Below are 144,179 nucleotides of genomic sequence, written 5' to 3'. Positions count from 1 at the left end.
AGTCAGGGCCTGCTGGCAGGTACCCGTCAATGCTGGGTGGGTGGGGGTGATGGGGGACATGAGTCGGGGCCTGAGCCTCACTGCTGGGGGTTGGGGGTGCTGGGGGACATGAGTCGGGGCCTGCTGGCAGGTGCCCATCAATGCTGGGTGGGTGGGGGTGCTGGGAGACATGGGTCAGGGCCTGAGCCTCACTGCTGGGGGGTGTGGTGCTAGGGGACATGAGTCGGGGCCTGCTGGCAGGTGCCCATCAATGCTGGGTGGGTGGGGGTGCTGGGGGACATGAGTCGGGGCCTGCTGGCAGGTGCCTGTCAATGCTGGGTGGGTGGGGGTGCTGAGGGACATGAGTCAGGGCCTGAGCCTCACTGCAGGGGTGGTGGGAGTGCTGGGGGACATGAGTCGGGGCCTGCTGGCAGGTGCCCGTCAATGCTGGGTGGGTGGGGGTGCTGGGGGACATGAGTCGGGTCCTGCTGGCAGGTGCCTGTCAATGCTGGGTGGGTGCGGGTGCTGGGGGACATGAGTCAGGGCCTGAGCCTCACTGCTGGGGGGTGGGGGTGCTGGGGGACATGAGTCCGGGCCTGAGCCTCACTGCTGGGGGGTGGGGGTGCTGGGGGACATGAGTCAGGGCCTGAGCCTCACTGCTGGGGGGTGGGGGTGATGGGGGACATGAGTCGGGGCCTGCTTGCAGGTGCCCCTCACTGCTGGGTGGGTGGGGGTGCTGGGGGACATGAGTCAGGGCCTGGGCCTCACTGCTGGGGCATGAGGGTGCTGGGGGACATGAGTCGGGCCTGCTTGCAGGTGCCCCTCAATGCTGGGTGGGTGCTGGGGGACATGAGTCAGGGCCTGTGTCACGGATGGCACTCTGTTAAGAGTGGCACAGGACACCCAGGAAGGGTTTGGGTGGTTGTGCCGAAGTAAGGTGGACAGATAAGTAAACACACAGCTGAAAGTAAAGAGAACGAAGAGTAGGCAAGTGTAGCAAGGAAATAAGGTACAACAGAATGGATTCCCTCTTGGGGTGTATGCAGATATAGGAAAAGAGTATTCCACGGACCTTAGGAAAAACTCTAGCTTTCTGCACAGTTTGCTATAACAGAGGCCCACGCTGTTTGCTCTTGGCTTGGAACAACGGCTACGGGTGTCTGTAACGCAGAAACGAGACAGGGGAAGCGGTAGAGGTTGCCTGACAGAAACCAACAGACAAGCTCTGTACAAAGGGGTCTATAAACAGTACAAGAGAAGACACTAACAGACAAATCCAGGTAAAAGAAAGTTGATAAGCAAACTAGCAGAAGGAAATGAAGGGAAAGTCGTATAACAGGATTGGATAGAGATAAAGAACAGAGGGTTGAAAACAAGTAAGAAAGCAAGGGAGCAGCAGTCAGGAAACAGGGGAACTGCAATAACTGAAAGTAAATAATGTAGGTAACTGTTGTGGATAGCAGAGGACGGTAGGGTACAAGGTTGAGAGCTCAGAGGAGCAGGAAAGCAATGAGCAAGCCCAAAGGAGCAGGGCTGTAGGGAAGGGAGCACAGAGGGAAAGGGTTTAGGGCAGCGGAGTGAAGTAGGGTGCATGGCAAGGAGCCCAGATGGACCGGGCAGCAGGGAGTGAGCCCAGAGGAGCAGGGCTGCTGACTGTAGAAGGCTGCAGAGGACTGTAGAGGGCTTCTAGGCTGAGAACCCAGCGGACAAAGACTGTAGGTAGCAAGCACCGGAGCGTGATCGGCTGCAAGGTAGGAAGCCCCGAGGACAAGGGCTGTTGGCAGCAGAGAGAAGCAGGCTGCGCGGCAAGGAGCCAGAAGGACCAGGCAGCAAGGAGTAAGCCCAGAGGAGCAGTGTCACGCTCACCTGATTCCCACGGAGGCGCTGGCCTGGTTTCGAGTGCTGATGCCTCTTCAATGGTGAAGCGCAGGGCTCTGAAGATGGATAGGACGGGCCCCTCAACTCTGGCTAATCTGGCTCGCAGGAATATCCTCCTTAGGGTCTGAAAGGACGAGCTCTCCATCCTGCTTCTGATGCAGGGGCACGTTGAACCCAGTTACTTCACTGGATTGAGGTTGGATGGGAGTTCAGGTAAGCTTGATTATACTGGTAAGGCGCTGTAAAAGTTCTGTTGCAAGTTCAAAAGTTCAAGCTTTAAATAATAATGTTCATTGTCTTTTTCAGGTGATGAATGAAGATTCCTTTGGAGACTTCTTGCAACAAAGCGCTAATGTTGATGTCTTTTGCCCATAGGGGCAGGGGTTCGGAATGCCGGAGATATGGCGCCGACCCGAAGTGAAACGTGCAGTTCCAGTAAAGATCAGTTAAGTCCTAGATGAGCGCTCAGGTAATGTTTTTGCATTCGCTCGTTTAATGTCTTTGTCTTTTTTCCCCATAGGGGCCGGGGTCCGGAAAATGCCTGGAAACAGCAAGACCCGAAATGAAATGGGAATGACCCAACAGGTAAGTCTTAGAAGGAAACTGAGCTTTTCCTATTCCCTTCTTTCTCTCACCTTGTGTTCTTGTCTTTTTCTCTCTAGGCTCTGGGAAGTGGCTGCGGATCCGGATGATCGCTGCTGAAGATGGAGGCGCCCAAGAAAGAAGAGTGAAATGCAGCGCTGCAGCGATCGGAGCGAAATGCTTTTAAAAATGATGTCTTCCTTTTCAGGATCGTTGGTGAGATGTCTCTGTGATGCAGGTTTAGCAGGTAAGGCCTTCTTCCTCTCCAATTCTCTTCTTATCACCCTTTGCAGGTGTCCCAGGATGCTGACAGGCGTGGCTGAAGTCCAGAAGTAGGAGCAGACACAGTGAGCGTCCAGCTGCTAGGTGCAGAACAACGCGAAGCACGTATGGCTGTTCAGGAGGGGTTTAAATAGCTTTGGAAGAAGTTCCAGGTATGTATCCTTCCACCGATCAGGTATGTATCCTTCCCCGACCACACCCGGGTGGAAAGTAGTCCCCACAGGTAAAGTAGTCCCATTCAGGCCTCAAGAGGGTCTGGATGTAGCAGCATGGTCTGCATCAGGTAAGTGCACACTAAAACACTTGAACACATGTCCAGTTTTATGAGCCTGGCGCCTAAGGCGCCAGGACTGGGGTCCAACATGAGCCTGGCGCCTAAGGCGCCAGGACTGCGTCCAAAGGGCCCCAGCTTGGGCCCGCTGGAACTTCCCTGGGGGGAATGATGCCTGCCTCTGGGGTTGCTGGGTCGGACCTGGCTCCTTGGAGGTAGGCATCATGACAGTACCCCCCCTCAAGGCCCCTCCCAAGGTTGTTCCCTCCGGGGGTTTTGGCTTGTTCGGAAATCTCCAGTGGAACCTTTGTATTAATCGAGGTGCGTGAACATGGTTACTAGGCTCCCACGATCTCTCCTGAGGTCCATATCCCTTCCAGTCAACAAGATAGAAGAGTTTCGACTTTAACACCTTGGAGTCTAAAATGTCTTTAACTTCGAATTCTAATTCCCCTTCAATTTGAACTGGGTCTGGAGGCTTGGACAGTCGGGTTCCTGGTTGTACTGGCTTCAAAAGTGACGCATGAAAAACTGGATGAATACGCATGTTGGACGGTAAATCCAGTTTAAAGGCCACTGGGTTGATTATAGCTTTGATGGGATAAGGTCCTATGAATCTGGGATTGAAGGTTCGCGGGCCCTTGAGGGGTAAATGTTTAGTTGGTAGCCATACCTGGTCTCCCACTTGGTAAGGAGGAGTTTTATTTCGGTGCAAATCAGCGTTTTCTTTATACTTTTTCTTGGCTTGCTGTAAATGAGTTGCAGCTTCTTTGAAGACTCGGGTTATTGTGGAATGCAGATGATTTACTGCGGGCATTTCCAGGGTCAGAGGTGGATCTAGGTCAGAGGTCCGAGGATGGTGACCATACAAAGTATAAAAAGGAGTTTGTCCGGTTCCAGAATGCACTGAATTGTTGTATGCATATTCTGCGATCCAATGGATGTCTTTCCAATTCAACTCGGATTGGTGTAACATGCACCGAAGATATTGCTCGAGAGTCTGATTGGTTCCCTCGGTTTGTCCGTCGGTCTGGGGGTGGTGGCTGGTGGATAACCGCACATCTATTTGTGCTAGTTGACAACACTTCTTCCAAAAATGGGAGATAAATTGACTTCCACGATCCGAGACTAATATGGAAGGGAAACCATGTATGCGAACTATATTCCTCAGAAATTCCTTGGCCAAGGTGGAAGCTGAAGGCAACCCTTTTAAAGGGATAAAGTGGGCCATTTTGGAGAATAGATCCACAATTACAAGGATAGTGTTGTAACCACCACAAGGAGGCAGGTCAGTTATAAAGTCCATTGACAAGGTGTGCCATGGTGCCAGTGGAATATCCAAGGGTTGAAGTAGGCCGGCTGGCCTTTTCTTTTGACCCTTGTTTTGGGCGCAAATTCCACAAGACAACACAAAAGACTTTATGTCTTTTCTCCAAGAAGGCCACCAGAAGTGGCGTTTGATTTTTTCCTCCGTTTTAGCGATACCAGGGTGTCCTTCCATTAATGATTCATGATGATGGGCAATAACAAGTTCCTGCAATTCTTTACTTGGCAGAAACAACCGCTCCTGGAAGTAGGGTAAATCATCCTTAACGGTGTAATGAGGACCCTTTTGACTCCATTCCAGTAAGGCTGAAGAGTAGAAGTTGTTTTACTTGCGTTTGGATATCCTCAATAGTTTGCAATGAAGTTAAGCCTAAGATTCTTTGTTCAGGTATGATTGGCACAGGTTCTAAACTCGAATTGGGTTCTTCTATGCCAATCCGGGATAAGGCGTCTGCTTTACCATTCTTGCAGCCAGGGCGATAGGTAATTACAAAATCAAATTCCGCAAAGAATAGAGCCCATCGGAGTTGTCGTGAAGATTGAGCTCTGGCCTTCTTTAAATACTGCAAATTTCTGTAGTCAGTAATTACGGTGATGGTGTGTCTGGCCCCGAGAAGGTAGTGACGCCAAGCCTTGAAAGCAGATTTAATAGCCAGTAACTCTTTGTCGGTAATTGCATAGTTGATTTCAGGAGGAGAGAATTTTCTGGACCAAAAGGCCACAGGGTGTAGTTGGTTAGTTTCTGGGTCTCTTTGCGACAGGACAGCTCCCATGGCCGAACTGGATGCGTCGGTTTCCACAATGTAAGGGAGATCTGGGTGCGGGTGCCTCAATACAGGTGCAGAGGTGAATTTGGTTTTCAGGTCCTGAAAGGCTTGTTCGGCCTCAAGAGTCCATTCGAAGCGTTTATTTTTCTTTAGGAGAGCTGTGATGGGTTGGACTGTTCGGGAAAATTCCGGGATGAATCTTCGATAGAAATTGGCAAAGCCAAGCATGCTCTGAACTCCCTTCACCGAGCTAGGAGATGGCCATTTGAGGATGGCGTCCACCTTTCGCGAGTCCATTCGGACTCCTTGAGGTGTCAGGATGAATCCGAGAAACTCAACTTCTGTGGTATGAAAAACGCATTTTTCGAGCTTGGCAAATAGTTTGTGCTGGCGCAATTTCTCAAGAACTGCCCTAACATGTTTTCTGTGATCGGATTCTGAAGAAGAGTACACCAGGATGTCGTCAATATAAACAATGACACAGAGTTCCCGAAAAACATCATTCATAAAGTACTGAAAGGCAGCAGGTGCATTGCACAAACCGAAGGGCATCACCTGATATTCGAAGAGCCCAAATTTGGTGCGGAATGCAGTCTTCCATTCGTCGCCTTCTTTTATACGCACCAGGTGATAAGCTCCTCGGAGATCTAACTTGGTGTACACACTAGCGTCTTTCACCTGGTCGATAAGCTCAGGGATCAGGGGCAGAGGATAACGATTCTTAATCGTTATTTGGTTTAGGGCGCGATAGTCTATACATGTTCTAAGGTCGCCCTCTTTTTTCGGCACGAAGAACAAAGCTGAAGAGACAGGAGACTTGGACGGGCGAATAAAACCATTGGCTAGTTACTGATCTAAATACTGACGCAAATGCAGGTTCTCAGGTTCCGTAAGAGCATAAATCCTACTACAAGGTAGTTGAGCATTGGGTACCAGATCGATTTGGCAATCATAAGATCGATGGGGAGGTAAAGTGTTAGCCTGTTCTTTCTGAAAAACGTCTTGGAATTCTTGGTATTCTGACGGTAGCTGTACAGAGGTGGAAGTTGCTGAGGCTAAACCCATAGCTGAATTTCTTGGATAACAAGTTGGTTCACAATCAGGAAAACTTATCTTCTTTGCTCGCCAGTCTATTCTTGGATTATGTGTTTCTAACCAAGGAATTCCAAGAATTACTTGAAATTGTGGGGCCTTGATCACATCAAACACGATTGCTTCCCGATGTCCATCCTGACCCACCAGTGTCAATTCAATAGTGGAATTGGAATGCATTACAGGCCCTGAGGCTATTTCGGTTCCATCTACTGTAGTAATGACATCTTGGGTTACTTTCGGGCGGAGAGGGAGCTTAATCCTGGAAGCCAATTCACGGTCTACGTAATTTCCAATAGCTCCACTGTCGATGTATACTTTTATAGCATGCAACTGCTGAGGCTGTTTTGGGTCCACGAGCACCATTGGCATGACAAAATGCAAGGTCAAAGAGTTTGTTTTCAAGCTCGGCAAGCGGACCCCTGCGCTTGTCGGGCTAGGTCGTTTCCCGAATCAGGTGTCAATAAATCGTTATCAGTGGCTCCAACCACCTTCTTAGGTGGTTTAACTGGACAATTTCGAAGAAAGTGACCGTAACCCCCGCAATACAGACAAAGTTGCATTTGCCGCCTTCTCTCCCGTTCCTTCTGCGTTAATGGTCCTTTAACACCGCCGATTTGCATAGGTTTGGATACATCGGCACTCTTGGAGTTAGCGTGGGTTTTGATCGGTACTCGGGTTTCGTACTTGAACCGATCTGCTTTTCTATTTTGAAGTCTGTGATCAAGTTGAACCACAAAGTCTATGTAGTCTGCGCAGACCTGGGGTGGATTTACTATCTGAGCTAGAACATCTTTAAGCTCTCCGCGCTGGCCTCGATGAAACAATGTGATCCTTTTATTTTCTGGCCATCCAGTTTCCACAACCAGTCTATTAAAAGTGGCAATGTAGGACAGGAGATCCTGATTACCTTGTCGTAAGGATACCAGTTCGTTATCAAGGACCTGTCCTTGAGAGTGTCGAGCAAAAAATCTTTCCATGCTGGCCTGAAAGCTCTGAAAATCTTGGAGAATGGGATCATCCTGATTTACCAATGGAATAGACCAATCGGCAGCACTGCTACTGAGGTAAAATAGTATAAAGGCTACCTTGGTCTGGTCGTTAGGGAAAGCTCCGGGTCTGCATAGAAAGTGTAAACGACATTGGTTCATAAAGACGGCATATTTCTTGGGGTCCCCCGCAAAACGTTCAGGCGGGGCCAAAGGCATGTGTCCAGGTAGATTGATTTGTACCGGGTTATTCAAACCCATTGATGTGGGAGTACCACCGGAATTCGGTAAAGGAGTGTGCCCTGCCTGGGCCTGCAATAACCTTTTGGCCAGGTCATCTGTTCTTTCCTTGGATAGGATCAGTTCTCTTTTGAGAGCGTTAGACTCCTGGCGGGCTGAGTGCTCCTCTGCCCGTAATTCCCCCAAAAGCTGGGCCAGCTGGTCAGTCTCGGAAGTCTCCATAGCGCCCGGGTGGGAAATTGTGGGTAGGCTTCGCGTTCTGTCACGCTCACCTGATTCCCACGGAGGCGCTGGCCTGGTTTCGAGTGCTGATGCCTCTTCAATGGTGAAGCGCAGGGCTCTGAAGATGGATAGGACGGGCCCCTCAACTCTGGCTAATCTGGCTCGCAGGAATATCCTCCTTAGGGTCTGAAAGGACGAGCTCTCCATCCTGCTTCTGACGCAGGGGCGCGTTGAAACCAGTTACTTCACTGGATTGAGGTTGGATGGGAGTTCAGGTAAGCTTGATTATACTGGTAAGGCGCTGTAAAAGTTCTGTTGCAAGTTCAAAAGTTCAAGCTTTAAATAATAATGTTCATTGTCTTTTTCAGGTGATGAATGAAGATTCCTTTGGAGACTTCTTGCAACAAAGCGCTAATGTTGATGTCTTTTGCCCATAGGGGCCGGGGTTCGGAATGCCGGAGATATGGCGCCGACCCGAAGTGAAACGTGCAGTTCCAGTAAAGATCAGGTAAGTCCTGGATGAGCGCTCAGGTAATGTTTTTGCATTCGCTCATTTAATGTCTTTGTCTTTTTCCCCATAGGGGCCGGGGTCCGGAAAATGCCTGGAAACAGCAAGACCCGAAATGAAATGGGAATGACCCAACAGGTAAGTCTTAGAAGGAAACGGAGCTTTTCCTATTCCCTTCTTTCTCTCACCTTGTGTTCTTGTCTTTTTCTCTCTAGGCTCTGGGAAGTGGCTGCGGATCCGGATGATCGCTGCTGAAGATGGAGGCGCCCAAGAAAGAAGAGTGAAATGCAGCGCTGCAGCGATCGGAGAGAAATGCTTTTAAAAATGAAGTCTTCCTTTTCAGGATCGTTGGTGAGATGTCTCTGTGATACAGGTTTAGCAGGTAAGGCCTTCTTCCTCTCCAATTCTCTTCTTATCACCCTTTGCAGGTGTCCCAGGATGCTGACAGGCGTGGCTGAAGTCCAGAAGCAGGAGCAGACACGGTGAGCGTCCAGCTGCTAGGTGTAGAACAACGCGAAGCACGTATGGCTGTTCAGGTGGGGTTTAAATAGCTTTGGAAGAAGTTCCAGGTATGTATCCTTCCACCGATCATGTATGTATCCTTCCCCAACCACACCCGGGTGGAAAGTAGTCCCCACAGGTAAAGTAGTCCCATTCAGGCCTCAAGAGGGTCTGGATGTAGCAGCATGGTCTGCATCAGGTAAGTGCACACTAAAACACTTGAACACATGTCCAGCTTTATGAGCCTGGCGCCTAAGGCGCCAGGACTGGGGTCCAACATGAGCCTGGCGCCTAAGGCGCCAGGACTGCGTCCAAAGGGCCCCAGCTTGGGCCCTCTGGAACTTCCCTGGGGGGAATGATGCCTGCCTCTGGGGTTGCTGGGTCGGACCTGGCTCCTTGGAGGTAGGCATCATGACAAGCAGGGCCGCTGGCTGTAGACGGCTGCAAAGGACTGTAGAGGACTGCTAGCTTGAAGCCCAGCGGACGAAGGCTGTAGGTTGAAGGCAGCGGAGCGTGATCGGCTGCAAGGTAGGAGCCTGGAAGACAAGGGCGGAAGGTAGCAGCTGAGCGTGATCGGCTGCAAGGCAGAAGCCCGGAAGGGCAAAGGCGGAGGCTGGAAAGCAACAGAGCGTGATCGGCTGCAAGCAGGGAGCCCGGCAGGGCACTGGATCCAAAGCAGGAGTAAGGAAGAACTGCAAACAAAGATCCGTAGCTCGAAACAAAAAGGTGCTGGAAGGATGCTTAATGCAAGAGACTGAGCCCCTACAGGCAGCAGCTTTTATACCGCCCTGCCCAGCACAGAGGCAGGCTAATTGGTCGCACCTGGATCAGCACACCTGCATACAATCTGCCTCCTCCTTCTCTGTTCCTGAGCTGGTGGAAGCAGAGCTGATCCCTAGGGCTTCTGGGGATTGTAGTTCCGATGATGACAAATAGGAATAGCCAGGAATAGATAGTTATAGCCAAGTGCATTGTGGTAAGTGTAGTTTGTTGGGAAAAATAGAAAAGCATCAAAGTCTCACAAATGGGAAATAAGGTCCAAGAAGTGAATAGCGGTTGATCCAAGAGTTTTCTGCAGATAAAAGAATAACAATTAGTCCATATTTATCGCCAATGTATGCACCCATGGCACAGGCATGACAGTATGCCCCTCTCCAGGCTCCCTGAAGACCGACCTACAAGAAGAATGTCTGTCATACCAAAAAGGCACATCATGAAGCACCAAAAACTGTTTAAGGTTGCTAGGTGGGAGTCTTGAAGGACGGAGACAGTATCAATGTTCTGAACCTTTGAGGTAGAATTCAGAAAAGACAAAGTCTTTGGAGCACAAAACCCAACAGTGTGTTCATGGACAGAGGAACTGTGAAAGACTGCTGCAGGCTCCATGGCAAATCTTGCTTTGAAATGCAACAGTAAGGTGTTGAAAGGTGTAACCAGAGGTACAGCAGAGTTGGTTGCTCTAGAAAGGTTTTCCAAGGCATCAGAAGCAGCAATGGCAAAGTCAAGATTAGCCGCAGAGAATTCAGGAGTCACAGCGGCGGGTTCTCCATGATTTGTAGGAAGTTCAGAAGCCACAGCAGCAGGGAGATCATGAATGGCTGTAGATAGTTCCGATGCTGTAGCAACTGGGTGTGAGGGTGCCATAGAAGAACCAGCATGCAGTGACGCACCTGAGAGTGATAGAGTAGAATCTGGTAGTTCTAGTGCTGCAGAAGCACCAGCAGGAACAACCAGAGCTGAAGTCCTAAAATAAAAGTTGTTATCTGACTTAACAACAGGTTCTGTCCTTGCAGGCAGAGAGGAAGGGGGTGATTCTACTGCAGGAAGAGTGCTGTCAGATGCTGCAACAGTAGCATATTTAGAAGTATTAGCAGGAGGAGCAGCAGAAATTGGGCTGGCAGATACAGTAACAGGTAGTATGACAGATGTGGGGTCAGGATAGGGTAGGCGTTCTGAAGGCTGATCTTCAAAGTCTGGTGTGCTCAGATTACTAGGTGGGTCTGAGGTATTGACTGATGGAAAGGCTGGATTCCAGACAGGTACTGGGTATTGTTCAGAATTTGAATCGTGGTCTGGTGTACAAAAACCCTTTGAAGCAGAGTACATTTCTGATTTGATCACTTGAGAAGAGGCAGTAAGTGTGAGTAAAGGACAGTAGTCAGGGGTAAGAGCAGAACAATCCTTTGACTCAGAAGGATCCCTAATCAGAAGATTACACTTGTCTTGTGGTGTAATGGCAGTGTGAGTGATTTGGCCCACCGAAGGAGTTAATTCTTTACTGTCAGTACAACAGCCTGAGTTACTGTGGCTGGAAAGTGAAAGAGCTGTGTCAGACTTTAGAAGGGATGCATATGCTAAATTTAGGTCTTCCATCTGCTTGGTATAAGTCTGCATCCTTTTCTGCGTGGCAATTCCAGGCCTTATCATGTCGATCTTTAAAGACAGAATATCGGGTGTAGGACATAGTGTCAGGAGGTCTGGAATATTGTGTCCCTTCATTAAATTTTTACTATGTAAATAAACAAAGTCATCATAGAGATCTTCGGTCTGTCTTCTAAGGCGTAGGAGTTGTTCTTGAAGCAGGTATGCACCATTAGCCTGATCTAAAGCTTCAGAATCTGGTGTAGCAGAAAATTTGGTTGTAGCAATAGGAAGACTGACCTTAAGGTTATTATGGTTGGTAGATACTGGGGAAGTATTGAGACAACCGATGGTCAGTATTGGTCTTTTGTACCCAGGACTAGGTGGACTAACCTCAGGATACTTAATGCCGTGTCCTGTCAAATGAGGGTTTCCAGCAGTCTGGGGAGCATGCCAAGCTGATCTTGAACATATCACTCTAGCAACAGCGTACTCTGGTTTAGAGTCTCCCACAATGAGTGCTATATCCTTGGCTGTAGCAGTGTTAGAAGAATTGTCAGAAGACGCAGGAGTGTTTTTCACTGTTTGGGCTAACAAGATCTGTAAGAATTCATTATCTTGCTGTAGCTTTTCAACAGATAAGGACTGCGGATCATAGTCGCAAATGTCATAATAATTATGCATGGAAGAAGGGTCAGCTAGCCAGTGAGTGTAGTACCGTGCTTGTAAATCTTTGTTAACTAAGGCGAGACTGTCTTTTAGACTAATGTTCTTGTTTGCTAACTTTAGAGTACCTATAGATTTTTGCAAAGGTTTCTTAACCCGAAAGGATAGCATCCTTACTCTGTGTGTGCCTTTCCTGCCTATGGAACAAGACATTTTTGGCTCTTGCATTCTGTCACGGATGGCACTCTGTTAAGAGTGGCACAGGACACCCAGGAAGGGTTTGGGTGGTTGTGGCGAAGTAAGTTGGACAGATAAGTACACACACAGCTGAAAGTAAAGAGAACAAAGAGTAGGCAAGTGTAGCAAGGAAATAAGGTACAACAGAATGGATTCCCTCTTGGGGTGTATGCAGATATAGAAAAAGAGTATTCCACGGACCTTAGGAAAAACTCTAGCCCTCTGCACAGTTTGCTATAACAGAGGCCCACGCTGTTTGCTCATGGCTTGGAACAACAGCTATGGGTGTCTGTAACGCAGAAACGAGACAAGGGAAGGGGCAGAGGTTGCCTGATGGAAACCAACAGAAAAGCTCTGTACAAACAGTACAAGAGAAGACACTAACAGACAAATCCAGGAAAAAGGAAGTTGATGAGCAAACTAGCAGAAGGAAATGAAGGGAAAGCCGTATAACAGGATTGGATAGGGATAAAGAACAGAGTGTTGAAAACAAGTAAGAAAGCAAGGGAGCAGCAGTCAGGAAACAGGGGAACTGCAATAACTGAAAGTAAATAATGTAGGTAACTTGTGGATAGCAGAGGATGGTAGGGTACAAGGTTGAGAGCTCAGAGGAGCAGGAAAGCAATGAGCAAGCCCAAAGGAGCAGGGCTGTAAGGAAGGGAGCCCAGAGGGAAAGGGCTTAGGGCAGAGGAGTGAAGTAGGCTGCACGGCAAGGATCTGCAGAGGACTGTAGAGGGCTGCTAGGCTGAGAACCCAGCGGACAAAGACTGTAGGTAGCAAGCAGCGGAGCGTGATCATCTGCAAGGTAGGAAGCCCCGAGGACAAGGGCTGTTGGCAGCAGAGAGAAACAGGCTGCGCGGCAAGGACCCAGAAGGACCGGGCAGCAAGGAGTAAGCCCAGAGGAGCAGGGCCGCTGGCTGTAGAAGGCTGCAAAGGACTGTAGAGGACTGCTAGCTGGAAGCTCAGCGGACCAAGGCTGTAGGTTGAATGCATCGGAGCGTGATCGGCTGCAAGGCAGGAGCCTGGAAGACAAGGGCGGAAGGTAGCAGCTGAGCGTGATCGGCTGCAAGGCAGAAGCCCGGAAGGGCAAAGGCGGAGGCTGGAAAGCAGCAGAGCGTGATCGGCTGCAAGCAGAGAGCCCAGCAGGGCACTGGATCCAAAGCAGGAGTAAGGAGGAACCGCAAACAAAGATCCGTAGCTCGAAGCAAAAAGGTGCTTGAAGGACTCTTAATGAAAAAGACTGAGCCCCTGCAGGCAGCAGCTTTTATACCGCCCTGCCCAGCACAGAGGCAGGCTAATTGGTCGCACCTGGATCAGCACGCCTGCATACAATCTGCCTCCTCCCTCACTGTTCCTGAGCTGGTGGAAGCAGAGCTGATCCGTGGGGCTTCTGGGGATTGTAGTTCCGATGATGACAAATAGGAATAGCCAGGAATAGATAGTTATAGCCAAGTGCATTGTGGTAAGTGTAGTTTGTTGGGAAAAATAGAAAAGCACCAAAGTCTCGCAAATGGGAAATAAGGTCCAAGAAGCGAATAGCGGTTGATCCAAGAGTTTTCCGCAGATAGAAGAATAACAATTAGTCCATATTGATCGCCAATGTATGCGCCCATGGCGCAGGCATGACAGCCTGAGCCTCACTGCAGGGGGTTAGGGGTTCTGGGGACATGAGTCGGGGCCTTCTGGCAGGTGCCCGTCAATGCTGGGTGGATGGGGTTGCTGGGGGACATAAGTCGGGGCCTGCTGGCAGCTGCCCTTCACTGCTGGGGGGTGGGAGTGCTGGGGGACATGAGTTGGTGATCACTAGTGCAAGGTGACATGTGGGCTGGCTGGGGGCATGCCCATGGTGGATGGGCTGTGTGCGGGACATGACCAGGGGTGCTGTGTAGTCCCCTGTGGTGTGGGCTGCCTGCAGGGGCCGTGGAGGGGGTAGAGAGCATTCCTGGGAGGACCCACACTGCCAATTCACGTGTGGGACTCCCCGCACACCCACTGGATACACGTATCCCGCTCTGACAGCGAAATCGCGTGTGAAACTCCCCTCGAACCCCAGTAAAACACGTACCCCGCTCGCACAGGGCCAATCGCGTGTGAAACTTCCTGCGAACCCCCAAAATACACGTACCCGGCTCGCAGAGGGCCAATTGCGTGTGAAACTTCCTGTGCACCCCGAAATACACGTACCCCGCTAGCACAGGGCCATTTGCGTGTGAAACTTCCTGCAAACCCCCGTAATACAAGTACCCCGCTCGCACAGGGCCAATCGCGTGTGAAACTCCCCACGAACCCCAGTAATACACGTACCCCGCTCACACAGGGCCAATCGCGTGTGAAACTCCCCGCGAACCCCAGGAATACACGTTCCCCGCTCGCACATGGCCAATCGCGTGCGAAACTTCCCGTGAACCCCAGTAATACACGTACCCCGCTAGCACAGGGCCATTCGCGTGTGAAACTTCCCGCGAACTACCGAAATACACGTACCCCGCTCGCACAGGGCCAATCGCGTGTGAAACTTCCCGCGAACCCCCGAAATACATGTACCCCGCTCGCACAGGGCCAATCACGTGTGAAACTTCCCGTGCACCCCTGAAATACACGTACCCCGCTCGCACAGGGCCAATCGCGTGTGATTCTCCCCGCGGAGCGGGGTACGTGTATTCAGAGGGGTGCGCAGGGAGTTTTACAGGCGTTTTCGTGGTTGGGGGCCTGTATGCTGGTCCACTGGCCTGTGCGCCATGTACGGGATTTGGGCGCTGTACAATGCACACGGGGAGGGGTTGGGGGCGTAACTGGCGCTGCTGCAGGGTCGCTGCGCCACTCTGCGCCACGGCTGGTAATGGATGTTAAAATCCATGAATACGCTGTGCGCGGAAATGGATTTTGGTGCACGCGGCTGGCGCAGATTGTCGCACGCGCACACTGTGTGCCAGCCACGTGCGCCACTTGTGCGCTGAATTTTATGAATTACCCCCTCTGTGTCTGTGACCCAAATCCATTAGAATCCACGAAGCAAAAGCTTCCACAATCTTCTAGTGTTTAACAAGCTACCTTCATTGAACTGGGTGCATATATCGTGTCTGTGACCTAAATCCATTAGAATCCATGAAGCAAAAAGCTTCCAAGATGGCCACCACACAGATTTGAACTTTTGCCTGATCTTGTATCACTGTGTGCCTGGCCCCCCTTGCATTGGATTGGCTGCTGCATTTGTTATTACATTTACCCAAAAGCCGCCTAGGAAAGAAGGCCTATGCTGACCGAGCTGACAGAGCGCCACTGGAGACAGGTGCCATTATGCTGCTGTAATTCTTAGACGTGGAATTACTGTCAGGTGAGCACGCTCAACCCCCCTACTAGACTCTTATACAAACTATAACATTACTGTCCTGAAGCTTCAGATCACATCCTCCTAAGGCAGCCATTACCAAAGACTGTACTATCTCAGCTCGGAATTTTTTTCACCAACTTCGCTGACGATACACAGCTCATTCTAGAGCTGAGCGGAGACCATCACGCAGATAACGAGAAGCTATCGGCTATTTACGACATCATCGAAAACTGGATGATTGCACACTGGATGTGTCTTAATAGCTCCAAAACGGAACTCATGACCTTCGGAAGCGCGAAAGCCTTAAACAATCTTGGTTCGGATTACTCCACATTTACCATAAAAGATTCTACCATTAAGGTATCTAATAAGGTTAAAACACTAGGTATTTACTTACAATCCTCCTTAGGTGCAGAAGCCCAAACCGCTTATTTAAAGCGAAACTGTCAATACTACCAAAGGCTTCTATGTCAGATAAGACCTTTCTTAATACCAAGAACAGCACCACGATAGGGAGAGCCACCATACTATCCCGCTTAGATTATGGGAACGCGCTAATGCTCGGCGCCAGCAACAACTGCCTGAAACAATGTCAGATTATCCAGAATAATGCTGTTAGGTCCATCACTAATAAATCCAAACGTGAACACATCACCAAGGACAGAAAAGATCTTCATTGGTTGGCTGTAAAGGAACGGATCAAGTTTAAATCATTGATCCTAACCCACCGATGCCTATATGGCACGGCACCTGCATACCTTAAGAATAAACTCAGCTGGTACGAGCCGAGCCGTAGCTTGAGATCTGCAAAACAAGGATTGATCAATCCCAGCCCTCCAGGTAAAGCCACTGGTCTCGGCCGAGCCTTTCCGAACCTGGCGACTTTCCACTGGAACAAACTGCCTTGCAGCCTCAGATTGGAAAACAACCTCCAACGCTTTAGGAAACAATTGAAGACCTTTCTCTTCATATAATTAGACAACCTCCACACCGCTTCTAGTTGCCATCGTTCTGCTTCCTCCCTCTCTATGCTCTCTATGTGTTGTCCCGTTCTTCTTCGTCCTTGTGTCCTTGTCGCGCCCTGATGCTTGCGAGCTTCGGCGCGTTACAAATAAATAAATAAATAAATAAATAAATACAAGCTGCCTTCCTTTGCCAAATGAGTACACCTGTTAGGTCCTGGCTATTGTTTATACTCCATACTTGGTATGGGAGAGTACCTGTATCCCATTAGCAACTAGTATTGTCTGCCTTGCCCATTGTCTGCCTTGCCCATTAACAGTACCAATATTTTTTCACTATTGTAATACAAATGTATGATTACACATGATTCACTTACAAATGCTATTGCTGACCATGATCCACATTGACTGCATGTGTATGCGAGTGCCCAATATTACAAGCCTGTCACTTTTTATTTAATCACATTTCTTGGTAGTACGAATATTAAGGATATTTTAAGTGTACTATGCCTATACTTTAGAGATTCTCCAACAGAACCATACCTAACCCATGTTATTCTTATCAATGCTATGCTATGCAAATGCCATGCCTACGCCCTGTTTAGCTTGACCTTCCATTGCCTTATCCTACCTAGCATCGCCAATCGCTTCTGAGAGACTTAAGCAGTTCCAGTTTATAATGCTCACCATCCTCTTTTACCTGACTGCTCTTAGGCCTATGATGTCATCTATGAGCCTACCCCTTCAAGAGATGACTACTACTAAAAGCACCAACTGCATTTCCAGACTGGATATGCTCACTCCGGGAAAAACACCCTGTCCTAACCCCATTATAAGCAACTTTCCTTGCAACCTCAGACAAAGGAATTCCAAACTACGCGCGAGACTACCTAAAATCCACGAACCGCTAGCCAGGCACCTCAATGCCTTTAGGAGAAGTCTTCAGAAGGACAATACAAAACTAAATCGCTCCTCGCTGAATAACTCTACTAATCACAACTACAAAAGAGATAATGATCATAAATCACAAACTAAGCCAGCCAAACAAAACAGACCTGCCACCGCAATGTTACCCACACCCAGTCCTACCCTTACAGGAGTACTTATTAATGCCAGGTCATTAATAGCCCATGCTACAGATATTGCCGACATTATTCAGTCAAGCAATTTTGACTACCTAGCCAATACTGAAACATGGCTACACCAATCAGCTGGCCCAGCCTTGATGATTGCAGTACCGACCAATTACACCATTCTCAGGGAAGACAGAACTAGCTCCCGCGGAGGAGGCCTAGCCATCATCGCCAAAACTAATCTATCAATTCGAATAGAAACACCTATGCACACAAAATCCTGTGAGTCACTAACGGTCAAGCTCCTAACCGCTAACTCACAAACAATCAACTTACACCTCATCTATAGACCGCCAGGACCCATTGGGACTTTCGAGGAGGACATCTCCACTATCCTTTCAGATAACCTGAAAAACTCCTCACAAGCCCTCTAACTAGGAGACCTGAACCTAGGCTTTAACGATCAAAAAGATGTACAAGCATCAAATATCGCCAATGTCCTGTCAGAGCTGAGCTTCACCCAAAGAGTGACACAGCCGACCCATGAGAAAGGCAGGACACTTGACTGGGTGGCTGACCACAATTGTAACACTACCATCACCTCCGTCTGCCCACAAGCCTGGACAGATCATGCCCTTATATCCTTTACTCTAGATGTAAAAATCTTCCAACCTCAAAATAATACTCTAGCACCCCCTTAGCTAACAGGCAACAAAAAAATATAACAACAGACAGGCTATTACAACTAATTCTCCCAGCCCTAAACTCGCTTCCGGACTCACTAGATCCCTTATCTCTAGTCAACAAATTTAACACTGTCATGACCAATGCCCTGGACACTATCCCCCAATTAAAACTAAGAAACAGCAAACCTAGAGCACACTTAAATGCCTGGTTTACCCCTTATCTAAAAACACTAAGGAAAGAAAAACGCAAGTGTGAATCCGCATGGAGACTACTTCCATCAGAAATTAATAAAGCCTCCCTCATTAACTACCTCCAGAAAATACAAAACAAAAATAAAGCGAGCCAAAAAAGAAAGTTTCGACAACAGAATAATGCAAGCCAAATCAGGAACTAAGGAGCTTTTCACAATCCTGAAGGAACTAGAGAACCCTATCCCAGTCCCAGATAACTGTGACAAACATAAAACATGGTGCTCTAACATCCAGAAGGCCCTAAGTGACAAAATTGCCAAACTCCAAATCAAAATGGACAAGAAAAAACTAAACATACCCGCGACAACCATCCAAACTAACAACTCACCCACCAGTGCCAAACCAGAACATAACTTTAACTTCACTAAAGTATCCATACTGGAAGTTGAAAAAATAATCGTATCTCTGAAACCATCAAATTGTCGAGGCGATAACTGCCCGGCTCAAATAATAAAAGACGTTGCCTGAGACCTATCCCCATTCATTACTAATCTTATCAACTCTTCATTCTCTTCAGGCACTATACCAAGTAACCTTAAGGAATCCTGGGTCCTGCCGCTCCTTAAGAAGCAAACACTAGACCCAGTGTCTAGTGTCAGGGGGGAGGGGGGATTGGGTGTGTCATAACTTTTCAGAAGCACAATACACTTTTTCATTTATCACAAACCAAATGTGTGGACATTGCTCATTGTGTATGTGTGCTTTATTGTTGTACAGTCTACAGTGTGCATATACCAGACACACACAGTGCCCCAAACAAATTACAGGCCCATCACTACAGTGCTCTTTCTACTGAAGATTTTAGATAGAGTGGCCTATTTACAGATCCAAACATTCTTGGACAGGCACTAGGCAATCTGTATTCAGACCACAACACGGTACTGAAACAGGACTTATCGATCTCAAAGCCCAGGTCGACGAGCTGAGAGACCAAGGAAAAACTGCCTTACTCCTCCTCTTGGATCTCTCAGCAGCATTCGACCTGGTGGATCACAAAGTGCTCTGCAACCATCTAAAATCAGCAGTTCACGTCTCGCCACAAGCCATAGCTTGGATTAAATAATTCTTAAGTGAGAGAACAATGAGGGTCTTCTCCACCTCAGCAGCTTCCGACCCAGTGCCCATCACATGCGGTGTGCCCCAGGGATCTTGTGTCTCCCCACCATGTATAACATTTTTACTAAGCCCCTGTTTGATTACTTAGACCATCTGGGCGTCACCTACACTAACTATGCAGATGACACCCAGATTCTCATCCCACTTTCTGGGGATTACAAACAGGATTTGGCCTTGGTGAACAAGATATACCTCATCATCCAGGCATGGACGGCCCATCATGGTCTATGCCTGAATGATGACAAAAAGGAACTCATCATACTGGGGTCTACACACAACATCGAGAAACTCAGTCAAGACTACACAACCTTCGTCATAAACGGCCACATAATCAAAGTTGCCAAGGAGGTAAAAACACTAGGTTTTTACCTCGACACCAGTTTAACTTTAGCAAAACAAGTGAACGCTATTGCCTCATCCACAGCCTACACTTGTAAATTAATCCGGTCAGCTAAGCCATACCTCTCTACAATTAGTTGCACCGTACTGACACGAGCACCTGTGCTGTCCAAACTGGAGCACTGCAACGCTCTCTATCTAGGTGTGAATAAATACATCATGCAGAAAATCCAAATACTGCAAAACAACGCCCTTAGAGCGGCACTCGGAATCTCCAAAAGAGAACATATCTCAATAATCAGCAGAGAATCTAATTGACTATCCACGACAAACAAAATTAAACATAAAACGACATCCCTAACATTCAAATGTTTCAATAATTTAGCCCCCAGCTACCTCTCAGAGAGGTTCAAAAGAAGAATCACATCTAGACCCTTGAGAACTGCCTATACGACCTGCCTTGCAGTCCCCCTTTCAAAATGGCTACAATTGGAAGGAACAGCTTCCCGGTCAAAGCTGCTCAAACTCCCTCCTGCCGGCCTTAAGACTTGACCAAACATACCCACACTTCAGATCAAACTGCATCAAGTGGCTCAAAGAAAACGAGCCATAGGTGAGCCTACCAACCAACTGACCAATAGCCAAACCGACCTTTCCACTGTATCTATCTGCTATGTAAATGTATTACCTGCTATATTGTCATTGATCTGCATGTTTTTGTCATTGATCTGCATGTTTTGTCATTGATCTGTACGTTTTTGTGATTGTGTAAACTTGTAACTTGTAAGCCTAAAGTATTCTTATCTTCGTGCCCTGACACCTTCGGGTCCAGCGCACATTACAAACAAAGAAACAAACAAACAAACAAACATAGATAAGGTTCCCAGGGAGAAGCAGTATCTTGCCCTGATCATTGGTTGTCACATCGTTTTCTCCTCTTGTCTGTTGGTGAGAAGATACAACCTGTGAAATATCATCTTGACACTTTTTGTTAAAACCCTACGGTACTCCCTAAACTCCTCTCCTACGACCACTGCAGTCTTGTGTGCATCTGATGGCATGCGAGCAGGTGAGAGAGATGTGTGTGTAGCCTATGCCCAGTCACGATTTCATTAAGGCACAAGTGGTGGTGCCTCCCAGGCTGGTTTCCTATGTAAAATAATGGCAGTGGCAGGCACACATATCAGGATTTAGTTAATTCTGCACCCAGTTTGGCTAACTGGGTGTTAAGGACCCCAATTAGCCTCTCCATCATTCTGTTGGCCTGCGGGTAGTACACTGAGTACGACCTATGCTTTATTCCTAACAGCAAAGGGATTTCTGTGAAAAAGACATTAAAGAAGTGGGTTCCATTATCAGAATTTAAGACCTCTTAGAAATACCTCGCTCACAACAACTCTAGCTGCCGATTTAGCATCAGGATGTATGCAGGGACCAACCGTAAGCCATCGGGAGGATAACAAAGCGATAACAATTAAATATCTGAAATGACTGCACCTTGTGATCATGTCCATTAAATAGATGTGGAACTCCCTGAATGGACCAGAGGGCCTGGGCAAGTCTCCCATCTTCGACCTCACAGTATTCCCGGGATTTAACTCACTCTTTTCACAATACACAATTCCCTATGAATCTACTTAGCTGTTCTTGTAAATTGGGGATACACCAGTCCTCCTGGAGCTCTGCTGGGATTTGCCACCGAGAAGTATGAAATGGGTAATGTAGTTGCTCTAAAGACAAATGAAGCAGCTCTACATGTATTAATACCTTCCCTGTCACCTCCTGTCTCCAGAGCAAATTTGTGTGTGAGAGACCACATCCTTTCTTTTTCCAGAGCTCCTGTTCTTCTGTCAGGGCTTTTCCTTGCATTCCTATTATCTGGAGCACCGGGACTGCAGTTTATGGGGCTGGTAACTGTGCCTGTTGGGACATGGTTTGTATTTTGTGGGAATCTGTAAAAGGTAAATATGCTGCTTACTTTGCTGCTTTATCTGCAGCCTCATTCCCGAGAGCTATTGAATCAGTGCAGTAGTAAGGGATGTGCATTTGATTAAACCTATCTCTGCTGGCAAAATCAATGCTTCAATTAGCAGAAAAGCATGCTGGACAGGTGACCCGTCAGACCTCTTAAACCCTCTTCTCTGCCACCTTGATAACCTAGAATGGATGGTGCAGGTGACGTACACGGAGTGAGAATAAACAGTGACCGCCTTCCCCTTAATCATTTCCAGTACCTCTGTAGAGGATCAGGTAGATGCTTTGTCACTAGTTACCGCCCCCTCACCGCCGTCATACTAGAATAGTCAGAGAAGAGCAGTAAATGGGACCCCCTGTATTGTTCCCAGACTGCATCAAGTGTATGAGAGACGTTATGCACTTAGTCAGCTATTGTTACGCTCACCTGGCTCCCACAGGGGCGTCAATCTGAACTGGACAGCTGCGGTCTCCACCAATGTGACGCGTAGTGCCGAGATGACGGACTGGACTGGCCCACCTAGCTTCGTTTGCTTGGCCCGTAAGAATATTCTTCTGCAAATGGAGAAAGGGAATTAACCACCCGTGGAGTTGAGCGTTAACCCCCCCACTCCTGCTGTTCTCCCCACTGATCACCTTTGATGTCCCCTCTTATAGTCTCACCTGATGGTTTGGAAAGATGAGCTCTCCATCCTGCGTTGAGCACAGGGGCACGTAGATAACCTGTTGCTTCACTGGCTCGAAGGAATTGGTGAGTTCCAGAACAATATTGACTCTGAGATTTCCGGCAAGACGCCGTAAGTATGTAGTTCGTAAGAGTTGAAATGTCTGACTTTCACTCTTGTCCGATTCCTTGCAGGTTGCAGCTTGACCCTAGCGAAGAGTTCCTCGTGGCAACCGGTAATATTCAGGTAAGGATTTGTATTACCCAATACAGTTCGATAAAATAATGCCAGTATGTAACCTGTTGTTTTCTCCCTTATTCAGGCGCTGAGAGAAAGTATGAAGTCTCGGGGAATAATGCCTCCGGCGGTAAAATCAGGTAAGTCTATTTTGGAGAGGAGGTTTCCCCTTGTTTGTCCCTTTGTTTCACCTTGCTGTCCTTTTGTTTCCCCTTAGGGGCCGCGGTTCGGCGAGGATGCAGTGGATGCTGCGCCGACCCGTGAAGAGGAATAGTACCCCCGGTGGTAAAATCAGGTAAGTCTATGGGGGGTAACTAATATTGCCTCTGTTTATTTTCTTGGCTCAACTTGCTGTTCTTGTCTTCCCCTTAGGTGCCGGAGTGCGGCAGGAAGATGCAGAAGAATGCAGTGGAATGTGAAGATGCTGGCACTGCAGCAGGCGAGGCGGCGCCCATAAAATAACTTCTTTCTTCCAGCTCGAAGGCACGGTGGATCGGGAATTCAGGTAAGGATCAAAGGTATTGCTCTTGTTCTAACCTTTTCTCCGTCTTTCTCCCTTTTTCTAGGAGCTCCGAACTCGAGGCAGGCGTGGCAGAAGACTGGATTCAGACTTGCAGGCATGGTGAGCATTACGCTGCTGGATGCAGAATAACGCGAAGCGTGTGCTGCTCTTCGGGCGTGGTTTCAATAGCCTCCAAAGTAGTCCCAGGTAAGTATTCCTCCCCAGCCCCACCCGAGTAAAAAATAGTCCCTAGGTAAAGTAGTACCTTCCAAGCCTCTTTTAGCTTGGAAATCTTGCAGCATGGTCTGCATCAGGTAAGTTTGCAGCATGGTCTGCATCAGGTAAGTTTAAATCTATGAGCCTGGCGCCTATGGCGCCAGGACTGACTCTCCATATGAGCCTGGCGCCATAGACGCCAGGACTGCACCCAAATAGCCCCTAGCAGGGGTTGTTGGGCTTGCTTGGAATAACTTGATGCCTGCTTCCGGGGTTGCTGGACTTGATCTGGGTCCCCGGGGGTAGGCATCATGACAGCTATGCAGAATGTACCCTCGCACTGAAAGTGTGGAAGGATGCCGCATGGAAGAATGTTGCATGCCAGGATGTCAGAATACACATATGGACATATGTTAAAGTGAAATATGATTAGGACAGACTGATGTCATAAAGAATATATATGAACCTATGCTGAAACAATATGAATATACTAAAGAAGTAACAATGAAAGTAAAGCACCAAGAGAAACATGTACCTAAAGCTAAAGTAATCATGGAAACAAAGATGAAGTAACTTACTGATCAATAACTGTAAATACGTAGCAACTCAAGGTAGAAAAAAAATATAGAAGCTCGCTATAAGGGAGTATATAACGTGGCAAGGACGGCTATAATGGGAACATGGATGCTGGCTCACAGTGAAATTAACCAAGCTACCTCAGAGACACGCTGAGGCTGTAGAATCAGGAGACAAAGAAAAACAGCTCTGTGTGCAGAGCCAGCGATGAGCCACTGATGAGTCAAGGTTGGCCCAGCATAATCAAATCAAATAGCAGTAAATTGAAGGACAAAGTTGTGGTCTCTTCAAACGTGTCTCAGACGTTGAAAACAAAGGCTATTCATTAGAGCCCCAAGCTAAGATAGTGGTGTGCTCACTTGTGCTCACACTCCCTTGAATGTTCCAGTACAGTGAACAGGCAACAAGGTCATTCGAATGATAAGGAAATTTCCTTTTCAACAGCATCTTTATCATTCAAATGAAATTCAAAAATATGAGACAACGATGCTTTATCTTGATTAGGTACTCATTACTCTTTTGCACCTAGCACTTTATTCCATTGGCAGTAATTTCCTGTTCTATAGCATCCTTATCATTCGAATGAAATTCAAAAACATGAAGATAGTGATGCTTTACCTTGATTAATACTGGGTCATGAATTGTGGTAATTAAATTGCGACTGAATGGTTTAATGTATTAGATTGGTATAAGTATTTTACACCAACATTAATTCATCTATTTTATTGTTGTTATACTGTTTATATATTATGCAATTTTATAATGTTTTGCGATGATTATTAAAATATGAAAATATGAATCTGTTATGATTGAGCCACTATTCTTTTCCACCTCTATTCCTATAATTGGGTACTTAAATTAATATAGTACTCCTCCATGTGAACTCTTCCCCTTCGGGGTTTTTTTTTATCCTATTGTTGCTCCCCAGTTCCATGGTTTAGGGGATACCCATCTTGGGAGAGGTGTGCTGACAGCATCAAGGCAACCATCCAATCAGCAAGCACGAACATATGCACAGAACTAGCCGCAGTGCGGAATATGATTAGTGAACTGATACGGACAATCATGGACACACGGCGTACCGAGCAGGCCGGTACCTCCTCAGTTGCAAGTTCGGCCCCATCCATCCCCGTCCGCAGGTCATCCAGGACCCAGAGGAGTACAGGCAGGGGGGCCCCAGGTTCCGGGACAGGGGGCTGGCAATAGTGCCCGCCCAGTGGACCACTAAAACATTACCCACTTCACCACAGGCACTGGCACTCCTTTGCAGGGATTTCTGGGGGGAGGGGGAGAGGGGATTGGGTGTGTTGGGGTGTTCAGAGGGGAGGGGGGATTGGGTTGTGTTGGGGTGTTCAGGGGGGAGGGGGGATTGGGTGTGTTGGGGTGTTCAGGGGGGAGGGGGGATTGGGTGTGTTGGGGTGTTCAGGGGGGAGGGGGGATTGGGTGTGTTGGGGTGTTCCGGGGGTAGGGGGGATTGGGTGTGTTGGGGTGTTCAGGGGGGAGGGGGGATTGGGTGTGTTGGGGTGTTCAGGGGGGAGGGGGGATTGGGTGTGTCATAACTTTTCAGAAGCACAATACACTTTTTCATTTATCACAAACCAAATGTGTGGACATTGCTCATTGTGTATGTGTGCTTTATTGTTGTACAGTCTACAGTGTGCATATACCAGACACACACAGTGCCCCAAGTGCCGTCCACATGTTACACGCACACGCTGAGTGTGCTAGAAGTATTGGTCAATGAGATTCTGATGCATTTCACGCCCCTCCTGTGCATCGCTGCCTCCTTGAGGTGCTGCCCCATCCCCACCCTCATCATCCTCATCATCAGGTGGTTGCAGTTCTGCGTCAGGGGGCAGAGGCACGTTACGTCTGACGCACATATTGTGTAGCATGACACATGCCATGGCGATCTTCGCAACCTTCTCATGGCGGTACAGGAGTGCCCCGCCAGACCTGCTGAGGCAGCGGAAACGTGCCTTCAGTAGGCCAAAGGCCTGCTCTATCATCACACGGGTACGTGCATGGGCACGGTTGAAGTCCTCCTCATGCTGGTTCTGTGGGTTCCGGACTGGTGTAAGGAGCCACCTCTTCAGGGGATAGCCTGCATCACCTGTAAATGGGCAACAATGTATGTGTCAGGAATGAGATTGCTTTCTGAACATGACGCGCCACCATGCCTTACATTCAACTGTTACTTTGCACCAAATTTAGTTGTGCTAATGGATTCACACTATGCAACCGGTATATGTTCATGGCTCTCATGTACTGTTTTGCATGCCAAGACACAATGCAGGGGGGACATTTGCCTTGTGAGTGCCCATCCACTGTGTCCGTTCAGGCCGTTACTTTATGTGACCTGGCACGTGTCCTGTAAGGTCAAAGCTCACATGATTGCAACATTGCTGTCTGGCTCATTATGACCCCAGGGAACAATACTGGTGTCAATGGGGGGAGTTTGTGGGTCTTGCTGTCTGTGTAGTGGTGCATTGATGTTCCTGTCCGATATGTGCCTCGTTTGTGCGCAGTTATGGGGGACAGGCCTTTCAGTTGATGGTGTTTGGTGACCTGCATGTAGGTGCGTTCCTTTGGAGTCAATGTGGTCACATTTCGTACAATGCACTTGCAGATGGTTGTGTCATGGTTGGGGTACACTTTCATTCACATGTTAGGGCTGATTAGATCAGGCATCATGTATACAGTTGTCAGAGGACGTGAGTGCTGCCTCAGGGTATGATCTGGCTACTGCTAGTCGCAGCCATGTGATGTATGCATCACCCCCCCCCTTTCTGCCAGGTGAAATATGCATTGGTACGTCGATCACCTACACACTTCGCATTTCCATGCTCATGACATTAGACTCACCGAGTAGGCAGGATCTTGGGCCTGCATGTCGCTCCATGTAGCGTGGTATTGTGGAGTTCCGAAGGACCATTGAATCATGGGTTGATCCGGGGAATCGGGCACAACAATGTGTGAAGATCCTGTTGGAGTCGCAGACCATTTGCACGTTGATTGAGTGAAATAGTTTACGGTTGCGGTATGGTACCTCGATGGCATGTGGGACCACCAATTCAACATGGGTGCAGTCGATGGCACCAATGCAACCAGGTATGCCAGCTAGTGCATGGAAACCCACTTTGGTGTTGGCAATCTCCTGGGCAGACCGTGGCAATGAGATGTGGTCGTCTGTGTGCTTGAGGAGGGCATCGAGCACTTGGATCAGTGTACGTGAGAATAATGGTTGGGATATGCCATGCAAGTGGCCCACTGTGTGCTGGTAGGTGCCTGTGGCCAGGAAGTGGAGCACGGACATGACCTTCAGTAGGGGCGGGATGGCGGTGGGTGTTTCTATCATGCTGACGATGTCGTTGTGTATCATGTGCACAATGTTGGTGATGGTGTCCCGGTCCAGTCGGTACAGGGTGTGGATCTGCTCTGCGGTGAGGTTGAATGGACTGGCTCTGATGCGTGGGATTGGGGGCTGCCTGCGTGGTGCCACTGGCTGTGCTGGTGGGGCTTGCTGGCCCTGTCTTGCCCTCCTTCTCCGCCTGCGTCTCCTCTGTGCAGCTTGTTGTTGTTGTTGTTGTTGTTGTTGTTGTTGTTGTTGTTGTTGTTGCAGTTGTAGCACTCGCATTGCTATCAGGTCCTCCAGCCCCAACATTGCTAGTCCTATTCGTATCATTGTGGAGTGTGACTGGGGCTGGTAGGGGTGGGGTGTGCTCTTTTTGCACTGGGAGAGTCTGTATTGCCTCCACCTGTGCTGATTCTGTGCACCTGTGGCAGCTGGGAACACTGCACTTGGCCATTTACGGTTGGTTCGCGATGGCGGAATTAGCGCCATGCGGTAAGGTACTTTACGGCCTTGGCGATGGCGTTAGGGGCATGTCCGCTTGGTTTGTGATCTGCGTAACTTTGCGCCATGCCGGTATTTACGGCATGGTGTGTGTCGCGCGCGCGACCTTGGTGCTGTTAGCGGCACCGTAAACTACGATGTCGCTAATTGCACTTTCGCGGGTCATAATCGGACCTAGCGGAAAACGATGCCGGTATTCATTTACCGGCATCGTTTTCCGCTTCCCGCCTGGGTCGTAATGAGGGCCAATCACTGTGAAGTGGGTCGACCCAGTAGGGCGGTTACAGAAAATGGTGGCAGGAGTCGATACCACTGGAAAGTCCACCTCAATGATATTATTGAGGGGGCACAAATCCTGGACCATCCTCCAACTGGACCCCTTCGCTTTCTTCACAGGGTAGATAGCCTTATTGCTTGGGGACACAGAAGGTTGTATTATGCCTGCTTTGCTTCATCAACACCATAATGGTCGCCCAAGTCCCTTCGTCTGCCTCCCAACAAAATGGGGTACTGCTTAACCCAAGGTAATATTGCACCAGGTTTCAATTTCATCCTCACCACTTGAGCACTCTTTAGCAGACCCACATCATGAAGATTGCCAGTCCACAAATGGTCCGGCACTTTTCACAAATCCTCCATCCAATATTATGATGTATTTTTAATGATGAGCATGATCTGCGGTACATCCCTTTGCTCTATCGCTACCTAGCAAGGCACCCCAATTTCAAAGACGATCTCTCTTTTGTCTTCAGTGTCTTCGAACAATTGCTCATCAGACACGTCCCTCAGTGATGAGGTTGGATTAATGTACATAACTGTGTGCCACTCTCTGCCTTCCTCATCTGTGCCTGACAGAACCACTCTGTCCTTCTTGATCACTATAGCCTCTAAGAGAATTGTAACAGTGGTGCCTGGTGTTACCTCCTCCTCCGAAATAAAAATTTAATCGGTACCCTCCAAGTGTGATTTCTGATCCCCAGGACCAGACTCAACAAAGCCATCACCCCATAAAGAAACAGTGCTGAATACATGGGAACCCCTCTGATCACAGTGCCGCTACAACAGGCCTGAAAATGCGCTGCTTCCCATACCGGATATAACCCTGGATTCAAGAATACAAGACCTTCCTTTGTGAAAGCAATCAACATCTGCAACTTGCACATGATGTCCCTTTCTAAAAGATTTGCTGGGGTGTCCTTACAATACAACAAAGGGGCAGATCAATTATGAGTACCTACCTTAATATGAAGATCTTCAGTACAAGGAACTGACACGATAGCCCCAGAGAATCCCTGTGTGTCCATTGTTTTACCTGACAATGGGAATTCACCTTCCTTAATGCAAGATTTTGTAGCCCCTGTGTCGATCATAAATGAAAATGTTCGGTCATCTACCTTTACACCTATTCAGAGTTCCTCTTCTGGATTGGTGGTAACGGACAGGACTGGACACATCAAAGATCCCTGTGGATTGTCCTACTCCTGGTACATATTAGCACCGGGAGTGAAAAAGGACTCGCTCCAAAAACACTTTCTCCATTGTAGCGAGTTCCTTGGGGTGAAAGATTTGTATCCAATGTCTGTACCGATGCTTGTGCTTGCATGGTTTGTGGGATCCCATAGGTCTGTCCAGTCCCAGTCACTGGGTTCTGTTCTACCTGTGTCTTCTGTAATTGCATAGAGCCTGGGGCATATGACCAGGCCAGGGATTGCACCTGCTGTGCTCCCATGTTGAGTTACTGTGGACGGCCACTACAATCTCATGACATGTGTCCCAACTTCCCACATGACCAACACTGAATCCATAAAATCCTCCATAATTATTTCCCAATCGCCCATTAAACCGGGCACCCGTTGCTCTGAACCCACCAAATGACCCACTTCCTTGTGGAAATCCTCTGCTGCCCCTCGGAAACACTCTCATTGCCCTTGGACCAGGAACATATCCATCCATCCACCCCTGTGTTACACCCAATTCACTGTGTGCCTGTTGTCCGAATTGACCCTGCTGTCCCTCCATAGAATTTTTGATTACGGCCCCTTCTAGATGAATCTTCGCCAATTTCTTTTGAATGAGCTTAGCCTCTGCTTTTTGTGTCTGCTCTACACTCACCCTCTACTTTTCTTGTCTTCTTTTGCAAAAATGCACAATATGTGCTTGAATCTCCAGCCAACTCTTGGCCTCCATCCCTACCACCTTATATAAATCATGCTGGACTTCCTTAGGGAGTACCTTTTTTGAGCATGTGGCAAAAAATAGCCCCATTCTTGTCCCATGCTTCTCCGGTTTCTGCCCTCCACATCTCCTGAATTAACAGGATGTGTTCAGCAGGAGCATCATCGAGTTTCATCATTTTAGCTAGAATCGAATTTATATCAGGCGTATCGGGGTACATAATCTGGACGGCCCCCCCATATCTGTATCCTGAGATTATTAAAAGCCGGTCCACCCTTGCTTCTCAAAGTCTCTTCACTCAAAGGACCTGATGCAACCAAATAAACAGCAAGTTCTTTTCCTCTTTAGATTTTCACAAGTATTCACATTGGGTGATTCACTATTCACCCCGGATCCTCCTCAGCCGGGCTCAGATCCCTTTAGCACATAGTTCATCACCTTGGGTCCCCCTCATCTGGGCTCAGATCCTTTTACTACAATGTTCATAGGTTATTCTTTTTTGGGTAACTCACAGTTCACCCCGGGTCCCCTTCAGCCAGGCTCAGATCCCTTTAACACGATTAGTCTCCCTCAGCAGGGCTCAGACCAATGTCAATTTTACATCAAGCATCAGAGACTTTCGAATGTGCACAGGGTTTTGCTTGACCTGTCGCAGGACCACTTCGATTTTACAATTATCTTTAAAACGATGTTCGCAATCTTTCAGTTGAATACCCAACAGAGACTTTTGTATGAGCACCCGCATGGCACCGTTCCACTCTGTCTATGGTATTGTATTTTAGCTTCAAAGTTCATTCACTCAACTGCTGTTTTAATAATCTTTATAAAATGTTGCCACTAGGATCCTTAGTTTACATACAGATCGGTCTGGTGTCAGTTTCCCCAACTCACATGCTGTGTTGACTTCACTGGTGCTGCTTTGTTGTAGGAGACAAGGACAGTACCACAGTGCCAAATGCTTCTCCCTCCCTAGACTATCGATGCGGGAGAGCCCCGAGTAGCTCTGACACACAATGCAGGATTCTTCAGCTTTAATTCCAGGTCTTACGTTTCCTATTCTCAAAGGCTTGTGAAAGATGCAGTCTTTTGGTGAAAAGGTCAAGGGCACTTCCCTCCTTGTAATCCTCTTCAGTCTTGCCGTCTTCCACCTTGAATTAAACTGTCATCTTGGAATTGCTGCTTCCTCGTATGCTTTGCCTTGCTCAGAGTGTGTTTTCGTGCTGCGCCATTTATCTCCGTGGGTAAGTGGGATGGAAGTCAGGTGTGTGTAATGACCAGTAATTGCCTGGCCCTCCTTGATCATTGTATTGGGACATGTCAGGTATACGGTTCGGGTGTTAGTCTGATTTTGCTTGCAGGGAGTTGTCCATGGGTAAGTGTTTGTGTCGGAAAAGGGGGGGTTGAATCCCTAAGTATCCTACCTCGTAGGATGGGGTATAGGTGTTACAGGGAAGGGGATACTATGTCCCACCATCTGTTGTCCCACTTCCACTCCCCGAAGACCCCTCATCCAGGTGACCCTCCCACACCGGTCCACGCCCAGGAACTGGATCCAAAAGCCATGGCCGTGTCCTGGCCACTTGGATGACAGATCCCCTGGGACTATCGGGTGAGCCACCTTCAGGTTTCTCACAGTACCCCTCTGCAGGTGATAAAGGATAGCACGCATGTGGGGGCGGTACAGAAAGAATTCCTGCACCCTCCTTTTTCGGTCCTTCCTACACGATTTCAACATTATGGCCCTTCCTGCCTTTTTTCATACATCCTCCATAATTTCAAGATGTTTGACCGCTTCTCCAAATTCGAGCACTTGTGCTTTGTAGTCAAAAAGGTATGCAGGTTCTCCAATATCCCCATATCATAGGTTCCGTCATTAGGCCAAGAATTTATAATTTTCCCCTTACTGTCCTACAACCACTCCCTGTGGTATTTTAAATGATTTGATGGAGTTTCTATACTCTTTCCCAAGTTATACAAAAATAAATTCACAGAAAAAAGATAGAGCCGACCCACGGCACAAAACATTTTCACCCAAAGAATCCCCTATGTATCCTTATCCAATTCCTTAGGCGTTCTCTACACACACTCACTGCACTCGTTCATGCCGCAACTACCTCGCTTCACTATTTTACTTCAAGTCTACTTCTCATTCATACACAAAAGACAGCATCTTATCAAAAACACTCCGCCGGCCAATATTTCTGCGATATCCCCACTACTTGAGCATACAAGGGTATGAGGAGCGCAATGCTTTCCATTACAGCACTGCTGCTCTCGCTCTCTTTATCACTAGTATGGCCTTCTTTACTACAAAAAACGTCTTTTCATGACTACAGGAAGTTTCCCCTTCACTACTTCGACTAATCAAGAAAATCGAGGCTAGTGTTCCGCCCGCACAGCTAATACAAGAGAATGTCAAGGGCCTACTTCAGAAAGGTATCTACAATTGGACTTACCCCAAGATACCACCCCACCTTCAGGTGAGGGCTCCAGCTAACCAGACAAGCAAACTGAAGGGTATCAGAACAAGCCTCACACTGGGCATGCAGGGTAAGATACCACCTCCCACCTCTAAAATAAAAAACTAGGTAGCAATATATACAAGGGACTTACAACACAGTCAATTGGCAGTTCAATTACTCTGTCAAAAACATCCACTTTTCCAATCCTCGCAACCTCAACTAATTTCACACCCACACTCCGAGTCTACCCTTAGCACACCCCTTAAGTTAAAGAAACCAATCTTTTTTATCCCTATTTCCCCTCTAGCTTCACACCCCAAACATGCAATCATGTCAAACCTGGTGCGCTCCAATGTGGTGTTATGTCAAGTGGTCCGGCACAGCTAGGCCACCGCACCACGTCTCTGGGGATCAGAAGGACCTATAACCAGTATGTCGTCCACAGACCTCTTTTTCACCGTGCACAGAAGATTGGTCCCTGTCATGAGGTGCCACAGCTGAGAGGTGCGGACAGAAAACTCCCAACATCTAGGATAGCTTGGGCTCTTGGCTGGCTTGCAAAATTTGTAAGGGCAGGCCCCTGAATTACCTCAATGGATTTCAGCGGCTCTGGCTTGTTCAGCTGGATCTGTATACTATAATGGCCTGGGGATGCTTTAGTCAGCTGGATAAACCGGCTGACTTCCGTATAGTCAAAGGTTGTAATCCGACACAACGAAACTCTACGTTCCATCCTGGAGAATCAAGGTTCCCGGGAAGCTATACATCCTAAATTTACACTGGGACTCGTGACTAGGACATCATGAGCCGACGGTAGCCCACACCTGCGGGCACCACCCTGAAACACACTGAAAAGGGAGACCTTATCCAGGCCCAGAAGAAGGCAGTTACATCTAAAGCCGAAATGTCACAGGACGCAGCACCGGTGGTGCACAACAGTCCTAACAATACCAAGCAACGTATTCCCTGACGTAGACCAATGGTTTGGTCACCTTTCTGCCTGGCCCTTAGGAGGTCATGAGAGAGGATACACACTTAATATACCACTGTTAGCAACCAGAAATGGAAGGAGTTGTGGTTTTCCATATATTTCTGTATATATGTGTTTCCTTGTATTTATTTCAATGTTACCTACATTTGCGTTACAGGTCCCGCACACGCCAATGTAGGCACTGCACACTAATTCGTGCCTTGGTTACGCACTAAAGAAAGCGTTTTCATGTATGGAAAACCTTTTGTATGTTAATGCACTACTGTTCATGTCAATTGAAAAATGATAAAATGTTTGTTTTAACAAAAAAACTCTTCATCAGCTAATGAATAAATGCTGTATAATTTGATCTTGAAAAGTGCATACTTATTTTCATGTTTGCTTCAGCAAATACAGAGCCATCTTTGCTAAGGATGTGGATGGGCCGATTAATGAAAGCTCTAATTGAAGAATTGACTGTAAAACGTTAAAGACTTACATGATTTCATGTGAGTTAGTATAAATACATGTGGTAGGATGCCCCCACTGTTTCACTACTTTCTTAGCCCTTAGTCCTCCCACTATTTGGGCTGCCCCTTTAGTTACCCTTCATTCCGCCCGCCAGGTCTGACCCTGGCGGGTGGGACGGCACTGGCTCGCAGAGTTGTACTATGCCGGTCTGGTTACAAAGGTGCCTGTAGGCTTACTGGCACTGTTGTTACCGGACCGGCATCGTTAGAATGAGGCCCATTGAGTTTCTGGGGGAAAGTGAGGAAAGGAAGGATTCCTTTGAGTCGTTGTAGTTGAAAGTGGGCCTTCTTGGCAAAGTTCTGGATGTGAGGGGGGATGGAAAGAGATGAGCGAAGATAATTCCAAGGTTTCTGGCTTCAGATGAAGGAGAGGGGGAGAGCCCATAGAGGGTGACCAGAGTGATGGGAAGAAAGAGGGTGCAGGAATTCCAATGGGACGGATCTCAGTCTTGCTGGCATTGAGGCAGAGATCATTGGACGCACACCAGGACTGAATGGCAGATAGGCAGTCATGAATTGTGGACGAAGTAAGGAGAGGATCAGAAGAAAGTTTGAAGAAGAGGAGTGTGTCATCTGCATAACACTGGAAGTAAGGGATGAAAGTAGAAATTGGGTGTGCAAGTGGAACAAGATAGATTTTAAAGAGCCAGAGAGAAAGGTTGTAGCCCTGGGGAACGCCACAGGTGGAGACAGAGGTGGGAGAGGAGAATTAACTCAGGATAACCTCTGTGAGCTAGGAGGTCACCAGTCCAGTGCCCGCTCTGAGATACCAAGGGTATCATGGAGCCGTTTTATGAGGATGGCATGATTGACTGTATTAATTGAAGAGGAGAGATCAAGTAGGATGAGAACAGCTGGAGAGTTAGAGTCAAGAGTTGCAAGCAGTTCATCACAGGTGTTTAGGAGAGCAGTTTCCGTGCCTTTGGCTGCTCGGAATACAGATTGATGGTCATGTAGACAACGGACCAGCTTAGTGTGCTGGGTCAGTTGGGGGAAGACCAGCTTCTCCAAGAGTTTCCCAAGGAAGGGGGTGATAGAGATGGGGCGGAAGTTAGCTGGATACGAGGGGTCGGTGGAAGGGTTTTTCAGGAGGGTGCGCACAATACAGTGCTTGAGGAAGGGGGGAATTTTTTCTCAGCTCTCAACCACAGTGATGTTCCTTGGCAAAATACAATTTTCCAATCAAGACTGTATGGCTTCCTTCCCCTAGACTCAAACACTCAGGGGTTCTTCCTTATCCTTCGATTCACTTATCTTATCATAGTTCAATGCTTTTCCAGCCCATGGTGGTATGGTTCCCTTCCCCTAGGTTTTCACACACTTTCAAGAGGCTGTCTTGAATGTCTTTATTTATGATTGGAAGCGGGTCCCTGACTCATTATCCCCTTACCTGGTATACTCTCTTTCCAGGACTTTGCAGCATTCAACTTTTCTTCTGGGTGTGGGTCTCCAAACTCACAATCCCTTTGGCTTGGTCTACTTTCCTGCCAGGGCTTACTTTCAATGTTACATCTCTTTCTTTTGATACAGATGCCCAGACTCACAACTGGCTGCCTGGTCTACTTATCTGCCAGGACTTATTCCAAAGAAATCAAAGAAAAAAAATCAGTTCTGTCCAATATTGTGTCCTTGACCCCCTTTTCTTTGCCTCTATCTCAAAGGCACCCAGTGTCCCAATTCCCCTGTTTGCGGTCACTCAATAAGTCTCTCTGCTTTCTCTTGCTGTGCGGTTCAATCTGAAAAGTGCCCCAGTGTCCCACGTCCCTTCCCTGGGCTCACCGGCATTGCTTGGCTGCCTCGCAATCCTTCGCACTTCTCCCTCTCGCCAGCGAGGCAGTATTCACTTCGGCTGCTATGTCCTCTGTCCTCTGATTTTTGGCGTACTGAGACCTCTGTTCATCAGCCTTCCTTGGTGTCGGTCTGAATGCGGCAAACTCTCTCTCTCTGGATCTCTCAAGACAGTGCCAGTAAATGTGCTAATGCTTCCCACTGCCTTTGCTCTGCTTTTCATCTCCCAACCCTCGTTGGTAAAAGTAGGACTTCATCTTTCCTGCGGTGCCGGGATTTTAAATGTCCCGCCCCCAATTGGATGTTTCCAACCACTGTAGTGCACTTCTGATTCCAGGACTTTAGCGCTCTGCATTACTCCCTGCTCCTCCTCGGCTCAGTGTTTTGGCACAAGTTGTCAAAAGGAGTTCTGCTGTCAGTAAAAGGGGCTTGAACTGGTTCAAAATCGCAATAGATTCATAGTTTGTGCACTTAGGGGGATGTTATACCCCGGGTGGAAAGGGGGATACCATGTTCCTTCCAACAAGTCTCTCTCCCTCCCATAAGGATCCTCTCTCCCCATATGGTCCTCCCTCGAGCAAGCACAGCCAGGGTTGGGATCAGATAGCAGCTTCCCTTCCCTGGTCACATAGGAAGAGAGTTTCCCCGGAGATTCATCACAGTCTCAGAGTGGGTATGGATACCCAGTTCAGAGGGAGCGTAAAGACATTGAACATTCCTTATAATGGTGAAGATCCAGAGCCCAGTGGCATTGGTTATTTAAAATCTTCAAAAGGCCAGGTGGTTATATCCAGACGTGATCGTCCTAATATGCCACAACCCCAAATCCCACAGTCTGATGCTCCTGTGTGCTTAGAAAGTGTGCGGACATATCAAGGGGTGTATAAAACATTTGCAGCCATCAGGTATTACAAGAAATTTCCATTTGTAAACCTGGATCAGGTACGGTCCTTGGGACACAGGTTAACAGTTATAACAGAAGCCATAGAAACACTGGTGATGCGTGGATTAGAAACTGTTGGACCCAAAGATTTCATAGAGATATGTATGGATGTTGATGGTTTAACCAGGCCCTTATTTAAAGGTGATCCACGCGGAATGTGTTCTGCATTTTAAAATTTCTGGAAGATCTGAGCCAGCTCATGCAGAGTAAGACCAAAATGATGTGTTTTGTGCCATTAACAATCATTGCGGTAGTTGTCAGGCCCTGCTCCAGAGGTATTTATGAACTCATTCACAGTCATATTATAACATCTAAAAGCAGATTGCTATTAAATTTCAATCTCTGGCCATTAAACCGGTCTGGCGTCTAGTCTCATAGTTTTAATCAAACTGCAGAGCAGTACAGATATAGAGATATGCGACAAAGCATTGAAAGGTCATAGAGAGCTGGGTTTTGCGATGGACATGCCTGTGCATTTTGGACAGTTAACTATCTTAGAGTAATATTTTGCAAGAGCTGTAACAGAGGTGTATGGCGATACTTGACGCTAATGGCAAAACAGCAAAAAACACATTGGCCCTCATTACGACCCTGGCGGAAAGTAACTGACCTGACCGCCATAGCGTAAATAGCGTTTCCGCCATTGCACGACGGAGTAAAGTGCGGCTAATTCTGACCCATCGGGCACGAGCACTACGCCATGGCGGAAGTGCAAAGTCCGCGATGGCGGAAATGTCCCCAAAACACCCCTCACCGCCGTCGTACGGCGCCCTAGGTGCAATTCCGCCACCCATCATAGCGGTCACCGTAATGAGCGGCAATCGGAAAATACGGTGACCGTAAATATACGGAAACGGAACTAAAAACATGGTCCCGGAACGGGAAACAGCACGCCGTACACCTATAAAATCAGAATTCCCACACAACCATTAAAAATACTACCCTGAGACACATCCCAACCCGTCATCCACCCTAGTGAAAACAATAAAAATGGGAAAAGTAGCGAAAAAAGCGTGCGACCGCAAGTGGCAGGTCCACTTCTCCCGTGAGGAACTCACCGTGCTCACAGAGACCCTCCAGGAGAATGCTGCCGTCGTCTTCTCGACGCAAATGACCAGGACGGCACTTGCGAACAAGAAGGCCATATGGGCCCTGGTGGCACAGCGGGTAAGTGCGGTGGGGACCGCACCCCGCAACCCACAGCAATGCAGAAAGCGATGGGACGACTTGCGGATACGCGTACGGAGCATACTATCCGCCAACCGTAACATTGCCACAGCTACCGGGGGAGGATCGGAATCACCCATCAAGTTGACCCCCTGGGAAGAAATCTGTGCCTCCACCATTGGAATGGAGAGTATAGAGGGAGTCAGAGGGATGGAGAAAGGAGTGCAGACATCCGAAGAATCAGGTAGGTGGGCCAAATAAAACAATGCTAAATCCACAATGTCCAATCATGTGAAGTACCATGTGTCCACATAGTGCAACAGAAACACATGTCCAGGAGAACGTCCACATACATTGGCCTGATAGCGCACTTTAAAAGTCACATTAAATACATAAATAATTAAAAATCCTAAAAACACCCTCTACACGTGCAGCAGGCACACCCTAACTGCAGGCTGCAAAACAACTGCATCCTCAATCCACACAAAAATGAAACCACCTCCAAGGCCCTGACCCAAATCACCCTCAGGTACCACCCCAATGCATGTGATACATTGCCATTCCAATTTCCACAGACCCATTAATAACGCTCGCCCTCCTTTACTCCACCACAGGGTCCGATTCAAACGACGAGCTCCAGGACACCCCTACCAGCACACCTGCAAAGAGGGCCAAGACCAACGGCCAAAGACCCTCCACCTCAGCTGCACGGATCAAGACACGGCAGCAGCACAAATCAAGTGGCAGCACACAGGAGGGGACTTCAACAGGCACCCCAGCAGCCAGCATGCCCACAACAGCACCACCACAGGTCCCCCAATGGATGCCACAGAAGGCACTGCTTCTGGTGGCAGCAGCACCATAGGTGACACTGCATTAATGGCAGCATGCTCCGACACAGAAAACGGTGATGTCGATGTAGGATCCATCCATGACCTGTCTCAATCCCCCTGTTTGTTTCATCCCGTACACCATGAGGATACCACGCAGGGGCACCCATAAGACGACGACTGGCCATCCCCCACAAGCCCTGTGTCAAGGCAACATGAGGTGATCAGCCCCTCTGTGACACCACCGCAAATGGCCATGGCCCAGCAGAGGCAACAGTCCCTCGACCAGGTGATCGTGCAACAGCAGCAACTGGCCACGCTCCTCAAGGACCATGCTGATGAATGTGGGGGTACTAAGCCAGCCATAGAATCATCTACTGAGACACTTAGGGCAGAAATGGAGAGAAGTACAGAGACACTAAGGGCACAAATGGAGAGAAGCACCGAGAGCCTGAGAGTACAAATGGAGAGAAGCACCGAGAGCCTGAGGGGGGAACTGCATGCAACGTCCAAAGACGTATGTGCTGAACTTGCCGCTGTGCGCCGTGTGCTCACTGAGCTCTCACAAACCCTTAGGGACATGCATGGACGTGAGCAGGCAGAGACATCATCCGTTGCAAGTTCTGTCCAGGGCAGCCCCCAACGTAGATCTGGGAGGAACCTGCGCTCCACAGGCAGGGGTGCCCCTGATACCCGGAGAGGGGGCTTGCAATAGCGTCTGCCCACTGACAATGAGCATCTTTGGACACCGGTGTTCGGGGGGGAGGTAGGAGGGTGGAGGGAGTGTGTTGGGCTTACTTGGGTGGCGGGTCGATGGGGTGTGTAACATAATTTCACATATGCTATAAACATTTCACAATCATCCAATGAGATGTGTGGACATTGATCTTTGTGTACGAGGCCTTTATAGGCGTACAGTCCATATTGTGCATGTTCCAGACACACACAGTGCCACAAGTCCCGTGTCCATGTATCAGCCACCAGGCGTGAGTGCTAGAAGCATGAATCTATGGTAATCTGATGAATTTCACGGCCCTCCTGTGCCTCGCGGACTCCTTGAGGTGCTGCCACATCCCCACCCTCATCATGACCATCTTCAGGTGCTTGCAGTTCTGCGTCAGGGGGCATGGGCACATTTCTACGTACGCACATGTTGTGTAGCATGACACATGCCATGACCATCTTTGCAACCTTCTCATGGCGGTACAGGAGTGCCCTGCCAGACCTGCTGAGGCAGCGGAAACGACCCTTCAGTAGGCCGAATGCCTGTTCTATGACTACACGGGTACGTGAGTGGGCATGGTTGTAGTCCTCCTCATGCTGGTTCTGTGGGTTCCGGAGTGGTGTAAGGAGCCATCTCTTCAGTGGATACCCGGCATCACCTGTATGTGGACAATAAAGGATGTTTGTGGAATGACATTGCTACGTACGCATCCCCCCCTTCCTGCCAGGTCATTGCCGCATCACATACCCCACATTATCATGCATGAAATGAGACTCACCGAGTAGCCAGGATCTGTTCCCTGCGTGTCGCTCCATGTAGCGTGGTATTGTAGAGTTCCTCAAGACCATAGAATCATGGGTTGATCCAGGAAATCGGGCACAACAATGTGTAATGATCCTGTTGGAATCACACACCATTTGTACATTAAGAGAATGATATTGTTTTCGGTTGCGGTACTGGGCCTCCATGGCATGTGGGACAACCAATTCCACATGGGTGCAGTCGATGGCACCAATGCAACCCGGTATGCCGGCAAGTGCATGGAATCCCACTTTTGTGTTCGTAATTTCCTGCTCCGAGCGTGGTAGAGAGATGTAGTCGTCTGCGTGCTTCAGGAGGGCATCGAGCACTTGCAATAGTGTCCGTGACAACAGTGGCTGTGAAATGCCATGCAACTGTCCGACTGTGTGCTGGTAGGTGCCTGTGGCCAGGAAGTGGAGTACAGACACCACCTTCAGTAGGGGTGGGATGACGGTTGGGCTATCTATCATGCTGACAAGGTCAGCGTGTGTCATGTCCACAATGGCGGTTATGGTGTCCCGGTCCAAACGGTAGAGGGTGTGGATCTGCTCATCAGTGAGGTTGAACGGATGTGCTCGGAGGCGTGGGATTGCGGGCTGCCTGCGTGGTGGTAGTGGCTGTGCTGGTGGGCCTTGCTGGCCCTGCCTTGCCCTCCTCCTCCTCCTGCGTCTCCTCTGTGCGGCCGGTTGTTGTAGTAGTTGGTGTTCGTCTTCTTCTTGAAGTTGGAGTACTTGCAGTGCTATCAGGTCCCCCAGGGCCAACATCGCTAGTCCTGCCGGTAGCATTTTGGAGTGGGTGTGGTTGTGGGAGGGGGTTGGGTGTGCAATTTATGTATTTTCAGGCTGTATAGCCTCCACCTGTGGTGATTCATTCCACCTGTGCAAGCTGCAATCCCCTTTGGGCGAGCACGTCCCGCACACAACGCTGCAATTCGACGCATGGCATCTTGCTATTACAATCATGTATTTAATCCCGATGGCAGTGAAATATTGGTTCATATGTTCATTCTGCTATGGTCCCATTGTTTCACGTACTATCTTTGCAGTCGCGAACAAACTTGTGAAGGGTCAGTGGAATGTAGTACTCGATTAACGGTGGACCCTCATGCAGCACTGTACCGCGGTTCACCGACGGGCGGGGCGTCCCATTTGTGAGTGAAGCCAGTTGCCATTTTCACACACTGCCTCACTACATGGATGGATTTGTGATTTCAAGCGGTCACAGATGCCTTTTCGACGTGATGTTGCAAATGAGGAATTCGAAGGACAGCGCTTTCGGTTTTCAGCTAGCGGCGAGGAGACGCCCACAGGTCTGACTGCAGATATAAAGTTCTATTGTTTAATGTCCTTGGGACAGGGGCCATGGCGAGAATGCAATGATTGATATGAATAGTATGGGATGCGCAATAGCGTAGTGGACGATAAGGCCGGACGTTCCCAAATACATGTTACTTCACAACACTGGAATTCCGGGCTGGAGCACAGTGGATTTTGCAGACTGCATTACGCACAGACTCAATGGAAATTTCACATGTTATGTGAGTAAATAATCAGGCGTTTTCATACCGGGATGAGGGAATGATGTATGGATGCATGGACAGATGATTTAATAGAGAGTTTGCCATGTACATGGCTTTTTGGAATCTATCCACTTCCCCTGCGCTATGTGATGCAGGGCTGCCATAGTGGGACCATCGTCTATCTGCCCTTGTTGAACCCTCCCTGTCTCGACGCGCCTTCAAACACTTGTGTCTATGCACGTTACTAATCCCATCTAATGGATTCTGTTTTAACAGACGCATGCACACAAACACTCGTTTGTAATAGTGTTTTCACCTCGATTTATATAGTTATGATTCGCAAGTGATTTTTGGGTGGGAATAATCCTTTTGAGTGGGCTAGCATGCATATGGCTGTGGATTTAGTGTGATCATTGAAGTGAGTAATTCAAATGAAGTTCTGATGCCCATACTATTCTTTTTCATTTAATTTGGGTGACAGGTATCTCCTCCCCTTTTGCCGCTGCCATCTGTATGCCACTCCTGCAGATGGCTTTTACTCCCGACACCTGCTGCTTCGTGTTAATCAGTGGAGCACCATTACGATCTTATGGGACGATCGCCAATGGGCCACATGCCCTTACGCAGTACTAGTGGCTAGGAGCAACATATCGACCTTTCAGCTGGACTAGTGCCTACCTAATGGGATGGCCCTGCGGTTCTAGGCGCTTCCATGTTGCCTTTTTGAACGTGAATGTAGCCCCTGTGTACCATGAAGGAACAGGGCGTCACACAAGAAGAAGCTGGTCATTTATTGCGGATGTAGCCCACAATAATGAAATATATTTTGGAGTTCATGACCTAATAGCTGTATGGGCTTGGTGATTTTGTTGTGCATTAAATTTTGATTATGATATTGACCGTGTAGCGTTATTCTTTGCAAGTAATGTAGCATATTCCTATTTGTGGAGCGATGTATTGTGAGAAGATCTGCATTGGGTTCCGGCTTCTGAGTATAGTTGCGTGGTACTGTACTGGGCGCGTTTGCCTACGAAGCCCAGTGAGGTCAGGGATAGGGGCTGCCATTATGACTGTTTTAATGATGTCATGCTCAGGGGCGGGGGATTAGCTTTTGTGTAACAGATGCCGGTCAGCCAGGTGGATTGGTGGAATGATGTGATTATCAGAATATGGCTGGTCACAGGTGCCTATGTTTGCGTGCGTTTCTTGGAGGGAGACTGAGGTCATGTCCATTGGAATAGCTTCTGTATTCGTACCATCTGTGCCCTGCAGCTCCCATTGGCCCCTCTTGAGATGAGCCTGGCTGCTCAGTCACTCTGCCAACTTGTGTGGTACATGCTTATGCTGATGGTTGGTTTGTTTACTGGCAGGAGTACAGGGCTGGTGCAGTCTCACTCAGGATACTGCTTTGAATGTTGCCTTACACTGGTGTCAAGCGATGGGGGGCCTGTTTTTGTTTGTCTCATATTTCAGTTCATGTTGCTGTACTTGAACCTTCACATGCCTGTGCTGCATCAGTACGGCAATGGTGCCATGGCAAATATGGATGGCCACTCACAAGGCACTTGGAGCCCCTACATTCATTTGTTCGTTGGCATGCATGGGTGACTTGTACATTTCACTGGTTGCATTGTGTGACTTCATTGCACCTACGAGGAGTTGTGCAATGTGGCCAGGGAGTGGTGTACAGGCACTCAGTAGGGCTTTTTACGGTTGGTTCGCGATGCCGTACTTCTCACCATGGCGGAATGGTACTTTCCACCATGCTTTATGGCGTTAGGTAAATGTCCGCTAGGGTCAGAATTTGCGTACCGTTGCGCCATGGTGGTAATTACGGTTTCGCATGGCGCGCGTTCGCGTACTTGGTGCAGTTAGCGTTGGTGTTCACTACGGTGTCGCTAATGGCATCGTACTTTACGGTGACGGGTCATAATCGCACCGAGCGCTATTCGATGGCGGTATTGCATTTCCGCCATCGTTTTTCGATTTCCGCCAGGGTCGTAATGAGGGCCATTGTATGTTTTACATCACAATCATCACAATGACAATTTCTACGGTACAACTTCCTAGGGACTAAAAACCTCTGTAAGCATTGCCACCATATTTTTAACAACAAAAATAAACGCAGCTGTCAGTATTATTGCTGCCCGTGTTTAATAGACAAGTGCAGACACACTATGTTTGTTTCTTGTTATTGACCCAGTTTACTAGGTGTAAAGTGGGTTCCTCCTGTCTATAGTTAGTTCACATCTTTTCACCATGGCAACTAATCAAAACTATGCAGGTCTGATCTCAAACCTCAATAAATATGGCGTTCAGTACATGATGCCTAGTGCAACAGACCAATTCACGACATGGTATAGAGCAAATGAGCCTAGAGTATTTGACTTTCGTTAAGAATGAAGGGCTTACTATAAGGAAGATGGCAACATATTAAGACAGGTATGTAATTTGTTCTGGGACAGGATCATTCAAATGACACATCAAGAAACACCTGTACAGGGTGGCTTACATGTGTCCTACGTCAATCCTTTTAAAAGTGTCATGCTGGCTAGTTGTTGTATGCAGATCTACAGACAAATGTATCTAAAGCCTGAAATTATTCATACCATTGGTGCCAAAAGCGTTATTTCACGGTGGCTATTCAATGACTCCAATATATAGCAGAGACCGAAAACAACACGATGCAACATGCCCTAAGTGGCAGCAGTGAGAAATGGCATGGTTGATACTGGCTGGACGGATATGCTTTGCTTCAGGGTGTAGAAACCGCCTAAGAATTCAGCTGTTGTTTTTGTCACTGATATCCTGTATGTTACCCGACCAGGGTTTCAATATTCTGACAGGTACTACTTACGACGAGCAGTTGTATAGATGTACCCTGTTGAAACAGACATGCCTATCCAGTCAGGGAGTTTGCATTGTCAGTATTTGGGAACATGAGTGACGTGCAATAGTATAAAGCAATCTAAAAGTGGGTAGTTTTCTTAAAGAGAAGAAACTGCCTGACCCCATAAAAACCCAGAAATGCATTGTACGGAGGTTGTCTGAGTGTTTTAAAGTTACACCATCGCATCTCAGAGGGTGAACAAATACACTATTTAGATTTCACCAGTCTATACCCGGTTGTGAACAATAAAAACTGGACACCCCGAGATCCTCTGTGACAATTTTGGTGATATAGACCAGTATTTTTGTTTGATCAGGTCTGAGGTTGTTTTGCTTTGCAGAATGTGTAGCGACCTGATTAGTAATACATACACCTATACACAAGGTGAACGTTCTTGGACACAGGGAGGCAATAACATAAGCTTAGACCAATAGTTAGAATATCATTGGCTCTTTACAGGTCCTTTATTCACAGTTACTAACAAACAACATACAAAGGAATAAATGTTACGTATCACACACAGAGACATGCAATGACAAGAACATAATCTAATACATCACCGTTAGCGCAGCTGTAGAGAACACCTTCATCTTGCCTAGCACTACACTGCAAAGCCACAAAGCAGGTAGGCAGAACACCTCAGCTAACGAGTCTGAAACGGAGCGTCTTCCTTCTCAGTGATACTTTTCCTTCTACCCCAGCGGATTACCCCACTCTTCTTATTTAGTCAGAGTCTCCTGCCTTCCATAGGTTACTGAATGTCCATGGCCGGAGTAAAAGACAGCAAGCATTGGAGGCACTCTTAGAGTGGAAAAGCCCATCTCATGCTACTGTGCTCCTGTTCTCAGCACCCTCATCAGTGCACCTGCTCATTTCAGCCTCTTCTCGTAGCTCGACCTTGAACGAGCAATGAAAACCTATCCTACGCAATGAACACATGCTCTTCTCACTAGAATACTGCTGGCGCTGCTAAATCATGTTTGCCATTAAAAGTGTTCATCGCAAAATGCAGACTTTCACTGTGGTCCAAAATGGCCATTTACCGGCGCTGTGTTTTAGCTCACTTTTCACTTGAGCACTACAGAGATCCATTCACCAAAGGCCTTTGCTTACCTGTGTTGCCTTATAGATGTGTTGGCATGCTAATGTTCCTGCTTTGTCGTACATGCGCCGAGACAAAACAAGCTGGGTGTGAACACACGGATGAAGAGCGGGTGCAAACAGGCATTTGGTGTACAATCGAGTTACAGGCCGCTTTAAAATGTGGATATAGACTGGTGCGCACACATGAGGTATGGCATTTTAAAACAATGACCGTATCACTCTTCTGTTAATACATTCAAATGTTCCTACAGCAGAAACAGGCAGCCTGTGGCTTTCCGTCATGGTGTGTGGACGGTGCCTCTAAACAGGCTTATGCAGATGATTATTACAAACATCAGGGCATGCGTTTATGTATGGAACACATCGAGGAGAACCCTGCTCGGCGGCTGTTAGCAAAACTATGTCTTAAATCACTGCAGGGCCAGTTTGCACAAAGAGTTAATTTGTCAAACACAGTCGTTATCACCAACCCGATAAGCTTCATTCTTATTTAAACAATAATTCTTATTACATGAGCAGCTGCAAGTTCATAGATGATGAAACAATGTGTTTGTGTTGGCGATATGCAGAGGAATATCCAACAACTTCTGACAATACCAATATATTCATAGTCGCATTCACAACACCTCATGCGCGTTTGAAGCTATACGGTGTGGTGGAGCAGTTGCAAGAGAGGGTTTTGTATAATGACACTGATAGTGTTATCTTTGTCAACGCCCATTGGGATGTCAATCTGTACACAGGTGATTACCTAGGAGATCTAACTTCAGAGATAGCCCCCGATGTTGTGCAGTCATGTGCACAGAGAGATGCTCATAACAACCCGAGGACTATTAGTGTTACACAGCTGTCCATTGTGCACAACAAAAAACTATGGGAAATTAGCACAAGTACTCAACAGAAGATGCTCAGCATCGTGTTTAATAAAAGGATATTAGAAGCAGGAGGCTTGACACATCCTTACGGCTATTGATTGCCAGATGTTATGGAGGCCAGACTACAACAGCTGTTTGTGTGTGTGCTGGCTGAACCTTCCAGCTGTGGCAAGAATTATTGTTCTCAGAAAACCTCTAGAAAATTCACACACAGTGATGTCACACATTCCAACAAACATGATCTGGCTAGGGAGCTGTTGGCAGCCTTTCTCTACAACTTTGCAACACCAGTTTAAACACCGCCTATTTGTAGAAGGTATGCTGGACATTCTCAGCGATGATCACTTAATACCACTGAGTATGGTGAATATGGTTATTGTGGCTGATTTGATGTCATAGGGTGGTCAGAGCACTGAACTAGAAAAAGCCTTTACCCAGTATTCACATTACTGCAATCTAAGCGTTTGCTATATTGTGCAGAACTTGTTCGACAAGGGAAGGAGTAACAGATCTATAACACTAAACACTGGTTATATAGTGTTATTTAAAACCCCTTGTGATAAACAACAATTAGCTGTGATAGCACAACAGATGTATCTGTCCAAAAAGTGTTTCTTCATGGAGGCTTTTGAAGATGCTACCAGTAAACTGCTCAGATATCTGTTACTTGATTTAAAAACAACCACTCTAGAGGATTATAGATTGTGCACCGAAATATTCCATCCTGGTCTACCCACTGGCTACACCCCTAAAAAGGCATCTAGAAAACAAAATTAGCTAGAGTACCTCATCCGTAGCTGTTAGAGCTTTCAACATTTCTGCTCACATTCAGAGAAACATTGCGCTGGTCAGAATGCTTGTATATGCCACCATGCAGAAAAGTAAGACGATCTGGTGGCTGCTATTTCTGAAATTGCCCAGAAAACCTTAAAGGGACAAATAATGTGTTAAAAAAAGAAGGGCATCATCAAGAAATTGGCTAATAAGTGGGTATCATTAAGGGCTAAAAGAAAAGTGATCTCTGATGGTGGATTCATAGGATATCATAGGATATCTCATAGGCATAGCCCTACCACTAATAACCAGATTGCTCAGGGGTCAGTGATGGAGCATGCTCACAAAATGTATTTGGTAGACAAACGCCAGTTAGAAAGCCTGGCACCTGCACACCCAGAGGACTGGGATATACGGAAGGTTGCAACCAGGCACTCAACTCTGAAATGACGCATGTTTTAAACAGGCCTGATTTAACTGCTCATGATAAGGCAATTTTATATGCAAATATTCTGCATAAATATTTAAATCATGCTGGGCATAGCGATGCAGAAACATTATATGTGCCACCTGGTGAATCTAACAGTTTGGAGGTTCCACACACCGTAGACCCGGTTGTGGCGGACATGGTGAACACACTTATTCAGCACTATAGAGCTGATACGGAACTACTGCTACATAAAATGGAGCTCGAAAAAGATGTGGCAGCATGTACTGATACGGGAGAATTTATCTACAGAGTTAAGATTGGAAGGGGCTCTAAACAGCATAATCTAGTACAGTGTATTACAAGTCTACAGCCAACTTCTATGCAAAATACCCCCATGGAAAGAGTTCATGCAGGCGGTTGCTGATTTAAATATCCTGACATCCTTTGTAGGTAATGTTACCCAATCGCGTTTTCCAGAGAGGTTAAAAGCTGTTGACCCTTCTACCCCACACCAACACAGTACTGTAAATATATCCAGGCCACCCACCCTTATAAGCAGATCCCAATCGCCCAATCTTGAAACTAAGTGGCATACCTTGGGCTTTAAAGACTCTTTACCTACCAACCCATGACACTATGATGACCCTGCCTTCTATACCTCTGAAGCGGCTAGGTCTCGCAGAAGACATATGTCAGTGTTGGTTGTCTGATTACTGTGAACAACCCAATGTTTAGTGGTATCTTAAAATGACAGTTTCAAGTATAACTGATGCCTTTTATCCTTTCTATTTTAAATATAACTGTTCAATTATAGCTGATGCCATTTCTTCTTGCTGCATTAAATATAACAGTTCAAGTATAGTTGATGGTTTTTCTCTTTCCTGTATTAGTTATGTCTTTCATAAATACATTTTTGTACAAGTAATAAATCGGACTGGTTGTTTATTATGATGCCACATATATGTACAATAACACACAAGACTTGTTAATTTAAAACAAAAGTTAATTTATTCATACATGATAACACTAAATGGAACTCACACATCTGCATTTCTGACAAAGGGTAGCAGATCTGTGAGATCTAAACACACTGTGTAATGTCTTATCCTTATTAACACATGTCGTCACCCTTTGATAGTTTTGCTTGCGATTGCTTGAGTACATTTTCAAAACAGATGACAGCGATTGCCATTCTGACATTTGACTCATAAAGAATATACAGTGTTGCCCGTCTTTAGAGTCTTAGACCGGCACAGTGGTATAAAGTAAATACTTCACTTATTCCATTAAAACAATGGTATATATGGGGTATTGCAGAAAGTGTGCCAAGCTGTCAAACACTGTTATCGTATCCCTCTCCAGCCACAGAGCTATCCAATGCATTCCATCCCATGCCTGTGGATCAGTGTTCACCATCAGGCTAACAGGACGAATGCACGGTAGACGTGTGGGGCATGTATCACTGAAATACACACTGTCAAATGTTTTCCTGGCGTGTCTATTATTACTCAGGAGTCCTTTTATCTGTGGACTATCTAATATATATCAAAGAGCATGTTCTGCTGTGCATTGATCTTGAGAACGATATTGAAAACGCTCCACACAAGAAGCAACAGCGTAGCTGCTAGGTGTGCTTCAAACTGTATATCAGCTCGTAAATTCGCACTCCTCAATAGGTTGAAATGGGCTAATGATGCGTTATCAGGACTTAGTACGAAGTGTATGTGCCTGTAAGTGACACTGTTTTAACAGTCCCCATGATGATTCTTTTTGGTAGTTGCCCCAGGAACAGATTGTCTTGACTGGAACCCAGGCTACCAGTAGGAATGCTAAAGACTTTAAGGGCAACCCTCTGAACCAGATACTTCACGTTTGATATTTGCAACACCTCTGTTATGTGCCAGTTTAATGGTTGTGGAGATGCTCAACGTTTCATGAACAAACTAGTCGATATGATGACTAGCTTGTATAGTTTGGCATCCCTGCTGATGAGCGAGAAAGCATCCATGTTTCAGACAACAGTTTATCCTGCAAGAAAACGGCAGAATATAGACGTTCTATTAAATCAAATGTTCTTCTGACCCTGTGCTGTCACCATCCAGAGCAGTGGAATCGAACTTCCCTGCAGTGTCTCAGTGAAAGAGACCAGCCGAGAGCTGGTTTTCCAAGGCATAGGGCCATCATTTAATTTGCTCTCTATATAGGCCCTGTAGGCATACATATTATCACTCTCTGTTCTCATTCAATTGACACCTGGTTGAACATTGTGGCTATGGGGTATGTGATCGGGGCCACTCGTGCGCCAGCTGCGAGGTTGGTGCTGTCTGCATTTGTTATTTTACAAGTTGGATGCAGCAATGTATAGTTCAAATCCAGATACATGTCAATTGACCCTGCGGCAAAGAATTCTATGGGGGCTAGCAGCGATAGTGTTGCCAGGAGTGACACCTCCATGTAAAAACTCTTCTTGATGCTAGTTTGGGTCGGTGGTGTGCTAGAGATCAAGCTCCAATTCCACATATTCCCCAGAAGAACCATGTAAGAAGGCCATTGTTCTTTAGAAGAAATCACTGCCCTTGCATGTTTTAGGTCTAAAGTGCTTCTTCTTAGTTTGATGTCTGCGTAAGGCCCTTGAGCTTCTATTCTGTACGGGTTTCAGAGGGCCGTGTAGATGTGATGTGGACCTATCCCCCTTAACACTCCCACAAGGTCTATAAATGAAGCCCGATCTGTCCTGCGCTGTTCTTTTTCTGTTTGGTGAGATGATTGGCAACTGCTGTTGTCACACTCCCCATGACGCCTTTTGCAATACTGAGCGCAGTCGTGTTCACGTGTGGTTTAGCTAATTCGAAGCCACGGCATAGGAAGGGCATTGCGAATCTAAAGAGACTTCTAAAGATATCAGCGAGCCCCGCTCCATTCATTACAGGGCTCTCACTAAAGTATAGCTGATCGCCATAGCTGGCCAGGGTCCTGCAATTTTCCATATAAGCCCTGGGGTCCCCATAGTTCTTCACCACACCCATTGTAACAATATTTTATTAGTCTTTGAGCGGCAGTGGTCACAAGTGCAACCGCAGACAGATTGTTCTGTATTTAAATGATACAAACTGCCCATTATCCTCTCTTATCTAAATGTTGATGGTGTCTTAATGGTTTTTACACATGGGATGTAATCAGATTTGCTGTATTTTCTGTTCACAATATCATTGTTCTTACCTCTGATCTCCACGGTTCTTACTAATGGTGCATAGCTAGCCCACATCCTTTGATATTCCACAATATTGCTGTAAATCAGTAAACTGTGAAACCCCCCATTAATATCAATCCAGGTATTGTCCCGCGGTTCTCTGCATCCAACATGTTGCATGGTTCCAAATATGATACACAGTCTCCCCATTGTTGAAATCCTGACAGACACATACAGCCCCAGGAGAAAAACTGTCCTCTGGTGCAGGTCTAGATATAAAGTGTCACCATACTCTGGTATTGTTGATATGCTTTTGTTGTTGCCTCTGACAAGATCCTATATATTTGGGTAGTACCCCTCAATGAACCGTCCCAGTGAAAGCCTGGAAGGGTTTATATATTTGGGTAGTACCCCTCAATGAACCGTCCCAGTGAAAGCCTGGAAGGGTTGGTTCATTTTATGATATATGTGTCATCACATAGGGATATATGAGTCCCACAAGGGTCTTGCACTGCACAGACCCTCTACAACCTATTCACCAAACCCCTCTTTGACTTACTGGACTTCCTCAACATAGCCTACACAAGCTACGCTGATGACACGCAAGTTCTCCTCCCCCTTTCTGGAGATTACGACCAAGACTCAGAAGCCCTCCTCAAAATCTATTCCACCATCCAAACCTGGATGGCTATCAATGGTCTCTGCTTAAACGGAGACAAAACCGAAATCATCATCCTAGCCCCCAGCGAAACACTAGCTAAACTCAGCCCCGATTACTCTCACATGATCATTGACAGTATTAGCATACCTGTCTCCGCTGCCGTCAAGACCTTAGGAGTCTACTTAGACGCCACACTCTCCATGACCAAACAAACCAGCGCCATCACCTCAGCATCTGCTCTGTCCAACAAACTCATCTATGCCATCAAGCCCTACCTTACCACGCCCAACTGCCTCTCCATAGCCAGAGCAACTATAGGAGCCAGATTGGACTACTGGAACGCCCTCCTGGCAGGCACATCGACCAAAACCCTAAGCAGGCTTCAGATAGTGCAAAATAATGCCCTCCGAGCTGCCCTACACATCCCCAAAACTGACCATATTTCACAGGCCAGAAGATGTGCCCATTGGCTCCCAGTCAAAGAAAGAATCAACTTTAAAATTCTCACTCTCACACACAAGTGCATCAATCACACAGCGCCCCCATACTTATCTGAAACGATAACAAAGAACTACTCTATCCGTCCTAGAAGAAGCCATCATGCCAACCAACTCCGAGTACCCACTGTAAGAAGAGCCAAAGCCGGCGGCATTGGCTTTCCACACATAGCATCCCCAACTCACTCAGAGCAGAACCATCGCTATACTCCTTTCGCAAATTCCTCAAAACTACACTATTCAACTAACATCCTCCCCCCTTCACCTACACTTGCTCTCTTACGTCTGCTACGTAATGTGTCATGTAATGAAATTTGCTCTGTAACCATCTTCCTTCCACTGTAACCAGATTATGTCTTCATGTAACAGCGCCACAATGCCCCCGGGCTGACGTGCGCTTTAAATAAATTTGAATAAATAAATAAATCCCTGCTGCCTTAAGTATCCCACAAACCGACGTATTGATCTTCTGTGAGCGCCACAGTCCACTTTCCTTCCAAATGCACGGGTTTGCCCAGTGTGAGGGGTCAGAAATGAGAGGCTGACACAAAGTTGGAATGTTTTGAACATTAGACATTTTATTAAAATAAAATGTTTTGGATGAAGGCCTTTCTGTCCCTATCCTAGAGAGTTTCTCTGCCTAAGAATTCAAAACTAAAGATCAGTCTGTTGTGAGAAACCTGAGGGTATTCTCACTATCACTTCCATGGGGTCTTCTGCACACACAATGATTCATAGAAGTGCGGCTTGGGAGTTGGGACGCTGGAAGGGCAGCCGTGCAGGAAGGCTGCCCCTTTTTCTGGTGTTCGCAGTGCTCGTTCTCCTGCGGACAGAAGCCGACACAGGAGTGCCTGTGGGGCAGTAGGTTGAGCCCTGAGGCGGAGAATAGAGGGCCAAATGATCTGCACTGCTGGAAAGCCCATGGACGCAACCAGGGAGTGGTCCTGTGTTTGACATAACACGTTTTCAAAGGTCTCCGATGTGAATCCTTGTTAACTATTGAACCGTCACAAATACTTTATAGTGGAGTGGACGTGTGTATAAGAAAGCACGTTTTTGAAAGTCTCTGATTACTGGGCACTTCATTAAAGATCATTTTCAAAGTTATTAAACAACCGATTGAACAGAAGGAGAACTTTAATGACTATAACCTCATGATTATTGAATTCCGAACAGATTGAAAACCTTAACAAGCATAATCTCATGATTATTGAAATCCGCACCGATTGAAAACCTTAAAGAAGTGCAACATCATGTTTATTGAATTCCGAACCGAATGAAAATCTTAACAAGTGCAACCTCATGGTCATTGAATTCTGAACTGAATGAGCACTTAATAAACAGCAGAACTGTGACATATGGGAATTAATCGTGAAAGGAGCTTTAAAATCAAATACAACTACCCTGGGCCAATATTAGAAATGTATGAAACTTTAATCCAAGCAAAATCCATGCATGCTGAACTTTCAAGTGAACAGAACTTTGAATTTAAGTGAAACCAATATATGCTGGACTTTAAATTGAACAGAGCTTTAACAGTGCAAGTGAACCCACTATATGTTACACTTTAGGGTGAATGGAACTTTGGAGGTGAGCTTTAACCCTGACTAAACAGAGGTATATTAAATAACAAAGTGGGAGATGATTACGCAATGGACTCTATCACAGGTTTGGTGGTATCCCGGTGGTAAAACCACAGGGATACTGCCAACGCAAATAGCGTTACCGCAACTCATCTGGAGCTATTAGTGCCAGATCCCGAGTTGCCAGGGGCAGTAAGTCCCCATTCCTATTGGGTCCATTGGACCCAATTAAGCATTCTGGGTGCTATTACCACAGAGCTATTAGTGCTGCAGTAATAGTTCTGAAAACGGACAGAAAGTGGCAAGATTTGCCTCCAGCTCAAAGCTGGAGGTAAGTCTCCAATTTTCCGCCCAAAGTCGGGTTTGGACAAAGCGGTAATGCAGCGGTAATAGGATTACTGCTGCATTTTTACCACTCCGCCCAACCCGTGATGACCCCTAATATATTTTGGGAAGCTGAATGAACTGCAACTTTGAAGTTTAACTATTACTCAAGATTTTTGTACAAAGACCAAACATACAAAGAGAGCACAAATGTGGCGCAGAACTTTTAAGAAGGCTGTAAATATTGTTGGGACATTAAAACTGAGTCTTGGGGAAGGGTACCTTGAGGCTTAACCCATAGTCTCAAGATCCTTTTGTGTCTGAAACTGACTTGTTTGGAACTTGGGAAAAGGAACCCCCGAGTACTGGTTCAAAAATATAGCATCCTGAATTTAAGGAAGACAATTCAGAGACGTTTAGTTGAAACAGTTTTTTTACTTGCGGAAGAGTGCTGAAAGGAAGATGCAAGCTTGGCGGAGCTCAGAACCTCATGTTGGGCACTGTTTTCTTTGGTTGCTGACATCCCTACACATTGGGGGTCCTTCCGAGCATGGAGGGAAGGTAAAAATGATGCCGATAAAGAATTACCGGCATCGCTTTCCGCTACGGTCTATTCTGACCCACCAGACCGTTATTTACAGCATCGTAAAGTACGATGCCGTAAACAGCGGTCCATGCGCGCACGCGTGACACAACACGCCGGCATTACCGGCATGCCGTAAACCAGAGCCGATCACAAGCCCTGCGGACATGCAAACAACGGCCTACTGAAGGCCGAAAAGTAGCTTACCGACATGGAGTAAATACCGGCATCTCCGAGAAGGTGTTAAGAACCCTGAGCAGTGTTACCAAGAGCCACATGCGCACACAATCAGCACAGGTGGAGGCAATGGAGTCTGGCACAGCACAAAAGGAGCACACCCACATACCACACCCCCTCCCACACCAAGATGATACCAATAGTAGTGGCATTACTGGAGCTGGAGGCCCTGCTTGCAAGGCAGCAAGAACAACAACAACAACCACAGCCCCCACCACAGAGGAGACACAGGAGGAGAAGGAGGGTGAGACAGGCCCAGCATGCCCCACCAGTGCAGCCCCCATTACCACGCCGGCAGCCCCCAATCCCTCGCATCAGTGTCACCCCCTTCAACATAACACCAGAGCAGATGCACACCCTGTACCGGCTTGACTGTGACACCATCACCACCATAGTGGACCTGATCCATGACGACATAGTGAGCCTCATAGAAATAAACACCACCATCCCCCCTCTACTGAAGGTAGTGTCTGTGCTCCACTTCCTTGCCACAGGCACCTACCAGCACACAGTGGGGCACATGCATGGCATATCACAACCCTTATTTTCCCGGATACTGAACCAAGTGCTGGATGCCCTACACAAGCACACAAGGGACTACACATCCCTACCACGGACTCCCCAGGAGATATTGTATACAGAAGTTGCCTTCCATGCACTGGCAGGCATGCCAAATTGTATAGGTGCCCTCGACTGCACCCACGTGGAGTTGGTGGTCCCACATGCCATGGAGGTGGCATTTCACAACCATAAGCAATACCACTCCATCAACGTGCAGATGGTATGCAATGCCAGCAAGATCATCACACATTGCTGTGCCCGATATCCAGGATCAATTCAGGACTCTTTGGTCCTGCAGAACTCCACACTACCACGCTATATAGAGCGACATACAGGACGACGTGCCTGGCTGCCTGGTGAGTTGCCTGACTGGGCCATGGCAGTGCATTGGGGTTGTGAGGTGAGTGGCTGCATACCCTACCTGGGTGGGAAGGGGGGTGATGCATACTCCACCTGGGTGGAAATGTTGAAGCCAGTGCACTATGTGCAACTCACCGAACACTGTGCCCCAAAACAAGTGAAACGGCACATGACTACCAAATCCCACAGTGAGGAATTAAGGCCGACACCTAACACTACATGACTAACAGGTAACCTGGCCACATTCAACACCACATGCACCAGTCATCGGTGGCCCTCACACATCGTAAGGGCTTCCAGCACTATGCACTGCATATGCCCTATGTCGCTGCCTCCAGCATATCACCACACAGGTCAGTCATGCCTGGGAGTGCATTGATGTGAGCCCTACAGGGATACCACAGCGTGTCACTGGTACTGCACACCCATAGGAGTGCTGTAAGTCACCATAGTACGGATCAGTGCAGAATGACAAATATGCTACTGACTACAGCCAACACTCCCTACTGCCAAATCTCACAGAACACAGCACTTCAATGATTTTACCCCAAGACTGCTGCATGCATATATGATGCATGTTCTACAAGATGTGAGTGCACACCATAAACCATCTTGAAGATGCTACCCCCTCCATAATTCCATTGCACAGGACACATCATAGCGGGCCAGGAATGGGGTTAATGTACCCAGGGACATGTGCGTATGGGCAGAAATCACCTGCTGCCATGTAAGACTAGTTCAATTGTCCACCATGAATTTACATACACTTACCTTCATTCCCCTCTCACGCAGGTGATGGTGGCTATCCCTTGATGCGGAGGCTCATGACCCCTGTCTGAAACCCACAGAACAGGCACGAGGAGGACTACAATCGTTCCCATACCGTACACGTGTGGTGATTAAGCAGGCCTTTGGCCTGTTGAAGGCACGATTTCATTGCCTCAGCCGGTCGGGTGGGGCACCCATCTACAGCCATGAGAAGTTGTCCAAGATCCCCATGGCATGTGTAATGCTGCACAATATGAGCATCCGTCGGAACGTGCCCCTGTCTCCTGACATAGGACTGCTACCACCAGATGATGATGAAGGCTAGGAGGAGGAAGAAGGGGCAGGATATCATCATGGTGCCAATGCACAGGAGGGACATGCCGTGTGGCAAGCATTGATTGGACAATATTACTGACACACAGGTCAGCAGAGGGTGTCATGACATGAGGACATAGGGCACTGGGTGTGGGGATACATGTACACTATGCACTGTCAGATATCAAAAGACACATGCGCAATGATGAATGTCCACACTGGTTTACCTTTGCAACACAAACGGTGTATTGAAATTAAAAATGCCTAAGTGAATAACAAACACTCCACCACCCCACCACCCTCCGTCTCCCCCCCAACTCCCCCACACACCCTTCCCCCCAACTCCCCCACACACCCTCCCCCCCAACTCCCCCACACACCCTCACCTCCCTCCCCCCCAACTCCCCAACACTAGTCCCATGGTGTCCACGTAGGCCACATGTGGCTGGTAGGCAAGTTACTCCGCGCTCCCGGGGCCATGGGGAGGCATGTCCCGACGGCGCCTGAAACAGAGTGAGAGACACAGTGGGCCCGTCCGTGTCGAGTTACTGGTCGACGGGGTGTCCTCATGCTCGGCCTGTTGTGAAGGACGTGCATCCTCCAGGGCATCGGCAATGCGGCCGAGGACCTCACATAGACGGTTGGTGCTGTCCGTCACCACCTGCCGCATTGCCCTTAATTCCTCCCGCCACTCCTCCCTGCTCTGCTGATTGTCCTGCATCAGCTCGGTGATGAGGGCGGTGAGCTGCGCTGCACACTGTGCATCAGTCGATGGTGTGTTGTCCCTGCAGGGGATTGTGCTGCCATGACCTGCCAGGGCTTCGCCTGGGGGACTGGGCACAGGATCAGCTTGTTCCTGTGATGGTCCATGGGCACATTGGCCAGGTGTGTCTGGCTCACCCGAGTCGCTGCATGAGACCTGTGGGTAGGAGCTGGCCTCTGGGGTGTGGACGACTGAAAATGTGTCCTCCTCTGCCGCTCCACAGGTAGAAAAGGGGCTGTCTACAGATTCCACGGGGGACGTGGCTGCCACCTCCCCAGCCATGCTTGACTCCTCAGACCTTGGTGTTGCCGATGTTCCTGGCGCCAATGCAGGGAGGGGTGGAGGTGGTGCACCCTCCATGGGCCTTGCAGGAGCCGGTGTTGCGCTTCTAGGAGTGCTCTTCCTGGCTGGGATGCGGCGGACCCTGCCTTTGCCCCTGGAGGTAGTGGGACAGCTGGTCTCGTGGTCCTCGCTGTCATGCTCACTGCCTGTGGGGGTTGAAGAGAGGTACGGCATGAGTGATTTGAGAGCCAACTTTCATACATGGCTACATTGACATATTCAGTCATTTGGGGGTTATGGGCATTTGGGTATGCAATGGCACTACATTCAATTTATGGGTGGGATATGCATGTAGGTGTCGGTGTCACTCATGTTGGCCGGGTACTGTGCTGTCTGACTAGCACACTGTCCACAACAACTGCCCAGTGTGCCTCATGGGATAGGCCACTTCGTGCAGTATGTGTAATGTGCGTTAAGCCCTTGCACTTGGAACTTGCTTGGGTCGCAGTTGCTTCGGCATGAATTTAAGGGGGGGGGGGACACCATGCCGTGACACCTTGGCCAGGCCTTTCAAGTGTATGTCATGGCATTGGTATTGGCAGTGTTGACTTTGGACACTCACCTCCGTCAGCAGACGACGGTGCACCACACTCCATGTTGCCAACCCCTTCAATTGATTCTTGGCCGATAAAGCCGGCACACGTCTCCTCCCATGGCATCAGTTTAATGGGGGAACTTAGGCCCCCTCCAGTCTCCTGGGCCTGGCTGCGGTTTGCCGAGAGGATGCTCTGCACCCTCAGCCGTAGGTCATCCCACCGCTTGGGGCAGTCCTTGGGGGTGCGAGGGGTGTTGCTGACTGCGCTCACCCTCTGGCCCACTAGTGCCCAGATGTTTTTCTCCCTGAGCACCGGCCCTCTCCGCATGTCTCCGCTGAAGACGATGTCAGCATGCTCCTTGAGGGTGTCCACCATCATCTGCAATTCGTTGGGGCTGAAGCGCTCCTTGCGGAGCCGGTATGCTCCATTCTTGGGTGCTTTTGGCATTCCTGGTGCTTCTGTTAGGCTTTTCCAAGATTCACAATGGTCCCAGGGGTCCTGCCTGGTGAGGATGGCAATGGATTGTGTTTTTAAAGATGGCCGCCATGCTCCTTCCCGTTCCTGTGTGATGACGATATTTCCGGTTCCGACTATTTAGCGGTGGCCGTAATTTATGGTAGCCGTAATTTACAGCCACCGCTATTTACGGTCACCGCTATTGCCACTTTACTCTATGGCGGTAGTGTTATGTACGGTGCGCTTCATGCCGGTAATGGCTTTTTGGGACCCTTTTGCGGCATCGCGCTAGGTACATTACCGGCATGGCGCAACGCTTATGCCCGCGAAGTCGTAAAAGGCTGCTTTTAGCAGTATATTACCAGCTCGGACACAGTATTTGCTCCATGCCGGTAATGACCAGTACTAACTTCCAAACTCGGAATGAGGACCATTGTATAGATTAGTTGTGAGGGCAAGTATAGGTTTTGGACACACAGATTTTTAAGTTGCACTATTTTACTCTGACATTCATTAGTTTTATTTTGGTAGGGAAATCCCACCATAATATAGGGCAAGAGAGGCATTTTTCCATCTTGACTTTTAAGTTAATAAAGTGTTGTATTTCTAATTCAGGATCTGTTGTCTGTGTCTTACTCCATGATGTCTTCACACTATGGGCCTCATTACACGGTAGGCGGTGAGCCATGGCGCTATTAGCGCCATGGCTCATGCCGGTAAAATACCGGCACCGCCTTGGCGGAAAGGGGATTTACCGCCCCATCCCAAGGTTGGAGGGGCGGTAAATCCCCCTTCCGCCATTGCCCTTCCCCATTCCCATTTCTGCCCCATAGGGCTCAATGGGAATGGGGAAGGCGCTAATTACGGCACCGCAATTTAGCGGAGCCGTAATTAGCTCCGAGGTCCCTTAGCGGGTTGGTATTTAACACCTGCAAAAAGCAGGCGTTAAAACTCCAACCCGCTAAGGGACCTCGTAGTAAGGCGGCAGGGATTTACCGGTACCGGTATTTTACCGGTACCGGTAAATCCCTACCGCCTACCGTGTAATGAGGCCCTATGTCTTGCCTTTAAAACTAGGCAAAACTGTTCTTGCGTACAAAATGTATCCAACCGCACACTAAAAATGAACAACAAAAAGTGTAAGGTAAATGGGCCTGACCTGGCGGGCGAAAAGGCACCTGTGCAGACCTTGACGGATGCACCATCACTGTTGCACACAGTGCCGGTGCATCCGTCCTCCACATTCCCATTTGAGTCCTATGGGACTTGAATGAGAATGGGGAGTCATTTTTTCTGGTGCCCTGCAATGGGGAATTACCGGGACCGCTGGGGCTGCAATGCCCCGGTAAGTCCCCATTGCCGGGCACCGGAAACAAAATGACTCTGGTGGAAGCTGTGCCATTCTTATCAGCACGGCTACCGATGGGGTCAAAATGAGGCCCAATGTCTCTAATTTAGATTCAGCAAAATGTGTGCAAAAACTGTCATGACCTGCAGAATGCGCCCCTTTTGGACTTCCTGGTCCTTGTCTCAACAGGGTTTACACTGCCTGGTACTCCCAACATGGGCGCCAGCCTGAAACACCTTCCTCACTCTACACTTTGGACGTGGCGTGTTCTACTAATAGACACGCCCCCGCGGCTCCGCGCGTCTCAATGCTATTGCAAAGTAGCGACCAGACGTGTGCTCCATAGCTCGCGGTATTGTTTCCCTGATTCTGTCCCTACTAACTCCATTCCTAGTCCCTCTCCTTACTTTCTTACTTCCTGGACTCGTGTGCTGTGTAGTGCACTTTCTTAATTTCCGGATTCCTGGATCATTGCATCCCAGAACTTTGAACGCACGCTGGAGTCGGAAGAGACTCGTGCAGCCTTATTCAAGACCTGATCCATCCGCAAGAAGGCATCGACCAAGAAATCCAGCAAAGATCGGACTCAGGTGAGAAGGGGGGAACTCCTTGACAAAAACTAAATATGTAAGTCCAACAAAATAATGCTTGCATCCAGGGGATGATTCCCTTCCCTTGAACTGTCTCAGGTAGAATATTGAAAATGTTCTGTTCAAACAATGATTCTTTAAGAATAGTAGAAATGTCTCTTTCACATAACACTTCCTTAAGGATGATGAAAAGTGTCTTTCCCAAGCAATGGTGTTTGAAAGGATGGCAAAAGAGTTTCTTCTAAGCAGCTTCTTAAGTGATGGTGGTTTACCACTTTCTTAAGGATGATGAGAAAAAGATATTTTCCAAACAATGATTCCTTAAGAGTAGTACAAATAGGTCTTTCACACAACGCTTTCTTAAGAATGATGAAAAAGTGTCTTTTCCAAGCAATGGTGTTTCAAAGGATGGCAGAAAGTGTTTCTTCTACACAGCAACTTATACAAGATGGTCTCCTGGTATACTCTCCTGCCAGGAACCCATTCACAATGTCTTTTCCTTTCACATACTCTATATCGATTATCTGGTATACTCCCCAGCCAGGAAACCTCCTCTGATCTTTGTAGATCTCCTGGTATACTCTCCTGCCAGGTATCTTTCCCCTAAAGGCTCACTGCCTGGTGTGCATCTTTCACCAGGTCTTCTTATAACCTTTTCTTTTATCTTTCAGTTCTCTTTCTCTTTAAGGATAACATAGTTGTACTCCTGCACTGTTTATACTTCATTGGCCGCAGGTCTTATTTGTGCCAAATTTCTTCATATTTATATTTCATATATGGAGACATTATCAAGTTTTGTTTGTTAACTTCATTGTTAGTGTTTATTGGCTTGTGACAATACTTGTTCCAATCTTCCCCGTTTTGACATCTCATATATGAAGACTTGTACAGATCTTGCCTTACAATTTCTTCATTAGTGTTCAATTGCTTATGACAATGTTTACTCCAATTTTCTGCATATCTACAACTCATATATGTGTAATGTTTAGATAATTTAGAAATTTGAATAACACCAAAAGGTTACCTTAGAGAAACACCAGTCGTTCTCCTTCCTAAGCTGCCTTCTTCAGAAAGATTTCGACAGGGGTAGAGAACGAGAGCCTCCCTGAGACCCTTCCTCCGCCCACAATACAAGGAGTAAGGAGTGGAAGGACCCCAGGGAAACCCTCTGGGGAAGAAAACCCTGTGTCGATGCTCTGGATGGATGTCGTCTGTCTGGAGAGGTTCTTGGTACCCGGACTATCCGCTGAAGGGGAGCCGTCTGAATAAAGACAGAGGAAAGTGGTAAGTTTAAGAAGGGAAACTAGAAAGCAGAATATGGGTAGAGAAAACGAAGAGTACCTGATCGGAAAGGGGATACCACTTATCAAGCTATATTGCAGATCTTCCGATAAGACTCGGATAGGAGTAACCTTGAGGACGTTCCCGAAAGAGAACGATTCTCAAATCTCAATGCTGCGGATCGGACCCCACATATCCCTGTTTCGCTCGCCAGGGAGAAGTTCTCACTAGCAAACCGATCAGTGAGGTTCAGCTTGTAACGAGTGAGGCTGAGAGAGTCCACTCGAGTCTCCGATGTCATGCAAGATTTGGGAGAAGGAGTCAGGTGAAGTGTTGTTGTGGAAGAGTAGCAACGCGTCCGTGCGTTGTCTGCAGGAACAGATGAACCGGCTCCGGAGCTGGGGGGCGGTCCTTCCACCGCGCGGTCTTGGTGTAAACCTAGACCCACACCATCCATAGCGGCGGCCATCTTGGGAGTAAAGATGGCCGCAATCCGTCTAAGAGACCATCTATGCCACAGAGACCATGGTCTCCGCAGGGGCATGACAATATGGAAAATTGAGCAAATTCTGTTTTGCTATATTACTTGCTGATATTACAAAAAAGTATTCAATTGTCTGTATGCCTGTTGGTACGCCCCGGGGCTCCCAATAATTCTGGGCAGACTCACCAGTGTCTGCTGGCATTTCTGACCCGTGACGTATGACAGCGGCAAAGTCTGTGCTTCGGGAAAGCATTTCCCGCTCTGCAGACACCTTTCCAATTCTCATCCACCCACCGGTCGAACTGCTGCTCTTCAATGTGACCACATCCCCAACTGCTTCTCTGGTGCTGCCGGCTCCCCAGGTCCACATGCGGTACCTGTTGTGCTTCAGCTGGTCTCTCTCCTTTCCGGTCGGAAGCACCTGCTTCCTTCAGCACAGTCTGCTCTCAGGTGTCTGCTTTCGGTTCTGCTTCCCGCTTCGCACACTCTGCACCTCATGTCTCCACCTTCACTTCTAACTTGAAAAGGCACACCACTTTGAAATGTCCCGCACAGCTGATTTCCATCACAACAACTAGTCTGCACGTTTTGCTTGGTGTTCTTTTTAATCCACATTAACTCTGTCTTCCTCTTCCTCGTCCCAGTGCTTGAGGTTTTATGGGAGTTGGAGTTCATAATGTAAAAAGGTGTAGGCCCCATGACTTTCCCGCTATACAACCATGGCCTCTAGAGAGCTGCCATCCACCCAACAGTTGAATTTCACAGACCACCCTATTATTTATTTATGTAATGTATTTATATACAGGAGGAGCAATGCTCCTCTGATCACAAAAGAACATCCAATAGAAAATAAATCAGATTGGATGGGAAACAGTCAGCTTCTTACAATGGGGAGAGTCTGAGGGACATTCTGACCAGCTTGTGGAGGGGAGTCAATGGAACAGTCACCGGGTACAATACATAAGTGGACATACATAGACAGGTCAAGGAGAATCAAGATAGAGGATGCTTGGCATGCTTAGCAGAGGCAATAAAGTTGAAGACATTCATGAGAGCAGTTTCTGCGGTGTGACAGGAGCCAAAACGTGCTTGTACAGGTTCTGGAAGGTATCGGATGTCTTCAAAATTGGTAAGACAGTTGAACACAACTCTTTCTCGTACTTTGGAGGTAGTGCAGAAAGAGAGACATAAGGTGAAGGTTAGCCAGTAGCGTTTGCTCAGTTCGTTGCTTTTTAGGAGAGGGATGAATGTGGCTGTTTTGAAAACAGAGGGAATGCAAGCAGAGTGTTACGCTCACCTGGCTCCCACAGGGATGTCGATCTGAACTGGACAGCTGCGGTCTCCACCAATGTGACACGTAGTGCCGAGATGACGGACTGGACTGGCCCACCTAGCTTCGTTTGCTTGGCCCGTAGGAATATTCTTCTGCAAATGGAGAAAGGGAATTAACCACCAGTGGAGTTGAGCGTTAACCCCCCCACTCCCGCTGTTCTCCCCACTGATCACCTTTGATGTCCCCTCTTATTTTATTTTTTTTATTTTTATTTTTTTATTTTAATTGTAACAATTAGTTTATAAATAAACTTCAATTACAATAAAGCAAATAAGCAATCCAACTTTCGCATCGATCTACATAGATATACAGGAAGGCACCCACAGAAAGTTTATGTCAGCCACATCCACTACTATCCAGATTTTTTACATTAATTACGACTGGACCTTGCTCAGAATGCTTTCCACAAATTCGCAGATTGCACATGTGAGCGATACGTTTGTTCCAGATAGTATCCAAAACCACCATTTATCCATGTCCTCATCAACTGGAGCAAAGGAACCAAGATGGCGTGCTCGTTGCTGCGTAATTTTAGGGCACTCAGTGATCAGATGTTTTACCGATTCCACTGAATTTTCACAGAACCTACAGAGGTTGTTCTCAATGTTGATGGCTCTTCGAATCCATTGAATTTCCTTTGTTGTATGTGCATTCAGGCGCAATCTCATAAATTGATTACAATGTTTTCTCGATGGAAATTTTTGGAGATATCTAGGTAGACAATCTAGACAGTTTGTTAAAGGACCTAAGTCGATTGACGAAGATAAAAGATTTCTTTGTTCTAAGTTCTGGATCCAATTCCACTTCCTTAATTTCTGTTTTGCGATTTGGGGCGTTGCTATAAGTGTTTCCCACTTTATATCTGCCGAATCAAGAATCGATTTTAGACCGCTGGACCAGTTTAGCATAATTCTGCAATGTTGTTGTTGGGCTATGTTTGAGAAGAATTGATAGGCCGGAGCCTGATCCTTTAATGACATCTTCCGTAACATGGCCAACGATTTCCATACAACTATATTGTGCATTGATTCAATTCCAAGTTCATACCTTATGGCGATCATTGGAACACCCTTTGGTAGCTTAAGAATACGTCTCCAGAAAATACCTTCATGGGTTGGCCACAGATGGTAGTCCAGGTTCCAACCGGCCACTGCTCCAAATGTTATTGAGGGAATCACCTTTTGTATGTAAAAGGTTAGTACTGGTTTTAATGTAAATTTTCCATATTCAGCATGAGGTTTTGCCCCTTGTAACGCAAATGTCAGTATACGTTGTTTGAGATCGCAGATCCATTCATGTTCTCTAATTGAGGTGTTATACACAATGCCTAGATATCGAATAGTTGGTGTATGTTGGATCTGTAATGCCTCGAGATTCCATCTGAAGTTCTTGATTAATCTTTTAGAGGTGCTGCCAATCGACATGATCTTTGTTTTCTCTACATTTATTTGCAGCGATTTGTCGCTCAAGTACTTTTCCAAAGCAGATAGAAGTCTCTGCAGGCCAATTGGTGTTTCGTCTATTAGGACAATATCATCTGCGTATATTGTCCAGCTGATGTTATTGCTGTCAATCTTTGGGGGACAACAGCGAGTCTGAGAAAAAGCTTCAGATATGTCAGATATGAATAGTTTGAATAGCAGGGCAGCCAAGGGGCAACCCTGCTTTACTCCTTTATTTGTATGCATTTTCTCAGTAAGCTCGCCCACTTCGTTGATTCGCACCCTGATTGAGGTTTCTTTGTAGAGAGCCATTACTTAAGCCGGTCAAGTGGCACAGTGAGTAGAGCGCTCACTTTGACATTCGTGCAGTGCCTGCTAACGCATGTTCGAATCCCGGCAGGGCCAAAATCAGCCTTTCATCCTTCCGAGGTCAATAAATGAGCACCACACACCGTGGGTAATAATAAGCAGCGCTCAGATACCTGAGGGTTCGTAGCGCTATATAAATGCCAAATTATTTGTTATTATTATTTTATTATGGGCTGAAATAGTTCAGGCGGACACGACCAGGTTGTCAGTTTGTTCCACAATTTTGTTCTATTTAAGGAATCGAACGCTTGTTTCATATCAATGAAGGCAATGAAAAGATTTTTACCTTGTTGTAATACTTTTAGTTTCAGCAGGTTCAATATCGTCAGGTTCACTTCTGTCCCCACGCCTTTGGTGAAACCTGTCTGCCGTTTATCGAAGTGACCTGAGTTAGTGGCCCACCTGGCCAGCTTCTGCTGTAAAAAGGACGCAAATATCTTACCCAAGATGTCCAAAAGGGCAATTGGTCGGTAATTGGCCGGATCGTCGCGGCTACCCTTTTTAAAAATAGGCACTATGATGGCCGAGTTCCAGGATTTAGGGATCATCTTTGTAGTGGCTATCACTTGGAATAGATGGTATATAAAGGTTGTCCAATGCTCGTTGTTTGCTTTTAATGTGACATTGGAAAGGCCATCGGGTCCGGCCGCTCGTGAATTTTTTAAATGTCTAATTCGAGTTGATATATCTTCTCTTGATTCGACTACATTCCAAAACTGGTCCGATTCAGGCGGTTCTTCTTTTAGCTGGTTTACAGTGTTTCCAAAGACGTTGGTAAAGTGTTGTTCCCAACTGGTCTTAGAGATACCATGATGAATCTTTGCTTGCTGGAATATTGTTTTATTATTTATAATATTCCATATGTCCTTTGTCTGATGACAGATCATTAGCTTCAAGATTCGTTCACCTCGTTCTTGGTCTCTCATCGTTGTAAAACATTTCAGCCAGTTTCCATATTTCGACTTTAGCTGTTTCATTTGCGTCAATCTATCTGGATTTGTCTCTTTTTTTAGTTTTCTCAGCTCTCGTTGTAGTTGTTTTTTTTTAGAGACACCAATGGACTAAATTCATATTTTTTTACATAAGAAAAGCTGTATTTTATTTGATTGTCTGCCAACAAAGCATTGTAATTTAATTTGTCATCTGCAGCTGTCTCTTCTGAGGCCATCATTTCGTTTAAAATCTTCAGTTGCTTGATATTTATTTTTAGTCTATTGCCTCTTTGATTTACCTCAATTGGTTGATTGAAGAGCTCTGCATTTCTTGATGAATATGCCTTTAGAGTCAATTCAAGTGGATTGTGGTCGCTGCTTAGTGATTTCAGGACCTTCAACTGTAGGATTTCATTTAGCAGGGTGTTTGATGCCCAGAAATAGTCAATGATTTTTTTAGAACCGTCGCGCTGCCATGTAAATTTCGGAGGATGATCTCCTTTTGTTTGACCATTGAGCATATCACAGTTTCTGGCGGTCATCGCTGATTGAAATTGATAACTTCGACAGGAAGAGTGGGCAAGGTTCTTGTGTTTTTTTGTTTTCAAATTGTCATCGAACCACGAGAAATTCAAGTCCCGCATATAATTACCTGTAGGTCGGTCAGCAATTCCATATTATCGTCAATCAGTTTTGTTATCGATTGAATGAAATGGGATGAAGAAATCATGGCTGTATTCCAATAGGTGTTAAGGAGTAAGAGATGTTTGAATGTTGAACTGGCTCCACGACTGTTTAGAAGAAGTGTTCCTTGTACGAACAAATTGGGAGAGAACGATTTGATGATCTCCCATCCCGAAGCGTTGTTTATCATCGTCAGGAGACCAGAGAATGGTCGGCCAAACTGATTTTTCCCAGCCGGATTTAACATAATCGAATATCCATCTCTGGAAGGCACCTCCCGCAGCCACGTTTCCTGGAGACATACTGCAAAGTTATTTTTCAGAGAGATATCAAAATTCTGAAACAAATGCCGGAAGCCTCGAGTATTCCATGATAGCAGGCTACTTTCCTCCTCCTTTTTGTCTCGCGATGGCTAGGTTCTGTTTGATTGGTTCTGCGTGACAGGTTTGGAGGGGATATTTTGGTTTCCAAATGGTCTTTCTTTGATGTTAAATTGTTTCCTTAGGGCTTCACAGTGTTGTTCGTGGGTTTGATCTCGCTCAACTGGCACATCTTTTCCATGTGCTTCTCCTTGATAATTTGCTTCTCTTGTCAGATCGAATCCATATGACATCAGCTCATCTTTTGCTGCTAACAGGGTGTTTTCCACTGCCTGGGAGGTGATATGCAGATAAACCATGTTGAGGGCCTCCTCATTGATATATTCGACAATGGCTATATCATTAGATGTTATCGTTCTTAAAGAAGGAAAGGTGTGTAGTAGGTGCATCACATTTCTGTGATTTAAGTTTACTTCATTTGCGTCCGAGAAAATATTCTCGAGTCTTAGTCTCCAGAGTTTGTGTTCTCGAACCGGTTTCACAGACACAGGTTCCTTTAAGGTCCTTTGTTTTTGCCATTGCGCGGCCGTCATCTTAGGATTCAGTTTTGTGGAGGTCGATTTCTTTTGTTGTACAGCAAGATTGTCATCCTTTTGATTGGCCCTCATGCTGGACTTAATTGTTTCACCAACCTTGTCTCTTTGGGCCTGATGAATTTTTCTCTGCTTTTGCAAAACTTTTGTAGCAGGACAAGAGCTTTCGACTATTTGTACAGACTGCTGCCATTCGTCTGATTCAACTGAGTAGGTGGACAAATCACATAAATCGGTGACGCTTAGCTCAGATGTCTTTGAAGTAGAATCAAATTCAAGTCTTCGTCTTTTATTTGGATTAGGTGGATCCACCACGTTTTTTTTGGAATTTCATTCGACAACCGATTTCTTGGAGGTACACCTTCAGGCTCAATGTGTTGAGCATTAGATGGATTGCGTGAAAAAAGGCCTAGCTTTTGAGGTGTAGAAAGATTGCTCACAAACTGTTTTGTTTTATTTCTAGCGATGCTTGTTTTAGTTTGCTGCTTGTTTGCTGATTGTTTTTTGGCTGGAGCTTTTGTGTATTTTTCACTTGTTTTGGATGTGAGCGAGGGAGCAAACAATTTTGCAGCACCAGTGAAAATGTCAAAGGAGGTAACAGTTCCTTTGGCGGGTGGTGCAGTATCATGGTTTATATTTTGGGCTCAGATGATTTGATATTTTGTGGGGCTGCGCCCAAACCCTCTTGTGGATCGTTTGGAAGAGTACAAGCAGACTGAACTTCTAATCTTGGAATCAGTTGAAAGTCGTCAGACACGAGAATTTCGGTATTCGCTTTATTCAGTTGCAGTGTGTCAGAGCTCTTTGTGATGTCAATACTGTGGGTAGAGATGATATTTGCACCACATTGATTTGCGTACTGCTTTGTATTGGTGTTTGTACTCTCTGGGTGAAGTGGGAGTCCCTCCTTGGGCGGACATTCTAGGTCAATCTTATTTCGGGAAAACGAGCGGCGACACCATTTCAGTATCTCTAAAATCGCCTCCATTTGGTCATTTTTGTCTATGTGGTCCTTCGAAGCCATGTCTCCAACTCGATTTTTGCCATTGAAATAAAATCTCTGCTTCACGATCAACTCTAGACATTAGATGCGTGTTGTTTTCTTCCAATGACGAGACTTTGTTTGTTAGATTATGCAATAGGGCATTTTGATCCTTTACAGTCTCGTTTAGTGATTCAAAGAGTTTGATGAAGGGAATCAAGGCTAATGATGTTGCCGCCAAAACATTATTGTGAATCTGGATTCCAGCTGCAACTGATAGATTTTCTTTGCTATTGGTAGTTGACTCGGGTTCTGGTATCGACGGTTTGTCATGATTGCCGGAACCCTGTTCATTTCTTAAGATTTGAGGCGCTGTTTTAGTGCTGCAATGGAATCGCAGATTTTCGGTCGGTTCTTTTGAGAAGCTTGATTGTGCTTTTCCTGTTAGGGTGATACACATAGTTTGGGTACTCTGAGCATCTTTTTGATAAGGTGTACTTGTCCAGGATTTAAGCATCTCATTTGGTTTTTGAGCACACTTCACTCCTTTCTCGCTGTTTGTCAGCGGCTTTTCTTTTGAAAATGATGCACTTTGAGGAGCTGTGTGTATTAGTTTGTTTTTTACCGCTTGATAATTTGCTGTCAGCCTCTCCGTCAGTCATGCTTCGCGCCCTGCTAGGTCCATTCCTAGGCTTTTTTTATGATTGGACGTGGGCATGGATGGCAAGGGGGGTAGGAGTGCAGCGGTTTCCAACGGACGTAAAGTGGCTCTTAGTTGTATGTCTGAGTCACTTTTTGGAGCCGTATTCCCCTCATTAATTCTGCTTCCTGAAAGATCACATAGTGTATCACCATTTAGGGGCGGGACAAAGGAAACGTTTGTTTGATTTCCTGACTCATTAGGTAATTTTAGAGCCATGAGGTCTGTGTCTGTTACATCAAACGGAGATAAAAAGGAAGCAGTGTCAATTTCAACCATCCCGGTTGACTCAAGTGGGCAAAGACTGTTTGCCATTTGTGCCACTAAGGTTGGAACAACTACGGATGAGGTTGTGTGTAAGTTCGCCACTTCTACTATCTTGCTACATCTACTGATTGTCGCCTTAGAGTTAGGGCCTTGAGTTGCACAGTCAGCCATCACGACTTGATCGCTTTTGTCAGTTTCTTTTTTCTGTGCCTGGAGCGGCAACTGACTTTGATTGTCGAGAACAGCAACTGTCAAGGCAGATGTCACGTGTCGTTCAGTCGGCAAGATTACTTTATTTGCGGCAGCGCTTTCTACTTTTTCAATCGCAGTATTAGTCAGATTGCAAAATTGAGAAGGCACATTTTTAGACTGTATGATTTGGAGCTCAGCCGGCACCTCAGTCAGGCACATCGTTGCTGGATCCACAGTGAAGAAAGGAGCTGTTGATTCTGTGTCTCTGCCGCCCGCCATAGGGGATCGTAAGAGACTGCGGGGTGGACTTGGTGCCGCAGATTTGACCAGGAGAGGGGAGGGAGGAGGAGGGGAAGGAGAAGAAATACATGAGCTGCTAGCAGCGAGGGACAAAGGGGAAGGAAGCGGGCAGGGGGGCAGGCTGCGTGGGGAGGTAGTGGCAAGGGATTGGGAAGGAAGGGGAATGTTATCAGTCATGCTCTGTACTGGTATCGTGGCTTCAACTGAAAAGGAAGGCTCGCCACGGTTTTGGGCGTTTAAAGTTGTTTGCCGCGTCTGCGGCCGAATGTCAGTAACCATGTTTTGTTCTTACCGGTACCAGTAATTCAAGTATGAAGTTTTGCTCTTTGCTTTTTCTTCGCGATGTCGTTGGCTTCCTCAGCGATGAAGGCGGACTGGAGGCAGACTGGTCTCTGCTCTGGACTCCGCGCCACGCTCCGCGCTCTGGGAGCGTTTTTAAACAGAAATCCACTGCCAGTAGAAAGAGGACTGAGCACGTCGTGCGGCACCTCGTAGTCAGTTCACACAGCCAAAAATCACAAGGACTCTGCTGCGGACTCCCCTCTTATAGTCCACCTGATGGTTTGGAAAGATGAGCTCTCCATCCTGCATTGAGCGCAGGGGCGCGCAGATAACCTGGCTCGAAGGAATTGGTGAGTTCCAGAACAATATTGACTCTGAGATTTCCGGCAAGACGCCATAAGTATGTAGTTTGTAAGAGTTCAAATGTCTGACTTTCAGCGAAGAGTTCCTCGTGGCAACCGGTAATATTCAGGTAAGGATTTGTATTATCCAACACAGTTCGATAAAATAATGTCAGTATGTAACCTGTTGCTTTCTCCCTTATTCAGGCGCTGAGAGAAAGTATGAAGTCTCGGGGAACAATGCCTCCGGCGGTAAAATCAGGTAAGTCTATTGTGGTGAGCAGGTATCCCCTTGTTTGTCCCTTTGTTTCACCTTGCTGTCCTTTTGTTTCCCCTTAGGGGCTGGGGTTCGGCGAGGATGCAGTGGAAGCTGTGCCGACCCGTGAAGAGGAATAGTACCCCCGGTGGTAAAATCAGGTAAGTCTATGGGGGTAACTAATATTGCCTCTGTGTATTGACTGTGACTTGAGAGACTTCAGGGCAGAGAGGTAGAGTTGCAGGTCCTCATGCGAGTGGGTACACCTGCATTTGCGCAGCAGCCAATGCATGTCTGTGATATGTGATATTGTCTGTGATATTGTATCCTAGCGCCTCGTCCTTTCCTAGTTATGACTTTTTCTATTATATAAACTCAATGTTGGACTTTGCTGACTTTTTGGATCTCCTTCCTATAAAAAAACACCTTGAAAAGCTCCCTGTGATGGGTCAGAAGAAGGACGCAGACTCTTTGAGGACATATTTAAGTATTGTTTATTAAATAAAAGTCAGAAAGGTCTAGCTATCCCTATGGCCACGGGGGCTTCCCTACCTAAAGAATAACTAAGGTGCTCATCAGTCATTGATTCTCAATGTCCAAAAAGAATCTGTCCACCGCCCAAAACTATTACCATCTGACCCTATCACTATCATAAAACAAATTAAAGGCAGGAGAATGACTCCCTTCTCATGCTCTGTGCTTCCAGCACATGCTTTCTTGATAAATGTTCTCTTCCTTGGCAACTCTCTTTATCAGTTCAGATAGTTCCTTATGTACATTAAACAATTTGTATTCCACTTTAGGCAAGATTTTGCTTTATTCAACTTGTTTTCTTGTATAAGCTACATGGGCCTTTTACTCCTGATACGCTCTCTTTAATATCTCAGATTCCTCTATTTCCAGCATAGAAATACATTCCAAAGTGTATTTGCTGCTTTGAGGATTTCTGTTTTTCTCTTTCTTTTACTCAAGGTATTCACATTCATTAAGGTTGACCTTGGGCTTCTCTCGCTTCCATTCACCTCCATCTTTGGGAGCATTTTTCTTTCTTTCTTTATTTTTATAGTTCTTTCTTTCTTTATATTTTCTTATTTTCAGAGTTAGTTTTGAGCAAATGTATTATATTTCTACTTTCAACCTCTCCAGGGAGCGGACTTGTTCTTTACCCTAAACTGTCAAAGTTTACATTGTGAAGGCACTATGAAGTAAGACAGACAACAGACTTAAAGTTTTAAATAAGATAATTTATCAAATGAAATGTCAGGATAGTAGAAGTCTTAACTTTCCCTATGCTAAGGTGGGATTTCCTTACCTGAACAAAACTAAGGACAGTCTGAGTCAAAGAGTTCAACTGAAAAGTTTGTCTGTCCAAAACCTATCCTTGTGTAACGCTCACCTGATTCCCGCAGAGGCGCTGGTCTTGACTGGGTGAATGCCGTATCTTCAAAGGTGATGTGTAACACACGGTTGGCTCTTTGGGCTGGACCTCTGTGCACTGTATGTCTGACTCGAAGAGTAAGATGTCTGCAGATAGAAAATATGGGATAATGAACTGGGGTTATTGGGTGCCTCTCTCCTCTTCCCTTTCTCTTCTCCTGTAGAACCCCAAAGGTTAACACCCTCACCTTAGGTAAGTGAATGCCGAGCTCTCCATCTGCCTCGGGGCAGGGTGCCGTAACCAGTTTCTTCACTGGATAAGGGTGCAGGCGTCTTGACCTCAGAGGACTGCTGTCCGTCGTTAACTGCACGAACGGTAAGTTCTGGGCACTTCAAATGTCTTAGTCTTTTGTAATGATATCTCTTGTTTTGCAGGGTTCCGGCGATGGCGGATGGCGGGCTGATGAGAGTTGAGCATCGAACCCGCGTGAGGAATAGAAGCGCCTGGAAGCACGTAAGTAAGCGCTTGTAGCCTGCTTCACGATGCGCACTAACTGTCCCTTTTATCTTGCAGGTACAAGTTCGGAGCTTTAGAGAAGCTGAAGGGTGCTGGAATACCCACTGGATTCGGCGTGGGAAGGAGTAATGGCACGTGAGTAATTAAGTTGCCCAATGACTTTAAACGCACCTTCTTTTGTCTTTCAGATGCGGGATGCAGCGCCGAAGGCCTCCGGAGCGTGCGAAGAGCTGGTAAGCTTTTGTCTTTCAGATGCCGGAATGCAGTGCGAAGACCTCCGGAGCATGCGAAGAGTAGGTAAGCCTTTGTCTTTCAGATGCCGGAATGCAGCGCGAGACCTTGGTGACAGCCGATGGACCAGGTAAGAGATGGGCTGCCACTGAAGACCGTAGTGCTAACCTGTTCTTTCTTTGTCTTTACAGGTGCTGCTGAAGACTGGATTCCAGGATGGTAAGCCTTTGTTCCCTTAGGCCCAGGATCAGAAGCAGAAGACACGATGAGCGTTCTGCTGCAGAGAATGCAGAATAACGCAAAGCAAGATTCATCCATCGGGTGTGGTTTAAATAGCCTCCTGTAGTGCTTAGGTGTCTCCTTCCACAGCCACGCCTAGGTAAGAAAAGAGTTCCTGCTTTCCAGAAGAGTTCCAGTGTTCTGAACCTAGGGAGTGGCTCCTGCCCCACCCAACAGGAAAAGTAGTCCCAAACAGAAGAGGATCAGGGGTTCAACTGGCAGGTAAGTAAGCAGCATGGTCTGCTGCAGGTAAGTCCACCCAAGCATTATGAGCCCGGCACTTCCAGCGCTGGGACTGGGCATCTTTATGAGCCTGGTGCCACTGGCGCCAGGACAGGGTCCAAAAGGTCCCAATTGGAACTGGCTGGCACTCGGAACCGGGGTTATGGGTCTGCTTCCAAGGGAGTCGGGCAAGTCCTGATCTTTTGGAAGCAGAGATCATGACAGCACCCCCCCTCAAGGCCCCTCCCAAACCGGGCTTCTCCGAGGGTTTGGGCTTGTTAGGAAATGTTCGATGAAATCTTTTGATTAGACGAGGCGCGTGGACATATTCTGCAGGTTCCCAGGATCTTTCTTGGGGACCGTAGCCTTTCCAGTCAATCAGGTAAAATAGTTTAGATTTGGAGATCTTGGAATCCAGGATGCTTTTGACTTCGAACTCGAGTTCTCCATCAACTAGAATAGGTTTTGGAGATGTAGTTAGTCGGGTTTGAGGTTGCACAGGTTTTAATAGAGAGACGTGGAAGACCGGATGTATCTTCATGTGAGGGGGCAAGTCCAACTTGACCGCTACTGGATTTACTATGGTAGTGATGGAATAGGGACCAAGGTATCTTGGGTTGAATGTGCGTGGTCCTTTTAGAGGTAGATATTTGGTGGATAACCAGACTTGATCTGCTACTTGATATTGGGGGGCTTCCTTCCGATGTTGGTCTGCTCCTTTCTTGTATTGTTCTTTAGCCCTTTGAAGGTGAGAAACGGCTTCCTTAAAGGCTTGGGTGATTGTAGAATGCAGGTGGTCTACTGCTGGTGTTCCAAGATCTTGGAATGGATCCAACTCTTCCCAGTTCCCGAGTGGACAGAGTTATTGTAGGCATATTCGGCTATCCAAAGGATATCTTTCCAAGTTCCAAGTTTTTTCAGTTTGTTGTAGCATGCAGCGCAAATACTGTTCCAGAGTTTGATTGGTCCTCTCGGTTTGTCCGTCGGTTTGAGGGTGGTGGCTGGTCGAAAGTCTCACATCAATTTGAGCCGACCGACAGCAACTTCGCCAAAAATGAGAAATAAATTGACTACCTCGATCCGAAATTAGAACTGAAGGAAAACCGTGCAGTCGGACGATGTTTTCGAGAAATTCTCGGGCCAGAGTTGCTGCTGTTGGTAAGCCTTTGAGTGGAATGAAATGCGCCATCTTGGAGAATAGGTTCAGGATTATTAGGATCGTATTGTATCCGGAGCATGGAGGTAGATCGGTGATGAAGTCCATAGAAAGCGTATGCCAAGGGCGAGGCGGGATGTCAATAGGGCGTAAGAGGCCAGCTGGTTTTTCCTTTTGACTCTTGTTTTGGGCGCATACTCCACAGGACATTATAAAGTCTCTGATATCTTTTTTCCAAGACGGCCACCAGAAGTAGCGCTTGATCTTTTCCGAGGTCTTGGTCATACCGGGATGTCCTTCCATTAAAGAATCGTGATAACAAGAGATTACCTTTTTCTGTAAATCTGTGCTGGGCAGGTATAACCGTTCTTGGAAATATAATAGGTTGTCCTTCACCGTAAAGTCCTTTCCCTGCAGATGCCAATTCTGTATGTCTGCTGGAGTTACCAGTAGCCTGGCTTTATCCTTAACTTCCTCTATGGATTGTGTGGCGATTACACCTAGAATTCTTTGTTCGGGAATGATAGGTACAGGTTTAGGATTGATCAAATGTTCTTCCACTCCCATCCGAGAAAGGGCATCAGCTTTACCGTTTTTTGTACCAGGTCGATAGGTAATTATGAAGTCAAACTCGGCAAAGAATAGTGCCCAACGGAGTTGCCTAGAGGATTGAGCTTTTGCGGTTTTCAAATATTGCAGGTTTCGGTGATCTGTAATCACAGTAACGGTGTGTCGGGCCCCCAGAAGATAATGCCGCCAAGCCTTAAAGGCGGACTTGATAGCTAGAAGTTCCTTATCAGTAATAGTGTAATTGATTTCAGGAGGCGAGAATTTGCGGGACCAAAATGCCACGGGATGCAACTGATTGGTTACTGGGTCCTTTTGTGATAGAACTGCCCCCCTGGCAAGGCTCGAAGCATCAGTTTCACCGATGTAGGGGAGTTCTGGGCGAGGATGTTTTAAGATCGGTGCAGAGATAAATCTAGTCTTCAAATTCTGGAAAGCTTGTTCCGCCTAGGTAGACCATTCAAAACATTTGTTTTTCTTTAACAAGGCGGTGATGGGCTGAACTATTCGAGAGAATTCGGGGATAAACCTGCGGTAAAAGTTAGCGAAGCCTAACATGCTTTGAACACCTTTTACGGAGGATGGCGATGGCCATTTGAGAATTGCATCGACCTTCTTTGAATCCATACGCACTCCGCTAGGTGATAATACGAATCCCAAGAATTCAACTTCAGTCACGTTGAAAACACATTTTTCCAACTTAGCGAAAAGTTTGTGTTGACGCAATCTCTCGAGGACCATTTTCACGTGTTTCCGATGTTCAGTTTCCGATGAAGAATAAACGAGGATGTCGTCAATGTAAACAACAACACACACATCTATGAGCTCTCTGAGGACATCGTTCATAAAATATTGAAAGGCGGCCGGGGCATTGCAAAGTCCAAAGGGCATGACCTGATATTCAAATAGCCCATACTTGGTGCGGAAGGCCGTCTTCCATTCATCGCCCTCTTTTACTCGTACCAAGTGGTAGGCTCCTCTAAGATCCAGCTTTGTATATATGCATGCTTTTCTGACTTGGTCCAGGAGTTCAGGGATCAAAGGTAACGGATATCTATTCTTAACGGTGATCTGGTTCAGGGTGCGATAATCTATACAAGTTCTAAGGTCCCCTTCTTTTTTTGGAACGAAGAACAAAGCTGAGGAAGCAGGGGACTTGGAAGGACGAATAAACCCATTCGCTAGGTATTGATCCAGGTATTGTCGGAGGTGAAGATTCTCAGGCTCGGTGAGGGCATAAATTCTACTACAAGGAGGAGTAGATCCAGGTATCAGGTCTATCTGGCAGTCATAAGACCTATCAGGAGGTAGAGAGTTAGCCTGATCCTTCCGGAAAACATCTTGGAATTCTAGGTATTCAGGAGGTAACTGAGGAGCCTCCGAGGAAATTGCTGCCAGTGCAACACCAGGTCGAGGGTGACAAGTAGAGACACATTCTGGAAACTGAACCGTTCTTGCTCGCCAATCGATCTGAGGATTGTGCTTCTCTAACCAAGGAATTCCTAGAATAATCTGGAACTGAGGGGCCTTGATCACATCGAACACGATCTTCTCATGGTGTCCATCTTGACTTACTAGCGTCACTTCTTGGGTGGTATGCGTTACTGGTCCGGAGGCTATCTCCGTACCATCCACCGTAGTAATGACGTCCTTTACAGCCTTTGGACAAAGAGTCAGATTCATCCTCAAAACCATTTCATGATCCACATAATTGCCGATGGCACCGCTGTCGACGTAAGCTTCAATCGCATGTAATCGATCCGGATGTTCAGGGCTAATGAGGACCATAGGTATCACGAAATGCGAGGTCACGGAACTGGTTTTAACGCTCGGCAAGAGGACCTCTATTCTTGTCGGGCGAGGTCGTTTCCCTGCTCAGAGTTTGTGACCATGGTAACTGCAGCTCCTACTGCCTTCTTGGCTGGTTTCACCAGACAGACTCGAAGAAAGTGCCCCGAGTTTCCGCAATAGAGGCATAATTGCAGCTGTTTTCTCCTTTCCCGCTCCTTTTGTGTTAGTGGTCCTTTCAGGCCCCCTATTTGCATGGGTTCCCCGGAGTCTACTCCTTTGGTAGGAGTTGGTGGTTTGGAAAATACTCGAGCATCAAACTTGGAACGATCGGCCTTCCTGTTCTGCAGTCTGTGGTCAATTTGAACGACTAAGTCAATATAGTCCAAACAGTCTTGCGGGGGATTCACTACTTGGGCTAACACATCTTTGAGCTCTCCACGTAGACCTCTATAAAACAGCGTAATCCTTTTGTCCTCAGGCCATCGAGTTTCCACTATCAGTCTGTTGAAAGACGCAATATAAGCCAAAAGGTCTTGATTACCCTGTCGCAATGAAAGGAGCTCATTGTCCAAGGCCTGCCCCTCAAGTTTGCACTCAATTCGATATTCAACATATGTATTTCAGCATTGTTTCAAGATTGCACTCAATCTGGTATTCAATATATGTATTTCAGCATTGTTTCAAGTTTGCACTCAATTCGGTATTCAATATATGTTTTTCCGTGTTGTGTCAGGTTTTCATCCAGTTTGGTATTTAATAAGTCATAAACTGCACTGAGTTACTCACATGCAGTGCTCTAAAAGCGCCCTGGCTATGAGTGACCCCCTGACATTCACTGGTCTTCGGTGTCCTCTCCAGCAGGTCTGGCTGCCTTCTTTTTGCTTTGCTGGTTGATGGACTGACCTCTGTGAGCCCTTCTCGCACTCCTGGTGCTGCAGCACCTGCCCGTGTTCCCGCCTCCTCCACACGGATGTGGAGGGTATCCCTTTCTTCCTGATCGGTCACAGATGCTGCTACAAGCAGCCCAACATGGAAGCACCCACCTCTTTGGCCAGAAAACTGCCCACCTGGCCTGGGGCTCCAGAGTTTTTCTGGGCGTCGGCTGGTGCCCTGGCTTCCTCGCAGGCACCACCATGACTGCCTCCTCATGACACAGGTCCCCTGTTATCAGCTTCCACACAGGCCTCCCGGTTTCTCCTTCAATGTACTCTTTTTATACACCTGCAACCCTTCAAGAGGTTGCTGGTGTGGATTCACCGTAGTTAAATGGACATGCCTGACCCTCATAGTTCTTTGCTGGCACCTTTCTCATCCCAGTACCAAAGAGGTGGAATAAAGGAGTAGTGTTCATTACTCTCAGTCTCCTCTTCTTCGTCCCAGTACTTTCAAATGTCAAATGGGGAAATGAGGGAAGCTGTTCTACAGTAGCCTACAAAGGCCGTGGGATGGCTAGGTTGTTCCTCAACAGGCAAAGGGCGATATCATGTCTCACCCGAGGCCACTCCCAATCCCCAAGGACCCTCCACCCAGGTGATCCTCCCTTTGCTTCTACACCCCTAGGTTCAGGATCCCAAAGTGATAGCCTTTCCCTGGACACATAAGAAAAAGGATCCATTAGGGATCGGTCTTGTTCTTTTCCCCAAACTATCACAGTTGACATTTTAAAAATTATACTTCACTTGTATTCAACTCTCCTTTACTGGGCGTTAAGTATTTCGTACTTATTTAATCACAATTCCAATATAGTAACTCTTCATTCCTATTTATACTAAGATGAGTCATATGTTCTGTATTATGCTTCTCATTATTCTTCCCATGCCTCCCCTTTGTCCCACTACCTTCATTCTTCTTAGAAAACAGTCCTGGGACTCTTACGGGCTTGGTGTCGGGTTGATTTCTTCACTGCACCTGCAAGCAGATTTCCTCTACCTCCCTCGCTCACAGTCCTCACACTTCTTTGGATTTTCTCAATATCTCATCAGGGAGCTGTGTCACTAGTAGCAGATCCTTTCGGATGGTCTCAGTATTGTTACGCAGACCAGCTGGCCACCCTGATTCTCTTAGGGTAACACCACCATCAATTCTTCACCTCTCAAACTCTCTGGTATGCTGTTCATTCAGCGTTCGCTATCTTGCTTCCCTGCAAGTTTGGAACTTGCATGTACCGCATTCCGTGATGGCTCTGCCTCTTGCCAGGCTTACACCAGCAGGGAACCTCCTTTTCAAAATGTCTTTTGGCATACAGGTTTTTCCCAGACCTTCAAGGAATTCTGGAGTATTACAGCTATGGGGGCAGTTTTAATAGATCTATGATGTGTGTTATACATATTTATAAATGCAGGTAACACGTCCACATATCTACATGTTTTTAGCAGTGAAGAAATTCCAGATCTGTGTTTTCAAAGTTATTATAAAACCTTTTACAATACGGAGTGTGTCATGAAATGGCTCACCCTTTGTTGTGTTTTAGAAGGATCTGCAGTGGTCTATTTAGAAACTTCTTACCAGCATCTGTCTGTAATTTAATATGTACTTGATGGCTGATAAATATCCATTTAAAAGCCGCTGCTTTACTGGGACTCATCTTTTCTTTTAAAGCCTTAACATGGGTGTATTTTGACAGTACATCGGCCGTGGCTAGAATATATCAGAAGCCATCATTGTATCCCTGGAACTGGCTCATATCCATAAGATCAGACTGCCATTGTTGATCGATAGCAGATACCATGATCATTCGTCATTTTAAATGTTTTCGGGTCGGGTTGTGCAGTGCGTAGGACTCCTGATCCGAAAGCCACATCTTGACAGCATCCCTTGTCAAATTCTCACCATAGGTTCTCAGTTTAGGATACAATCCATCAACACCTCCATAACTACCAACACCCCCTACATCATAATATATTTGGACAGCTTTAAGCAGGACATGTTCACTTCATAGCCATTGGACATAAAGACACAACTACATTTTACAAACAACTGATTTTTATAGACATTTGCAATGTCAGATTTCTATTCAGATTTACACCATGAGATTTTTATTCACATTGAATATCTAGGGTTGTTTGTTGCTGTACAGTTATCGATCAGGCTAACAATTCTGCAGTAAGCTCAATTACTTAATACGCACTCTGCCGTTTGATAAGCAAGCACACACAGTATGGCCGTCGCTAATAGAAATTTATAAAGCTCCCTATGGAACAGACAATATCCTTTAACAGTTAGGAAATGATGTTGCATGTCATACACCGTCTGCTTCAATGAAAGTTCCACAGGCATCCTTTAATCGTTGAAACCCCCTTTGTAGCGATTTCGCCAATAGATGTCCATTGAAGGGTGGCATCTGTTGAAGCATATGTTGGCAATACATATAACATTGTTACATTGATGTTTGTATGTAACCTGTGATGTTTGCAGTTAACACAACATCCTTGGAGATATACTACCTAGATGCTCTTTATGTAAAGCCATCATTAACAAAGGTGTGTCTCAGGTTAACAAATTAAACATAACAGTTTGAAGACAAAAAAACAGATTCTTTGTATTCTAAACCAGAGTTTAGACACTTCACCAGAACAATAACTTCGTACATGTGCAATACACTGTATAATAACAATATTGGTCACAAAACATCAAGGACAATTTGTAAATGCCAAGTGCTTCCATTATTCCAATTCAGAGAAGCCACAACACAATAACATGAAAGAAAATACAATAAAAAGTCTGGTTCTAATTTGGTCCAGAATCACAATGGTACTCAACCAACTTGGTAGTTTATACATTTGTCGGGCCAAAACATCCGTGCATAGAAAGGAGATTTTCGAATCTAACAGTCAGAAAAGAAAGTCTACTAGATGAGACACATTCAATGTTTGTCTTTAATGGAGGAGGCTAGCACAGGGGCAATGCGCTGGCCTTGGAAGCAAGGTATGGTATTAGGCGCATTCTAAAAAAACAATTAAATAAATGGTGAGCTGTTACAGGGTCCCTAATATGGTAAACCCTGAACTAGTTTCAACCTTGTTCTTGGAGGGGACTGGTTTTCATCAGGACTGGATGTGTAGTGTTCAATCTGATCCAAGAAATGAATTCCTGTCCTAAAAAGGACTCTCAATGGTCCTAAGAATACAAAAACATGAGGAAATCAGTGTGTACAGGGTGCGTATGATAGATATATAAAGTATAAAGCGGCATCAACCTTAAATAATAAAGGGATACTCACTAGTCCAGGGCTGTTCACGTTCACGTTCATGTGGAATTGTGCCTTCAAAGGAATTGGAAGGGCCTGCAATAAAGACACTATTGTAATGTCATATTTAGAAACCATGGAGAGAGGTTCTCAGTGTGAAGGAAGGAAAGTTACAATGAGAGTTCATTTACATCAGCACTTACAGTAAGGTGGAACAGGGACTGCTGCCGTTCCTATGTTAGTGGCTGGCAAGAAGGTCATCAAATGGCACCTGGTGATATGTTAATACATGATGTAATAAAAATGGATCAATGCTGTGAGACTGCGCTGTCGCTGTTTGCTCAAAGGAGTAAGGGGTTGGAATTGCAACTTATCCCCGATTGAGATTTACAAGGAGACTGTGGAGTGGATTGTTGTTTGTTCAAAGCGGCAGGCAAAGTCATGCCTGCTGCGTCTGTGTCTTCTGCAAGAAAGTGATGCAGAACGGCTTTGGCGGTTACTTAGTAACCTGCTGATACCTTGTTATGTGGTGGGATGGAAAGGGAGAATGGACTGGAGGCACGCCAAGCATTGCATAGCAACCCAGCGTGTCTTTTGTGACGGGCGAATTCGAACCTGCCTCAGCGGAGGCTGGGTGCCCTGACACGGCCGTTCTCTGGAATGGAAATGGAGAAAGGAGTAGCAAAGCGCTGAGCACTGAGTTCAAATCTAGCATTCAGAAAAGACAGCCTACTCGATGACACAAATTCAATGTTTGTCTTCAGTGGTGAGCTCTGACAGGTGACAGGTTCCTTAATATGATAAACCCTGCACTAGCTTCACCCTTGTCCCTGGAGGGGGCTAGTTTACCACATGACTGTCATGACCCTCGCCCAAAACCCCTCTGGCAAACCCATTGGCCAGGTGGAGTCAGGACTCGGGCCTCTAGAGCCTGGCATCCTCTTCAAAAGCCCTCATGGGGCCAGTCCTGGCGCCTATGGCGCCAGGCTCATACACCATGAACAACAATGTGTTTGGGAACTACTTTATTGTATTGTCAGCCAACATGGAGGCATCCACATAGCTTGGGTCTTAAGAACCAAGCTATGCGGTCTAGTGTTTTGGGTGTGGCAGGCCTGGAACTACTTTACCTGGTACTACTTTACCTGGGCTATATAAACCACACCCTGACTGCAGAACATGCTTCGTGTTACTTTGCAGCTTGCAACATGACGCTCACCGTGTCCAGCTATTCCCTCGAACCTCGGAGAAGCAGAACGTGCAAGGAGACAAAAGGAACATCATTAGCATCAGCATCTTACATGCAGTCTTCATATTTAAACACTCGCAGCTACTGAGAACAGCTTCCTCGAATCTGCACGCCTCCCGGACAGAACGACCTGAAAGAGGAAAATAGAGACAACATTAAAGAAAGCTGTAGAGACATTTACAAATTACAAACTGCTCAAAAGGCTTACCAAGCTGGTCGCCTTTCAGCTGGCACCGCTCCGGACATTCCACTCGTGCTGAAGAACACCGCAACCTACAAGGAAGGAAAACACAGGTTAGCAAAGGCAAGACTTGGCAGCACTGTGCATAGCGCTTACTTACCGCATCATAGCGCTCTTAATGCGCCATCATTTACTAGCGGGGCTCAACCGAGCTAGTTCGCCGCGCTGGAGCTCTGCATACCTAAGGGAGAAAAAAGAGACATTTTAAACAAAGGATGGCATGCAGGATAGCAACAAAACTAAAGAACAGCAATAAGACCTACCTCACAAGGTGAGGAGAGGGCGCCAGAGGGACTGAAAGCATACGGGGGTGGCGGGAGGATACTTAACCCAGTCGGTCAGTCTTGAACACAGTCCTCCTGTATTTTCAGGCAGAACCTTCCCCGCAGACCACATCAGGGTAAAGCTGAGAAGCATACCAGCGAGTAACCCAGCTGGGTGGCGTCCCTGTGGATACTAGGTGAGTGTAACAATGACTGGATATGTAGTGTTCAATGTGGTCCAAGAAATGAATTCTTGTCCTAAACAGGACTCCCAAGGACTGTTCATGTGGAATCATGCCTTGCAAGATCTTAAATGACGCCAGCTGCTACCAAATTCTCACAGGTGATCCTTCCACCATGTTTGGCCAAGAAATACTTGCCATTACCAATGCTGGCATGGAAGAAGGGTTTTTATCTCGGAAAGAATTTGCATTTCTCAATCCCAGCAACTTCAGGACACGCCTGTTCTATATTTTACCCAAAATACACAAGAACTTTACCAATCCACCAGGGAGACCAATTGTGTCCCTATGTGGATCCATATTGGAACTTAATGGAAAATACATTGATTTCTTTCTTAGACCACTAGCCATGACCACCCCTACTTTTTTAGGGCAGACCGGGGATGTCATCAACGACATAGAGGGGTTTCCATATAACTCGGAACACAACCTTTTCATCACCATGGATGTAATCTCCTTATACTCTAACATCCCACAAGGAGATTGTTATGACTACTGCAAGGGAGGCATTGTATCACAAGTATGACACTAACACAAGAGGAAAACATCCTGCTTTGCCCTATAGCTATGATGGGAGTAGTCTATACCATCAAATAATAAAGAAAACACAGTCCTAGTCAGTCTTTGTCAAATCAAAATGGCCTATACTAACAAAACCTATTTCCTGCCCTATCTCGTATTCCAAAAATATTGTGTAATGAAGAATATGTATGCAAAGGATAATCAGTGTTATAACATAAAAGATCATAGTGGCCCACTTTGGACAGGACATAGAAAGGTGGCCCCCGTGGACAAGGCGACACACTCTGGCTCAGGTTCTCAAACCAAAGGCAGTTCAAAACATTGATCGAGGCCCACCTGGTCTTCCATGTTAAAGTCATTTATTCCAATGTTCCAAAGGTTCTTTCACAGTTCAACAAAAAGCTCACATAGGTCACCCTCTGACAGGCTCGGACCTCTCAATCAACAACTACCTGATTCAAAGTAGATCTCCCTCAGCTGGGCTCGGACCTCGCAATCACAGCACTTGCAGGGGTTCCCTTCCCCAAGCTTAATTCACATTCATTAGGGTTTCCCTTCCCCTAACTTATCACACTTCCGGTCTCCCTCAGTCGGGCTCGGACCTTTTACTGATGTCAAAGACTTATGAATGTGCAAGTCTTTTACTATAGACCTCTGCAGGACCACTTTGACTTTCTCTTCAGCTCACACTCTTATGTTATTTTTCCCAGTGTCTCTTGGTTTTGGTAGTTCAGTATCATAAGCACAAAGGTTCATAGAAATCTTTCTCTTCAAGAATTCACCTTTTCGCTTCCCCTTTTTCCAGGGTTAATCTTGACCATTACACCTTTCAGAGTTTGTTCACTTTGCCGCTTTATAACAAAAAATTTAACATTTCGCAGAGACTTTCGAGTGGGCTACTTGCTTTTGCCAGACCACTTCGCTACTCTGTATCACTGGCTTCACAGTTATCAGTCACTTAAAAGTTCATCACTGGTTAGCTTTCTTTTGCGTCTCATCAGCATGTGTGCAACCTTCACTTGTGAGATATACTGTTGCGGCTTTAATCTTTCCTTGACACAAACCGGCATTTCATGTCTGTTTCCATACCCTTTGCTCTAGTCCCTCGATTGGTTATCCTGCTCCAGTAAATTCGCCTTCGCCCTGGAAGATCTGCTCCTTCTCGTGCTCCTCCTTGCTCAGAGTGTGTCTCTATGTTCCACCTTTTACCCGTGTGGGGAGAGCTAATGGGTGTCAGATGTATGTGATTAAAGCCTGACTTTGCCTTAACCGATTATCGGGACATGTCCAATGAGATATGCAAGGGTTAGCCTCTTTACTCTCAGTCGACCTCTTCCTCAGTCCAGTCTTTGTGCAGAAAGGGGGAGTTGGATCATTGGAGAATCCTTTAAAATGTAATAGGGCATGGGTACGGGAAAGGGGGGAATACTGCATCCCACCATCGGTTGCCTGACCCTCACTCCTAAAGACCCCCCCACTGGGGTGATCCTCCCGCACTGGTCCACCCCCAGGGTTTGGATCCTAAGGCGATGGCCGTGATCTGGCTACCTGAGAGAGAGATCCCTGTGGACTAGTAGGTGAGACACCCTTTGGTTTCTCACATACCCTTCCCCCATGCGATGTAGCTGCATCTGTTTCACAGGGAAACCGGGAAAGGAAATCAACGTTCCCCTGTTCTTTACCTTTTCGGTATTCCACAGCGAAACAGTAGGGTTGTAGGTCTAAGAACCATCACATAACTCAAGGGTTAGAGTCCTTTTGTTGACTTATCCATATCAAAGGTGAGTGGTCAGTGATGAGTGTGAATTTTCTCCTTAGAAGGTAATATCTAAAATGGACAAATGCCCATTTGATGGCAAGGGCTTCCATTTCCAACACAGAGTAGTTATTCTCTCGGAGGAAGAGTTTAGGACTAGTGAATTCGATGTGGTGTTCTAATCCATCGTGTATTAGCGATAATACTGCTCCTAATGCTGTGAGGGAGGCATCAGTCTGTAATATGAATTTCTTTGAAAAATCTACTACTTTTAATATTAGATTTTGGCATAAGGTTTGTTTCAAGCTATTGTAACAAGCATCGTCCTCATCAGTCCAACACATTTTCTGGGGTTCCGCCTTTCTTAGTTTGTCTGTCAGTCTGGCTGTTCTATCTGAACAATTTGGGATGAACCTACAGTAATATCCAATCAATCCTAGGAATGCCCTGAGATATCTCTTGGTCTTGGGTGTGGGAGCATCTAGGATGGTTTTCATTTTTCTTGCTGGGGCTGGACACTGCCATTCCCTACAAAGAAGCCTAGGTATTTCACTGCTGACCGAGTCAGCTTACATTTTGTTGGGTTGGCATTTAAGCCAGACTCTCGGATGGTTCTAATAATAGTAGAAAGATGGAAAAGATGGTCTTGCCATGTTTTACTATAAATGACTATGTCGTCAATATCGGCCCCACAAAAATCAGAATTAGACTGTAATGTCCAGTCCATGAATTGTTGGGAAGTTACTGGGGCCCCATGCAATCCAAAAGGGAAGACTTTGAATTGGAATAGCCCTATTGGAGTTGAGAAAGCTGATTTTTCCTTATCTATTTATTTATTTGTATTTAGTTCATAAATGAACTTTTACAAAATCAATCAATACACATACTTCATGCTATTGATATTACAACTCATCATATATCATTTAACAATAATATGTTAAAATTCAATACATAAAAATGAATTCAAATGTTACTTGATATGTACATATACATGTTTTATACTAAAACCAGATATACACTTTCAATTCTGATTATCCTTAAAATGTCACCCTTTACACATAAACAAACCAACAGCTAAAACATATTCCTGTAGTAATGGAGTTAGAGTAAGATAAACATTACCCTGGAATTCTTCGACTGACTATAAGTTACACTGTGGTCTGTTATAACCTTAAATGTGTATTACCCAGATAAGTCTTTATTAGGCACCAAACTTTGTATAATGTAATATGAGTTTCTTCAGATCCCATGTTCAAACAGTAGAACCAAAACTCAAGTGTTTTTATCAAGTTATAATCATGTTTTAAATAACCCAATGTGGTCATATAAATGTGACCCAATTTAGGGCATTCATTTAGCAAATGCCTGTCCATTTCTATATGCTCTGGTATCTCACAGATTCTGCAGAATCTATCATCTCTAGGGATTTTTCATTGCTACCCCGGATAGATCTAACAGGGAGTTGGTTTGTGCGCAGTAGCAGTGTAAACCATTGTACTTCAGGGTCAGGACAGCAGAGAAGATAGCGTTGAGGTTTCATAAATTTATGACTTACTAATGCAGTCTGAATATAACTTCATAGTGTCTGCAAGTGGTCATAGTCCTTGACCGAATCCCACTTATTTAAGCAGTGGCAAAAGGCGCCCTTTAGTATTTTGACGTTTGAACAACGCTGGAAGTTAGGTTCCCAAACAAGGCTATGGAATAGACTTCTTACCAACTTCATGAACCCACACTCTTTTCTAGTTCCCTGGGTTAGACAATATTTGGGACCTAGCTTTCCCAGTATTAGGCATTTTGGGGATATTTTAGATTTCAAAAATAGCTCTCATCTGTGTTTTAACGCCATGGATCTCAACGACAAAAATCCCAATTCAAGTTGTATATAGTCTATAGAAGTCGAGGGGGGAAGTCGTAGTACACATCGCCAAAAATACCCTTCAAGTACGTTTAGCCATTCAAGACCGCACAACTCTAATACCTCAAGTCCATATAAAACCACTGGTCAAAACCATTGTCTGTATAGCTCAATAATACCACCTAGAGAAAATCCAGTGTGGTGATATACAAACCTGTGCACCATAAGAGCGATGTTTTGCTTTTTGTATCTTGAATGTGGCCAGCTCTCGGTATCCATTAGATTCTGATATCTCAACTCCAAGATACTTGTAATACTGGGTATATTCAATGTGTCCCAACACAGTAATCAAAGGCTGCTTTTTAATGTGTCGTGCAGTCACCAACATGGATTCCGTTTTTTAAAAAAAAATTAATGGTTAACCCGTGTTCATCTGCATAATATGCGAGAGCAGACAAAATGGCTTTCATACCCAAGAGTATCTGATTGCATAGTACTAGGTCATCCCCATACAGCATGGCTGCAACAACGCATTGTCCAATTTTGGGAGGGCCTTTGGCATATTTTGTCATACTAGAAGGGAGATTGGCTATAAAGAGGTTAAATACCAGGGCCGCAAGCATGCATCCCTGCTTTTCCCCCCTGTCTATGGAGATCTCTCCAGATAAAAGCCCACTATCGCTAAGCCGTATCTGAGCAGTGGTCCCGGTATGTAATGCCATCAAGATTTGGAGGATCCATTCGGGACAACCTAGGACCCGAAGTATTCTCCATAACAGCATGCGCTTTAATGGGTCGAACACTGCGCGAAAATCAATGAAGTTTATATACAATGCAGGGCCTCTTTTCATTTTGGCTCTCGCCATCACTGCATCTAGCGATATTGTGTGTGGTACTGGAGCCCTTACGAAATCCTGTCTGGTATTGGTGCACGAAATTGTGTTCAGTGACCCATGCTTGCAGATGAACCAATACAATTCTGGGAAATACCTTTCCAGTAGTGTCAAGAAGTGACAACAAACAATAATTTTCCGGAAATAGCCGATCTCCATTTTTAAACACCAGGATATATATCCTTTTTCCAAGAATCAGTTATACGTCTTTCCGAACATATTTTTTTAAATAAATCACATCATACAATAGCCCATATTTCAGTATTTCCCTTGAGTGCTGCTGTTGATAGACCATTTGGACCACGTGCGTCTGGAGTTGTTTAAATTTGTCAAATGGCCGATCATATCTGTAGTTTCAAAATTAATTGACCACTTCACATTTTTAGTTTTGATTGTTATATCTTCAATATCACCTTTCTACATTTTAGCATCAATGTAGGAGTGGCAGACATCCTTAGAAATCGGATTAATAATAGTTCTTTTTAGTAGGAAGTCTAGCCAAGTTAAGAATAAATCATACCTTTTTTGTGTTTTTATTATTAAGGGCTTTTATCATCTTTTGCCAGTTAGCTATTAAACTTAAATGTTTCCTTCGTTTTAGCCAGTTATTGTATTGATTTTTCAATCTACGTATTTCAGTATGGGTTTCTGAATTTAGCATATCCTCTTTTTTCAATTTATGAATGCCAATTCGCAGCCATCACTTTTGTCTCTGGATTTCGATATCAAATGGTCATACAGATTTCTGCAATAGTACACTATCTGGACCAATAGTAGTATAAGATTCCTTTATTGAGTTTTCCCCACACCTTGCATTAAAATCTCCCGCCAGTAATATCATATCAGAGTCAACATCTCCATATCAATTAGAAATGATTGAATCAATTGATTCCAGAATGTTATCAGTCATTAGTGTACCAGGGGGATCATACACATTGATGATAAGCATACAGTGATTGTTAATACCACTGTTGAAAATCAATTCAACAGCCAGTACATATTCATTTGCATCGAGATGTTGGACTATTGTAGAGTGGAACTCTTTAACTCCTATCATGAGTCCTCCCAAAGGAGCGACCTTTCAAACCTTTTCTAGCTGGGGAGTGAGGTATCACAAATCCATTTATTAAAAACAGATCCATCAGCTATGTCTCCTGGAGGATGAATACCGATGAACATATCAAGACAGTGTGTTTTTTGTACAAAATGTGTCTGCCCACGTCCATCCTTTTTTATCATCAAATTCGTCGTTAGGCATTTTACCAGTTACATTGACATGAGGTATTACTATAGACAATCTTCTACAATGGTCACAGCAAGCAGAACTAGGAGTCAGTATACATTTTTCTAACTCGTATCCTAAAAACTCGAATGAGTCGGATTGATTTCTAATTAAGGCTGCGGTCATCGGTAACACACAATGCACACTGGCTATACCGCTGGCCGCCCTCGTTGAGGTGCGATAAATTCAAAATCACAGGAATTCAAGATTCAAGATTCTTAGCGAGGGTATTTTAGCAAAGATGTTTAACAGATTGGGTCTATTGATGTGCTTCTTTATCCCAGCCTCAGCTTTGTGTTTTATAGTCAAGATGCGTGCATCTAAAGTTACTCGGTTACTTAATGCATCAGTTGCTACTGGTTGACTGTAAACTTGGCCAGAAGCGACCCCTCAAATCCCTACAGCACCAAGTCCACACAGTTTAGGGGGATGTATCGCATTCACACTCACTGGGTCAACTATTAGCACATCAGCATTTGTTTTACTGTTGGTAGAGAGGGAGACATTTGTCTAATTTTCTTGTAGTAACCAACTTGTGAGTATGCCCGCACATTTTTGGGGATGTATTTTTCTCCTTAGTACCCTTTTCTTTGCTTTTTTTCATCATTTGGCTCTGTGTGATCACTGTCACAATAGTCGAGTTCAGCGGCTCAGCTGTAACTACCTCAGCCGGCTCCGTAGCAGGATTCAGATCACTACTTTTACTGACTTTTTTCTTTGATTTTTTGTTCCTACGTATTTGTTTATGAGTAGGATAGCTAAGAGGCAATTTCACTGCAATTGAGATACCCTCTGCATCACCAATTTCATGCGATTGGTTTAACATGCTAATATCATTTTCTGGCTTGTTAAATATATTTTCATCATTCATACATTGAGCCTGATTATTATTTAGTGACAATTGTGCACGTGTTATGCCATGTTTCTTTACATCCTCATGGGACCACAGAGTTTCAGTGAAATCTTTATGGCAAAATTAAGCACCCCCCCATGCGGGGTCATCACTTAATTGATCACACCCATTTGGAGATTTGGTCATTGAACGGGCATTCGATACATCAATTTGGATGTCAGAAGCTGCATGCAATGTATTCTCGTTAACAGTGCAATTTGACATGAACATCTTGAGAGATGCAGACAACCTAGGGTTCACACTTATTTCTTCATTGGTCTGAGTCCTTGAGTCAGTTGGCTTTTTATTACTAGCTCATGGTGTACCGATACAGGACACAAATTAGCTTGAATCATAGAATAGCATAACTCGAGCAATGAATTATTGTCAATAATGTCAACTTCTTCTCGGGTAAAGTTGAAGTCACCAGCAATTAGAGGCTAACTAATAAGCTCTGTCGACTTCTCAGTCTCACTGGGACTCTTTCTCTGCGACTTATTGGTCTTTCTTTATTGCAGACTTTAAAGTAAGAAGTGATTTGTCCACACCCGGGCTCAACGATATTTGTAGACTCCGGTTTATGCGGTAGAAAGGGTTCCTTGTGTCTGCTCCCAATATGCATGCCTGAATTCCCAGCTCATTCATATCCCTGTGCTTTAACATGGGGTTTATTATTTCTCAGATTGTACATAGTTTTGCCTTGGTTTTTTTCAGGCATGATGCCGATGTTCAAGAGCCAAGATCTAACGTGTTATAAAGCTGCAGGCAATAACCCTTTTGCCAGCCTGCAGTCAGTGTTCGCACAGAGGATTCTGTTGATACCCATCGAACCCAGCAGGTAACAGGTGAAAGGAACAGTAAAAACAGTAAACAGTCAGCTATTACCGTCTATGATAACGGCAGATATTCGCTCACGCGCCCATGCACAGGGACCTGCCAAAATCCTTTGGTTAAATCTAGGGTTGAAAGAATGTGGCATTTCCAAGTTTATCTATCAAAATCATTGATACGTGGCATAGGATAGGCATCAAAGGCAGAGATGGCGTTGACCTGCCTAGCGTCTATGCAAAACCTCCAAGTGTGATCAGGTTTAGTCACTAACACAATAGGGGAGAACAATGACTCGAAGAGGGCTCGATGATGTTTGCCTTTAAAAAGAATTTACCATCATTAATCACTACCTGCTTTTGGTTTCTGGAAGTCTGTATGGCTTCAAATGGACCACTTTCCCCTTTGGAGTTCTAATATACTGGTAAGTGCCATGTACTCTCCCTGGTTTCTCACAAAATACATTGGGGTATTGTAAGGAAGGCATGGTATTAAACAGTACGACTGACACAAGTGACTACAGCTCAAGGGTGTTTATTGAACTTCAATTGGGTTTGAAAAATGCCTATCTAATCCTAAATTTAAAGGTGGGAGCAAGCTGCGAACATCAAATAATAATAACGCAGTCCTAGTGGTATCTTGTCAAATAAAAGGACGATGCTAATAAAATTATCGCCAATCCTTACTTCTAAATACAAATGGTGTGGGAAACAATGTTATACAAAAGAAAAGTGTTCACAAAATGAAATTTCAGGATAGTCAGGCCGTTAGCTGCCCTTCCCCACATTTTCAGCATGGGATAAGGTGGCACACTCGAGTTTAGCACATACTCTGGCTTTTCTAGCATGAGGATGCAGTTTAAAATCTCAGTATCAGGGCCCTTTCTCTTTGCCATTCAAAGTCTCTTGTTCAGAGTGCCTGAGGCGACAAACAAGCGTTCAAAGATCCTTTCTTCTCAGGATTCTAATATGCACAACTTCTCTGATGATTCACTTTTCATGCTGAGTCCCCTTCTGCCGGGGTCAGACCCACTTTAACACAAAACTTTCAATTAGTCTTCCTCTGCCAGGCTCGGACCAATTTATCTAGTTTTGCTTGACCCGTCACAGGACCACTTCGATTTACAATTCTTTTTAAATCTTTAAATTTCACTCAGCTGGATACCTTACAGAGACCACTCTGTCAAAAGTATCGTATTTTTTCCTTTCAAAGTTCAAACACTTAGCATTTCAACTTTACTTGCCTCTTTTATTACACGCGCTTAACAACGTTCATTCTATCGCTTGTCACACAATTTTGCTGCTTGTCACCTTGGCTTCAACACAGACCGGTCTTGTATTGGTCTCCCCAACTCACCGGCTGTGTTGATTTCACTGATGCCGCTTTGTTCTTGGAACCAAGGATGGTACCACAGTGGCTGCCGCTTCTCCCCGTCTTGATTAGTGATGCGGGAGGGCCCTGGGTATCTCCGACACACAATGCAGGATTCTTCAGCCTGGTTTCCGGTCTTAAGCTTTCCACTTTTGAGGGGTCTTGAAAGTAACAGTTACTTGTCGGAAATGTCAAGAGACCTTCCCTCCTTGCGATTCCCTCCTGTCTTGACGTCTTTCTTCTCTCCTCCAGCTGCCGTCTTGAAACTGCTGTTTCCTTGTGTGCTTTGCCTCACTCAGAGTGTGCTCTCGTGCTCTGCCTTTTATCCGCGCGGGGAAGTTTAATGGAGGTCACGTGTGAGTAATTGTCAGTGATTGGTTGGCCTCGCCTGACCAATACATTTGGACATGTCAGGTACACGGCTCAGGTCTTAGTCTGTTTTCTCCCATAGCGGGCTGTCCGTGTGAAAGTGTTTGTGTTGTGAAGGGGGGAGGGTTGAGTTTCTAAGTATCCTAAATGGTAGGATGGGGTAAACGTGTTACAGGGAAGGGGATACAATGTCTCTCCATCCAGTGTCCCACTCCCACTCCCAGAAAACCCCTCACGCAGGTGGTCCTCCCGCAATGGTCCACCACCAGGAACTGGATCCAAAAGTGATGTCCATGTCCTGCCCACCTGGATGAAAGATCCTTGGGGACTAGTGGGTGAGACACCTTCTGGTTTCTCACAGTATGCAGTGATAAGGTCATTCAAATCATTTTGCTTATCTTTAGATAGTTCTTGAGGAATAAGTTCGGAGTTGTGTATCTCCTCGGTTAACAAACAAGACAATATAGAGGAGGTAGTAGCTCATGGTAGAGGTGGGCCTTTTGCCTCCTGTCGGGTTGGGTTTTTTTGTAGGTACAAGTTCCTGTTTGCTCTAATACCTAATAGTTCCTGTGCCACTTTGAAACAAGTTTATTTTCAGAGATAGGTAAAAGGACTAACACTTTCTGTCCTACTTATAATGACCTCAGATTTATCTTCTTGTGATAGGTAAATTTGTGTTGTCTTGGGCCTTCTCCATATGAGTGTGGACTAGACTCCGGACGAGTTTCATGTGCTCTCGAATAGGGTAGCTGTTTGTGAGAGGGGGATTGGCGCCTCTTCTCTTTCTTCCCAGGTCTCCCAGAGCCTGGCTAAGGCATCTCTTGGTTCTCCACCGTAGAGGAACTCGAAAGGGGAGACACTGGTGGATGCCTGAGGAGTCTTTCTCACTGCAAGTATGGCCCACAGGATCATACGATCCCAGTCCGTCCCATCCTCATCTACTAACTTTTTCAGAATCATTTTGAGGGTCTTATGAAATCTCTCTACCAACATCTCCATTTGGGGGTGGAAAAATGAGTTTCTTAAGGTTGTTATGTGTAGTTATTCCTTAACTTCACCCATGAGCTTACTCATGAAATTGGGTCCCTGATCCGTTAGAATTTCCTTGGGGGAAACCAACCCTAGAAGAAAAATGGCAAGAGGCATTTTAAAATTTACTGGGCTGTGGTGTTCTGCGTGGGGAAGGCTTCTGGATTCCGGGTAGCATAATCAACAATTACATATTTATTTCCCAGTTTAGAAGTTTCCAACGGTCTAATGATATCCATCTCAATTCTAGAGAAAGGGACTTCTATTATCGGTAATGGTTTTAGAGGGGCCGGTAAGAGAATATGTGAGCTGGTTTTTTGGCATATGTCACATGTCTGAATGAAGTTCCTTATGTCAGCATAGATACCTGCCAATAGAATTTCCCAGTGATTTGAGCTTGGTTCTTAGATTGTCCCAAGTGTCCCCCTGTCAAATGAGAGTGTGCATTCTCTAGCACGATCTTGCAATGGCTTTCGGTATTACTATTTGAGTCTAACTTAGGCCTTCCCTGGAGATTTCCCTTCTATATAGCAATCCCTTTTTCAGGAAGAAAAAGGGACTGGCCTTTTCTTGTCCTTCTCCCTCAGAAATCACTTGTAAGGAAGGCTCTGCGAGTACTGGATAATTTCCCTGGGCGAAGGCTAGTTCGGAAAGGATAGTAGGTTCCTCTTTTTTTTTGCTTCGGTGGTACGTATCTCATTTGCCTCTCCAAAACCTAAGTTACCTCTCTCAGTTTCCTCTGGTTCAATTTCTTCCTCAAAACGGGGAAATAGTGCTTTCTCAAGAATTCCCCGTTCAATTTTGTCCCCAGGATGTATTTCAAAAGAGGTCTCGCCATGGTTCTGTAAGAGAACTTTTATGTCTTCCCAAAGGTCTGGATCTATAACGCGTGCTAGGCCATCTAGACCAAATGTCCGGGCTAAGCCAGATTTTGGGTCCAATCTTATATAACAACCTGCAGGGAGTATACGTCAGTGGGAATCATCCCTCTTTTCCCGGGAGGGATAGTGGCTTCTCTGCTGCTGCAAATATCAAAGCCTATAGAATATTTTGTGGTGGTAGAGGGGTCTGAGGCTCTGTGACTAAGTTTCTAGAATGTTAGGGTCCCCCAATTTTTCTCAATTGAGCCGTATCCCACCACTGACACCATATGTAAGGGAGGCATGGTATAACAAGTATGACACTGACACAAAAGGTACAAGTTCAAAACCTTTATTCAATTTTCAGGGTTTTGAAAACTCCTGCTTTGCCCTATAGCCATAATGGGAGTAGTGTCTACCATCAAATAATAAAGAAAACACAGTCCTAGTCAGTCTTTGTCAAATCAAAAGGGCCTATAGTAACAAAACCTAATGCCTTATACAAAAACTTTGTGTAAAGGGGAATATGTATGCAAAGGAAAATCAGTGTTATAACATAAAATATCAAGGTGGCTGAGTCAGCTCTCCTCCCCACGATGGCCAGCACGGAGAAAGGCGGACCCCGTAGATAGGATAACACACTCTGGCTCAGGTTCTAAAAAAAGGCCTTCCACGTTAAAGTCACTTATTCCAACGTTCCAAAAGGTCTTTCACAGTTCAAGAAAAGGTTTACATAGATCTCCCTCCATCAGGCTCAGACCTCTCAAAGCTTTAACAGCTCACATATGTCTCCCTCAGCCGGGCTCAGACCTCTGAATCAACAAGTACCTGATCCAATGTAGATCTCCCTCAGCCGGGCTCAGACCTCACAATCACAGCACTTGCAGGGGTTGCCTTTCCCAAGCTTAATTCACAATAATTAGGGGTTTCCTTCCCCTAACTTATCACACTCTGGTCTCCCTCAGTCAGGCTCAGACCTTTTACTGATGTCGAAGACTTTCGAATGTGCGAGTCTTTTACTATAGACCTCCGCAGGACCACTTCGACTTTCTCTCAGCTCACACTCTTATATTATTTGCCACAGTGTCTTTTTGTCTTGGTACTTCAGTACCATAAGCACAAAAGTTCAAAGAAATCTTTCTCTTCAAGCATTCACCTTTTAACTTCCCCTTTTGCCAGGGTTAATCTTGACCATTATGCATTTCAGATTTTGTTCACTTTGCCGCTTTATAACAAAACATTTCACATTTCGCTGGGACTTTCCTGTGGGCTAATTTCTTTCGCCGGATCACTCCGCTACTCTGTATCACTGGCATCACAGTTATCAGCCACTTAAGTTCATCACTGGTTAGCTTTCTTTTGTGTCTCTTGGAACAGGAGTATGGCGTCCTTCCACAAAGGTTTGTATTACTTTACACACACATTTTCTGCAAAGTTTCTAACATTTAACATGCTTAGTATCAATGGAGCCGTATACTTTAGCTCAATAGATGAGGGAGCAACAAACACATGTACAGAAAGTTTAAGCTTATTTATTTAGCCAAAATCAAGTGAGTGCGGATTTGATTCCACATGATATTCTTTAAAGTGTTTTTGGGGCAACAAGTGCCTGTTATTTGGCAGACATATTAGTAAAACAAGAAAGAGCAAAAACAAAGCAAAACAAAACAAAAGAACAAGACACAAGCATGTTCAAACTACTTATAAATTAACATTAACATGACAGTGCACATACATAAAGGCAAAGCAGTTATTCAGCAGAAAATGCTTGCGGGGTTGACCTCTATACACATCACATTCAAATATTTTAAATGTTTAAATATGGCAACCACCATGTGATCTCATAACAATAATGAGTGAGCCGTAAGAGATGGGCTCAAGCTAGTCTTCACTACTACATTCTTCTTGTTTCTTCCGAGGTGTACTACGTATTGGGAGATAACCGAGTCTATGGTCTACGTCTAGATGTAGATCAGGTGATGGTACGGGACAGGGATGGCATGCCCATGTGTTGGAATGTCCTGTGAAGTTTCAGCAAAAAAGCCTTCTTAATGGGCCTGGACCGGGTCTCCCTGAATGGAGAAACAAAGCAAGGACTCTATTAGTGTTGTGTTCACCTTGGTGTTGTGCCAGATGGCTACAATACTGGCATGTGATTAAAACAAGTTTAAAAAAGTTTTAAAAAATCCTGAGGGATAGAGAGTGTAGAGGACGTACACTATCTGGTGGCTTGTGAGGGCCGGATACTGACCTGGACAGAAAGAGGTAGGGTGCGTCTTCAAATGGCGGAGAGTCGTGAGAGCCAGGCGTCGCGTTGCTAGAAGACGTGGCAATGGTAGACACATTTGGCTTAAAGAGATAGAAAAACAGGTGGGGACCTGTAAGTAGGCTGCTGTGTACCAAACCCAGGGATGGTCAGCAAAACATTAAAATAATTGTGTTGTGCCAGAACCGGCAAAGAAAGAATACCTGATCCGCTGTGCGGGCTCAAATTGAAGGTCTGGGCTGGACAGGTGCCAGGAAACATATGCCTGCACGGAAAGGAGCAATTACATGGTTGAAGGAGGTAGCAAGTACCGTGAGGCTCATGCTGTGGTAGAGCTCACAAGTAGTAGGCGCAGGGCGGGGAGAGAAGTCCTACCTGGTGGTTGGATAGTAGATGTGTCCTACTGCAACCATCGCGGTGTGCCCATTGCGAATTGCTGGCTTCAAAATGGTGTCAGATCGTAGGTCTGCATAGGAAAGAACAGAGGGGGGCAAATGTAAGGAGCCGTGTAGAGTCAGCTACAGTGGAGGTGGCCGTGCTCCCAGTCCTGTGGACCGGGGTGGTGGCAAGTTGGACAAGGGCATGAACGAGTGACCAGGCTCACCTGAAGATTTCGTGGGAGGCATGTTGTCAGCGCTCCTACACGGCGGCTGCTAAAGCTGTGCAGCTCACGCAGCGTCAGGAAAGGTGCTGTGTGAATTTAGGGACGGCGCGTGCACAGGGAGTTAGTGTTATAGAAGGCCACGCATGCGTGCTCCCGTCTGTCTCGCGGTAGTCATGGAGACATACAAACAGGCGTATGGTGCCGGTCGGTGCAGGAGAGGAGGAGGGGAGAGGGAGGGGAATTCTAGCGTATTTGCGCTCTAGAAGTTATCTAGATGCACACGTCCCGGAGGTCCAAGGGGGGGTGCTGCCTCATGCAAACGCGAGGAGCAGCCCCGCTGCAAACCCTAAGTGGAGGTTGTCCACCTTATTGTTGCGCGAGCACGAAGCTGTGGCACACTGCTGGCTTTAGTTTTAGGATAAGAGGCTCTGTCTCCTCATGATGGATAGTGATGGAAATGGTATGGGCTGCACTCCAATGGCAGACTCAACAGTTTGCGCGGTATACATGTTACTCTTGTGTTCGGTATGCTGCGTGAGTTAACCACATATCAAAGCAGTTGGATAAAGCAAAAGATGAATGGAGAAAGGGAAACACAAAATCACAAGTGCAGTTATACACGGGCATAATAGAACCATGAGCCCCATCCAATAACAATGATTTGGTCAGAGTCAGTCACCATATTTTTGTGAAAAAAGACAGATATACAGTTGGCTGTCGGTAATGGTAGGCACAGTGAAACACTAACAGACTCATCAGTTGGTCTAATATGCTACTGTTAGAAACGTAATAGGTGAGCAGAATGGATTTGTGAGAATACAGCAGGTCAAAGCAGTTGAACAAAGTAGACCGCAGGGCCACAAGTACAGTTACACAGGGGCACAATTGAGCCCAGGGCCCCAGTCAGTAACACTGATTTGAACAGAGTATACCACCATTTTTAGATGTTCACAGACAAATATACATTTGCCTGTCAGAGCTGGTAGGAGGAGTAAACCTCTGGGGTGGTTCTAGGGAGTCAGGTATTGTGAACAGCAATCTGGTAGTAAGAGTAGCTGTGTGGAATGTGTGCTGTGAGCCCTACCGCCCATAGGATAGTATAAAGACTGGGGGCGCGGCTATAGTGTAGATGTACTGCCGTGTGGCTCATACGAAATTGGTAGGCATGGCTTCGTTGAGGCCCTTGATTGTGGATTTCAATTTAAATATCCACCAGGATTCCTTGTGGTTTAATGCATTGGCAGCGTTGGTAGTGTTAAGGACTGTGTCCACAACCCACCACTTCATGTCATCAACCCCATGTTAATACTCTAAGTAGTGTGTAACCAGGGGCGCTGTATGCACCCTGCAGCGGATCCGCAACCTGTGCTCGCCTATCCATTTGTTCACTTGTCTCTTGGTTTGGCCTACATACCTCAGCCCGCAGGGGCATTCAATTATGTAGACCACGTTAGTTTGAAAAATGTTTGATTTTCCATTCTTGTTACTCGATCATGAAGGACGTAGATTTTTTAGTCAATTTACAGACGTTACAGGTGCCACAGGGGTGATGTCCCACAATTTCTCGCATGCTCCATAGTTCAGACCTCTGAGACTTTTTGTTGAGTCTTGCATGGGTAAGCATGTCTTTGAGATTTTTACCCTGTTTTAGTGCCATCCTCAGGAAGGGTTAATTTGGCAGACTTAGCTGTACTAGGGGCCAGAACGTTTTGATGGTTGCCTTAGGTCGTGTGGTACTGGGTCCGAATGTTGTGACACCGGTCATCAGTTGTTCTGTGTCTGGATTCTGTATTCTGGGTGTGAGAAGGGTTTCACGTGTTGTATACTGAGCTCTCTTCCTTGTGTCCCTAACCAACTTCTTGGGGTAGCCTCTATTCTCTAGTTTTTTCTGCAGCATGGTGGCATGTATCTTGTACTGTTCGAGATCCGTGCAGTTGCACCTCAGTCACAGGAACTGTCCAAAGGGCAGATTATTCCTTAGGTTGCTCGGGTGGTTGCTCATCTGCATGTGCGCAACCTTCACTTGTGAGATACTGTTGCAGCTTCAATCTTTCCTTGACACAAACTGGCCTTTCATGTCTTTCACTAACTCACCGGTTGTGCGTGTTACTTTCTTGTCTCTACGGCTTTTATTTAAGAGTCAAGGTTAATACTACAGGCTTGTCCTCATCTCCCCAACTCTGTCATACACCCGGGAGGGTCACTGGCATCCTTGAAACACAAGGCCAGTGTGCAGGTCTTGCCTGTGATTTGGCTTTCTCTGCGTCTACTTCACGGTTTCACTGAAGCAACAACCTTCTGCAGGGATCTTCAGGAATTCCCTGCCATTTGCCCTAGTCCATCGATCAGTGGTCCTGTTCCATTAGGTTTGCCTTCACCCCAGAAGATCTATTCCTTCTCGTGTTCCACCTTGCTCAGAGTGTGTCTCTATGTTATGCCTTTTATCCGTGTGGCGAGAGTTTATGGGTATCAGATGTAAGTGATTAAAGTCAAGTGCCTGACTTTGCCTTACCCGATTAGCGGGACATGTCGAATGAGATATGTAAGGGTTAGCCTCTTTACTCTCAGTCACCCCCTACCTCGGCCCAGTGTTTGTGCCGAAAGGGGTGGGGGAGTTGGATCCTTGGAGAATCCCATAAAGTAGGATGGGGCATGGGTATGGGAAAGGGGGAATACCGCGTCTCACCTTCGGTTGCCTCACGTCCACTCCCCAAATAGCCACCACCCAGGTGATCCTCCCGCACTGGTCCACTCCAGGGTCTAGATCCAAAGGCAATGGCCACACCCTGGCCACTTGAGAGAGAGATCCCCAGGGACTAGTAGGTGAGATACTCCTTTGGTTTCTCACACTACGAACTAGACCCACTCCACACAGGGTGCCCACTAATGTTAGTGGCTCTCAGCAAACATTTCTTTAGATTTAAAGACAAATCTTTCATACAAATTAAAGGCGATGGGGGCCTCATTTGTGCCCAATCTAGCCATTTTGTATATGGCAATGTTTGAAGAGCTCCACATATTCTCGGCAGAAAATGAATTTTCTAAGCCCATATTGTGGTATAAGAGATCAATAGATGAATTGTGATCATCTAGTGCACCAGGGAGGGTAATGCATATGTATTCCTATCTTTGATTAACCAACTTAATTCCAACTTAGGCTCCACTATGGGAAAAGACACAAACTCATTCCCTTTCCTTGACCTCACAATCACAGCAGTTGAAAACCAATTTACACTCAGCTTATACAAAAAGCCAACGGACAGAAACACCATATTGCTCAACAAGAGCTTCCATCCGAAAGCGCTAAGACAAAACATTCCCTTTGGACAATTTCTTGGGATCTGGAGGAATTGCACTACACTGGAAAACTTCAAATTGGAAGCTTCCGCGGCAGGTCAGAGATTTATCAATCGTGGATATGCCAAACACATTGTCAGACTAGCTAAACAACGGGCCCAGAACCAACACAGAGAAAATTTGATAGAGAAAGCTGTTGTCAAGAATAAAAATGTTAACACTGTATGTGTTTTTGCCGACAGAGCAACGACATCAAAAAACTAATAAAAAAACATTGGCACATTCTACAACTGGACAATTCAGACTTGTCACAGCCCCACTTTGCCTTTAAAAGGGGCAGAAACATTGAACAACATCTGACCAAAGCTTACCCTCAGGCTAAGAAACCCATTCCTAACTTGAGAACCTTTTTTGGCCTACCAAAAATCACAGGACATAATGCCTGTGGAAGTGGCTCTGTCTGCAAATTCACCACTAAAATAAACTCCTTTTGAGGTTAATGGCAAGGACTAGATGTTTACATTTCATAGTAAATGCAACATTATGTATGTGATATATGCAATGCCCTTGCAACAAGGTGTATGTGGGCAAAACCAGTAGACAGGTCAAAACCAGGATTATTGACCACCGCTCCAAAATGAGGACCAAGACTGTCACAGCTCCAATGGTGACACATTGCCTAGAAAAGGGACATACCCAGGGTGACCTGTGTTGGGGAATCATCGACAAAATTCAGACTACTAACACCAACGGGAGAGACACCTTGTTGGCCGAAAGAGAACAATACTGGCTGTATACCTTACAAAGTTGCATTCAGGGCCTAAATGACAGAGAAGAATGGCAGCCATTGGGTTGCATCTAGGCCTTCTAGGATAGTCTCCACACTTCAGCCCACATTATGGTTCCTTTATTCCAGCCCTACTCAAACCCCCCAACCATCCTTGGGACTGTGTTTTTCAATTAGGGCCACGCTATGAGTCACATTCATGAGCAATATTGACAAAAAAGCATGTCAGCCAGGGGGTTAGACCTGAGCACCCACAGGACCCTCCCTTTGGCCCTGCACCTGCCCCGGTTTCCCAGTGTTTCTCACCATTGCATTCATTGTGTGATCTTGATTGACCCTCATTACTCAGATCACTGGGATTAACATTTTCAGTACCAAACTGGTACAGGCTCCACCACACTATTCTGCCTATACCTTGACCTAGGAAGATTCCAGGGAGCATTTCTTCCCCTCATTATCTTGTCATCCGGCAACTAAGGCCATGTTCCCCTTTTGCAATGTGATCCGAGAGATATTCGGTATGGAAGCATCGAGCCAGTTTGCTGGGCAACGCTCAACACTTTGCTATTCCTTTCTCCATTTCCTTTCTGCAGAGCGGCTTCGTCAGGGCACCCAGCCTCCGCCCAGATGGGTTCCCATTTTCCTGTCACAGCAAACATGCTGGGTTGTTATTACATGATATGATTGGTTATTTATAATGCGCTTAATACACAGAGGTTTCTAAGCGCGGATGCGGGGATCGAGCACGTGTTGCTCGGTGTCGTCTTGCTTCCAAGGCGAACACGTTGCCCCTGAGCTATCCTCCTGAGACTTATGCAATGCTTGGCGTGCCTCCAGTCCGTTATCCCTTTCCATCCCACCACGTAACACAGCATCAGCTGGTTACTAAGTAACCGCCAAAGCCGTTATGCATGACTTTCTTGCAGAAGACACAGACATGGCTAGGCACGACTTTGCCTTCCATCTGGAACAAAGAACAACCTGCTCCACAGTCTCCTTATGAATCTCCATTGGGGTAAGTTACAATTCCAACCCTTTACTCCTTTGAACAGATCACCAGGCACCATTTGACAACCTCCTGGGGTAGACCTTCTTGCCAGCCACTATCATAGGAATGGCAGCACTCCCTGTTCCACCTTACTGTAAGTGCTTGATGTCAATGCACTCTCATTGTAACTTTCCTTCAATCACACTGAGAACCTCTCTCCATGGTTTCTAAATATGACATTACAAAAGTGGGTTTATTGCAGGCACCTTCAATTCCTTTCAAGACATGATTCCACGTGAACAGTCTTGGCCTAGTGAATATCCCTTTATTATTTTAGGTTGATGCCACTCTATACTTTATATATTTATTATACTCACCCCATACACACTGATTTCCATGTGTGCTTTTGTATTTATAGGACCATTGGGATTCCTTTTTAGGATAAGAATTCACTTCTTGGACCACATTGAACGCTAGACAACCAGACCTGATGAAAACCAGCCCCCGCCATGGACAAGGTTGGAACTAGTGCAGGGTTTACCATATTAAAGACCCTGTCAGAGCTCACTATTGAAGACACACATTTATTGGGCCTCATTACACGGATGGCGGTAACCATGGCGCTATTAGCGCCATGGTTGCCGCCTGTATTTTACTGAGTCCGCCATGGTGAATGGCGGAATTACCGCCCTATACCAAGGTGTGTGGGTGCGGTAATTCCTCATTCACCATGGCACTTCCCCATTCCCATTTTTGCCCCCATAGGGCTCAATGGGAATGGGGAAGGCGGTAATTACAGTACCGCAAATTGCGGTACCGTAATTACCTCCTAGGTCCCTTTGCGGATCCCGTCCTTAACCACTGGTAAGACCAGCCATTAAGGTAGGGTCCCACAAAGGGACCTTGTAGTAAGGTGGTAAGGGTTTACCGGCACTGGTGCCCTTATCGGTACCGGTAAACCCTTACCACCATCCATGTAATGAGGCCCATTGAATTGGACCAACAACTAACTATATAAATTACCAAGTTGATTGAGTACCATTGTGATTTTGGACCAAATGAGAACCAGACTTTTTATTGTATGTTCTTTCATGTTATTGTGTTGTGCCTTCCCTGTGTTGGAATAAGGGTAGCACTTGGTATTTACAAATTGTCCTTGATATTTTGTGCCCAATATTGTTTGTATGCACTGTATTTTTTCTCTTTAAACTGTTGTGTTTAATTTGTTAACCTGAGACACACCTTGTTTGCTTAATGATTATGATTATCAGCTCTCGCATCTCAGGTTTTAAATGGAACAAACCTAACCTGTTTTTCATACACTTTAAGTAAAGGCAACATTAATTGCTGTACACATCCACTGGCAGGTTTCACATTAATTTGGCAGCTTCTCAATAGGTGTTAATTTTTTATTTCCTACAAATAAGCATAAATACATGCAAATGATCTACATTTTCAATCTTTTTAGATCAGTGTTCAAAGAACCACGCACATTTCTCTGCTGTAATAGTTTAAATAAACCTTATCCCCCCACTTGCGAACAGTTTTCTCAATTATACTTCTAACACATAGCGGACACTCCCATCTAAACCGCTTCATTTTCAAAAGGTGCTTATGTGCTACTAGTATAGCCCTCAATGTTTTAGACCCGCCTTTCCCAATGCTTTGCTGGGTTGACATTTTTATTAGATGCATCTTTTTTACAAGACATTTAGGGCTCAACATGTAGCATATTTTACGCGATGATTTATCTGTATAGGAAATTTGCAAACATTCATGATCCTTCTGCTGTGGATCGGAAATTTTATACCTGCCCACTATTTGTGAAATGATGTTTTAAACATATTTTTTTTGCCACCATGGCTATGGAGCCCTGAATAGCTAGGATATCGCCAAGGTCACAGCGGTTGTGACTGCATCACCCTTAACACGATCGGTCCCAATATCTAGATAGATTGCTTCCACATTCTATTATTCAGATTCCTCAGGTTTTCAATTTGATTTGAGCAGCAAACACAGTAAATATTGACAGTATCTGCTAAAGCTTGGCTCTCCTCATTGCTACCTGTTTTGTCAGCTGTAGCTAAAAACAGAAATGTATAGTTTTAGTGCCGGGTAAGGTGTCACACACCAAAATAAATATAAATGTGTGCTTTAAAAATATAACCACCGGCTGGCACGAACTCCGATATCAATGATCCATGTCCTTCTGTATTCCCCAAATGTTGAGGTTATCTGGGTCACTCTCCCCAACCTCAGCTCCATCATTTTGAATGATCATAGACTAATAACCGTTGTCTTCAGATTCCATTCCGGCATGTTACATATCTAGACACAATTGCATGGGCTCTACACCCATGGGCTGCTCCAGAACTGCGGCATTAGCACCGTCAGACATTTGCAAATTGGCCATATCTTCAACTGCACTCGTCTGCGTTTTAGAATGACATCTCCAACAGACTGCACCACGACAGTGGCGATGAGAAGCGGCTGACTATCCACAGATAGTTTAGAACTGTTCTCACTGAGGTCCTGATCTTCACGGTCTGCCACCAAAGCTAGTGAGTCGTCCATTGCATCAACTGCTGTGTCTTCTCGGAAGGCAAAAAGGTACATATCTATCATCGGTATCGCAGGGGATGCCAGGGGGCTGTTTTCTCCTCATCGCAAATGTAGCTGTTCAAAATTACAGTTTCTTTGATACCACTCCAAGTCTGAAAAGCGCAAGTATTTTGGAGGCCTACAATAATAGCTATATATCCGTATTGTCAGACCCCAGCCCTAATGGCATTGTAGTATTAACTCCGTCCATAGACACATGACTATTTAGCACATAGACCCAGTCAAGCTATAGGGGTGCTATCAAAGTTGTATTTTTATATCAAATCCATTGGGGTTCTTATCACATTTATAGAGTTACTTATCAAATGTATATCAAAGTTATATTACACAATTTAGGGCATTAGCAAATGTATTGGGGTTATTATCAAATGTATATACATTTCATATAAAATGTATGCAACATTTTTGGGCGGTCATCACATTTATTAGGGTTCAATTGTATTTATTGGGATTCGGGTAAATCTATAACAAATTCATTGGGATTCTTATCAAATGTACATAAAATTCATATACATTTGTTTTCGGTATCATCAAATTTGTTGGGGTTCAATTAAATGGATAGGGGTTCTGAAAAATCTCTATCAAATGTTAGATACAAAACAGCATGGTTCTTATCAAAATCATATGAAGTTTCATAACAATTTGGGGGGCATTCAATTTTAAAGAGGTTCAATCAAATTTGTAGGGGTTCAGGAGTGTGCTAAAGGGCCGTGGCCACCTGTCACTTGAAATGCTTGATGAAAAGTATCCCACTGTACTACTGAGAGAGAGAGAGGAAGATGGAGAGAAAGAGACAGAGAGGGAGAGAAAGAGAATGAGAGACAGAGAAGGAAGGAGGGTGGTGAAGAGAAAGGAAGGTGTTGAGGGAGGGTCAGTGGAGCCTGAGAAGGAGGTTGGAATAGTACATACGAGAGGAAAGAGAAGTTCTTTGGAGGAGGAGAAAAGAGGAAGATAAAGCAAATGGTTGAGGTGTACAGCACGGTAAGACGCCAGCAATGGCCAAGCCAAGATGGCCAAAGGGGTGGAGAAGGTGCAGAGAGGTGAAAGGCAAGACCTTTGAGCCCAAAGCTTGGGAGAAGCCACGGCATCAATGCTAGCAGAGTTAAAGGTCTTGTGGAGCTGTGTCTGAAAACAGTTAGGGCCAAAGCCTAAATTCCTGAGATGGTAGTCAGAATGCTAACAACTGTCATCCCCCTTATCTGGGTGGGGAGGAGCTGTATAATACTGCAGCCTGACACTTAATGCAGAAGAAATCAATTGTCATCTTAAAGGCAAGTGATCACAGCAGACAGCTTTTCAAAATCTAAGAACCCCTAGAACTCTGAGTGACCATTTCTTGAGGATGGGCTCTGAAGATGAAGTGTTGTAGGTACGATACTTGGATTGAATACCAATATCTTTCTTCTATTAGGACTGAAGCAGCCACTTTGCCAATGATGTTTCTCTTGGACCTTCTTCACTGTTTCCCTTGGACCTTCTTCACTGTTGTTTGAAAGATTCCCCTGTGTTGTAAACGTGACTCCACCCTGACCTTGAATTTTTTTAACTGACCTCACAGTTTCTGTTGTCTTTTGGTTTTAAGTCACCTGCTGATTCCTCTGTCTGTGACAATAGTCTTCTGCGGTAAGTCACAGTGAGCTCAAATGTGACAGAGATCCTCCTGAGTGAGTTACAGACCATTGAACGTGTTGGTTCTCAATAGTATATTTGTCACATTGTTGTAACAGTATGTGGAGTTTTTTGCATTTTGTGTTTAATGCAGGGACTGAGAAATTATTTCCTTTGTGAACTAAACCAGAACAGAATTTGAAACAGATATAAGGTTTATTGAAGTGTGAGATTAGATAGAAATTGCATAGTGTCCCTTCAAATGATTTTTAAAATAAATAAAGTTCGTCAGATTTGGTTTTATTGAATATTGGGGAACTTTCAAAATTAACTGAAATCAATATCAAGGTTAAGTTTGAAGCATGATAGGATGATAACAAATGGTGGAAAAGTCTGGATATACTTTATCGACATTTAAATAAAAATCAGGAAATGCTTCACTAAAGGAGATATGCAAACTCAAGAGAGACACATTAAATTACGTAAATAACTTTGTCAATAAGTGGAAGGACCAACATGTGCAAAAATTGGTAAATCATCAGAATTGAACAGTCAGCACTTGTTCTCTAGCTCACAAAGTGGAGGCTTTCACGGCTTAAATTGACAGGTGGCACAGGAATTGATGCGACACAAAGCTCAACACAGGGTGCAGCCCAAATTGGAAGTGCCACATAAACATATGCCCACGTCATATTTTAATCAAGTCCTTCATAAGGGAGGGAGAGAGAAAGACAAATCCTTCATCCAGAGTATTGAGTTCAATCAAAGTTGACCCACCCACAGTGTTGAATATATCTACTGAAAGCTGTCAATCCAGAATATGGTCAGCACTGAACACAGGTTTTATTCCAACTAAACAAACAAAAACATTTGAAACTCCTTTAAACATCCTGAAATTCATGAGGAAACACAAATCAAAAATATAATTTCATTAACAAGAAATGGCAAATCACGGTAGTCCGAAAGCAGAAACTGGTAACCTCATGAAATGAAAATTAATTTAACCCACATGTAAACAATTCCACTTTGCAACCATCGGAAACTTAGATAAAAACTACTGATGTACCATCTTTACAGGATTACTAAACATCAAAAGAGGAAGTACTCCTCATATCCCTTCTGCACGAGACCACAAGCATCCCCAGACATGTTTCAGCCTTGTTGGGTGTCATCAGTGAGGAGTAGCGTGGGTCTCTAGGCCTGGCAGACTCTGGACCCACGTCTGGGCATACCCATCCCACTCGGGGTGACTTTAGCAATACAAACAAGGTGATGGCTGGAAGGTTTTGAATTAATCATAACCACAGGCACAGCTCTGGGCAACCCTCCACGTAATCGTTTTTCAGGCTGCCAAGCCATTACAGAAGGTGAAAAACCATATGCAAATCAGGCTTGGTCCTACCTCAAAAGGGGTAGTCCATCCCCAACTGCGAGGTCACATCCCTTCTGCATGAGACCACAAGCAACCCAGACATGTTTCAGCCTTGTTGGGCGTCATCAGTGTGGAGTAGCTTTGGGTCTCACCCTAAGCTACTAGGGTAATCCAGAAGTGGACCCCTTGCTCACTGTTCTTAGAGAGGCACAGCTTCATCTCACTGATGAGGCCCAGCCAAGCTGAAACACGTGTCGTGTCTGGGGTTGCTGGTGTTATTCTTGTTCAGAAGAGAATTGCCTAGCATGTTGGTGCTGGACTGCCCTTGGGCAGGACAAAGACTGATATGTTGTGGCTATTCTCTTCTGTGAAAGGGATAGTGAGCTAAAAAAATCCGATTGAGACTCCCCAGATGTAGAGAGACTACCAGAACCCCCCTGCTTTGCAGATTTGTAGTTTTACAGCATGGATTGGTTACTGGTGCAAGAGCACATGACTGGTCAATTTTAAGATCATTGCATCGTACATACAGATTGGCTTGTTTCTTCCTATCCTTGTAAAGCCCACCATCTCACCTAAAATCAATATACATATATTACCTTTGTAATTAATTTGCATTTCCAACTTCAATCTAGTGTTGGCTATTGCAAGAATGTATGTCAGTAAAAGACTGCAACTGGCATTAGTCTAACCCCAGGACTCCCAATGAAAATCATGAGGGTTGGAGCATATTCCAAACTCTCTCTTTGGAAAGCCCCCTCGGATTTTCAACTTTTGGAAAAATTATTCATGGACTGATTTAAAGAACTTTGCTGTGGTTGGGGTACCACCATTTTCCGTGTTTTCAACATTCAAATATATTTTATAATGATAAGCTGCATGACTGCTGGAGCTTCTGGGGATGGATCCAGCTTTCTGGAATACGAACATGTCACATGGGATATTTTACATTAAGTCAAAAGGACCAATCCATGTCCAACTAATGAAAATAATGTTTTCTTTAAAGAGATTTTAGTGTTCAAGGTAGGAGTCCTGATAATGTTGTTATTTCCAATGGATTATTTCTTATTTAAACGTTATGGCGTTTCATCACATCAGGGTGCAGCCAATTGAATTTGAAGAACACGCACCCCACGCAGCCCCACCCCACGTTCCTCCCATCTACCACAGCTGCCTTTGTCTTACAGACACAATGGCCCTCATTTCGACCCTGGCGGAGTGGGTTACCGCCAGCGGTAATCGTGGCGGACCCGTCCGCCCTACTACGAGTTCCCGTAGCGCCATGGAGCCTTTCTCCGCCTGGTTTTACCGGGCGGAGAAATCCATGGCGCTAAGGGACCTCGTTGTTAATTACGCCACCGTACTTTACGGTGGCGTAATTAACGCCTTCCCCACTCCCATTATACCCTATGGGGCAAGAATGGGAATGGGGAAGGGCAAAATGGGGATTGGGGATTTACCGCTCCGCCAAGGTCGGCATGGGGTGGAAAATCCGCCAACCCCCATGGTGCTATCGGCAGCTTTCCGCCGTGCTCCGCGGTGCATTTAGCACCGCGAATTCCGCCAGGGTCGTAATGAGGGCCAATGTGAATTAGAATAAGGCCTTATGAAAAGCAGGTTCGAAACCCTTCCCGGGATCAAGAATCCTAAGTAGGAAGTCAGTGTTTTCTTCACTCGCGAATCGCAGTCTCGCCTTGAAATCCCAGGGCCTCACTTAAAAGAAATGGAATCCGCCTTGACGTGTCACGTGATCAATGTTCCACAGTAATCCTTTCATAAATGTTGCCTGCAAAGCATAATTTATAGCTGGTATTTATTTCTTTACAAGACCATGAGGAAAGTGAAAGAGTAGAAGTACATTCGCCAAGCCTTACTCTTTCGTTTCAGCATCCACTTTGTAATTGTTTAAAATTGCAGGCAGAGGACCACCGACCCAGCATGCAAGTGCTAACGTTGGTGGTCGCCTGCATGCAATTTGTGTCTGTTTTCTTCTCGTGGCACTCTTCACTTGCACCCTTTGCAATAGAGTCCTTCACAATCTCTTCATCCCTAACTTACCCTGCACATCCTCTCCTTCTCTTTCCTCGCCCCCACTTCACTTCTGGACCCCTCCATCCCCACGCCATTAAAAACGCAACCAATCGTCATGTCCACCCTCAAACGACATCTCTTGCTCCTTGAAGGACCTCTATTCCGAAACATTCTTATCCGCCGCATTGAAAACGTATTCTCCCAGCCATCCACCCACTTATTTAGCCATCTTCTACCTACACACTGTTCTACTATGGTTTTCATATGATCGCAAAATAAGCGCAGTGGGGGGATACAATATTAGGGGTTATCGAACAGTGCTGTGGCATCCATTTCTCGTCGACCTTTTCCAATTATTGGGGACATAGCACCTAAAAATAACAACACGAAAGGAAGGGACGTGGCTTTTAAGGGCAAATCCTTTTCTGGGTTGAGGTGGCAGGCATCCACCTCTTGAAGGGCATTAACAGCTATTAGGTAGGCAGAACACCACCACATGCTACTGGCAAGTATCTCAAACATAATAAGGAATGTTGAGTGCTTCTGTAGGAAAGTAGATAGTGCATGGTAGCGCGTATAACCATTAACACGATTCTTCATAATTTGTGTCTGCCAAGAACGCCATGGCACTTGTTTTGGGAAGTTAATTCTGTCCTTTAATGGTTGTACTTGCAGCACAATCTTACAGCAGAAAGATGTGGAGGTAAATAAGGCAACATTGGAATGGGGGCGGGGTGGATTCCTAAACAAGAGAGGGACCACTGTCGGTGTCAAGGACCCAACAAAACAAAATCAGGGGCCAGATGAGAGTGATTCTTCCCTCAGCTCCAAGTCTTACTGTAACACCTAAATTATGAAGACTCGTTTTAGTGGTTATAAGTGCTACCAGTCATTAGTAGTTTGCCTAGAGAAGTGCTCAACATTCCTTATTAAGTTTCAGACACTTGCCCTAGCACATAGTTTTGTGCTGCCTACCCAATAGGCAGCTCACCACTTCTGCGCCAATATTTAATAGCCTTACTTTTCTGAAGTATTTGGGTGTCACATCAATTTACGCTGTTTGGTGGTAAAACTATGGTCCTCATTCTAAATTTGGCGGTCTGGAAACAACAGCGCGGGTAAGCTTGCCGGCACTGTTGTTTCTGGACTGGCAAACTACAGGTTTGCCTGCCGGAGCCACTGTGCCCAATAGGTCTGACCCTGCCGGGCACAGCGGTCACGGTAGTCAAAGCCATCACGGAAGCACCAGCACCGTTAACAATAGGACTCTATGGGAATGAGGATTAATGAAATTACCGGCACCTGACTTCCCGGCCTCTGGGCTTGGAATAGCCCGGTAACACCGGGAAGTTGGTGCCGGCAAATCATTACAGGCCAGCGGCAACCTGTCGGTAGCACCGGCACAGTTACCGCCGGACCCGTAATGAGGCTCTCTGTATTGATGATTTATGATAATTCATCTTTTATTATGACCTCTCTCTAAGTACAGGACCAGGTTCGAACCTGTGTTGCTCTGTGGTGTCTTGCTTCTAAAACAAAAGAGTTGCCCCTGAGCTATGCTGCAGTCAATTGATACTACTTAACGTTTGAGCAAAGACTTTAATACCATTCATCATTCCACAACAACATTTGTTTCTGATGGTTTTGTCCTTTGGTTCTTAGTCTTAATGATCTTGCCAGGGAGATGCCCTCGGCACCACTGAATTACAGCAGTGACCTGAATTTACATTCAAGCAAAACATAAATGCTCAAAAGCCTTCCCTGTGGGAAATGGAATTTGTTGGTAGGTGCAATTTGATGTCAGTATCCTTTTTAGGTGACATAGAGCCTCATCGTGAGTTGGGCCTTAGCCCTTAAATGTGCCTGTAACGCTATTGCCGCCGCATTTAAGGGTTGACACAATCATGAGTCGGGTGGTAAGTGGGAGTTTCACCTCCATCTTTTGCTAGAGCTAAAAATGGCCCCTTACCGCCTTTTCCGGCCATTTTCGGTGCTATTTCAACAGGGACAAATACTGCTGGTGGTAATAGCGCCCCCCCAACCTCATTGGGTCCAACGGACCCAATGGAAAATGGGAATTTACTGTTATACCGCTATTCGTGATCCGGCTCTAAGAGCGCTGAATCGAGTAGTGGTACAGGAGCTCATCAGGAGTCAGGATACCGCCAGACTCCTGATGAGGCCCATAGTTCTTTAATGTGACAGGGGCTCTTCAAGCAGCACTTAATTTCAATGGGTGTTTGTTCTCTTGAGGTACAGTTTGCTATGCACTATTCTGACTTCACCTAAAGGCCACATTGTGATTTACAGATACGGAAGTGTCTGAAGAGCTTGTTCCTCCAAAGTTACATTGCAGATAGTGGAAGTTCCATACCATGCACTACAGGGAAGTGCTGGTAATTACACTCCGCTGGGCAGTAATGGCCAACCACCCAGATGACCAGTCAACCTAGTGTTAAAGAGGATCAGCTGCATTATTTGCCTACCAGAGTTTAAGATTCGATGCTACTGCAAGCAATGGCAGTGCTGACTGGAAACCAGATAGTTTGGATTACATCATAGTGTATAGCGTGTATGATTTATAATCCTGCGGTTTCCCCATGTTATGGGCGAGGCTGTGATCCACTCCCGCAGGCCATCAAGCGCGTACAGTAGGTTGTTAATATGGTTTGCCATAAGGGTTTGAGGGGTCGGGGGCAGGTACTGGGGCTCTGTTAATCACCCTCATATGAACCTTACTTTGCTGGATCTCGTATCTTAACAATACACGTTAGACATACAGGTTTTCCGGGGCATGGCAAATGCTTCCATGGCAGGGACACTGTCTTTGATGACATCACAAGGTACCCTTAAATTCTACATAAACTTGTTGAATTGTAAATGAAAAGTTAAATGAATCATCCATTGTACAGGATGGGGCAAGATAAAAGGGTGTTAAAGAGGGAGAAGAATGACAGACCATAAGTTTTTAAAGCATTGAGGAGATGAGAGTGATTGTAATCGTATTGATGCATTGAGATTCTTTGGGTGGACAATGTGTCAATTATGAAGAAATCCTTTTAAATATATGTATATTGTGAAGGCATCATGAAGCAAGGCATAGACAACAGATTCAAAACCCAAAACAAACACTTTTATCAACTTAAATGTCAGGATGGAAAAGGGCCTAACTCTTGCCCTATGCTAAATTGGGATTTCCCTTCCCTAAATGAAACTTAGGAAAGGCTGGGTCAAATAGTTCAATTTAAAAATCTGTCTGTGTCCAAAACGTATACTTTCCCTCACAACTAATCAATACTATTTGAATGGATGTCAGCAACCGACAGACACAGTGTCCAACATAAAGGTTTGAACTTCTAGCTCAAGTCACCGTTTCCTTTCAGCTCCCATCCCCAAGTATGAAATAGTTCCAACATAAAGTCTTGAAGTTACCTTTCTTAAGTTCAATGCAATACACTTGTTGACCAATACTCGGAGTTCCCTTCCCCATGTTACAGGTAACACAGTTCCAAACACAAAAGTGCCTTGAGGCTCCATCCTCAGGTCAGTAAACACTTCAGATCTCAGGGTTCCCTTCCACAAGACTCAGTTCAGTATCACAAAAATGATCCTTGATATTTGTTAAGGGTCCTTTGTCCCCTGGTGGCTTGGTTTCAAGTGGGGAGCACATGCAAGGTTTTTTTTTAAATGTCCTTTGTTGTATTTGTGTCCTTTCTTGATAGTTGCAGGCGTTATGTTGCCAGCCGGATAGTTGGCACGCGTTTTGCAATGTTCAGGAAGCCCTGCTAGTGAATTGTATCTTACTTCCTTCTCTGTAATTATAATGGTCTCATGTCGTTGGTATTTCTTTAAAACAATGTAAGGGGATCCGAGAAACGAAAGTACAGCTGCCAATGAAACAATGAGCCCTACAGTGGCAATGTCAGCATGTCACTGTCTATATAACCATTCAGACAATAGGCCGCTCTCCTGCCTGTAGATCTTCTGCGCAGGCGTTCATTCAAACTCATAAGGAAACAGCTTAACGGAGCCACGCCAACGTGTGCATTGTACTACCGAAAATGCTTTCTAAAGAGACTTCCTGGAAACTTGGGCGTTGCTTAAAGTTGAGAGGCACCTGGACAACGCTACCAAGACGAAACATGGTTGCTAGGAGAAACTCTGCCTACTACCCTCCCAGCAGCCTGGACTGGTTTGGGAGGTGGGGAGGAGGGTGGGGGGGGGGGGGTGAATACCCCACTACAATAAATCGTTATTGTGCAACCTCTTCACGTTCCAAATGCATGAAGCTACCTAACCTCATTCCGAGTTTAGCAGTAATTTCTTGGTAATTCTGCAACATTACTACGAAAATCGCTTACCATTACCACCACCCCGCCCAATGTAATTACAGCGGGTACAAAAGTGGAGGTAAGGCATATTAAATATCAATGTTTAGAGTCCTCTGTGATGATGTTTTGGGATTTACCACCATCGGTAATTCCGCCACGGTAAAATTGACAATTTTTCGACCTAAAGTGGGGGATTTATCACCTGCAGCAGGCAGCATTCTGGTGGTAAATCCTTCACTTTAAGATCAAAACTTAGAATTCAGCAGTATGGTAAAAGTTATGGGAACTCTGTACCACCAGAAAAGTAGCATTCCGTCTCCCTTTTTACCACAATGCTGAACTTGTAATGCGATACAAAGTGATTAGTGCTTTACCTCTTCATATGTGCTACTAGTGATAAACATGGAAGGCTGAATTATCTCTGACTGATTCATTGGCTAGTGTTGCCATTCTCCATGTTTGTGTGGTGCCAGTCCGATGCATGTATGTATGGGATTTATGAAGCACAAACCTAATTGGTAGGCAACAGAGCACTGTAAATGAGGGTTGCACCCAGGGGGTAGCGTAGTAGCGAGAATTAAAAGGGGGAGCAGGGCAGGGGGAATCTCCAGATGGGAGAGTTAGTGTTGAGTGAGGTGATTAGCCATTGGCAAATGTTCTTTAAAGAGTAGGGTCTTCCTGTTCTTCCTGAAGTGTAGGGTGGAGGAGGTCAGCCTTATCTGCATTGCAAACATATTACAGATGCAGGGTGCACAGCAGGAAAAGCCATGTTTCCTGTGTTGTCCCCTCTTGCAGTTCTTTGGTTCCAGACCTGCAATGTTAAGGCTTCAGGTGGGGTGCTCGCCTCCGGAAATGGTCTGATTCTTGGCAAGTAGATAGGTGTTTTGGGTGTGACTGCTTTGTAGATGATGCAAGCTGTCATGGGCATGCTGTGAAGGGGCAGGCAGTGCCGCTCCCTGGAGATGGTCATGTTGTGGTTGAATGTTCTTATACTTGTGATGTGAGGAGCTGCAGCTTGCTGGCTGGATTTCAGAAGGGCCAAGTTCGCATCTGATACAGGTTCAAGGAGGGTGTTGACGCTGTCCAGGCGGCGTCACCTTACCTGCTCATTTCCAGGGGGCTATGCTGCAGTGCAAATAGCATGCCAGCCAGCCCCCATGCACTTATTAGGCTCGGAATCGTTCTTCCAACACTAATGTATGTGGGTGCTGGAAGTACATTTCACATTGACAGGCCCTACTAAAAAAGCATTTCTATTGCTGTTTAAGGGATAGAAATGCAAGTTGCACAATAGCAGTTCCAGACATGCACACGGGAAGGTGTTTGTTTTCTGTACATTTAAAGTGCATCATGTTTGTGAATTCGGAAGGCACGTTAAAATGTACAGAAATGTCCCCTGAATTGTACAATTGTAAATAAGGTGAAAAAGGGTGCCTGAACGTGAGCATCTATGTGCTAATACAGCCAAACTGAATTACCGTAACCACATGCAGTAACGGTGATTTACCACTTCATTTAGAGGTTTGGTTATTCCCCATTATGGTGTCCCATTGGACTTCATGGGGATAAGCAGAATTACTCCATGGGGTAATTGCTTCTGGTCCGGTACCACGATAATAAATGGAGGTAGCACCTTCACCTGAGAGTAGGCATTGTTTATATGGTTGTTAAAAGCGATAATTAGGTAGTGTGGTAAAAAGATGTGACATTCCAAAATACCTCCCGTTTTACCATTTGTGCCTTATTTAAAATGAGGCACTATTAGTTCCATAATAGTATTTGTTCTCAAGCAAGTCTGACATTTTGTCTGTCTAAAGCATGGTTAATCATTATGCGACCCTCGAGATGTTTGGGACAACTACTGCCATGGTCCTGCCCCATTGTCTATGCTGGCTAAGGATCATAGGAGTTTAACTCCAAAAGATCTGGAAGGCCACATAACGAGTACCCTTTATCTAAGCATTGTGAAGTATTTGCCAATGTCCCCTGTTCACATTGCCCTGTTCTTTTTATACGAATCTGAAAGTTTAATTTTGTTGATAAAATCATTCAATACATTTTTGTTTTCTAAACATTTGCCCTGTACACAACACGCACAGGGATACCATTCTCAGGCATATGAGCATTATAGCATAGAACACATTTAGAGCATTGGTGGACTTAAGGTTAGAACACGACCCATGGTGGGGAAGGGGGGAAGCAAACAGCAAAAAGCTGTTCAAACCTCATCACTGATGCTTTCCCTTTATTTTTTTATTTCAGTCATTTAACAAAGACACCAATTGACTGACAGGACTAAACTAAAAAATAGTTAAAGGGGAGCATCATTGAGCCATAGTTTGATCCTGGGAATTAACATCTCTAATAATCCCATATCAAAACGAAATCCTAAAAGAGGTTTATTAGAAATGCTCTTTTCAGAATCAGAATATACCTCACTGATGTTTTCAGTCGGGTCAATTCAATGGTTCAGTCAGTACAAAGTTATGCCATCACCAATATACATATACACGTAGTTCCTTCTCCCTTTCCATGGCGACTATACAAATATAGAAAAGAAAATAAACAAAAAAGATGGCCACCATGGAAGGGGGTGACAGGACTACACCTAGTTCCTTATCCCTTTCCATGGCAGCCAGGATGCAGATGCAGCCGGCCCGACAAAGGTTTTGTTGGGCTTGTAACAACCCGGTAAGGGCCACTGAGCATTCTTGTTCCAGGCTCTTTAACCCTCGCAGGGTGCTAATAGACAGTACAGCTGGTACTTAAAACCCTGCATAATTATTCGTGAAAGCCACAGTTTTCCTAGGGGAACTGGTTCAGTCCCAAAAACATCCCAAATGAATTAGTCAGAATTCACATTTTTCAGATATGTCCCTAGTTTGAACCCTCCTGTACAACCAATGATGGTAGCTGCCTCGTACTGCTGAAGGTATCACCATGAGCTTGAAATTTGTGGATTTAACTCAGTGTCTCTCCCTTTGGTGAAAAACATTTCTTTTACCTGATGTTTATTTGGGAAAGCAATCAGCCTAAAGCAGTACTCCACAGTTGGCATTTGAGACTGTATACACAAAATTTGTTTATTTGTGAAAGCTTCTTCAGCAAATGCTAACTTTATGTTATGTTATAGTTCACACAACCCTATTTGCTTGTGTATAACAATAAGGGTATTTGGAAGAGGATTGGGTGTGGCTAGTTACTGTTAATCTCACCACACTGGCACAATAGAAGTATGGGCTTTAATTTATCTACCCAATTCAGTATGTGAGATGAGGTCTTCAGCCACTTGAACGGAAAACAGTAAATGACATCTGTCCCAACAACACCTTATAAATAATATATATTTGTACTCTTCTGACTATTACTAATACATCTTAACATGGGGTGTTAGAGTGCAGAAATAAGACTCTGACACAATGGGGTCATTGTGATTGGCATAAACCTTTATTTAAGTGAGAAAATGAAAAGAAAACATTATCCTGCCCTAGCTCTAAGAGGATTTCCCTGCCTCAACCAAAATACTAATGTTATAGTCAGGATATTCAAAAGCAAAAGGTCCTATGTCAGAATCCTATCTCTGGCCCTCACACTCTATGTTAAACAGAAATAAAAAGGTGTCCTGCCAAGTCCAGGGGATTGACTCCCTTCCCCCAGACAAAAAGGGCAGTTCTTGGTTTGCAAGTTTCTCAAGTATTGGGGGATGGTCTCCCTTCCCCAGCCTTCCTCAGGCTTATAACAAAGTTCAACAATTTGTGGGGAAATGATTCCCATCCCCAACCGGCCTTTCTCAAGCTTCTTTACTGCCTCTCAGGTCCCAGACACTGGATGGCAGACCTGGTTCTCTTCTACCAGGCACTGCGAAGAAGAAGATTTGCTTGGATACTCCTCCAAGCCTTGGTGGGTCCCTGCCCTTTGTAGGCAGACCTGGTTTCCTACTTCCAGGCACTGCAATGACAAAGAGTGGCATGGATGCCCCTATAAGCTGTGGGGGGTCCCTGACGCTGGTTAGTAGACCTGGTCTCCCACTACCAGGCACTGTAACAAAGAACAGTGGCTTGGATGCTTCACCAAGCTGTGGTGGCATCTTGGCCATGGTTTACAGGCCTGGTTTCTTCCTACTTCCAGCACCGCAGCAAAGAAGAGTGGCTTGGATGCTCCTCCAAGCTGTGGTGGGTCCCTGGTCCTGGTTGGCAGATTTGGTTTCCTACTTACAGGCACTGCGACAAAGAGGAGTAGTTTGGATGCTTCTCCAAACTCTGGTGGGTCCCTGACCCTACTTGGTAGATATAGCTTCCTTCTCTATCAGGTCTCTTAGTCCCAAACACAGACTTGGTTTACTCACCTGCCAAGTTCTGTGTTAATCTCTATTATTCTGACAGTTTTCTTTACAGTTTCTTACTCTCATATGCTGACTTGGTTTACTTCCCTGCCAAGTACTATTTCCATATGTATTACTTTCACAGTTCTCTCCACAACCTCTTGATCCCACATGCAGACTCAGTTTACTCTCCTGCCAAGTACTGTGTTCGTATGCCTTATTCTCGCAGTTCTCTTCTTAGACATCCCTGGGTCGCCTTCCCTCCAAGTACAGTCACAAAGAAAATTTGGTATTCTTGTTACGTGATATGTCCTCCTTCTGTAAGGGTCCCAGACTCTGTTGCCCTCATTACAATATATCGATAATGTTTCTCTTAGTGTCCGATATGGGTTATCTGTCAAGAGTGGCTCTCAATTAAGAGTGGCACAGGACACCCAGAAAGGGTTTGGGTGGTTGTGCCAAATAAAGTGGACAGATAAGAACACACACAGCGGAAAGGAAAGAGAACGAAGAGTAAGCAAGAGTAGCAAGGGAAAAGATACAGAATGAATACCCTCTTGGGGTGTATGCAGATATAGGAAAAGAGTATTCCACGAACCTTGGAAATACTCTAGCCTTCTGCACAGTTTGCTATAACAGAGGCCCACGCTGTTTGCTCATGACTTGGAACAGCAGCTCTGGGTGTCTGTAATGTAGAAACAGGACAAGGGAAGGGGCAGAGGTTGCCTGATGGGAACCAACAGACAAGCTCTGTACAAAAGGGTCTACAAACAGTACAAGAGAAGATACTACAGACAAATCCAGTAAAGGAGGTGATAGCAAACTAGCAGAAGGAAATGAAAGGACAGTCGTGTAACAGGATAGGATAGCAGAGGACAGTAAGGAACAAGGTTGAGAGCTCAGAGGAGCAGGAAAGCAATGAGTAAGCCCACAGGAGTAGGACTGTAAGGTAGAACGCCCAGAGGAAAAAGGGCTTAGGGCAGCAGAGTAAAGCAGACTGCACGGCAAGGATCCCGTAAGGGCCGGGCAGTAAGGAGTGAACCCTGAGGGACAGGGCCGCTGAACGTAGAAGGTAGCAGAGGACTGTAGAGGGCTGCTAGGCCGAGAACCCAGCGGAAAAGGTAGGTAGTAGGCAGCGGAGCGTGATAAGCTGCAAAGTAGGAAGGCCAGAGGACAAGGGCTAAGGCAGCCAGAGAGAGGTAGGCTGCAGAGCAGGGAGCCCCAGAGGACAAGGGCTAAGGCAGCCGGAGTGAGACAGGCTGCAGAGCAGGGGAGCCCAGAAGACAAGGGCTGAAGGCAGCCGGAGTGAGGCAGGCTGCAGGGCAGGGAGCCCAGAGGACAAGGGCTGAGGCAGGAAAGCAGCAGAGCGTGATCAGCTGCAATGTAGAGGGTCCGCAGTGCAAGGGCGGAGGCTGGAAGGCAGCAGAGCGTGATCGGCTGCAATGTGGAGAGCCCGCAGGGGAAGGGCGGAGGCTGGAAGGCAGCAGAGCGTGATCGGCTGCAATGTGGAGAGCCCGGCAGGGCAAGGGCGAAGGCTGGAAGGCAGCAGAGTGTGATCCGCTGCAATGTGAAGAGCCCGGCAGGGCAAGGGCGGAGACTGGAAGGCAGCAGAGCGTGATCGGCTGCAATGTGGAGAGCCCGGCAGGGCAAGGGCGAAGGCTGGAAGGCAGCAGAGCGTGATCCGCTGCAATGTGGAGAGCCCGGCAGGGCAAGGGCCGAGACTGGAAGGCAGCAGAGCGTGATCGGCTGCAATGTGGAGGGCCCGGCAGGGCAAGGGCGAAGGCTGGAAAGCAGCAGAACGTGATCGGCTGCAATGTGGAGAGCCCGGCAGGGCAAGGGCGAAGGCTGGAAGGCAGCAGAGCGTGATCAGCTGCAGTGTGGAGAGCCCAGAGGAGCAGGGCTGTGAGGCAGGGAGCCTCGCAGGCTATGGCTGGAGGCAGCAGGGAGGAGCAAGCAACAAGGCAGGGTCCAAGCAGGAGTGAAGGTAAGCAGCAAACAAGATCCGTAGGAAGAAGCAAAAGGTGGAGGAAGGACTCTCAGATGCAAGAGGCTGAGCCACTGCAGGCAGCAGCCTTTATACTGCCTAGCCCAGCACAGGGGCAGGCTAATTGGTTGCACCTGGCGAAGCACACCTGCAGGCAATCGGCCACCCCCCTTTCTGTTCCTGGGCTGGTGGAAGCAGGGCAAGTCCCTCGGGCTTCTGGGGGGTGTAGTTCCTTTGATAACCAATAGGAACAGCCAGGAATCGATGCTTGTAGCGAGGTGCATTATGGTATGCGTAGTTTGTTGGAAATAATAATAAAACACCAAAGTCTCGCAAATGGGAAATAAAGTTCCCAAAGTAAATATAGATGGATCCAAGAGTCTGTTGTAAATAAATGATAAACATATAGTCCAAATTGAGCGTAAATGGATGCGCCCATGGCGCAGGCATGACAGTATGCCCCTCTCCAGGCCCCTCTCCAGGCTCCCTGAAGACCGACCTACAGGAAGAATGTCTGTCACACCGCACAAGAGTCTTAATCCAAAAAGGCACATCATGAAGCACCAGAAACGGGTTGCAAGGTGAGAGTCTTGAATGACGGAGATAGTACCAAAGTTCTGAACTTTTGATGTAGAAATCAGAATAGACGAAGTCTTTGGAACACAGACCCCAACTGTGTGTGCATGAAGAGAGGAACTGCGAAAAACTGCTGCAGGCTCCATGATAGATTTTGCTTTGACGGGCAACAATATGGTGCAGGAAAGTGGAGCCATAGGTACAGCAGAGTTGGTAGCTTTAGGAAGGCTTTCCAAGACATCCAGAGCAGCAATGACAACGTTAGGGTTAGCCGCAGAGAGTTCAGGAGTCACAGCGGCGGTTTTCCCATGATTAGTAGACAGTTCAGAGGTAACAGCAGCAGTGAGATCTTGAATGGCTGTAGAGAGTATCAAGGCTGTAGCAACTGGGTGTGTGGGTGTCATGAGAGAGCCAGCGGGCTGGAACGCACCTGAGACTGGTAGAGTAGAGTCTGGCAGTCTTAGTGCTATAGATAGACCAGCAGGAACAACTGGAGCAGTAGTCTTAACAGAAAAACCCTTCGCTGACTTTGCAACAGTTAGCATAGCGGATGTAGGATCAGGAAGAGAAGGTGCTGAGGGATCAGGTTGTGTAGCAGAGGATTCTGCTGCAGCGAGCACAGCTGCGAAGGAAGTAGAACTCTGGGCATCGGGAGCATCAGAATTAGCAGTAGCTTCAGGAATCACAGTAGCTATAGCAACCTCAAGATTTGCAGCAGAGACTTGAGGAGTCTCAAATGTGGCAGGGAGTTTAGGAACCACAGCAGCAGGAAGATCATGAATTGCAGTTGGAAGTTCGGGTGCTGTAGCAGCTACAGACAGTTCAGGTGTTGCAACTACTGGTAGATCGGGTACCACAACCACTGGCGATTCAGGGGGTATCGAAGAAACTGAAGATGTTGATTGCTCAAGAGTGTTGTCTGATAGCACAGCCACACTTTGGCAAGCCCCGCTTGCCACTTCAGCATGCTCGGTGTGAACTGCGCCAGTCTCTTCAGCTGCCATTGTCATTTCAGAAGAGGTTGTAAGTGTGACTACTGGACAATAGGCAAGGGTGAGGGCGGAACCATCCTTTGACTCAGAGGGATTTCCAATCAGAAGACCACCCTTGTTTTGTGGTGTAATGGCTGTGTGCGTGATTTGACCCACCGGAGGAGTTAATTCTTTTCTGTCAGTACAACAACCTGAGTTTCTGTGGCTGGAAGGTGAAAGAGCTGTGACAGTCTTTAGAAGGGATACATATACTATATTTAGGTCTTCCATCTGCTTGGTATAAGTCTGTATACCTTTCTATATGGCAATTCCAGTCCTTATCATGTCGATCTCTAAAGATAAGATGTCAGGTGTTGGACATAGTGTCAGATGGTCTGGTGACTTGTGTCCCTTCATAAGATTCTTATAATACAAATAAACAAAGTCATCATAGAGGTCTTCGGTCTTTCTTTTAAGGCGTAGGAGTTGTTCGTGTAGCAGGTAAGTATCATTAGTTTGATCTAAAGCTTCAGAAGCTGGTGTGGCAGAGAATTCGGTTGTAGCAATGCGAAGACTGACCTTAGGGTTATTGTGGTTAGTAGATACAGTGGAAGCATTAAGACAACCGATGGTTAGTATAGGTCTTTTGTACACAGGACCAGATGCACAAACCTCAGGATAATGACTGCCTTGTCCTGTCAAATAAGGGTTTCCAGCATTCTGGGGAGCTTGCCAAGCTGATCTTGCGCATATCACTCTGGCAACAGCGTATTCTGGTTTAGAGTCTCCCACAATGAGTGCTATATCCTTGGCTGTTGCGGTGTTAGAAGGCTTGTCAGAAGACGTAGGAGTGTTTTTCACTGTTTGGTTTAACAAGATCTGTAAGAATTCATTATCTTGCTGTAGCTCTGCAACAGATAAGGACTGCGGGTCATAGTCGCAAATGTCATAATAATCGTACATGGAAGAAGGGTCAGCTAGCCAGTGAGTATAGTACCGTGCTTGTAAATCTTTGTTTACTGAGGCGAGACTGTCCTTTAGACTAAGGTTCTTGTTTGCTGTCTTTAGGGAAACCATAGGTTTATGCAAAGGTTTCTTAACCCAAAAGGAAAGCATCTTTGTTCTGTGTGTGCCTTTCCGGCCTATGGAACAAGAAATCTTTGGCTCTTGCATTCTGTCAAGAGTGGCACTCTATTAAGAGTGGCACAGGACACCCAGAAAGGGTTTGGGTGGTTGTGCCAAATAAAGTGGACAGATAAGAACACACACAGCGGAAAGGAAAGAGAACGAAGAGTAAGCAAGAGTAGCAAGGGAAAAGATACAGAATGAATACCCTCTTGGGGTGTATGCAGATATAGGAAAAGAGTATTCCACGAACCTTGGAAATACTCTAGCCTTCTGCACAGTTTGCTATAACAGAGGCCCACGCTGTTTGCTCATGACTTGGAACAGCAGCTCTGGGTGTCTGTAATGTAGAAACAGGACAAGGGAAGGGGCAGAGGTTGACTTATGGGAACCAACAGACAAGCTCTGTACAAAAGGGTCTACAAACAGTACAAGAGAAGATACTACAGACAAATCCAGTAAAGGAGGTGATAGCAAACTAGCAGAAGGAAATGAAAGGAAAGTCGTGTAACAGGATAGGATAGCAGAGGACAGTAAGGAACAAGGTTGAGAGCTCAGAGGAGCAGGAAAGCAATGAGTAAGCCCACAGGAGTAGGACTGTAAGGTAGAACGCCCAGAGGAAAAAGGGCTTAGGGCAGCAGAGTAAAGCAGACTGCACGGCAAGGATCCCGTAAGGGCCGGGCAGTAAGGAGTGAACCCTGAGGGACAGGGCCGCTGAACGTAGAAGGTAGCAGAGGACTGTAGAGGGCTGCTAGGCCGAGAACCCAGCAGAAAAGGTAGGTAGTAGGCAGCGGAGCGTGATAAGCTGCAAAGTAGGAAGGCCCAGAGGACAAGGGCTAAGGCAGCCAGAGAGAGGTAGGCTGCAGAGCAGGGAGCCCCAGAGGACAAGGGCTAAGGCAGCCGGAGTGAGACAGGCTGCAGAGCAGGGGAGCCCAGAAGACAAGGGCTGAAGGCAGCCGGAGTGAGGCAGGCTGCAGGGCAGGGAGCCCAGAGGACAAGGGCTGAGGCAGGAAAGCAGCAGAGCGTGATCAGCTGCAATGTAGAGGGTCCGCAGTGCAAGGGCGTAGGCTGGAAGGCAGCAGAGCGTGATCGGCTGCAATGTGGAGAGCCCGGCAGGGCAAGGGCGGAGGCTGGAAGGCAGCAGAGCGTGATCGGCTGCAATGTGGAGAGCCCGGCAGGGCAAGGGCGAAGGCTGGAAGGCAGCAGAGCGTGATCCGCTGTAATGTGGAGAGCCCGGCAGGGCAAGGGCGGAGACTGGAAGGCAGCAGAGCGTGATCGGCTGCAATGTGGAGAGCCCGGCAGGGCAAGGGCGAAGGCTGGAAGGCAGCAGAGCGTGATCCGCTGCAATGTGGAGAGCCCGGCAGGGCAAGGGCGGAGACTGGAAGGCAGCAGAGCGTGATTGGCTGCAATGTGGAGAGCCCGGCAGGGCAAGGGCGAAGGCTGGAAAGCAGCAGAGCGTGATCGGCTGCAATGTGGAGAGCCCGGCAGGGCAAGGGCGAAGGCTGGAAGGCAGCAGAGCGTGATCAGCTGCAGTGTGGAGAGCCCAGAGGAGCAGGGCTGTGAGGCAGGGAGCCTGGCAGGCTATGGCTGGAGGCAGCAGGGCGGAGCAAGCAACAAGGCAGGGTCCAAGCAGGAGTGAAGGTAAGCAGCAAACAAGATCCGTAGGAAGAAGCAAAAGGTGGAGGAAGGACTCTCAGATGCAAGAGGCTGAGCCACTGCAGGCAGCAGCCTTTATACTGCCTAGCCCAGCACAGGGGCAGGCTAATTGGTTGCACCTGGCGAAGCACACCTGCAGGCAATCGGCCACCTCCCTTTCTGTTCCTGGGATGGTGGAAGCAGGGCAAGTCCCTCGGGCTTCTGGGGGGTGTAGTTCCTTTGATAACCAATAGGAACAGCCAGGAATCGATGCTTGTAGGCAGGTGCATTATGGTATGTGTAGTTTGTTGGAAATAATAATAAAACACCAAAGTCTCGCAAATGGGAAATAAAGTTCCCAAAGTAAATATAGATGGATCCAAGAGTCTGTTGTAAATAAATGATAAACATATAGTCCAAATTGAGCGTAAATGGATTGCCGCAGAGTCTCTGTGACTCCTTACCATTTTCGGTGTGTCCCTCCCAGCAGGGCCGCATGGTCCTGCAGTGCTGTGCTGCGCTGCTGGCGCTTTCTTCAGCCAGCCTCTCGGTTCTCTAAGCGTGTCTGGAGGAGAACGCCACATCAGCGTCTGAGCACCTAGGTCTGCTCCTGGTGCTCTCCTCGCTACGCACCAGTCCCTCTCGCGGTTCCTCTCCAGAGCATCTGACATTCGGATGAGTCAGATTTTATGTCAGTTTCCAATGTGGTCTGTAGTTTGAGACTAGACCTTCATTCATGTTCTTCGGTTTTATCCCAGCGGTTTCATTGTCACAGTTTCTTGGCTTGGATCTTCATGATAGTTACTTCTATTCTTCTTGTCTCAGTCCTTTCAACTTCTTGCATGTTCTAGAAGTATATGGGATTGGAGGTTAGGGGTTGAGAGAGTGGGGTAAGGGGAGGTATAGGTGTTCGGTGGATACCGCATTCTCCCACAACAGCCGCCACTGTTCCCATAGGGAGCTTCCGCTCTCATGAGATCCACCCGCTGAGTACCACCCCGAGGGGACTATCGGGTAGTAGCCTCAACTACCTGGGCTCATAGGAAGGGGCTCCACCTACGGAAGCAGTGATGACATCCTAGGATCCGTCACAGGGGCTATTCATACTTTCCCAAGATAAAGCACTATATCACTCATTAAATTCACACAAACCTCTGCAGCAGAAAGTTACTTTATTTTATGGATCACTCTTTCACTCAACTTCTTCAATTTTCTCTGCTATAAACACTTTTCCTAAATGCATGGCTAGTCACTGCTCGTTTGTCCCCTCCACCTCACTGTGTGGCCTACTTTTGCATATTATGGGGCAGGGCAAGTGCTAATAAGCATCCACAAAAACCTTAGATAAAACGAGTAAAGTATCTACACTGGCCAATGGGGTTGAGGGCAGCAACAATTCTAACATAATTGAGACTTAGGCAAATAAGCATTCAGGCACCAATCATTGCAAGAGCATTGGTAGACAAAAGGTTTGATTCTCCCCACCAATGTTTTTGCCGAGTAGAAGTGCATTTTATTGTAACTTCTTTTATTTATTCAGTTCACACAATGATTCAAAATAGTATTTGTTCTTGCATGTACTTGCTATCATAAAAGGCTGTCAGTTTGACTGTCTAAAGCATTACAATGTATGTGGCTGTGCCTCTGGTGCACACATCCACTATAGCAGGCTGGGTATTGAGATATCCACCAAATGCATTAAAGACAATGGGCCTCATTCCAGGTCTGATGGTCTGGAAATAAGGGTGCCGGTAGCAACGTACCTTCGCCCTTTCCGTACCGCCAGATTACGGGAATGCCTGCAGGGTCTGGTGCTCCCAGCAGGACTGACCTGCCAGGAGCACCGGCCCCTGCAGGAATGGTTTTCACAGAAGTGCCGGCACCGTTAGCAACAGTGGTGGTGCTTCTGTGTCCCCATTCTCGTGGAGTCCCATTGGACTCCACAAGAATGGGGACATACAGTTTCTACTGCCTGACATATCGGGCCGCCGGGACTTGTAATGTCCCGGTGGCGGAACAGTGTTACGAGGTTGGCGGCAACCCACCGGTGGCACCAGCGGTTTACCACTGACCTTGTAATGAGGCCCAATGTCCTTTCTAATGGCCTCTGGACAGTAATTCCACAAATCTCTTGATTTTCTTTGTATCATCATTCATCACCCAGATGTTATAGTGTCCTGGTTGCCTTGGAAGATGTTAATCCCCATAGCATGTCACCATTGGGTGAGCATCTGGCATGAATACTGATTTGCAGCGCTGCCATTTTCCTTCCACCCCTTTATGACTATGGTCTGTTTATGGTATCCAGTGATAATGTTCTGGGGAAATGGCCGCCCTCCAGAAAATCAAACACTTTCCCGAAATATTCTAGGATTGGAGGTAATAATATATAATGACACCCCTCCTAGAATATTTTGGGAATTTTAGGGGTACGGAAAAACAAAGTTGCCTACCTGGCGACTTTTTACAGGCGACGTTATTACATGGAACCCTGTTGATGTGGTTGTGGGAAAGAAGAGCAGCATATGGATATGCTGCTGCCGGGGTTCACTAAAGAGTTAGTCAAGTTTTGTGGAACCAATTACCTTTCCTCCACACTGTGTTGCCTGCACTGCATTTTACATGAGGGCAAGTGTTGAATATCACTGGCCTCTGAAATAAAATCACTGTTCATCAGCCACGAATGTCTCTTTGTATTTCACCTGAGCGAGGGGTAGGCATTTAATGAGTAGCCCACCTAATATTATTTATGCGGTCAGCAGGTCCTAAAAGTAGTTGGTGGGTTCACCAAAGCAGCCAGTTAGGCGTATGGCACAGCAAACATTTGATAATGTGCATGTCCAATGATAGCCTTGCATTATCACAACAACCTGATGGACATTTTGTCCCTACCTTTTACAAGCAGTCTGTAATGTATCCAATATTTGACTATGTTTAAATAATTTTTTTTTATTTTCTATTTGGCCAATCTGTTTATAAACACTCATGCACATTTTAATCAAACAGTGTGTTTACATTGTAGGCCACTGAAGAGTGGTAGCAAAGAGATAATAAATCAATGGTCAAAGATTCCTTGGTAATGATGTAAAAGGATACTTGGTACAACGGTTTGTATCATAATTATTTTGTTTTCATTGAAGGCTATTTTAGGTCATGACAGTAAATATTTAAAAAGATATATGATGAAGAGGTTCAAACCCAGCTGTCATGACTGCTACATTTTTCAAGTCAAGTTTATAAACCTGTATAATACCAAGGTCAAGAGGTGCTTAACATCGTATATACGCTTATGCACAGATGGCAAGTCACCATGTGCCTGGCGTCATCTTGGGCATTGCATGAATCTCTATTCATGTCATAGGAGATTCCCTAACGGTTTATACATTCTTTCAGTACTTCAAAGTAAAAACCCACTCAAAGTGCTATCACTTTACTCATTAACAATTGGAACAAGCATTGGCAAAGCTTACTTTTTGGCTTTTACAGTTGTCCATTCGTTTTATACTTATAAGCATGAATTTGTGTTGCTCCCACAAACAATGGGCCAAGCTCAAAGAACCCCCAAGCTGAAGCGTTGTCATCATGTGACTATTAGGTGAGCTTTGTGACTATGTCTTCTGATTAAATACTTCTGACATTTTAAATCAGCAGCTGAGGCATAAAGCCTGGAGTTTTGCACAGCCTGCTACAAAGGTCCATAAACTGCTTTGGATCTCTGTGGACCGAGGAATGTGGTCCGGTGGGGGAGCAGCGAGATGGGGCTGCTTGGAGTGAGTGGCGCTTGTGGGGCCGCTCAAAAGGATTGAGAGGAACAGCAAGCTGCAGCTGATTGCAGAACAAGTGGTGTTTGTGGTGCCACTCTAAGGGATTGAGTGACGCAGGAGGCGTGGTCTCAGAAAGAGACGCAAAGGTATTCATTTGTGAGGAGATATTATTGGGCAGGGGTGAGTGAAGGAGGAAAAGGCGATCAAGAATGACAATTGCATTTATCGATCATTAAGTTGCATTGCTGTATTATTATCATGGGAGACACTTCGATAATTCACATGTGCAAATCATTGATCCGATATAAGGACACAATTACAAAATATAATGCAGAGTGGGTGAAAGACACTGAGAGCAAAATGTTCATGCCTTGGCCGCAGGAGGGCACTCATTCGAGGACAGTACTGCAAACCATGTGCACCTATTTGCATTCCACTTATTAGGGAAAACAATTACAGAATAGACTGAGCATATTGGAAAATGTTCGAGGAACAGGAGGCAGAGACAATTACAAAGGAATGGATGCTTAACCAGCATGACGAAGGGTGTATGGCACCCACTGCTCCTTTTCCTCCTCAGAGCACTGATCCATCCTCAGCTGTACAAGGGTTATGCCCATTAAAAGTATTAAAAGCAGCGGCAGGGTATACTAATCCCACAAACGCACCCCTCACATATAGTAGTGAAGACATTATAAATGGAGACAAAACAAGCAACCAATGTCCGCACACGTAGAATATGATGAGCGTTGCTGCTTACAAGCAGAGCTTGCAAAAGCTGAGGAAGAGGTTCAGAGAGACAGAAATATGAAGAGCAACAGGGATGAGACAGCGATTGTATCAAATGAATGGCTAGGAGGACAAATAATGCTTAAATCGGACAGAAAGGGCATTGAGGATTCTAAAGAAAAGGAAAGGGAAGTTAAAGAAAGACAAGAGAAAGAATAAAACAGTGTGGGAGGAGGGAGTAAGAGAGCTAAGAAGTGAAGAGAGGGAGAAGGAAAGAAGGGATGAAGGAGAAAGGCAGAGGAAAAAGAAAGAGGGGCAGAAAGAGAAAGGGAGGAGAGTCATAAAGAAGAAAAGAGAGGGGAAAAATGTAGAGATGCAGAATGGAAAAGAGAAAGGAAGAAAGGAGGAACAAAGGGACATAGAGAGACAAAGAGATGCAGAAAAAAGTAGGGAGAGGCATTGAAACGAAGTTGATGAGATTCTTAGAAAGCACACTTTTCTAGAGAGAGAAGAGGAAGGAACTATAGGAAGGGACATTAACAATCTGTAGTGGAGCAGGAGGGATGGTGCCAGCACAAGAGGCAGCCAGGGAGGGTCTGTGCAAAATGAAGGAAGGAATATATGGGAACAAGTAATGAGTGGCACATATAGGACAAATCCCCTTGGAAGACTAGAGTTTGAGGCTTGAGAGGACGAAGAAGATGAGAACAGTGAAGATACAATGTTCGAGAATGAAGATGAAGAGGGCAGGGAAGAATAAGCTGCAAGGGCCCCATCCACAAGTATGTAAATAGGGAGACAGATGGCGTGGTTAGATTTAGAAGAACCCATGAGAAGGCAAGAACCCACTGAATATCCAAAGCACCTGAAGGTGTGCTCAAACAGTCTAGAAGAAATAATGCTTTATGCGAATAGGCAGATGAATTTACCAGGACAAAAGAAAGTTAGCATGACAGACACAGTGACAAACACAAAGGGTGTGGCCGCGTTGAGATGGAGCACAGGGCTAGCACAATTCCCCTCATTGGAAAAAGGGGAAGGACTACCACAATATATCCCGTGTCCACAAATGGACAAAAATAATTGAATTTGTAAATTGCCATCACTCTCATCAGGGCTGGGCAAATTGATTTATGAATTAGAGAGAATGATGGCTGGGATGCCCTTAGCAGTAGGCGACATAAAACACCTGCTTGCTGCCATATTAGGTGGCCAATCAGATGATATTTGGAAATGAGCAGGGTATCCTGGGGTGACAGCACAAAATACTAACCATGATGGAGACGCCTTTTCACAATTGTCCAGCTGACGTATGGAGAGCGCTTAGGGTACAGTACCCAGACTCGTCAGACATGAGTGTAATTATGACTCATAAAATGAGAGCAGATGAAGATCCGACTGCTAATATGCTTATATAATGGGCATTTAATAAAAATGGCGGCTAGAGACTAGAGGACCATGGGACAAAAACATAACTATTTTTTATCATTGTTTATGTCAGGGGCTTCCTGAATAAGTGCAAAAGCAGTTGAGAAAGATTGTGGGAATGGAAGAGAAGCCATGGGAGGAGATACAACTGGACTATTGTTGCTCACTGGTGATTAAAACAAGAGAAAGACAGAAAGAAAGTTGAGGATAGAAAGAATGAGGAAGCAAAACTGGTCGCAGAAAAACTCTCAAAATTGTCATTGGAAGGAGCAGTATTGATAAGTGAGGGAGAAAGTTACCACGCACAATGGGCACAGCAGGTGCAGCCAGGAATTCATGGACATTTTTCAGGAAGAGAAGAGTATAATTGTTTCCCCCGGGGCAGATGGTTTGGGTTTCGAACTCTGCACAGAGGGTTCAATGGGGGGCAACCAAGATTCGGAGGACCACCAGTGTTGGCAGTGTTGGTTGTGTGCAAAGATGGGACACATTTCACAGGTATGCAGAAGTAGGGGAGAGATGCAACAGACCCAAGAGGGGGACAGCATACCGCCCACCTTATAGTGCAGAGCCACCAGAATATTATACCCAAGATAACACAGAGTATCAGACACCAGGGCCACAAATACAGCCAACGCAACCCCAGATGCAGCAAGCACCCATGCATACACAGGCACCAGTACATCAGAATGCACAGCAGAATTCAGTGACACCATGGAACGCGAACGTAGTACAACAGACACCCACACCTAAAATAGGGGGAGTGACAGTAGTGGGAGGGAATCCTTTGACCGGCATAGGACTGAATATGTACCCACAATAGGACAGCCCACAGAGAAACTTGATGTGTTGCATCCCATCGATTACACCAGACCCACAAGAGGAACCGAGGGTCTGAGGGTCAGAGTGACATTTTCCTTCTTGGTAGATACAGAGGCAACTGAATCCAGTGTTAGAGAAGGGAAGTCCCAATGTCAGGCATTGCCATGAAGGCACAGGGTTTTTTTTGGGGCAACAACTGCCGTTCATTTCACAAATGATTTACCCATCACCATAGGAGAACACGACATGTCTATGCACTTATTATATTCTCGCAAGACATCAGTTAGCATATTGGAGAAAGACTTGATGAGTACATTAAACATGATGATAGCATGGACTGACCAGGGGATAATATGTTCTACCCCAGGGATCCATTAAGTGAATGCACAAGAATTCAAAGCAGAATGTTATGGTCAGAAAGATCAGAGATGGGTTCCACTGGACCTGGAAATATTCCTTTATGTGGTGTATGTGTTATTGACATGGCACCCCCAAATATGAGACAAAATATTGAGGTTACCCGCAGAATTTGTATTCAGGCCAGAAATACCCACGGATGTGGTAGATGATCAGGTAATTGCAGTTGAGCTAGAAGCAGCAATAGTAAGGGAAAACAGAGCAATTTTGCATGGAACAGACCAGCAAGGGAAAAATTGGTGCACAGTAATAGCGCTCAACAAAGCACAAAGACTGACTGACCTGGCAGATGAGGAATTCTTTACAAAGACTCAGATGATGAAGTGATGTTTACCATCAGTCTTACATATCAGGTACACATTTAGAACAGAGAAATTCCCCAGAGAATGTCATTAGCATAGACAATATCACCCTTGCTCCGAGAGGATTTGGCACACGTAATGAGCACACTGTGGACCAGCAGTCCATATGACATTGGTCTATCAAAAGGAGTAGGAGCAGTCAAGAGTAAACTCAAGAAGGGAGCTATTTTACCACAGGTAAGGCAGTATCCCATGTCTAAGGAAGCTGACAAGGGTATCTATGAGACTATTGCTGCCTTAGTGCAACAAGGGATTTTAGTGCCTTCAGAATCCCCATGTAACATGGCTGTGTACCCAATCAAGAAGGCAACTGGGTGGTCATAGAGATTTATCCAGGAATTACGACCCTGAATAATATTGTTGAGGCCGAATTTCCGTTGGTCCCAAATCCAGCCACAATATTGTGTAACATACCATTCAAAGATAAATATTGTACTGTGATTGATTTAAAGAAAGCTTTCTTTTCAATCCCCTTACATGAAGAGTCACAGTATTTGACTTTGGTCACTTATTGCAGAATTAAGTTGCAACATACTTGTTTGCCCCAGCGGTACTGTGAGTAACCAGCAGTCTTTAACCGAGTGCTGCAGATGGATTTGGGAAATGTACAACTTGACAGCCCAGTAATACAATATGTAGATGACATCTTGGTGTGCAGCATCACATAGGAAGAGTGCAGGAGAGACTCAGTGACATTGAAGTCTTTATTGGCAGTAATGGGAGGCCATTATACATGTGAGTGAGCTTTGGCTGCAGCAGCTTTTGCAACTAAGAAATCAGCAAGCATAACAATGGGCTTTACAGTTACATTATATGTTGAACATGCTCTTTTTTCCATCCTTGGAAAACCCTAAAGCACATTGACAACACAGAGAGCTTCTGGCTATGAGGTGAATATATCAAATCCATAGATCAAAATTGTCAGCTGTCGAGTGATGAACCCAGCCAATAGCCAAATAAGTGAAAGAGTGAGATTATATGCATGATTGCACCAATTATGCTGAATACCATGATGAGATACCCCATGTCAAAGAAAATGCCCTAGGAGGAGGAATAATTCTCTTCTTTGATGAGTCATCATCAATAGATCAGAGCACGGATGAGAGGCATAGTGGCAACGCAGTGGTGAAGGCAGGAGAGAGTGAGAGCTTTGAGACAGTGACAAGCATGAGATTGCCAGCATATTTCTCAGCACTAGTGGCAGAATTGGTAGCGTTGATATTGGTGCTGTAGGCGCATGAAGATCGTGTACACCGACTCCACCTATGTGATGTCAACAGTACACGCAGGTCTATCACAATGGAAAAGGGGGAGCTTTCTCCGTGCAGACAGCATACCAGTGCAGCATGCGCCTTTATTAAGCAGGCTCATAGAAGCACTTACACGTCAATCAGCCATCGCCTGATGAAGTGTGCAGCGCACACCAGAGATGCAGATTTGATTTATAGTGGCAACAAGGGTGCCGATCTAGAAGTAAAAAGAGTGGCATATTTTCCAGCAGTATATGACATTGTGACTGGACCAGACAAACATACACGTGCACGCAACATGGTGTTGAAGGAGAGTTTTAATACGCTACCCATAGCGCAAATTACCTAATTATAGGGGATGGCACCACCAGAAGAGCAAGAGTTATGGAAAAGAAGAGGGTGATCATTGTCCCCCACAGATGTAATTTGGGGACAGGACAGCATCGAAAAAACCTGTTATGCCCCTAGGGCTGCTTACAGTTGCTTTAGAACAGTTGCATTATCCAGCACACACATCAAGAGAGTGGGCCTCATTCCGACTTTGGAGGTAACCACGCCGCTATTTGCGGCATGGCTGCCTCCAAAATCGTTCTGACTCCGCCCTGGTGAATGGAGAATTACCGGTCCATTCCAAGGTTGGAGGGACCGGTAATTCCCCATTCACAAGGGCCCTTCCCCATTCCCATTTGAGCCCCCAATAGCGCTCAATGGGAATGGGGAAGGTGCTAATAAGGGTACTGTAAATTACAACACCGTTATTTGCACTAAAGTCCCTTTGCGGGTCCTCCTTTAACGCCTGCCTTTAGCAGGCATTAGGGACGGGACCCGCAAAGGGAACTCGTAGTAGGCCGGTAAGTGTTTAATGGCACCGGTCTCATTACCGTTGACCGTTAACCCTTACCGCCCTACTCGGAATGAGGCCCAGTGTTACGCTCACCTGGTATCCACACGGACGCCACCCAGCCGGGTTACTCGCTGGTATGCTTCTCAGCTTTGCCCTGATGTGGTCTGCGGGGAAGGTTCTGCCTGAAAATACAGGAGGACTGTGTTCAAGACTGACTGACTGACTGACTGGGGTAAGTATCCTCCCTCCACCCCTATATGATTTCAGTCCCTCTGGCGCCCTCTCCTCACCTTGTGGTAGAATTAGGCGTGCTCTCCATCCTGCATTCTTTGCAGGGGCGCATTGTCTTTCATGGGGGAGTGCGGTCCAGTTACTTCACTGATGCCGGCCCGTTTGATATTGTTCAGGTAGGTCTTATTGCTGTTCTTTAGTTTTGTTGCTATCCTGCATGCCTTTCTTTGTTTAAAATGTCTCTTTTTTCTCCCTTAGGTTTGCAGAGCTTCAGTGCGGCGAACTGGCTTGGTTGAGCCCCGCTGGTAAATGATGGCGCATTAAGAGCGCTATGATGCGGTAAGTAAGTGCTATGCGCAGCGCTGCAAAGTCTTGCCTTTGCTAACCTGTGTTTTCCTTCCTTGTAGGTGCAGTGTTCTTCAGCGCAAGTGGAATGTCTGGAGTGGTGCCAGCCGAGAGGCGACCAGCCAGATAAGTCTTTTGAGCAGTTCGTAATTTGTAAATGTCTCCACTGCTTTCTTTAATGTTGCCTCTATCTTCCTCTTTCAGGTCGTTCTGTCCGGGAGGCGTGCAGATTTGAAGAAGCTGTTCTCAGTAGCTGGGAGTGTTTAAAGATGAAGACTGCAGGTAAGATGCTGCTGCTAATGATGTTCCTTTTGTCTCCTTGCAGGTTCTGCTTCTCCAAGTTTCAAGGGAATAGTTTGACACAGTGAGCGTCATGTTGCAAGCTGAAAATTAACACGAAGTGTATTGTCTTGCTCGGGTGTGGTTTAAATAGCCCCAACAAAATAGTCCAGGTAAAGTAGTCCCTAGGCTACCACACCCAAAATACTAGACCGCATAGCTTGGTTCTTAGGAACCAAGCTATGTGGATGCCTCCATGTTGGCTGACAATACAATAAAGTAGTTCCCAAGCACATTGCTTTTCATGGTGTATGAGCCTGGTGCCATAGGCGCCAGGACTGGCCCCATGAGGGCTTTTGAAGAGGATGCCAGGCTGTAGAGGCCCGAGTCCTGACTCCACCTGGCCAATGGGTTTGCCAGAGGGGGTGTTGGGCAAGGGTTGTGACAGCACTCCCCCCTAAGGCCCCTCCCATGGTGTTCCTTCTGTCTGGCCCAGGTTTGGTTGGGAAGTTTCGATGGAATTTCCTGATTAGACGTGGTGCGTTGATATTCTCACTGGGCTCCCAGGATCTATCTTGTGGTCCAGATCTTTTCCAATCAACGAGATAATATGGCTTGGTCCTAAAGTATTTAGAGTCCAAGGTGTCTTTGACTTCGAATTCTGGTTCTCCGTCAACATGTATGGGTTTAGGTGGTGTCCAAATCCGTGTGCCGGGTTGCATTGGTTTCAGGAGGGACACATGGAATACCGGGTGGATGTGTAGATTAGGTGGTAAATCCAGTTTCACGGCTGCTGGGTTGATAATGGCCTTAATGGTATAGGGTCCTAAGAATCTGGGATGAAATGTCCGGGTTCCCTTGATGGGTACGAATTTAGCGGCTAACCAAACTTTGTCTCCTACTTGATAATCAGGGGCCTTTTTCCGGTGTTGGTCGCCGAATCTCTTTTGTTTTTCTTTGGCATGAATACAGTGTCCCTTTGCCCTTTTGAAAGCCTGAGTAATGGTTGAGTTTTTACCACTGGCATTTCCAAGCTGGCTGGAAGGTCTAGTACAAAGGCTTCTTCTGCTTCTTCAGTCCAAGCAAACTTTTTATTGTTTTTTCGTAATAGTACTGTGATTGGGTGCACAACCTGAGAGAAATCTGAAATGAACCGGCGGTAGAAGTTCGCAAAGCCCAGCATGCTTTGTACCCCTTTCAGAGACGTCGGTGAAGGCCATTTCAGAATGGCATCTACCTGGTGCGCATCCATTCTGATGCCTCCTGGAGTAAGGATAAAACCAGGAAATTCTACTTCGGTGACATGAAAAAAGCATTTTTCAAGCTTTGCAAACAAGCGATGTTGACGGAGCTTGGTGAGGACTGAACGAACGTGCCTGACATGATCTTGTTCCAAGGCTGAGTATACTAAGATGTCGTCTATGTACACTAAGGCGCAAACATCAATTAACTCCCTTAAGACGTCATTCATGAAATACTGGAATGCCGCCGGAGCGTTGCATAACCCGAAGGGCATGACTTATTATTCAAACAAGCCATACTTAGTACGGAAGGCGGTTTCCCATTCATCTCCTTTTCTGACTCAGACCAGGTGGTACGCTCCCCGAAGGTCCAATTTGGTATAAATCTGGGCATCTTTAACTTGGTCTAGCATCTCAGGGATAAGTGGCAAGGGGTAGCGGTTCTTCACAGTGATCTGGTTCAATGCGCGGTAGTCAATACAGGTTCTCAAGTCTCCTTCCTTTTTCGGTACGAAGAACAAAGGACTGGCTGCGGGGGACTTCGAAGGACGGATAAATCCGTTTGCAAGGTACTGGTCTAAATAGGATTTCAAATGAAGGTTTTCTGGTTCTGTGAGAGCGTAGCTCCTGCCGCAAGGGATTTGTGCACCAGGAACAAGGTCGATCTGACAGTCATAGGGCCTATGCGGCGGCAATGTATTGGCTTGGTCCTTTCGGAAGACATCCTGGATATCATGGTATTCACTTGGCAAGGTATTAGTTGCTCCCAGGGTTGATACTGTCGCTCCGGGAGTCATGGGGCTACAGATGTTGGGTTTCTCCTCTTGGTAATAGGAGGCCGGGGAGCAGTCACCGGGGAAGGTTAATTTCCGTGCCCGCCTGTATATCAAAGGGTTGTGAGCAACCAACCATGGCATCCCTAGTATTAGCCTGAACTGAGGTGCCTTGATGAGATCGAATGAAATAGACTCCCAATGTCCGTCCTGGCACAGCAAGGTTACCCTGGCTGTGCACTGGGTTACTGGACCGGAAGCAATTTCTGTCCCATCCACGGTGGTTACCTTGTCCATAGTTGGCTTAGAACATAAAGGAAGCCCCATCTCTGCTACCAGTTCTTGATCAATATAATTTCCAACTGCTCTGCTATCGATGTATGCTTCAACGACATGCATTCTTGACGACTGTTGGTGGTTAATTAAGATCACTGGTATTGCAAAGTGCGAGGTCAGCAACTCTTTCTTCTCACTCGACAAACTGACCTCTACGTTTGTCGAGCTTGGTAGTTTTCCGATTCCTTAGCTTCATCCTTCTCTGTGGCCCCGACTGTTCTTCTTGGGGGTTTTACTGGACAGTCCTTCAGGAAATGTCCTGGTTTCCCACAATACAAAGAAAGCTGTTGTTGTCTTCTTTTGTCCCGCTCTTGTTTTGTTAATGGAGGCTGTATCCCTCCAATCTGCATGGATTCTACAGCATTTTCAGGTACACGGGGTGTGTTTTCCCTTGGTCGAACATACACGGTGCGAGGGTCCGTCTTAGACCAGTCTGCCTTTTGGTCCTGCAACCGGTGGTCTAGCTGCACAACCAGATTTATGAGTTCTGCACAGTCTCTGGGTGGATCAACCACTTGGGCTAAGACGTCCTTTAATTCGCCTCGTAAGCCTCGATGGAATAACGTGGTTCTTTTGTTTTCTGGCCACCTAGCTTCGGCAACCAGTCTGTTGAAGGTAGCAATGTACGTTAACAAGTCTTGATTCCCCTGTCGGAGGGACAAAAGTTCATTGTCTACTGCTTGTTCCTGGGTATGGCGAGCAAAATGTTTTTCCATTTCTCTCTGGAACCCCCCAAAGTCATGTAATAGAGGATTGTCATGGGTTACCAACGGCACCGACCAATCTGCTGCACTACCACTCAGGTATGATAAGACAAAAGCTACCCGAGCTTTGTTATTTTGAAATGCTCCAGGCCTACAAAGACAATGAAGGCGGCACTGATTGATGAATGCCGCATACTTCCATGGGTCGCCTGAGAACCTTTCTGGTGGTGCCAGGGGCACTGTTCCAGGTTTCGTGATCTGTACCGGAGTGGGTGGTATGGCGTGGGTTTTGCATCGTTGGATTGCTTCCAGGTAGAGGCGTCTGTCCTGCCTGTGATTGCAAGCATTGCCTGCTAATCTCTTCAGTGCGTTCTTTGGTCACTATTAGGTCTCTCTGGAGGGCATTAGTCTCTTGTCGGGCAGAATGAACTTCAGCACAAAGCTCTCCTAGTAATTGGGCCAATTGGTGCATTCCTGATGTCTCCATGGCGCCCAGGTGGATTTGTTATGGTAGTCTTTGCGTTCTGTTACGCTCACCTGGTATACAAAGGGACGCCACCCAGCCGGGTTACTCGCTGGCATGCTTCTCAGCTTTGCCCTGATGTGGTTAGCGGTGAAGGTTCTTCCTGAAAATACAGGAGGACTGTGTTCAAGACTGACCGACTGGAGTAAGTATCCTTCCTCCACCCACGTATGATTTCAGTCCCTCTGGCACCTTCTCCTCACCTTGCGGTAGAATTAGGCGTGCTCTCCGTCCTGCCTTCTTTGCAGGGGCGCGTTGTCTTTCATGGGCGAGTGTGGTCCAGTTACTTCACCGACGCCGGCCCGTTTGATATTGTTCAGGTAGGTCTTATTTCTGTTCTTTAGTTTTGTTGCTATCCTGCATACCTTTCTTTGTTTAAAATGTCTCTTTTTTCTCCCTTAGGTATGCGGAGCTTCAGCGCAGCGAACTGGCTTGGTTGAGCCCCGCTGGTAAATGATGGCGCATTAAGAGCGCTATGATGCGGTAAGTAAGCGTTATGCACAGCACTGCGAAGTCTTGCCTTTGCTAGCCTGTGTTTTCCTTCCTTGTAGGTCGCGGTGTTCTTCAGCGCGAGTGGAATGTCCAGAGTGGTGCCAGCCGAGAGGCGACCAGCCAGGTAAGCCTTTTGAGCAGTTCGCAATTTGTAAATGTCTCTACTGCTTTCTTTAATGTTGCCTCTATCTTACTCTTTCAGGTTGTTCTGTCTGGGAGGCGTGCAGATTCGAGGAAGCTGTTCTCAGTAGCTGCGAGTGTTTAAAGATGAAGACTTCAGGTAAGATGCTGCTGCTAATGATGTTCCTTTTGTCTCCTTGCAGGTTCTGCTTCTCTGAGGTTCATGGTCATAGCTGGACACGGTGAGCGTCACGTTGCAAGCTGCAAAGTAACGCAAAGCATGGTGTCTTGCTCGGGTGTGGTTTAAATAGCCCCAACAAAATAGTCCAGGTAAAGTAGTCCCTAGGCTACCACACCCAAAACACTAGACCGCATAGCTTGGTTCTTAGGAACCAAGCTATGGGGATGCCTCCATGTTGGCTGACAATACAATAAAGTAGTTCCCAAGCACATTGTTTTTCACGGTGTATGAGCCTGGTGCCATAGGCGCCAGGACTGGCCCCATGAGGGCATTTGAAGAGGATGCCAGGCTCTAGAGGCCCGAGTCCTGACTCCACCTCGCCAATGGGTTTGCCAGAGGTGGTTTTGGGCGAGGGTCGTGACACCCAGTGTCTTGAAGTACTGATTTTGGGGGACTGGTTTGTTCCTAAACTGTCTGAGCATTTTGCTAACTTTGTTGTAAATTGTTTAATATATTAGAATATCAAGGCTGGGCATACTCTGCAAACAGTGAAAGGGGCAATAACCAGCCCTACAGAACAATTTTTTCATTTGCATATCGACTATGTGGATATGTCCCTTTTCCAGATGGTTCGAAGCCAGTCCATGCACATATCCAGATGTCACATGTGTTGTGAAGTTCCTCATTTGTGAGGTATTTCCAAGATGGGGAGTGTGCGAAGTGCTCCGGTCTGACAACAGACCAAACTTTGTAAATGAATTTTTAAATTCAGTAGTAGTCCCATTGTTACCATCATTGGTAGAGAACCTACCTCTTGATGATTTTATGTATTTTTTAGGTCAGCTACTAATCAAGCCTTTGACTTCCTAGCCCCCTTTCATCCAGTACAACATAATAAAATGGCCGAACATAACCAATGGTTCACCATAGACATTTTACTAGCTAGAGGGGTGAAACAGAGAGCAGAATGATATTGGAGAAGCCATCCATCAGATGACTCAGTTTCGGCATATGAACAGGCCTCTAGACTTTGTAAGGCTGCAGTGTTTAAAGCTAAAGAGCTTAAGTTCAATACTAGGATTGAAAGGGCTACATCTAAGCCAGAAAAATAATTTTCAGTCTTTCAGGAATTAAGAGGGTCTACTGCTGAGTCCCCTCTTGCTACGGATGGTGATTGGTGTTAGCGTATTCTTTATGGCTTCAATCAGAAGACCCTACAACATCAGATATGTATTCAGAACCAGATTAAGATGTCTCAGTATGTAAATTATATGCCAACACCACCTTTCAAAGAATCTACTCAGAGTACTAGTCTTTTTTCTTTTCATGAAGATTCAGAAAGCAAGGTTTTAGAAATGATCAAAAACATGAAACCCAAAGCTTGTAAAGGCGATATATTCCCGGCTACACTGTTTAAATGTTTTGCGCCTGTACTGGTCCCATGGGTCATAAGGCGCATTAATTGCTCTTTTCAAGAGGCTCATGTCCCTGAGAATATCAAGAGGCGTGGATAACTCCTCTACTGAAAAAGTAAAATCTTGTTCCCTTAGTACCTGGAAACTATAGGCCTATTACGAATGTTCCTTTTATTCTAAAAATAACCGATATGGTAGCATGCTCCCAATATCAATCTTTTGTGGAACTGCAGGATATTCTAGCTGGGGAGCAATCAGATCAGGGTTCTGGGTAAATCACGGAACAAAGACGGCTATACTAGATTTAAAAACCAACATCTCAGAAACTGATCACGATCTACTGGCAGACAGGCTGATTCATGTAGGGAAATGTACTCCGTCTGCGGTATCCTGGTTTACATCCTTTCTGGGCCCAATGATGTGATTGCTTGTGTGGTTGGAGGAGAGGCCCAGTCCCAGAGGATGCGCCCAACATGCGGTGTCCTTCAGGGATCATGTTTGTCCCCACTGCTTTTCAATATATATGTCAAATGCTTATGCGATCTCCTTATCTCTTTGGGAGTCAAGTTTGCAAACTATGCAGATGGTACCCAGATAGTGTTTAAGCATTCTGGGGTGTATAAGGATAATGTAGAACGTGTTGACAACATTTTCAAAGCCATACAGAAGTGGATGGCCACAAATTCCTTGGCTCTAAATGATTCAAAGACTGAGTTACTTATTCTGGGAACACCACACAGATTGAAAAATGTGGACATAAAATATAAATGTCTTGTGATTAATGCGAATCCTAGCCCAGAATCTGACTCAGTCAAGACACTTGGAATCTTCTTTGATTTTCAACTCTCCTTTAAAAAACATGTTTCCTATCTGAAATCATCATGTTTGTATTATGTTCACTTGCTGTGGCAGATTCGTCCTTACTAATCGGAAGCTAATAGTGCTCTGATTGCTGCAGCTATAGTGAATACAAAGCTGAACTACTGTAATAGTCTCTTGATGGGCACATCTCAAGCCAATATCAAGAAGCTCCATGTGTCACAGAACCTTGATCACAGGTTTCTGAATCCCACAGGAAACTGCACTGGTTTCCACTTGAGCAGCATATTCTCTCCAAGGTTTCCGATCTGGTGTTTAAATGTTTGGAGGGTGAAACTGCACGCTATCTTTCCTCTAGAGTGAAAAGAACCCCTTTTTGACTGACTCTCCATTCATACAACAGGGTAACTTTAGATCAATCATGTGTAATCTTATAAATGATTGGTGGTGCCAGCTTTAATGCCTGGGCTCCTTTTCTGTGGAAGTCGCTGTGCATCCATATCACACTTTAAAAAAATGTCTAAAACATTTTTCATAGGAAATCTGGCTAAAATAATCATATGATCACAGGCTTCTCCCCCCACCCTTCTTCTGCTTGTGTTAACTCACGCACTTTCTTTTTATGTTTTATGCCTGTGAGTCCCATGAGTGCCCTGAGGCCTTTGGTTTCGAGCACATCACTATCCTTTTGGCATAAAGCATACATTGTCATCTAACTATAACCCACAATGAAATGGCATTTGTGAGTGTCTCAACGGCCTCCTAAAAAAAGAATTGCCCAACTAAAAGAGACTATGAAAACGGTTTGGTTGCATTGCCTTCCTTTAGCCTTATTTGCATTATGCAAGCAGCAAGGCTCTGACCATCACCTGACTCCACATGCGCTAGTGACGAGACACTGAATGCACATGCTCATTGCTCCTCCCACTCGAGCTCACACTGATGCAGAGAATTCTGCACTGTGTTAGGGAGGGAAATGCATGATTATTTGACAGCTATGAAAGAATCTCTTAAATGTAGGTCTCCACAGGTATGGACAAGGCAGGGGGTTTGAAGACCACAGAG

The sequence above is a fragment of the Ambystoma mexicanum genome, chromosome 8, assembly GCF_040938575.1.
Source record: "Ambystoma mexicanum isolate Mex_15411 chromosome 8, UKY_AmexF1_1, whole genome shotgun sequence".
Lineage (NCBI taxonomy): Eukaryota > Metazoa > Chordata > Amphibia > Caudata > Ambystomatidae > Ambystoma > Ambystoma mexicanum.
The sequence above is the reverse complement of the archived record's forward strand: the minus strand, read 5'-3'. Positions refer to the sequence as shown.